Source organism: Platichthys flesus, chromosome 13 (genome assembly GCF_949316205.1).
Source record: "Platichthys flesus chromosome 13, fPlaFle2.1, whole genome shotgun sequence".
Classification (NCBI taxonomy): Eukaryota; Metazoa; Chordata; class Actinopteri; order Pleuronectiformes; family Pleuronectidae; genus Platichthys; species Platichthys flesus.
The window spans coordinates 15,477,303-15,599,357 of NC_084957.1; the positions used below are offsets into that span (position 1 = coordinate 15,477,303).

The 122,055-nt window shown below is 40.1% G+C and overlaps 10 protein-coding genes across 15 annotated transcripts; 5 read left to right on the forward strand and 5 right to left on the reverse strand.

Annotated features, from left to right (window-relative positions):
- Positions 1-559: 559 nt before the first annotated feature.
- On the forward strand, positions 560-22,608 carry pou2f1b (POU class 2 homeobox 1b). The gene is made up of 15 exons (XM_062402407.1): positions 560-623; positions 8,627-8,692; positions 9,360-9,439; positions 10,118-10,213; positions 11,272-11,433; positions 11,895-11,994; positions 12,123-12,193; positions 12,412-12,573; positions 13,174-13,310; positions 13,508-13,667; positions 14,041-14,220; positions 14,355-14,460; positions 14,572-14,893; positions 15,008-15,084; positions 15,947-22,608. The coding sequence occupies exons 1-15, from the start codon at positions 578-580 to the stop codon at positions 16,192-16,194; spliced, it is 2,013 nt and encodes a 670-aa protein (XP_062258391.1). The 5' UTR covers positions 560-577; the 3' UTR covers positions 16,195-22,608.
- A 380-nt stretch (positions 22,609-22,988) lies between these two features.
- On the reverse strand, positions 22,989-27,733 carry LOC133967157 (T-cell surface glycoprotein CD3 zeta chain-like). The gene is made up of 7 exons (XM_062402406.1): positions 27,540-27,733; positions 25,189-25,280; positions 24,603-24,626; positions 24,435-24,458; positions 24,281-24,340; positions 24,154-24,183; positions 22,989-23,716 (listed from the first exon to the last, which is right to left on the reverse strand). The coding sequence occupies exons 2-7, from the start codon at positions 25,276-25,278 to the stop codon at positions 23,642-23,644; spliced, it is 303 nt and encodes a 100-aa protein (XP_062258390.1). The 5' UTR covers positions 25,279-25,280; positions 27,540-27,733; the 3' UTR covers positions 22,989-23,641.
- A 2,438-nt stretch (positions 27,734-30,171) lies between these two features.
- lamp1b (lysosomal associated membrane protein 1b) lies at positions 30,172-35,452 on the forward strand. Its single transcript, XM_062402078.1, has 6 exons — positions 30,172-30,584; positions 32,228-32,418; positions 32,504-32,632; positions 32,833-32,899; positions 33,192-33,359; positions 33,476-35,452. Exons 1-6 carry the CDS (start codon positions 30,527-30,529, stop codon positions 33,613-33,615), a joined length of 753 nt encoding a protein of 250 aa, XP_062258062.1. The 5' UTR covers positions 30,172-30,526; the 3' UTR covers positions 33,616-35,452.
- Positions 35,453-36,781: 1,329 nt separating this feature from the next.
- Positions 36,782-41,230, reverse strand: LOC133966953 (growth hormone-regulated TBC protein 1-A-like). The gene is made up of 8 exons (XM_062402074.1): positions 40,686-41,230; positions 40,005-40,150; positions 39,751-39,909; positions 39,311-39,435; positions 39,028-39,124; positions 38,009-38,181; positions 37,732-37,917; positions 36,782-37,219 (listed from the first exon to the last, which is right to left on the reverse strand). Exons 1-8 carry the CDS (start codon positions 40,745-40,747, stop codon positions 37,118-37,120), a joined length of 1,050 nt encoding a protein of 349 aa, XP_062258058.1. The 5' UTR covers positions 40,748-41,230; the 3' UTR covers positions 36,782-37,117.
- Positions 41,231-42,274: 1,044 nt separating this feature from the next.
- dcun1d2a (DCN1, defective in cullin neddylation 1, domain containing 2a) lies at positions 42,275-48,171 on the reverse strand. Of its 2 annotated transcripts, XM_062402076.1 has the most exons (7): positions 48,122-48,171; positions 45,421-45,637; positions 45,123-45,291; positions 44,679-44,809; positions 44,503-44,585; positions 43,617-43,713; positions 42,275-43,522 (listed from the first exon to the last, which is right to left on the reverse strand). In XM_062402076.1, exons 1-7 carry the CDS (start codon positions 48,122-48,124, stop codon positions 43,443-43,445), a joined length of 780 nt encoding a protein of 259 aa, XP_062258060.1. In that variant the 5' UTR covers positions 48,125-48,171; the 3' UTR covers positions 42,275-43,442. The 2 variants fall into 2 exon arrangements, with proteins under 2 accessions (XP_062258060.1, XP_062258059.1); XM_062402075.1 differs by lacking the exon at positions 48,122-48,171 and having other exon boundaries at positions 45,421-46,090.
- A 2,343-nt stretch (positions 48,172-50,514) lies between these two features.
- On the forward strand, positions 50,515-58,996 carry tfdp1a (transcription factor Dp-1, a). 4 transcript variants are annotated; one of them, XM_062403110.1, is made up of 12 exons: positions 50,515-50,676; positions 52,680-52,766; positions 52,956-53,049; positions 53,242-53,363; positions 54,083-54,204; positions 54,377-54,542; positions 54,700-54,846; positions 54,952-55,020; positions 55,522-55,673; positions 56,215-56,381; positions 57,601-57,679; positions 57,813-58,996. In XM_062403110.1, exons 2-12 carry the CDS (start codon positions 52,755-52,757, stop codon positions 57,949-57,951), a joined length of 1,269 nt encoding a protein of 422 aa, XP_062259094.1. In that variant the 5' UTR covers positions 50,515-50,676; positions 52,680-52,754; the 3' UTR covers positions 57,952-58,996. The 4 variants fall into 4 exon arrangements, with proteins under 4 accessions (XP_062259094.1, XP_062259096.1, XP_062259093.1 ...); XM_062403112.1 differs by having other exon boundaries at positions 50,517-50,676; positions 52,983-53,049; XM_062403109.1 differs by lacking the exon at positions 50,515-50,676 and adding an exon at positions 51,715-51,864.
- A 1,903-nt stretch (positions 58,997-60,899) lies between these two features.
- Positions 60,900-66,441, forward strand: LOC133967732 (rhodopsin kinase GRK1-like). Its single transcript, XM_062403363.1, has 7 exons — positions 60,900-61,806; positions 63,101-63,228; positions 64,229-64,386; positions 64,474-64,557; positions 64,673-64,797; positions 65,264-65,465; positions 65,626-66,441. The coding sequence occupies exons 1-7, from the start codon at positions 61,108-61,110 to the stop codon at positions 65,913-65,915; spliced, it is 1,686 nt and encodes a 561-aa protein (XP_062259347.1). The 5' UTR covers positions 60,900-61,107; the 3' UTR covers positions 65,916-66,441.
- mettl21cb (methyltransferase 21C, AARS1 lysine b) lies at positions 66,384-72,006 on the reverse strand. 2 transcript variants are annotated; one of them, XM_062403365.1, is made up of 5 exons: positions 71,425-72,006; positions 69,868-69,949; positions 69,604-69,767; positions 69,402-69,519; positions 66,384-67,000 (listed from the first exon to the last, which is right to left on the reverse strand). In XM_062403365.1, exons 3-5 carry the CDS (start codon positions 69,745-69,747, stop codon positions 66,603-66,605), a joined length of 660 nt encoding a protein of 219 aa, XP_062259349.1. In that variant the 5' UTR covers positions 69,748-69,767; positions 69,868-69,949; positions 71,425-72,006; the 3' UTR covers positions 66,384-66,602. The 2 variants fall into 2 exon arrangements, with proteins under 2 accessions (XP_062259349.1, XP_062259348.1); XM_062403364.1 differs by having other exon boundaries at positions 69,868-70,003.
- Positions 72,007-76,707: 4,701 nt separating this feature from the next.
- LOC133967652 (probable inactive protein kinase DDB_G0270444) lies at positions 76,708-79,902 on the reverse strand. Its single transcript, XM_062403228.1, has 2 exons — positions 79,743-79,902; positions 76,708-79,091 (listed from the first exon to the last, which is right to left on the reverse strand). The coding sequence occupies exons 1-2, from the start codon at positions 79,777-79,779 to the stop codon at positions 77,035-77,037; spliced, it is 2,094 nt and encodes a 697-aa protein (XP_062259212.1). The 5' UTR covers positions 79,780-79,902; the 3' UTR covers positions 76,708-77,034.
- A 3,398-nt stretch (positions 79,903-83,300) lies between these two features.
- Positions 83,301-89,588, forward strand: jam2b (junctional adhesion molecule 2b). The gene is made up of 10 exons (XM_062403229.1): positions 83,301-83,432; positions 86,198-86,263; positions 86,594-86,704; positions 86,822-86,971; positions 87,234-87,415; positions 87,506-87,614; positions 87,845-87,952; positions 88,459-88,477; positions 88,583-88,628; positions 88,817-89,588. Exons 1-10 carry the CDS (start codon positions 83,381-83,383, stop codon positions 88,853-88,855), a joined length of 882 nt encoding a protein of 293 aa, XP_062259213.1. The 5' UTR covers positions 83,301-83,380; the 3' UTR covers positions 88,856-89,588.
- Positions 89,589-122,055: the final 32,467 nt, after the last annotated feature.

Here is a 122,055-nt window from a genome sequence, read left to right on the forward strand (position 1 = left end):
TGTCCTGACATCTTATCTTCACCTGACATGACTCTGAGAAGTGAATCAAACAATTAAATAAAAGGCTGCTTACGAATACTCTGTCACTCTTACTCTCATCTTAGCACTCTTACTCTTATCGTAGCCCCTATCATTTCATTATTTATTATTCTAATTCTCTATTTAATTTGCTTTAAATCTTTGCACCTCTTTTACAACTTGTCACGATGCCCTTGATATTTGATGGAAAGCACTATGAAATGTGTTGCACAAAATAATTCTTGTTGTCATTGTTGTTGTTGTGTAAACAGTGTCAACGTGCTGTGGGTCAGATCCGCCCACGTCCTTCTGGGTAATTTTTAAGAGCAGTCAGATGATTATTTAAGTATGTAAATAAGTCACAACTAACAACAAACACTCCACCCTCTGTTTTACACTTCTATGCGCGTGTGCGTGTGCGCTCGTGTAGGGGAGACACATACACACACACACATACACAGACACACTCTCTCTCACACACACACACAAACACACACACATGCACACAGACTCGGAGGCAGCCAGGCTCAGGGCTGGGATTTCGGGTTAAATATTCAAAATGGCGGACGGAGGAGCAGCGAGTCAAGATGAGAGTTCAGGACCAGGTAATGATTACAGCATTTTACATATTCATACTCATATTCAAACTGTGTTAGTCGCGAGGTATCGTGATGGGAACGCGGATCAAACCGAGGCGGACTCGCAGATGAACGCTGGTGTTGTGCGCGTTGAGTTTTTTTTTTTACACCCAGCGACTCCAACTGTAATTTGACAAGAGGAGGAAACGAGCTATTGCGGTGCGACGGCAAATTACATGGAAACATGCCTCCCCCCTTTGTGTGATTAGCCGTGTATACGCCGCTACATATTCATACCAGCGCCGACAAACGCGATTTAGCATATTTTATTAGTAGTCGGCGACGCGGCTCTGCTCGTATCTGACACATTTGAGATGTTTGACTAGCGCAGGTTGATTGAAGCGGGGGGTGCTAGCGGGCTAGCGGTAGCTCGCCTGCTAGCGCTCGGCTTTGTGTTGATGCTCACCGGAGCGTTTTGAGCGAGCTTTGCATATTCATTTGGTCGGTGCGCCGGGGCCAGCGGCGGCGCCCGGTCCCCTTTCGAGCCCTGTTCGGGTGCATTTGTTCGGGGGAATGCGTGATATCTCTGGTTGGTGGAGTGCACGGTGTCACGTCTGTGAACAGGGAGCTCGACGTGATTTTTTTTTTTACAGCAGAGCATTTTTTTTTTGCCTCAGCCTTTTGTGTGCACGGCGCAGAGGGAGAGCTCCCGGCGGCAGCCTGTTGTGTTATTCATGCGGGCCTGCCTCAACCGGAGTGCGGACTTCAGCATATTCCACCAGCCGACGACGGGCTGGAGCTCCCCCTTTACAAACACTCACATCTATTTGTATTAAAGAAATAATAACAAATAAAGTAAACTGCATGGGTGACGAGCGGCTAACTGGCTGCGATTCTCTGAACTTGCTGGGTTCGGAGGCGAACTTCAGGTTTGTGATGATTGAATTCCCCTGTTACTCCCGCTGAGGGAGGGGGTGCAGCTAACTAACAATGGTGGGTTAGTGTTTAGTTCAACTTGTTTCTCAGCAGTCAAAACTACAGGCTGATAGAAGTTATGGCCAAGCTTTTGTTTTTCTAACTTCGAGTGGCAGCAGTGTGGATGCTGCTGTTGTTAATCTGCCTCATTTGAATATGTAATTTATTTGGTCGGCTCTTTTCGTGGCTCCTGGCTGAGTTATTTGTGCAGTTTGACCCCGTTTCTGCAGCGAGCGCTTGCAGGAGTTTTGATCCAGTGAATAGAGAGACTGTACCTGTGTGACACCCCCCTCCCTCCCCTCCCACCCCTCAGCTCGGGGAGGGGCTGTGAGGCCCACTTCCGGAAGGCCACAATAATAACAGGCAGGGCATTCTTACTATTCACTCTGCAGGTTTCATGGCCGGGCAAGACACAGCTTGACACAGCCCCGATGACACCTTCTTTTTCAGACTTGAGTTTTGACATTGAGTGGTTTATGAATAAGGTTAGTCCGTTGTAATGCCACCACAGAGGAGGGGCTTCTCACTTTTCTTTCATCTTACAGTTAGCTGGAGAGTTTTTTTTTTTGCACCTATAGCTGCGCTCAGACATGCACAGAAATTCACACATTTTCCTGACATTTTCAAGTATGTGAACATGCAAATCCTAAAGTCATGTGCTTCCCCTAACATATCAAGGAACTTTCCCCGGCCAACTGCCAAATATCAGAGTGAGCACTTGTGAGATTTTGGCGGGAGATTCTCCGAAAAAATAGCAGCGAGCAATGGGATGTGTTGGTGGAGTTTCTAACACGCAATAGGTCAATAGTAGAGAAACAACACAAAAGAATGCTAATAATTTAGGATTAAAAGGACTTTGTTTTGGAAAGACGGCAAATTCCTTTTGGTGATGAGGGCCGATGCTGGTGTCAATGTGTTTTAAACAATAACCTCTGATCTCTGCTGCAGAATTTATTGGTTGTGTCCTGCTTTCTGCATACTCTACTCAAATGCTGCCCCTCGCTTGAATGCTCCTGACATTCTCCCGTTGTTCTGACATGGCCAATGTCCTTCTGTGTTCTACAAATCAGAAAGGCAGTTTGTAACAAAAAAAAAATTCAGATAATTTCTGGACTTTCTGTCTGAAAATAGCTTAACCTGTCTCCATTTTCTGACCATTTATGTTTTGAGTGGATTTTTTTAATACCATCTTTAATAACCAAAAACTGAGATATTGAACGGAGCTCGAACTTGTGTCTTTTTAACATTTGGTCTATTTGAATAATCTTTATGTCTCAGGCCTTACCGGTGAAGTAGACCTCTTTTTTTTATGATGAAATACCCTAAAGTCATACCATTATTACAAGGAGAATCACAGACTAAGTTTGCCCACAGTAATAATATTATCACATTGCAGGCAATTATGTGATGCATTGTAACACATTGTTGATGCTAAGTTACATTCTTTACATCAAGCCAAGTGAGTTAAAGCATTAAATGTTGTGTATAGTTACATTTTCTATCTGGTAGTATTTCTGGGCAACGAGATCCATTGTATGTATAAAAAACTCTACTTGCACAAAAAATAATGATTGACTTATTAAACTAGGCTACTTATAGAATAGATGAGATGTAATGCTGTCACCACCACACTTAGGGTACTTTTCTCATTTAATCAGTTTTACAGTTCCACCCTCATTCCAGCCTTGTAGTTCCACCATGAATATTCATTAACGTAAACACAGTTGCTATGAATAATGCATCACTTGTGGTAATACATTCAGAACATGCCACCTCAAAGTACTGAGGAGTCCTCGATGAAGGCTCCAATCAGACAAGTTTTTCCTCTGTGGATAAAGAGAGTCATAACTAATAAGAGCTGTTTGGTGTGCGCTAGACAGGAAACTCCTTTTTTTCTGGTGGTTCATTTCTGACTAAACAATGCAAAACAACAATGCCCTGTTTCAAGCTAGCAAGGTAAATGGAGGTCTTGCAAAAAAAATGCCTTTATTGTTTAAATAATGTTTTATTTCTGTGGATAAATACCACACTTAACTTTGAGGTTGGATCAGGCTGAAGCATTTCAAATTGAGAAACACAAGTAGGGTTACTTGTGCTTCTCACTTTTTTTGCTAGATACCAAAGTACAAATCAGAATTCTAGAGTATGTACCGTGAACTGTAGGTTTCAAGGTTGAACAAACAACATGGGGGATGAAGGTGCTAGCAATTGCCATGTTGTTCCTGATGACTTTCATGTGTCTAATTAGGGAGCATCAGTATACATGAATAAACTACCAGGCTATATCTATCAGATACTCCCCAAAACACTCCCCCTAGTCACATCACATGATAGCACATGCAGGTTAGAGGACATACAAACTGAAGTGGGTGAAACTCTGAATAATATAAGTTACATTTGAGCTGTTTTTAGACATGCATTGGACTCTGGAGGAGGTGACAGTGTGAGTGCAAGAGTCAGAGTGAGACGCTCCGCAGATTTTACTGCAGGAAATTACATTATATCATATTATTTTTAACAACTGATTTGGTTTATCTCGCATTAGTTTATATAATTGATTCAAGGACATTTTATACTGCAAGATTAAAGTGTGAGGCTAAGGCACAGCTACATTTTCACAGAGACCTCTAACTTTCACAACATTGCCTTGTCAGAGTGCACCTTAGCAATGTCTGTAAAATGGTAATGTATATAAAAATGATTCATTCATCCTCTGTACTCTAAGCCTTAACTCTCTCTGTGTTGAAAATGGAACGTGGAGAGGTTCTCGTTGGACTTTTTAATGCTTAATGCGCAACCGTCAAGTTGCTGCCTTGAATGTTTTCTAATGTAGCCTGTCTAATGAGGATGCCCCCTTCCTGTCATGTAATTAATGTGATTTGTCATCAATTATTTTGCTAATATTTGTCAAACACTGGAGATGATTGACCAGATTTTATTGGGCAGGCCACAACCTGTGTACTGAGCACATGCACATTCACAAAGAGCATGTGGGGGAGGGAATAATTCGGACAGACATCATGTTCCCATCATTTTAAAGCAGAAGACTAGTGGCAAATTTCAAATCCCAATTTGTTCATCAAACTTATTTAATTAGAATCTAAACTTCTTAGACTAGAAGAGCACTCAGTAGAGCTCATATCTTTGCTAAGGCTGAACAGTTTCCTAAAATCAAGCTGCCCCAAATTGCACACACTCATAGATATCAGTCCTTTAAAGATGCCTTATGTGGGGAAAAAAACTGGATCTGTCCCTACTTGTATTCGGTTCTATCTTTGGCCATGTCTCATCACTCCTCCTGGGTTTCCTGAACATTCTTACATTAGTTGTTTTGTATTTCTGGTGACAAATAAACCATCCAACGGACCAATACACATAACAGCGGACAGGGAAGAAAAGTGTAATACATTTTCCGGACTTTAATGAGTAGTCGATTTGTTTGCCAGCAGTTAGCGCTTATGGTAAGAAGATATTGCAGTAAACCAAGAGAATATGTTGCTATGCCAATTATACATGAATAACCATAGGTTGATGCTAATATCAGCATCCTAGGTGATAAATTTACATCTGAATTTAGGTTGTCAGCAACAATAAACTGCAGCAGTGAATCATGGCTGACCTGTGCATGTGTTGATTGGAAGTAGTATAATATTCCTACTTTGCCAAGCCTGTAGAAACTGAATTTTAATATTGTTGGAGAGAAATTTCCACCTAGCCTGTAGGCAGTTGGCTAATGACCACTCAAGAGAAAACACATTCTCTTACAGCGATGTTACTTTTCCTCAGATTGCCCTGCATGCTGTGTTTGGTATTTTCAGTGTTGCTTGTTTGCACCAACTATTGTCAAAATTGTGTTGTTTTTCAAAAAACTTTAACTGGTATTAAAGGCTATTCTAAATGGTTTGGATATCCATGTTGATCCTACATTAAACCAGGAGGCTTAAGGGTTATTTGGTTATTAAGTCCGTTAAATTGAAAGATTATCTGTCGTGACCACACATCCTGTCTGATCAAAACTCTGCTTAGTGCTCAGACGGTTCTATGTGTGGAGAAAGTGTTCTTGATATATTCTGTATTTAAGATGAAGGATATAGGTATATGGGCAGAATATGGATGGGCTAATTAAGTTTTTGCTCAGTCTCATGTTGAATCTCTCCGCTCACATTAACGACCCTGCAGTATTCAGTCAGCCTCCCTGTATTACCGTGCTAATGAGATACCTATTTAAAATTCTCTTCACAGGATATTTGTATAATGTATTGTTCCACAGCAGGGTTTTTGCAGACTATCCAACCAAGTAAGTGTACATGTGTTTAGGTGCACTGGTGAAAACTGCCTTAGCATCCATATCTCCTTTGTTTTTCCCATTGGTTGCATGATGTGAATGTTGAAGAGGTCATTAGGACTTGGACCAATTTCCCGATGCCTCAGCCTCACTCTGTGGAGATTGTCTGTTTAAGATATTTTACACCAGTGTGACAACTGTGTATACTCTGTGGCAGACAACTTGGTAAACAGCAGGCCGGAGCTAAATAAACACTGTTCTTTGAAGTGATGAACAGTGGAGATGGGTGTGGAGTATAATGCAGTATTAATTGACGTTGAGTTTATAACAAAAATATAAATCATTTTTTTGATTAAAGCTGTCCATATATATTCTGTTTAGGGAGAATAGAAACAGATAAATATGATAACCCATTGACGGCTGTCGTGAATCTCGTGATATTAATTAACTACCAGTTGCAACAGGTAGATTTGAAAGGGCACACCTTTAACAACCTGAGTGAATTGTAAGACTTAACATCACCACTCTGACTGAAAGTAACTGTAACTTGTCAGCTGGTAGATACAAATACATTACTCCAACTCTGACAACTTAATTATCGTATTGTCTTTTTTTTCAAGCTAAAATGCCAAGTATTTATTGGTTCCAGACTTTCAATTGTAAGGCTTTTGTTTAGCTTTCCTGTGACCTATATCACTGTAAACTTAATGTCTTTGGAATGGTGGTGGGACAAAACCAGAAGGTGTAAAATATGTCAGCTTGAAGTATAGGATACAATTTACTGACCAAGAACAATTTGTTTAAATGGCCACATTGTAAACTGGATGAATAGTGTGGATGCAGGGGTACCTCGGGTATATCAGACAACAATACCTTCACGAGCCACTGGTTGTGCGTCTTTAAAGTACACTGCTGTGTACAAACATTGCTCTCTGATTGAAAACCTGCCCCTTGTGTACTCGCACTGCTGATAAAAGTATTTATTATAAGTATGAACTGTGTTAAAGCCACCAAAAGTTGATTAGCGCTAAAACCAGGAGTAGCACTGTGGACTTAGTTGGTAAGCCCCTTCCTCTGTATACCCCAATAGAGTCATGCATTCCAGTCCAGTCATTCTGATTCACCAGACACCTGTGCAGCGCCATAGCAAGAGCGCTTCCCCCCCTCCGCTGTATTAACTCTCCAAGCATGCTGGAAATGAATTTAAAAGGCCCCAAAATGAAATAGTAATGGAATGTAAAGCTAATCTAAATATGCTAATCCCCAAGCACTTCATAAACATAGACAGCAAAAGCCTGCCACCCACTCGCTGTGGTCGCTCGCTGTGGAATGCTTTAGCCACAGGGGGTCTAGCAGTAATGACAGGCTTGTGTTGGATTAATGTGGAGTTATTTACTTCCGTTTGAGCAAGTCCCCCTCCCACTCGCACCCCTCCGTCCTTCTCCGCCCTCCTTAGCAGTTAGGTCGGGTCTCCATGACTCCTGGAGATTCTCTGAACGAGCAGTCTTGGACGTGCTATTAATGCAGTCTACATTACCAACACACTCAGACCACCCCCGACAGGCCTCACACTGCATTCTGGGATATCTTCGGCCTGGTACCTGCTCTTAGCTAATTACTTTTTAGCCGTGCACTGGCACAATAATTGGTCCTGTGCTGCTGCCTCCCCTCCCTCTTCTGCGCCAAGCGCTAGTTCGAGCACTTTTTTTTTCACCCTTTTTATTTCTGTCGTCCTTATTCTCCTGTTTTTTTTATCGTCCTCCAAAAGCCATCCAATTAATATGCTAATGAGCTGATAAATATTTATAGGGTTTTTAAATTATGCAGAAAGCTTTCAAAGCCCGTTGTGAAATGCGTAGCTCGCAGGACTTCAAAGCCTTGCATTGCTAACGAGGCAGGGGCAGATTTGCATACGGCTTTAATCAGCTGAATACTGATTATGCTTCATTATAGAGTTGGGGTGGAGGGTGGGTGGGGGATGTAGCAGAGTTGGAGGAGGCCGCCAGCTGCATTCGTCTTCATTCCAGCAAGAGAAGGAGAGGGTGAACTTTTTCTAAAGTACAGACAGACTTGGCAGACTAGAGAGAGATGAAGCGAGGGAGTGCGGTGGAGGCACTGTAGAGAGAGCAGGCAGAGCTATAAGAAAAGAAAAGAGAGGGAGCGCAGAGCGAGGGAAGGAGAGCTGTTAGCCTGAACTCTGCTGGCTTTCACGGTGAGCGTATCCCAGTGTTGTTCAGTGAACCGTGCGGTGGACAGTGCCACTGTGTCTGCTTGTAGCTCTGCTGGTATTGAACTCTGCTCGCTGCTGACCAGTGGAGAGTGAAGAGTGGGAGGAGAAGCAGAGTGCGGGACAGCCTGTTGGTGGGTTTGAACCGGCGGTGGCAATTTTCCTTGATAGGATCAGCAACCATGCTGGAAAACCCAGGTGGACCAGTTGTGGGTGAGTGTTTGATCAGCTGGGTTCTGTTGCTGTGTGAGACACAGGTTGCTTCAAAATGTCACTGATGCGAGTTGAGTGCATGTATGTGCTAGGGCTGTTGTTTTTTTCTTCTATCACTGGGATTGTAGATGGAGTTGGTTTGTTAAGGTGATTCCTTTTGGCTCGGTAATGTTTGAATGATGATTAAAATACTAATTTTGAGAATCATGCAATTATGCAAAATATGCATGCGACAAGAGAGACCACCCCTTAAATAACTGAAACAGGGCTGTGTTGTGTTTTTATCAGCGATAGTGTGTCTCACTATCTGTCTCTGTCTGGCTCTTCCAGATTCTAAAGTGAATAATCAGTCAGAAACTACTAAATGTGCAATGGAAAGTGGTGACGGGAACACTGGTGAGTGACCTCCAGCTTTTTTGATTGTCTTTTTTTTTTCTTTTTGCCTTTGCTAGGATGTAATCAGGATGTTCTTACCGCAACATTCAACAGGTTTCATATACACTACTGAAATGAACATTGCAGACACTATTAGAGAATTCTCACTCCTGTGCACCTATTTTGTATGATTGGGACATCTAATAATAGCTGACGGCAGCTTTCTAAAATCCCTGTGAGCAGTTCTCCTTTTGTTTCCCTCACTTGTGAAACTTGAATATCACAATAATTTGCTCTGTCTCAGTTATTCACTGATACAAATTATTGAATGACGTGTCAGTGCTCATCTTTATGTTTCTGTTGCATAGCGATGACTTACAAAAATATTAATGATACTGTGTGCTTTGAGTTTTTAGTTCTCCTACAGAGTTAATATTTAATTTTATGATGATTCAACAGTGTGCATTTGAACAGATTTACGCAGCAGTTCTATAACCTTTATACCTGTACATTATGTGTAATCACTTGTAAAAATATGTTTTAACAAAGTTTTTTTAACCTGAAATCTGTTAATTTACCTCTACTCAGTTTTCATTATCGGTTCTTCATTAATATAGTGTTTAACATATATATAATGTCTCTGAGCTCTTCTGAGCGCACGTCTCATGAACCGTATTTCTTTCCTCAGGAATCCAAATCAATGGATTGGACTTTCAGAGACAGACGGTTCCAATCACAAATGCACATGCACAAGCCCTTCTCCAACAGGTAGAACATGATGCACACCATCACATACTTAACCTCACAGGACTTTTTGTTTCTCTGTTTTTGCAGCAGGAGCCTTCTTTGTCAATTTAAATGTTATTCTGGTGTAACAACACTGTTTAAATGTAAGCTTTAAAGTGAACGTATGAAGTTTGAACAGAGGTATGCTCATCCGCTCTCAAACATGCAGAAGCAAATCATTTAAATGAGCCAGGCTCTCCGGGTGTCGCCAGGCAACGGGGCAGATTAATCAACCCTGTATGCTAATTAGCTGCTCTGCGGTTGCTCGGAAACAGATGGCCGAGAATATGCAAATCAATGCAGAATTTACATGCACTGCATAACAGTTATTTTAATTAGCATCTCAACGCCCCCCTCTGCTTTCCTCGTCTCCGAAGGCTGCAGCACATTTGAAATACCCACTTTCTCACCTCCTTTTTAATTTAAATTCCTCTCCCTGCTCAGAGTCGAAAGGCTCATTCTCAGGGTGCTGCTCGGGTAAACAGAGATTTGATCTTTCATTGTGGTTTGAGTTTCATTCTTTTTTAAAGGAAGTCCGTTCAAATTAAATACTCTTCCAAGTTGCTTTTAGGTAAAACATTAAGAAAGTTTGTCATTTCTTAGTTTTGCCTGTAGGAAAATCTCCTCTAAGACCACCCTTCTTTGCTTCACCTCCACTAGTCTAAGTTGGAAGACTCGAGTGCTCTTCCGGCCTCCGTCCAGCAGAGTGTATTGCCTCAAACACAGCTAATGTTGGCTGGGGGACAGATTGCTGGAGTAAGTGGCCTGTTGCCTCACTACCTAAAGTTAAAACCCAGTCGTAGCCATGCATCTGTGGTCACACCTGAACACCTGAACGTCACACAGGAGAGCTCGGGTGATGAAACCATCGCTCGCCCTGATTCTGTGGCTAAGGCTGGTGTCTCCTCTGCCTGTCTGTCCGTTCATCTTTGTGGTTGTTAGGCTATGTCCAAATTCCTCCATACTCGGACATAGTCTTCGCGTTTCTACACTCATGGTTGGGCCGACCTCACAACACTACTCATGTCCATCTTCTCCCTAAAGCTGTACTGTAGTTGAGAAGACCAGATGACTTGAATGCGGCTGCTCGCTGTCGTGCTGTGCGGGAGTGAATGGCTTCTGTGCATGTGGAGTGTGTGCATGTTTGAGTTTGAACACAACATCAACATGATCATTTGCACTTTTGACCGGCTCAGCTGCATGAGTCTTTCCTCCATTTTGCTTGTCTGGGCTCATACTAGTGTTGCCATGATAGCCAAAGTTCCAATACTACTTCGATACCTTTATGAAAAGTAAAATTTACATGGACGGTCAGTGCTTTAACCAAATGTATTCAGTATGGTGGTGAATCCACTTAAACTTTGACCTGTTAGGGTGTATACAAATTGGAATAATCAAAATGAGTAATTGGAATAGGCAGAGCTTCGATCGACTGCATTACAGTTTACTGGAGCAATTCAAACAGCAGTTGGCCGCAGCATAAACTAATGCAGTCTACCTGCTGTTACTATACTAGAGAACAAATTAAGTGTTATCTTAAGGTACTTAATTTAGACGGATTCCTCGCCTAAGAACAATGAGTTACATTTGTCATAACATAATCCTGTTGTGGTATTGTAGGAGACATGATGGAAATTAAACTTAACATGGGTATCGAAGCCAAAACTTGAGTATTGTGACAACACTTAATTTCCTGTCTGTATTATACTGGAAACAGATTTTTCTAAAGGAAGCTTATCGTCTTTCTGTTTCCCTTCTCTTTCTCTCGCTCTGAAACCTCCCTTGTCCCTGCCTCTCTCCTAACGTTTCTCCAGTTGACCCTGACCCCAGTTCACCAGCAGCTGTGGCAAGCTCAGCTTCTGGCTGCAGCCGTCCAGCAGTCAGCCAGCCAGCAGAACAGCACCACTGGGGCGAGCATCTCAGCGTCTGCTGCCACACCCATTTCCCAGCTGTCACAACCCATCCAGATCACACAAGTATGACACAATCATTAAAATCCTCAAAACATATTTTCACATAACTTGTTAATGTTTAAATGTGGTCTTAAGTTGCAACACAAAGTATTGTTTTTAAAAAAGTAGCAGAAATACCACTACATTTATTTTACAACTGACCTAATGTAACATGTTAAATTATACTATTTTGTCAATAAGACTTTAAGACATGTTTCAGACCCCATTGAGGAGGTTATGTTTTTATCCCTGTTCATTTGTTTGCTGGCTGGTTTGTGGGTTTAACCTTATTTTTGTTATACGGTAAAGGAACAGACTTTTCTCATCATATAACATATAACAACTGTACCGAGGGATTGCAGATAATATAAATGTTATTAATTTCCCGAATAGTACGCAAACCTCAAACATTGTATTATTTTACTGAATGAACAAGCAATACATTATTGTGGTAATTCTTATTGTGCTTTTTTCCCCTCCATCAGATACAGCCGCAGAATCTGCCTCAGTTTGTTCTGGTTCAGCCTGGCCACCACATCTCCTCACCCCATCAGTTCATCATCTCACAGCCGCCGACCCAACCAGGTAAGTTACACACGTACAGTGTATCATTTGCATGCAGAACAAAATACACAGACAAATTATTGGATTGTCATTTAACATTTCTTTGGATTTTCCCTCCCTTGTCTTTCACTCTGCGGGCATACTGCAAGCCCTTCGAAATCTACCTCCAAACCAACTTAACCTCCTGCCGACTCAACCTAACATCAACCTTGCAACTCAGGTTGGTAACGAAGCGAAGCAGGTCCAACACCTGCTAAACTGTTTCAGTTATACTGGTTTGACTTCACCATCAGTAATCCAGGTATAAGAATAAAAACACAACACAAAACCTTTGTTTATAGCTTTTCTTGTACTTTCTACTACAGTTTGACTTTTGCTCCCTTTTGCAGACCCCTCAATAACAGTCAAATTGAATATTTCGATTGAATATTTCTGCAGCCTGCAACTCCACCAGCAACCACGTCTATTCAGTCCCTCCACAATCAGACACCACCCAAGCGGCTGGATACCCCCACTCTGGAGGAGCCGAGTGATCTGGAGGAGCTGGAGCAGTTTGCCAAGACCTTCAAACAGAGACGCATTAAACTGGGCTTCACACAGGTGAGTGAAGGACAGAATAGATTAGTTCAGTGATTCTCAGATTTGCAGTTCCACTCATCTTTTGTGTATATATGTATATACTAGGGCTCTAATGATTCTTGAAACAAAACCTAGCCCGTGGTGGAGACGTCCGTGTTTGAACTGGATTTAACGGAACTGTGTTGGGCTTGTGGTGGAGACTGAAACAGACTTTGTAAATATATGGATTAACCTCTTGCCGTTGAGACTGTGGGAGACACACACGTGCACACAAACCCCCTCTTTCCTACTCTTTGGTTATTTGCTTCACGTAGTTTGATGTGAAGTCAAGTTCAACATGTTCTCTAGTGTCCTTCTCTTTACTCTTCCAAATTTTGTTGTTTTAATAAAACCAAGAAATTTCCCCCCACTTTTTCTTACTACCCTGACCCCAAAAGAGATATAAAAAATTAAACAAAGTATGAAGTGAAGCGTGAAATCTTAGTATCGTTACAGCCCTAATATTCAAATATTCCTTTGTATATATAAGACATTAAATTATTGACTCAAAGGGGTTTGTTCGCTGTGAGTAAAATGAATTGTGACCCTGGCGCTTAAATTACTGTCTCACTCTGTCTCTAGGGTGATGTTGGCCTGGCCATGGGGAAGCTGTATGGAAATGACTTCAGCCAAACCACAATCTCTCGCTTTGAGGCCTTGAACCTGAGCTTTAAGAACATGTGCAAACTCAAGCCACTGCTGGAGAAGTGGCTCAATGATGCAGGTTTGTCCCTGAACCAACCTGAATGAGTCAAACAGAGGCAAATGGCACAAGGGGATAATACTTATAATCCCCCTGCATGTTCATCCAGTAGTTTTCCTCACACCTTTATTTGTCTCATGGAACAGGGTGAAGGACCAGTTGTGTATCTTTTCAGTACCTTGTCTTTACCTCCCTCCCTCTCCTTTATTCCGGTGCTGTTTGTGCAGAGAACCTGACATCTGACCAGGCCCTGTCCAGCCCCAGTTCTCTTGGCTCCCCAGGCATGGGCATAGAGGGGATTAACCGCAGACGGAAGAAGAGGACTAGTATTGAGACCAACATCCGAGTGGCCTTAGAAAAGAGCTTTCTGGAGGTGAGAAACTCTTACTCCTTAAGTCCCCGATATTGATCTGTCCAGGAAGTATGTTTCTATTCACATTAAGCAAAACTTAGGGCACGCCATTTGTTGCTTATTGTGAAAAATTCCAAACAAAAGACAGAAAAATTTGGACACAGTATTATTGTTTAAAATGGATCCACAATGGGAGGTGGGTTGTGCAGCAGCAGTGGTTTTGGGGTGGGGAAGGTTTTTTTCCGCTACCTGGTAAACCTGGCGGAAGTTTTGTGCATTTTACCAGTTTGTAAGTATGTACAATCATCATAGTATATATGTGACATGGAGGTAGCCAAACATTTAGTCTCCTCAGTGCTGACAGGGAATCCCTTGCTTCTTTGCCCTCTTCAAGCAGAACCAAAAACCTACCTCTGAAGAGATCACCATGATCGCTGACCAGCTCAACATGGAGAAAGAGGTGATCCGGGTCTGGTTCTGCAATCGCCGGCAGAAAGAGAAGAGGATTAACCCGCCCAGCAGTGGAGGATGCGGCACCCCCATCAAATCCATCTATACCCCCAGTAGTCCATTGGTAAGGTTGGCCACTCACACGTAATGATACTTGTAACACCATTTTTTGAGATGGAGGAGAGATTTTTCTTTGTAGTTGTAGATCATTGATGTTTAAACTGTGTTTTCAATCCTTCCCCTTGTTCTGTTGCTCAGGTGCCCAGCACAGCAAGCCTTGTGAGCAGTTCAACACCCACCACTCTGACTGTAAACCCAGTGATGCCTCTCACCAGCACCAATGTCTCCACTTTGACTTTCACAGGTGCGTGTGTGTGTGTGTTTGCCTTTTTTGAAAGTGTTTTCCTTATCACACAAGACAATAGAATTAAGTTTAACTTTTATATCTTGTATTTTCTATCCATTTCCCCAAAAGGCACAACAGCTGGAGCTACAAACACTGCATCCGTCATCTCCACTTCACCCATGCTCACCACAGCCAGCTCTCCGTCTTTAAGCCCATCCTTAAAGACGGAGACTATTCTGTCCACGATCGCGGACAACAAGGCGACCATCTTTTCCCAGGCCCCGACATCCATAGCCACCACTTTGGGGAATGGTCAGGTGATAATGGCGTCCCCGGGGCTCACTGCAGCACTTCAGGGGGCTCAGTTACCCAACAGTGCTAGCTTTGCTGCTATGGCTGCTGCTGCAGGGCTCAACCCCGGACTGATGGCCTCCTCCCAGTTCCCTCCAGGGTTAGTACTGGCCATGGTCCAACTGGACATCTAATTCTTATCTCTGTTAATCTTGCTTAGTTGCTCTTCTTCTTCTTTGACCTATATGATCTTCCTCTATGTTTGTGTGTGTAGGGGGGCCCTGCTCAGTTTGACTGCCGGTGGCCTCAGTCCTGCCTTCTTGAGTAACAGCACCCTGGCCACCATTCAAGGTGTGTACTTATATCACCACAATACTCCAATTCACTTCCTGTGCATCGTATGGAGCTCGGGTTCCTAACCTTTTTGGAACGTTGGACTGTTTTTCTATTGACATCTCATTTGGATGGTTTGTCTTTCCTCAGAGAAAAAGACGCTTGCATAAAGTAGAAAGTTGAAATTAACTTTATTTAAGTTATACAGCATTTCATAATGGTCAGTGTTAAATTAGAAAATCCGCTGTCTCACCCATGTAAAGTCCTCATACAGATTTTATCCAGTTACTGCACAGCCAATGAACAAATTAAATTAAACATCAGTTGATGGTTCGTAGGTGTGGAGGGAATATTAAAGTAAGCTTCATAAACTGTACTGGTGGGATGTTTCTGCCAATAAAATGGTCTCTCATAGTTTATAAGTTTATATAGTTGTTATTTCAGCTTTAATGAATTATATCATCACATAGAAGCACAGCTCAAGTCTCAGGGTTGGATATTTGAGAATCTTTGAGTCTTAGGATTTAGAAAATCAATAAATACAATAACAAACAAATAACAAATTGAGGAGTACATAAATGAGCAATTATAGATGAACACATACAGATACAATTACACATTAAAAATTCAGACAAGAAAAATCTGAAATTGAATAAAGAGTAATCACATTTGCATATTCAAGTGGATAACTCAGGCCACGCCCATGGAGTTAATCCTGCAGAGGGAAAATTACTTGCAATTATGAACATTTATCCTGCTGTGCGTCAAAAGTTTTAGATGATGAATAAAACTAATCCTGCCCTAAGTGAGCAGCTTCAACTATCTTGTCCTCCTGACACTAAATCCACCACTTGCTTATTCTGTTTCACTTTCTCCACAGCTCTGGCTTCGAATGGCACAATCCCCATCACCTCTCTGGACGGCCATAACCTGCTGTTCGCCAACACCTCTGGCGGCAACGGGCACAACATGGTGACTTTCCTGAACCCCCAGAACCTGTCACTGCTCAACAACCCCGTCAGCCTGGTGTCCACTGGGATGGGGCTGCAGGTCGACGCTCACCATCAGTCCACGGCCGCTGTGCCTGTGCAAGCCTCAACCATTCCCGCCGCCTCCAAGGCTCAGTGAAGCCAGTCCGGCTGCACCCCGAGTTAACGCCCTATTTCTTATGTCGTGCACTACTCTTATCACACCATATAGGGAATAGGGAGGTCGTTATATGCTCTGTGCTTCACTAACCACGCCACATTCTTTCCGTTATATCTATCATTATTTAATCTTTTGCTGCCACCAAAAAGAAAAGAATCTCAAATGAGGTTGAGGTTAACTCTTTGCTTTTTCTTGCTGTCTTTTCCTTTATGATTCTTGGATGTTTTTTCCCACACACAGTTGCCAGATGGACACTGTTGTTGGCCTGCCGCTCCTCATGAACCTTAAAAAGTGTCCAGGAAGAAAATATCTTCGGCACCATCAAGCTGTTCACATGTCGCGTGTGTGTGTTGTGTGTGTGTATGTATATATATATATACATATATATATCCTCCTCTTTCCAGGTCAGAATTTTCTCTGAAACCCTTCTAACCAAAAACTTTAGGATTTTTCTCTTTTAACGTTCAAACTAAACAGATTTATTACTAATATCACAATGTTCATCATCACTAATGGGGATTTGTGTGTCGACACCCCACCTTTAATTATTTTGGGTTTTTTGGACAGGCCTTGATGTAAATCATATCAAAGTTATATTTTAGAGACTTTCTTTTTTTTTTCTTTAGTGTCTGTTTTTTTTTTGCCATTTTCAGAACTTTGTAAAACTAATATTAAGTTAAGATTTAACTATCACTTTTTAATCGTGGTTATAAGGCTTTAATAACAAGTAATAAGTGGCCGATATAAAGGTTATAATTGCTTTAAGGGTGGGAGGGACCAGGTGTGTCTCTCTTAGTCTCTCTTTGTGGAAACACTGAGGTTTGCATCACGCTGAAGTGGCGAAGTAGCCGCTAAGCTTGTGTAAAACGGCGGTCTAGGTGCGGATCATTGACACTGACAGGAAATGACTGAAGACATGATGTTTGAGAGCTTTAAAAAAAAAGAAAGAGCTGCAGACATGCAATGGTGTTTCTGAAGGGTGATTTCGTATTGGTTGTTGATCCAGTGGAAAACTGTACATTGTGTTTGGATTCAGAGGTAGAAAGTAGACGTCTGCATGTGTTCTCTTCAGCTCAGGCAGATGCTGAGAGTTCAGTTACAGCTTTAACGCTCTACGACTAACTGGTCTTTTTTGTGGAGGACTAGTCGCGGGACCTGTTCATCATACTAAACGTGTGATGCTTGGTCAGGCGAGGTTATTGTATTGTGGTTGTTTTTTTGTTTTTGTTTTTTTTTTTAATAATAGTACCGTTATATCTACTTGTGCACAGTATCTGTACCAAAAACTGGATGATGAGCTGCAGTCTGCCTTTTTTGGGAGGAATGGAATTCTGTCTTTCTTTTCTTTCTTTTTTTTTGTCTGCAGTCACTTGGCTGGCTAACGTACTTTAAGATATACCAAAAATATTTGTTAAAATAATTGCTGTGTGTAGTCAGTTTCGCTTAGTCTAGTCAATATATTTATGAGAACAGAATCTCTCTTCATTGTCAACAGATCTTAGAAATGCAATATTTTGATGATCATTTTCCAAAGATTACCTTTTTTTAATTTTTTTTTATTTTATTTGACCAAGTGTCTCATAGCTCAAAGTTTAATTGGCAGCACAACTGACCAAAAAGAGGGGGACTGGTTTGGGGGCATTTGAAAGTATTTCCCTTTTTACTCTTTGAATTGTTTTTTCTTTCAGCGGGTTCTGGCCCCTGACGCGTGACTCTGGTTTCCTTTGAGCCATGAACGGCTTGTTTTCCTTCTTTAATCAGTTTTTGGCCGTTTCGGTAGCAGTTTTGGACTTTTCTGAAGCAGAAATGAAAGGTTCTGTTTGGTTTTGTACTAATATCCAGCCATAATACAACAGCTTGAACCAAAGTGGTTTTTCTCAGTAGTTGATGTGCCTGGGCGAGCACACAAGTTGCTGTTCATCTCTACTTCTTCACGCCGCTGAAAGCAAAATATTTCCCTCGTCGCTCACCTCGATCAACACCTGATAATTCCTGATTTGGTGCTGCTGAACAAGGATCATAGAAACCTAGCTTTAACAACTTGCTGCTGAAGCTCCCGGTGGACTTGTGCTGTTGAAAGGTGTGCATGCTTTCCTATAGCTTTATGACTGCTTCCTGTGCTAGGCAGGTTTTGTGGTTTGGACGCTCTAATCTTAGAGGGCTCACTTTTGTAAATGCATAGATCTGTTCATCAGATGGTACTACACCTCCTCTCAGCACCGCCATTTTGAACCAGCATGTTCTGAAACAATATGCTGCTCCCTTAGTCTGTCTGTGGGCTATGATAGTACCGGACACAGAACCAGGCAAAATACTCCCATTTGCTACACATTTGACAAAATCCCAAACAAAAGTAGCATTGTTCTGCTTCTTCCAAATAAAGACAGTGATTAATATCAGATCACTGAGACTGTAAGCAGCAAACATTTGTTCTTGTTATCCTCCTCCTGTGTACGTCTTTTCTGTTGTCGATTTACTTTGACTGAATATACCTCAGCAGCACTTAAACACAAGGTTCACCCTTTGACATTTCTGTGTATAGACCAGTGTAGAATGTATAAGTACTGTCTGGCGTACCATTCAGAGTTTATACTGATAAACCACACATAGGAACCATACATAAAACAGACAACCTACTACTGCTATTTTCTAGTACTACTATTTATGGGGTATTTCCAGGTTTGATTATTATTTTGAGATCCTTCTTGCCAAAGTAAAAGCCTTTCTCTTCGCAGCTCGGCGCGTGTCTGGCTGCTCACAGTTTCCTCGTCTTTGAGGCCACGACAGGCCGAAAGGACTCAGTCCTGCTCCAGTGCTGTTCGTAGCTACTAAGAGTTGAACATGTGCTCGCAAGATGAACCAGTTGCCATTGGTATCATAGGATGTTACTGAAATATTTATCTGAGGAAAGACTGAAGAATTAGAGAAACAAACCTTTCTTAATTCTATACATATAAATATATATATAAACACTTGTAAGATATTCATATTTTATATTTGAACTAGTATGTTATCAAGACTGAATGTAGTGTTTACCATGCTTACTAAAAAAAAAAAAACTCCCCTAAATCTACCTTTTTTATTAGTGCGAAAAAAAGGTAATTCTTCTTTTTTCCAAAACCGTCGAGACCAAAAATGTAAGAGAAGAAATCTGAGGCCCTGGCGAAGTATGAGCCGCTGACACCGGTGTCTGTCGTGTATCCACCAGTTCTTCACAGCGGGGGGGGGGGGGGGGGGGGTCTGGTTCAGATGCTCCTGGCAGAAAGGTCCTGTGGTTTGGTAGGAGATTCTGAGGCATCCGATCTAAAACTTTTTTAGAGGTTCTTTTGTTTTTTTGGTTGAGTCATTGTAAACTTGATTTGCTGTGCTGTCTTTAACAATCATTTGACTTTTTTTTTTATATATTACTTTATGCCTTTAATTGTGTTGAATAGTGTGAGAGGGCAAGATCACTGGCTTTCTTAGTTTGACAAAGATTAACATTATCATTTATGCCTTATTGTTACGTAGAAGACAAGAGCATTGTAGCTTTGTTGTGCTGCGTGTGTGTGCGTGTGTGTGTGTGAGAGAGCTCACCTGGTGCATTGTTTTCACTGAAACAATACAGTGTACTTTGGGCATTCTTGGCACTTGGAATGATTACGTTGCTACCTATGATTTTTAGGTGTGACTCAGACAGGTTGATGATACCTGTGACAAAAGCTTTACTAATAATTCCAGCAGGTGGGTGTGCGTTTTTGTGTGTGCGTGTGTGTGAGAGAGACAGCATGTCTTACAAAGAGAGAAAAGATAGGGCAGTCTGTAAACCATTATAGTGCATTTTTCCCATCTTCCGGCTGGTGTTTGAGTGGCTTTAAATAGAGGTGAGACACGGAAATACTTCTTTTTGTTGTTTGTCCAGGGGAGGGTTGGGGGTTCCTCTACTGCTCAACTCGAGCCTTTAAGCAAGCCAGTTGTTGGTTTCTTATGGTTAGCTACAGTTTGGGTTCTACTTGTGTTCTTCTTTGCTAAGAGCTGATGATCTTCTTGCCACTGATTCTGCTTTGACACTTCGGGTTTCAGGCGGTAGTTCTGAGATTTTTCATAATGCTTTCGTGAATCGGGCCACACATCAAGTTGCCGTACGTTGATTCACCACACTGGTTTGCGGGTCTTTACGTGTTGACTTGGGCAGCGTGGAGCACCGTTAAGGCAAAAGGAGCTGTTGTATACCTCATTTCTAACTCGAGACTGAGTAAAACCTGCTTTAATCTACTTAACAAATAAGATAAATATTTTATAAAATCTCACCAAAAAAATGATGAAAATACACAAACTTGTGTCAGTGGAGAAACGCGGTCATACCTGTACTTGGGGAAGCGTTGAGGAAGATGTCGCCACAAGGGGGAGACAGAATATGTACCAGTACTCATGAATGTCTGCTGTTTTTCTTTCTTTATGTTGCACACTGATATATTTCAACATTGGGTGAAATTATATGTTTTTGTCAGGTTAATGTTGCTCTCTGTTATAGAAATTAACCACTTGATTGCCATGGTGTAGGTAGAAGTGCATTTTAATACCCCTCTGTCTTTTTTTGAGTTTGACAATCTTTTGAGTTTTATTTAATTCCCCCCCACTTTGACCTGGTACAGGTATGTTCACGTCTTCCCAAGTGACGGTGTGCTGTCGCAGCCCGCTCTCGCTTCCCTGTGGTACCAACATTAACCAAAGACTTTAACTTGATTGTAAATGAACGACAGCCTCTCCCGCCTATCCCCGCCTCACTGCTCAGAATAAAATCCTTGCTGCACGACCTTGATTAACCTTTAAAAAAAATTATAATATAAAAAAAAAAATGTTTTTGCTTTTTATTGCATGCGAATGTGTATCTGCCCGGAATAAAGAACCCCTCCGGCCTCTCGCCAGTGCAGCGGTTTCAGTGCCTGTGGGCGGGGATCGGCGGGGGTTTGAACGGGAGCTGAGCGGGCTTCTCTCTGACAGACACAAACCAATCTTGTGGTAGCTGGGTGGTGTTTGTTAATACACACTGAGGGTTCATCCTGCGCACACTGTACATGCTCAGGACTCTGTATGTTTATCTGTCTTGAGCCCTGTTGCTAGGATGCTCCCCACCTCCACTCTATCCCTCCCTCCCTCCCTCTATCTCAAGGACTGTGGTGAAAATGCTGTTCCTGCCTCTCGCAGTGTGTCCGTCTCCTCCTCCTCACCTGTACACTGTAGTCCCAGGACATTTAACCTGTTGTCTCCAGGAATACACATCCTGCGGTCGCTAAAACTCACTGCTGTGTCCCCTCCTCCTCTTGCTCCCTTTCCCACTCCCACTCCGCTCTCTCCTTTGACATTGTCTCTTCACTACAGACTCTGTTCAGCTGTGACACTATGCATCATGGTCCTTCACTCTGCATGGACTTTGTCCCCCTGGCTTAGACCTCGGGCCAACGGGCTTCAGTGACCCTTTGTTCAATGCTTTACTCTAACGTGCGGCCGTAGGACCTCACGAGCGTTATCCCAAAGCAAAAAATCCAAATATTTAACTTTTGACAAATGCAGATACCAAAGATATCTCTCTGTCCTGTGTGTCTCTCTCTCTCTCTCTGTTTTCTGTCCCTTCCACCCTGCAGCATGTGTATTAAGAGACAAACCCAGCACTGGCTTTAGTCCTAGCCTCAGTAATTCCAAAGCTTAGATGTATATTTTGGTATATTTCTGAGAAAAACTTGCGTGAAAAGCGTCTGTTTCTCGTTTGTTTGTTGTAATCTCTCTTTTCTGTCACAGCATGGAACTAATTGCAAAACTGTCTTACTCTTGGTAGGTAAAAGATATAGTATTTTTGTATGTTTTTGGGTGTGTCATGTGTGTGATTATCAGTTCACAGCCCAAGTGACCATGGCTTTCAACAAAAAGAGAAAACTAAGGAAAAAAAAACGCCAACCATGTACATAACAAGTCTGTATCTCAAGAAATGCATTCTGTAAAACATTAACAACTCATTTTGGAAACTTGGGTTCATCTTAAGGAATGTGTCCCTGTTTCCTCCCTTTTTTCTTACTCCGCAGTCCAATAAGAATTGACTTTCCAGGACTCTAATGTAAAGTCTTGGTTTTCATCCTGGACTACAACACTGAGGGACACTGCTCCGATCTTACTACAACATATAAAAAGACAAAAAATAATAATAATAAAAAAAAAAAGGCCCCCAGTCATGGTGGCATAGAACTGAAAGATTGTGTAGGAGTTTTAATTATGTGAAACAGGATACATTGTAGTTTTTGATGCATTTGTCTGCTGTATTTTTGTTTGTTTTGTTTTATACACCTATAAAGATAATCTTTTACTGTAACTGTACAGTTCTCTTTTGTTGTAAACATCATTAAACCATTTTCCAAGTGATTTGACATGTGCTTTGTCTTTTTGGGGGATTCTGTCCCGCCATATCGTATCGGAGGCAGATCAATTGCCACAAAATTCATTTCACTAAAGAATAGCTAAATAATGTACCTGAATAGATCCTAATATTCTCAAATATATTGTAATCTGTTATTATATTATTCTCGCTGTCTATAGAATTGCAAGCCAAGGAATTGTGAATTAAAAATACATACATACACAATGACAATACAGTAAATTGCATTTGTAATTATGTACATAACAGCAGACCATATATTAAATAATTTCTCCAACTATATTACATCTCCTTACAACTATACTATAATGTGTTATAAACCCTTTTGGATATGTTCATTTGGCTTTAGAATTTCTAGACAGGAATCTGTGTGTTTAGAATTTATTGAATACAAATACAGTAAATACATTTTTTGTATACAATATTTCTTCTTAAGAATTTGTGTTGTGAAAGCTGGGGTATTTAAAGATATTGATTACAATACAGTTTAACATGGATGTAATAATACATATGTCTCAGTTTTCGAATACTACTGAATCTATTAATAACTACTCAATGTACTTGTATATTTACTTGCAACTATATTATGAATGTGCTTTATGAACATTGATTAAATGTGTATACACCTTTGGAAATGCCACAAAACTGCAAATGCTAGCATCAGCATTTTGCTCAAAGCAGATGACCCGCTACCATGGTTTTAAACTTCAAACCAGAAATGATCTATTGATCATTATTGATTAATTTTCTTTACTTATTTAGCATGTAGGCTTCAATGTGAGAAAATAGAGAACAAACTGCCAACTATCACATACAAATTGCATACAATTTCCACCTTTTAGAAGCTGGATGCAAAGAATTTTGCATTTTCTCTCAATATATATATATTTTTGTTATATGTTATCGTAAAATAGTAGACGCTTAGCTTGTCTGTTAATTGACTGATTAATCAGATGATAATCTAATCTCAGCTACAATGAATTGTGAAGCCTGTTGACCAAGCAGTTCTGATGCAGGACATCAGGGAGGAGACTGAGCTGGAGGTGGAGCTGTGCTGATGAAAGTTTCATCATCTCTCTGCCCAGGCTGCGTCGACTGTGGAGGAGCGAAGGGTGAGAGATGGACAAAGATCAGTTCCACACTTTAATCTGCACGTTTCCATTCACACTGACCACAGAGCAGAGATCAGCAGAAGACACTGTTTTAAAGGGATAATTCAACCATTATCCACTCACCACTCGGGTGGGTTAAGTGTTTGAGTCCACAAAAGACATTTGGAGTTTCAGGAGGAAAACAGTGTTGCAGCCAAATCCAATACAATCAAAGTAACTGATGACAAGTCCAAATGTTTGATGTGAAAAAGCGAAAGGGGAGACTCAATCTCCAAAAATCTATCTTTACATTTTTATTAAAACAAGATCGGGGTTCAGTGAAACTTGAATAGTTTTATGGTTCTAACACATTATTTTACTTGAATGTCACAATTTGAATAACTGTAAAATACTTCTTCTTATGTGAATAAATCAGCTTACCTCAGGTTTCTTTCTCCTTTTGGCCCTTTTCTAGAGATGGAATACAACATGATGATTGACAGTTTAGGTGGCTGAACAGTTGAAATGTGACCTTCAAAAGTCTTTATCAACAGAGTAAGTGACTTACTTTTCTTTTTGATGGTTCAAGCATCTCATACGGATCAGCATCCATCGATCTCCTAAGCTCCTACAGAGGGAAATATGAATAGATAAAACATGCAGTTCAGCAGCAGAGGTTAGCATCATCTTGTGTGTGTGGCAGGGATAAGAGTCTCCTTTACCTGATAAATCTGGCCTTTATCTTCCTGGTTATTGGGGAGAAATACACACAAAAAATGTAAAATATTTTACATGCTTAATTTCAATTAAGAAGCAGCCAGTAATTATTCGTATTATTGAAGTGACTTTCACAAACAAAAAAGATTGTGGGTTGAAAAAAAGAGACTCACAGGTTCAACAGGTCCACATGAGAGCTACAGATGGACAAAGAAAAATGAAATTTATTAAACTATTAAAATGTATTTTTTTAACTATTTTATGGCATAAAGTTCAAATAATAACAGTCAATCAAAACAAATGACCATAACACATTATTTGATGAAGGAGATAATGAAGCAGGGTTGAATTCTTTATCTGATCAACATTGAAATGTATTATTTTTAAGGAAAAAGAGGTGAAAAATAAAAAAACACAAGTTTTTATTTGAGAAGCTAAAATAAATAAATGATTAATGAGTTTAGAGCTAAAGTGATTTACAAGTTAGTTATATAGTTTTTATATATGATGAACATTATTTGATATATATGATGTATATTAAATAATTTGGTGTTAACATATATATATGTATATAAGAAATTATAACAAAGAATTTGGATCAAATTCTATTCAATGGTTCCAGCTTCCCAAATGTGTTGATATGATGCTTTTCTTAGTCACACATGTGAATTTACTGTGCATATTTGTGTTATTTATTTATTTTAACAATGTATTGATAATCATAAGTTAATGTCAGCTATCTAATGTATGATAACTCACCTTTTCTTTAAAGAACAATGCAGTGACCACGATGCAGTAAATAATCAGGATCCCGTCGAGGAGAAAACAGACGACAGGTTCGGTGAACATATCTACAGAACACACACAAGAGAAATACTCAACTGCAAGCATATGATAGAGGTAACAATAATGTACATGTATTTAGATATTATACTTCAGTCCTTTTTTTTAAGGTTCAGTGTTTTACTTTTGTAAAAGTCGGCTATTTCCTCAGCTACATTAACTTCAGAGAAAAAATAAGTGCAAAAAGTATTTATTCATGCTCAGCAGGTAAATTGATGTTACTTCACGTTTAATCGTAATTCAGATTTCATTCAGCCATCATTGATTTATTATTTATATCTCTGTTTTTTCTACTGTGACATGTGTCACAATACATGAAAAAGGCTGATTGAGGACAAAACAGGGATAAGTAAGTACATTATTTAAAACATATTTAACATAAACCAGATACCACAGATGATGGCTAAATATCTTGTATTTGGTTTTTAGGAATTGTCATATTTTACCTTATTTCTTTAAAATAAATGCTTATATTTTAATTAATATTCCTGCTACTTGTTGTCATGTTTAGGTGTACAAATAAGACTTTGCATCAAATTCAAATAATGATAAAAATCTAAAATATAAATAATAAATACTCTCATTCTCTCTCTGTCTACATATATATATCATTCTGTATCAACACCGTGAGGTACATGTGAGGATTGAGTAACAGGAAATAAGATATGTATGTGTATCAGTATACAGCTTCCTGTCAGTGCGATGGGCTCTCAGGTTTAGGTACAGGCTGATTTATGTGACTCTGCGGTTGGAAAAAATAAAAAGCTGTGAGATGTTGTAAGAAAAACAGCCAGTGGTGGTGATGCACTCAGTCCCATTTCAATCCTCTCAAGATGTCATCTAGCTAAGGGTTATTTTTAGAATGTGAGATTTAGCAATGTGGTCACAGGAAGTGGCACCAGATTAAATACAACAAACATGCAGGAGAGTCGAATAAATATTGACTTTTCCACTTCCAAAGCTACTCAAAGGGGACACAGGGGTCTTGTGGACATTGCTGATTAAGTAGGTTGTGTTTTTATATTATGGAGGTTGTGTTTTTACATAAGGGAGGCTTTTCTTCTAATAGCAGAATTATGCAAATCGTAATGAACCAATTTTGTTTAAACTGGATGGAAGTGTGGGGTACGGACCAAAGAAGTTGTGTTATCTACTGAGTGTGGTGTTGTTCTTACAATGTCTTCAGTGGTATAACTCACACCGCTGTTTCTTTATGAAAGGATAGTGAGTGTTCCTAAGTCAGTCTCATGGTGAACATATTTATTTTGGATTCATAGAAACAAGATAGACTGCGATCAAAGTTTAAAAAAGGGCCATAGGTTACAAATGTGAATCAAATTAATAAATAAAGTTAAATGATTCATTGAATAATGAATGTTGTCGCTGTGGAAACTGATCGGTGGAGAATAACTTTTAATGTTTTCACTCAGTGTCCAGAGGGAGATTATTTATTTAGGCTCACTTTCTTGTAAACATTTCATCTTGATGAATGCTGCTTCAATACATGATGGGATCCAAAAATGGTTTTCATCACTTGGAAAATATTTTTCTCTCTCTCCATTACTGAGACATAATAGAGAAAGTCTGGGAAACATCAAATGTTCGCAAACTTCTGCTCATGAAAATTTCTCTCAACACAAACCCAAAGGATAGTTAGAGGAGAACATTATTTTATTTTCTGTGTTGACACTGCCTGGGAATTATAGATTAATTTCATAAATAGGGTGTGAAAAATGAAATGTCTGTGCCAGATATAAATATTGGATGTATTTAACGTTGTGCCATTATAAGACAGTTGTCTCGGCCATAACTCAATTTGTTTCTTGCGTTCCACATATAGCTTATTATATTCCCTAACTCCAAACGTTTTTTAAAACTTGAAGTAGCTCTAGCCAAACTATAAAAGGCGATTGTCTGTAGCAAACCCCACAACGGCTTTCTTTTCTTTTTTTTATCTGATGTGATTGCAAATAAATGTATTTGTCCCTACAGAAATTATATCAGCAAAAAGTGAGTGAGCCAGGGATTTAAAGAGATTTGACAAGGTTGCATACAAGAGATTTTTCCGGACTGTCCGAGGAGGCCTGAGTTTCCAAATGAGGGTGTCTATAAACAAGCTGTGTGGAGTTTAATTTAGCTGTTTTAACATAGGATTCTTATTCCTATAACTAACCAGTAGAAATTACTTCCCTTCTTTGACATTAACATACAATTTACATTTCAACTCAATAACACCATTTAGGAAAATATGACTTTGTCTCACTTACCTCTACAGGAAACAGGCACCAGGAGCAGAAACAGCAGAAACAGCAGAAACACACTTCTCTCTCTCTCTCCTTTTGTCTGTACTTAAACACACTTTTCTCTCTTTCTTTCTGTTTATCTCACTCTGTTGCCTCTAGTTGTTGCCCCAGCTAAATGTTTTCCCCTCTCTGATCACAGGAAGTGGCTGAACTGACTGCCGCTCAGTGGACTGACACTCGTTTTTTATGTAGTTTAAACCCCACGCAGCCTCGACACTTGAACGCCCACAGAGAGAAAGTTTCACTCACTGTGTCCTGTTCAGCGGTTTTGCTCAATACTTAAAACAAGCACTTCCTCTGGCTCGTTTTAACATCATGGACGAAAACCTCTGCCTTAACATTCAATACATAACTTTTTAATAAACTGTCCATAGCACATTATACATATAGATATAAATATATAAATGTTTTTAATTGGAAGTCTTTTAATAATTAATAATTTAATCTAATTTCATGTTAGTGGCAATTGTAAGACAAATTACTTATAATTATTTAATGCCTTATGACATACTGTTTAGTTGTCTTATCATTCATTAAACATGACCACATTCCAGCCACTGTATATTACACTAATATGTCTTTATCAATTTTTTTATGGACCCTTACTGGTTGAATAAGAAAAATTAACACAAATGTATGGTCTTATATCTGCTTTTTAAATAATCACTTAGGTTGTAATATAACTTAAGTTTACCACATATAAATTATGAATAAAGCTGAAACTGTTCAAATCATGTGTCAACTTTATACTGCAGGATAATTGTAGCATCTTAAAAGACTAGAAGGAATTCCAAGAGCATTCACCACATAGCTCTGTGTAGGCTTACCTATATCACCATATTTAAGAAGGTAAAAAAAATAACCTGATCCACCCAGAAGTTTTATGGGTTCTTCCCAGAGTCATGATCCGCCCCAGGCAACCAAATATCATGGAGATCGGAACAGTAATTTTCTGAGTAGTCTTGCTGACTTATTATTTTTAAAAGAATATATAAGTGATCTCAAATCAATTTAGTTCATTTTTTTAAATATCACAGACGCAGATAGTCGTGTAAGTAAAAGGCAACTAAAGCTGTGGCGAACGCACAAACACATGTTATCAAACAGAGCTTAACAATCTGATACAACAAGAAGAAATTAAATCCAAAATGTGGCGGTTGGTTAACTGGACAAGAGAAATGTGACGAGTCCACAAGAAGTCTGCAAAAAGACTGATTTGACATTTATTGCTAACTCGTTTAAGTAACTGTATGTGTAAAAGGTCAAAACAGAGGTTGGCCTCATGCTATTTAAATGTCTGTTTGTGTGTGTGTGTGTGTGTGTGTGTGTGTGTGTGTGTGAGTGTGAATGTGTATGTTTGTGTAAAGTGTAAAGGAAGGGGTTGCTAACACAAGACCTCAGCAGCTTTCCAAAGTATTGTGACTCCAGTTGCACAATCACACTGATCTGTGACACCAGTGAATGAGCTATGTAGGTTAAGATGCACAAGGGGAGACCGCATTTTCACATGTCTTTGCAAAAATGTTCAGGGTCTTCTGAGGACTGACCTTATGGACCTTTAATTAGACGCACATGCATCCAAGCATCTGGACCCTACGTGCAACAAACAGATTCACATTTTTATTTACATCACTATTTGATCTCTTTTTAAATATCTAAACTTAATTTAATCATAGTAGTTTTTAACAGAAAATTATTTTAAAAAAACAGTTCAGAACAACAACAACAATATCCAACATTATGACATCCATACAATTACATTCAACCATCTAACAGTCATATATATTATGGAATGTGGCCACAGGGTCTCTATACAGCACTACTCCATTTGTAAGTAACTCAACACAAGTTGAATCACATCAACATACAAATAATCACATTTTTGTTATGAAAAATGTCCATCGATTGTCTTCAATGTTCAGCAACTCCAAAGAAGAGCTGTTGAAACCTCAACGTCTCTCGATGGAGCGTCTTCCTCCGCTGAGGCCTGACAGTCCCCTTCAATTCAATCAAGCTGCGCCACATCACACACACTCATAAACGTCATGTTGCCTAAAAAAGCACGATTTCTGTCATGAAGATCCATTTGTCCCTGGGTTGATAACGACATCAGGTTTGTTCAACCTAAAGTTTCATTAACACAACTGGTAACTTACAATTGAAATTAACCTAAAAACTATGCTTTAAAAAAAGGTTTCAGAGCACCTCTAATGCATTGGATTACACTTCTTTCTTTAAGTTTGTCTTGTAAAGCACTTTATAAAGGTTCCATATAAAGAAAGTTTATTATTATTATAAGTAGTAGTAGAACCTCTCTGTGTAATGACAATTTTTTTTACAGTTTTTTGCTTTAGTAATAAAAATGTGTGCATCAATTGAATTTTTGGGATAATCTGTGTTTTTTTTATTGAAACACTATCTGTTAAATCAACCTACAAATTTAATGTAGTAGTAAAATCTCCCCCTTAAAACACACACCTCTAGAATGTACTCTCCTGCAGTGTTTGTACTGCATATGGTACATGATGATATTTACCCACACTCTCTTGTATAAGCTGAAATAAACAAGCTGGGGATGACCACGTGATTTTCTGGGTGTTTCTTCTCCAGTCACATGACCCAGCGTTTCAGTCTCTGCTCCGACGCGGTGCATCAAACTCCTGAATCCCGCAGAAATAACTCACCACCGGCGGCTGTTACTTCATATCCGGAGCTTCAGACGTGTTCACGGGACGTTAGCGGGGGCTCCAGACACCGACAGCGGCCCTTTGTCCTCTCAACGAACCGCGGACTTTTGTTCCCCCCTCGGTTGTTGTGACGCTAACGTTAGCTTAGCCAGCTAGCATAACATCCACTCACCTCGCTAACCCGCAGCCGCGTCCTGACCCGGCGTCCGAGCGCCTGAGCAGCCGGTGAACAGGGACCAGCAGCCGGATAAAAGCCGGAGAGCCATGACGCAGACCGCTGTCCAGTCGTGGAGCCTGGGACTAACGTTACACTTGGTTTTAGGTGAGTTATCCCCGGTTTACAGCTCCGAAGGTCACAGATAACCACAACTGAATAATATAACTGTTTGTGTCAGTGAACATGAAGCTGAGTCGGTGTTTAACTCTGCTGAGTTCACATCTGTGTCCCCGGTCAGCCCGGTTCTCTGAGCAGTGAGTCCCTGGAGCCTTAGCCGAGTTCAGTCACTCATGAAGCGGCCAGGATGAGGTTAGCTCCCGGTCCTCAGGTCTGTGCTGTTCCTCAGACAAGTGTAGGTTTAATGGTTTTGATCTAGAGCTGGTTCAGTGTTGACAAGACGAGGAGAACAAAAAGCTGTGAAATCGCCATTTTATTTTTGTCTTTTGGAATAAAACAGAGGTTTAGAAAAACTGTAAAAAGCCGTGAAAAGTGTTTCTTCTTCATCGATACCTGTTCCTGTGTGGTTTTTAATGAAATGCTGTAAAATCATTTTTAATGTGTCTTAACAAATAAAACAAAGTTTTCATTAATCAGAGGCTGTGTCATATAGTTTGTCTGGATTCGTGGGACCAGGATTTGTTACTCTGGAGCCAGAACGTGCTGGTCTAGATGTCTAATAGAGAAGAAGGGAATTTGCCAAACTCGTTTTACAAGACCTCACACAATTCAGAAACCTTCAACAATGTTCAGTATGTCAGAGGTACTCGTCCAGGTTTCTTCATTTAGACCCGGCCTGAATAGTCTGATGTGGTCTAGAAAGGGGAAAAAGGAGGTGTAATTGCAATTGGTTTTTGGTTTTCATGAATAAAATAAGAGTCTTAAACTCTCCTTATTGAACTAGTTCAGAATTTCCAACCCTGCCCTGTTTAGGTGAAGTGTTTACCTAGAGCCAGTCTGAACTGGTTGAGATGGATGATGTGAAAAGATGAAGTGAAAACGCCATTCTAGGTTTTTATAAATAGATCAAGTTTCACAAGATGTACAACTGAGGTTTTAAACCATGTTCGGTATCTCACAGATACTGTGTACACATATTTGACTAGTTCTTGGTACAAAGTGTTTGTGTTTTGTTAAGACCTGATCTGGATAACCATGAATAAAATCAGGGAAATTACCCCTTTTTGTTTTCACAAATAAAATAAAGATTTCACAAATCAGAGTGTAGTTCTGAGTAAATCAATAGTTGGAAAGTCTTTGTGTTCTGAATTGTGGTTTTTGATCTAGACCTGGTCTGAAGTGGTCTAGAGGGAGTAGGGCAGTGGAATTTTACTTAATTCATTAATTAAACAAAGGCTTTGTGAATCTTAGATTTTTTTTAAACTGATTATTTGAATAGTATGTGTTAATGATGTTTGTAGTTATATATACCTAGACCCAGATTAATACAAAAGGTGAAATATCAATTAAAATTGTTTTTTATGGTGGGGTAAATATTTTTGAAAATAGGTACTTTATATTTTATATTTTGTAATTTATTAAGATTCTTTTATTGAGATCTGTTCACAATTAGAGATAAAAATGAATTTTTCTGTTGATGACATTTTAAACACTACTAAAAAAGTAAACACATCTTTTCATGAAGGTTGAATACTTATCTATTGTATTTTTTAGGCATTATCAAATAACGATTTACTTGATAATAACACCTGTAATTTAGCACCTGACTCATACCTGAATTTATTTTGTAGCCGTCGCTCTGCACCAGGGTTTTGCTACCGTTGCTCCACCTACGGTCGCCCCGACCACCGCTGCACCGCACAAAGACCCCAGCAGCCCTGAAAGAGGGAACTACGTGGTGAGCAACAATGGTACCGCCTGCTTGCTGGCATCCATGGGCCTCCAGCTCAACATCAGCTTCAGCTCCTTGTCCCAGAATAAGGTATCAAATTATTCTAAGTGAATACTGTTGGAGCTACAATTGCAGACAGTCCAAGTTTTTTAAATGCTTCATCTTTTATTTACAGACCGTGCAGGAGGTTGTAAACATTCAGCCTACCGCGACAAATAGCTCTGGATCATGCAAGTCGGACATCGCCACCCTGATGCTGACAACAGATGCACAGAAAACCAACCTCACCTTTTCCTTCACCCTGGTACGTTACTGCATTTGCTCTCTCGCTGCTTTGTACGTCACAACCATTTGAATAAAACCATGTGTCATTTCTCCTTTTGGTCTACCGTACAACATTGAGCAGGCTTTCATTTCAATAGTACTTCCTGGAACTGCCAGTAGATGGCAGCTAGAGCATGAGGAATTGGCATGGACGTCTATCATACTGTCTTATTTTTCCAGAATTCAACATCCAACAAGTACCACTTGAGTAACGTGTCTCTGTCCGCAGCCTGGCCTGACATGAAAGGTGAGTGTACTTTACCCCTCTGTGTTAATACAAGCTGCCTTCTATCAGATGAATTAGCATATGTCCAACAGATAATATGTTTATAACCATTTTGCAATACATTATGATTATATTATTAATATGGCACAGAAATCTTTGGTAATGATTTATTGTACAGGTCAGTTCTTTCTTCTAATTTATTGATAATTTCTCAAATTTCGCTTTATCGTCTTTTCTAAGAAGTCCGTTTGTTTTTTCCATATTGTGACAGATTTCCAAGTAATAGTGTATAACCTTCTGTCCCTTGTTTCAGACCCCGTCTCAGTGCGCAACAACAGTCTGGACTACCTGCGAGGAAGCCTGGGCTTCTCGTACATGTGCCGAGAGAAGCAAACCCTGGACGTGGTCCAGACTGTGTCCATCAACATTATCCAGGTGCAGGTGCAGCCGTTCGGTCTGACTGGAAGTCAGTTTGGAGCCGGTAAAACACATTGTTTGACTCGAACGAGAGTAGATTTTCTCATTTTCCGTTTTGTCATTGTCTAGTAAAGTGTTAGAAAAATAATTTTCTACTTTGTTTCTTCTCGCCTCACCCAGCGGAGGAATGTCAGTTGGATGAAGATGACATGTTGATCCCCATCATCGTTGGAGCAGCTTTAGCGGGTCTTGTCGTGATCGTGCTCTTGGCCTACCTCATCGGCAGGAAGAGGAGCCACGCCGGCTACCAAACCATCTGAGGTGGCTCGTCACTCTCACATCCCCCCCCTCCAGGGCCGGAGAGCGATAATACCCACCGATGATATTAACCACTGTTTTATGAGACTTAACACTTCACCTTGTGCCCCTCTGTCCCCGCACCCTTCATCTCTGTGTGTGCTGTTCTTTGCCCTTATCAGTAACACTGGCTGTCATCACTTTTTGAGATTGATATGTGCTTTCTGAACTGACCCACTCTTTCATTAAAAAGGGACGTTGTTTGGAGATTGAAGTGAAGAGAGGGAGAAGCAGAGGATGTTGTCAGAGGGTCCACGAGAGTCCTCAACTTGTGTCGTACTATTTATGATTTCTGTGAAAGGAAACTTTGGGGGATTTGAGGGAATCGCTACTGTAGCTTTTCTTATCCGATTCTGGGTGACCATGTTTAATGATGTCACCCAAACGAGCTGTGTTATTATAAAGGGAATGTTTCTAGCTGTTTAACTTGATCCACTTCAGACAGTTAAGAACTGACATTTTTTTATGGAAACTCTACATTTAGGCCAAGTTTGCAGATTTTAGGGAACACGCTAAAAACATGGAAACCTAATGAAAAGTGTGTGTGTGAGGAGACGCCTGAGTGGCTGTGTTATATTTAGGAATTCATTTTGTCCACTGGGATTCGTGATGAAATGCATGTCTTTCCTTCTTATAGGTACTCAACACATTTTGTATGAAGATGCAGCTGCAGGCTTTGTAGGGTTGAAGGCATTTTAAGCTTTTTTTCATTTCTCATGAAGAGGTAGTTTGGCATTTTTGGGAAATGGGCTCATTTGCGCACTTGTGAGGATTTAGATGTAAAGAATTATAACCCTCTTATATTCACTAAATCTCCAGCTACAGCAAGGATAAGGTTTGCTTAGTTTGGCATTAATACTTGAAGGGAGGCCAATTTGTTTCAAGTGTTCTTGGTTTGGAGGTGTATTTTGGAGTAGATGCTAGAAAGTGAACACATCAGGCTTATAACCTGCAAAATTCACAATTTATCAGTTTTGCACTTTGGTTCTTGTACAGATATAACAAACTAGACACAGTGGGACGTTAGTCTTAAACTTTTGGACCCCACTGTGTAACACATAACACATCAGGTGCTGATAGGTGGATATTAGTTCTTATCTCTAAGCTTCCAGTCTCCATGTTAAGCTAAAGTAACCATCTTCATGCTGCAGCTTCAGATTCATTGCACGCACATGAATGTTTCGTATATTCCAAAGTTACGATCGTGTCTATTTTGGATTCCTCCGATACAAAATCGACTCGCCATGATTTGCTTAAACAATCTAAGAAGTGCTGTCGGATAAGTGCATGAAAAAGCTCAGGAGATAATTGTATGGACGTAATAATATTGCTCTGTTAAAGTCCACTGGTTGGTGTTGTTTGTTTAACTTGGATTTGGGCCCACTTGGGACTTTGGTTGCTGAATGGAAAGAAGTTGCACTAAAGTCCTGACACTCGGCCTGTGTAAAGGTTCAAACGGCCAAAATGCTCTGGTCAGTGTTCATCAGTGCCTTCCCAGCTAATACATGGGTGGTATTATAGCAAAGCCAATATTCACAGAGGTGGTCGCTCACTCATCGACACCACGTGCTGCCATTTCTGGGACATTTCCTTTGTGTCTCAGGTCGCCATGTACTGTTACTAGCATTAATATGCATTGTTTGATGTAAAAAGCGAGAGTTCCGTTTTTTGTTTTGTTTTTGTATGTTTCTCTTCTCCCTCATCTAAATATCCTTGTAGTGACTTGAAGGTTTTAATGGATTCGTTTGAGCTGTTTTCTAAAGGAAAGGTCAATAAAAGTGAACAAACGTAACAGTTTGACTCTTTGTTTTGCAGTCGTCCAGTTACTCGGCTGTCAAACCAGTTCCTGGTCGCTCTGGTTCCTGCTCAGAAGTGAGAGTTCATTATGTAAGAATAATTGTATTGAAAAGTGGAAATCCTTATGCTGTTAATTTGTTTTTCATGTATCAAATACTAAATTACAATTTTGTTTTGTAAAGAATGAGAATAGATTACTTTTACTAAACTATTAGTTAAATCCCTGTTAAAGGTTTGGACAAAGTGTAACTATAGTAAAGATTGTACGTCATTGAGGTTTAAATCAGTCTCTTAATGGCTGGAAGTAAGGCCAGCAGGACCATGAACTACAGTGTTTTAATAGTTAACAATTCTATACACTTTGCTTATACGATTTTTTTTTTTCCAAATTATGTATCTGTAAATAAAGGGTGAGGAAAGTTTTCTAAAGACGTCTGACAGAAATGACGTAACAGTCCTCAGGTCCCATGGAGACTGTCTAGACGAGGCTCATTCAATAAATGCTTTACACGATTAGATATCTCTACGTTGCAGGAGTTGAGCCAGAGGACTCTTCTCCTAACCTCCCTTATAGATAGTGGAATATACGGTACAGATCACATTTAAAACCATTAAAGTGTCACAAAGACACACAATACCTTTTTTGATGTGTTGTGTTTTCCGCTCTTTTTTCTTGTAATGTTTGAATTTACAAGAAAAAGGGTCTTTTACATATTTATGTCCAGGGGCCCATTGTGTCATAATATGTCCATGACTGTAGGTTAATTACATATATACAAATAGCAGCTATTTATTGACATATCACATCAGAAGATTTTTATTTCTTTATTTGTAATTGATTTATTTCACCAAATTGATCATGTACAGGTTATTGTTGCCAAAAGTCAGAGCTTTGAAGACATTTTTCTCAATTTACAAATGTTTCCCTGTCCTTGACCACAGTCTGTTTCCCCAATAAAAATATATTAAACCGGCTCCCATTTAAAGTTTATCTAGGTTGTAGAGAGACAAGGAATGGAAGTTCATGCCTCTTGAAATGGTGTCCAAATCTCACTTGTAGTTTAAAAGTGGAATGCTGCTTTTTATTATTCAACCCCAGGTAGGGCACAGCCCAATAACCAGTTGTTTAAGATGATCATGTTACGTTAAAATGTCCACTTTGTCGAACCTTTGTTCGGCAGAAGAATTTTTTTGGTCAATTAGGAAATAAGGAAACGTGATCTTGTTAACAATTAAACATGTTAAACTGTTTTCCATAAATGTGGACAGCACCACATCAAATTCTGAACTTTTAATTTGACTTCAAATGGTAAAATATTGGTGAAAACGACATTTGATTTTTTTTGGTACAATTCAAGAGGCATGCACTAAAGGTGATCTCTTAACAACTGATATTCTCCACAATGATACAAACTAATACTAGCATTTTCTCAGAGTTATTGCAATACCATAAAGCATCAGGTGTAGTAGTATCTATACCTGCAAGAATATTCATAAGACTGTACCGGCCAGCGAAACTCAAGGTTCAAAACGTTGCTTCAGCACATTCTGCAGGTATCCAGTCTGCTGGATTAGAGTTCAACATATCTAAAGCCGACACTACGTCCACTGGTATGTGAGTCCAATAAGCACAAAGTTCCAGACAGACGAACAGTGGATCCAAAACTTTTACGGTTGTCTTGAATCCCCCGACAGGATTTGTTGTCTGCATTTCTCTCTCAGTTTCTCAATAGTTGCCAGTGAGAGACTTCCAGGTTCTGTAAATATTTTCTGTAGAAATGAGACAGTCAACAATGGATGAGGAGGGACATTCAATTTCTACAAACTCAAACAATTTAGATTTTCATTAGTTCAGATTCTCTCTGCGTTTCATTCATTATAACAGGGAATAAATGAAGGGCCCTTATTTTAAAAAGGTCACTGCAGCGATCCAATTAAACCAAGTACATTTAAATTATTATAATAACTATTATTATTAGTATTGTTTAAAAGAATATCTGAACGAAACAATACTTTCAAAGAAATAAGCTTGAGATTCAGAAACGTGACAACAACTATGCTCTATTTCCTGACATTTTATACAACAAAGGATCAATTAATTATGTATTAAGCAGATTATAACAATGTAATAAACTCTTAGCTGCAGCCTCAATGTACTTTACACAGGTGATTTTTTTCCCCTTAAGTTTGTCATTGGTGGAAAGATGGCATTGGTGTCAGAACTGTTACAAAGCAAGTAAAATCAAAAATCGGGTTATTGTGATGTGAAAAGCTGATCTCACCTGCATGAAGGTGTGGCAGTCCAGCGTGAAATCTCCACACGTGATCTGTTTGAAGCACTCGCACACGTCACACAGAGAGCGCGCTCTCAGGATCTCCGGCTGGTGGTGAGCGACGAGTGTCAGAGCGACACGGAAGAGAACCTTAGAGCCTTCATAGAACAGACAATCCCAGATGCGTAGAACTGTCTGCGAGTAGAGGAACAAGCGAGATGTCTGTTGAATGACCTGCTTCAACATCCCTGGGACATTCTCATAGTGTCTGCCCCGTTTTTCTCACCTCTATTGGGAGGATGTCAATGTAGAGGCAGATGAACCAGCGTGACACCACCAGGGTCCATATGCCGGGATACTGAGCCATGAGCTGTCCGACTGCAGGAGACTTTGCTTTCACCAGCTCATCAAGAACCTCCTGGTCAGTCTTCAGCCCCAACATGGCCGGGCTGTAGTAGTCTATCAAATCCCACAGTTAGATGAGCTGACTCATTGGTCGGCTATTCAAACACATCTCGTAGATCAGGTCCAAATGTCTCAGATTTCTTTTTTCAATCTGAAATTCTTCCAAAGTGGAGTGCCACAAGGCTCAAACCTGGGCCTACTAATATTCAGTTTTTTACACTAACAAATAGGGATCATCATGAGCTTCATTATACAGATGACACAGGATATATATTGTCACTATTAAAAATGCTTTAGCTGGCTTCATTCACTAAAGAATCAGTTATTGGTGCACCTGTGGCTTGCCTAGTAGAGCATAAACCACTTAGGCTGAGCTCTTACTGCACCCACTCGGGTTGAGATCTAGCCTGGGACTTGGTGCAGTGTATTCCTTTTTTCTCACCAACTTCTCTGTCTCTGCACTATTGCAATTAATGAACGTTGAAAAATCAGTCTACAGTCTCCTGAACTGTTTTTCAGACAACCCACAACAGTGATTATTATTACAAATATATGTATTGCCTTGTTTGGGTATAAGATAAATTTAGCTTATAATACCTTGATCAAATAAATGTTGATATTATGGATGATCTTCATTTTCAGCTGCACATGGAATACAACATAATTTATTCTCTCATTTTTAAAGATAATATTTTGTCTTTCTTCCCCTTGTTGACAGGGACACGCAACTGTTGTGTGTTGCCCTCAAATGAACCTGTTGAACATTTTGTCTTTAAAATATGTTTATTTTGAACCTCATTCGTATCCCACCTTTGATTTATCTCTCTGGCTATTGAAATTATCAGAGGAGGTTTGAAGGGACATTAATTGTGTATGTGAGGAATAAAGAAGATGCTCGACCTGGAAGTATTCTGCCCAACAGTGCATCCATGAGCCAGAAGGATTTCTCTTCATCTTTGGTGATGATGATGAGGTAGCCTACAATGAAGTTCATTCCCTGGAATAAACAAACAACACTTTGTCTGTAGAGAAAGTTTGTGAGAACATGTGTCACCTTTATGAGTAACAAAAGTTATTGACACTGTCTTTATTTATTTAGCTCTCATGTTGCATCTTGAGCTAATAGCTGGGACTACAGTAAACTGTCAGTCCTGTTCTTTATGTAAACAGACACTTTCCTCACCTGACAGTACCCCACTGTTTGATTATGGTGTCCATACGCCAGCAGCACATTATACAGCGCCCTCTGCAGACCGGGCTCGGCTTTGCTCTGGAAGAGGACGTTGTTCGGAAAGGTCCTGTTAATATCTACCAAAAAAAAAAAAGTATCTTATTTCTAAATCATTTTGTGATCTAAAGTTTTATTGAAACAGAGACAACGGTTTATGACCAAAGGTGCTATCCATACATTTTAACATCGATTTTAAGAATGATAACAGTGAACGCCACATTAACAACAATGAGAGCAACTACAAATTATATAGGTTATTTGCCAAAGTGCAGAACAGGCCAATTATTAAGGCAACAATAATATTTACTAATTTAACTAGACTTACATGTTTAATAAGGTTGAGCTGTGTGTAGGTTTTGGTAAACAGGGTCGCAATAGCCGTTTAGTCTCACCTGTTTGAATGGTTTCCTTCAGCTTGGGGTCATGCTCCGCAGCCAGTAGGGACTGGTAATGACCCGGGTTACTCTCCAGTCGTTCCTGGGCACCACTTGCCGCCATCCAGATCTTGGCCCGGTGCTCGTTGGGAACTCCTTTACGCACGTACCTCTTCACTTCCAATACACATTTTATAATCCCATTAAACAACCACAGAGCGACGGAGCTACACCACAACTGGACAGTGGTATGTTTGAATGTGTGGTTGTACCTGTCAGGTTCTTCTCCACGTGAGGTTTCTCTTGAAGGAGCTTGGACCATCTCAGGGATCTTCTGTTGAGGACAGCCACGTACTCGTCCATCATCTCCTTGTAGGAGTCAAAATCATGAGGTCTCTCAAAGCCGTAGGGGTCAATCCTGCAGGGGGCAAATCCACATCCAACCAAAAGCTTACAAATGAGTACAAAACACTGATGAATGCTATGGAGAAAGAATCAACAGTGGGGTCACCTTCCTCCCCCACCCTTCTTTCCTTCCCTTTTCTTCCTCGCCTGATGACAGACACTACAACAGCCAGAGCTGGGTAGGGTTTCTGCAGCAGGGAGATCAAATACCCAACGTGGATGACGAGTGAGTTTTAAGTTACTTTCAAGTGGGATTATAGCAAGGAGCAAAATTCACGCTTGTTTCACATAACAACACAAAGCTGAGATATTTCTGATAATCCTGGAAGCTGCTGTACGGGGCCTGTCAAGTGGGATTATAGGAGCAAAGGAGAAACATTCAAAAAAACAGTACAGAGCTATATTTCTGATAAGTCTGGTGGAAAGTGTACAAGTTTCTTAAAAGTATAAAGTAAGTCAAGAAAGTCAGGAAGGAAGGAAGCATAATGATTCATCAACCATTTGAAAAACTTAGTAAATAAAGGTGACACATGGAGTCAGAGTCTTACCTCTCACCGCCATTATTACATGTTGGAGGCTGAGCAGTGTTTCCTTGAGTTTCCCTCTCCATCGTGCTGCAGGTACAGAAGTTCACCGAGGCTCGAAACAACCAGCACGGTGGAGGTTATTTCATTTTTACCTTCGGCTGCTGTCAAGGTAAATAACAAAGCGACCTGCGTTTCCAATGTCTCATCTTACAGCACTCGCTCTGTGAGAGGAGGGGCCGGGTTAGGAGTGACCAGGTGACCTGATGTATTTGCATACAAAACAACTGTAGGAAGAGAATCCGGAGTGCTAGCTTTTGTTCTCTTGCATGTCACAGTCCATAATGATGAATAGTAGTAGATCTGAATACAGTGGTGTTAATGATGGTATCAGCAATTTCACAAATGCCAAGGAGGCAATGTTTTCCCCCTGTCACTTTGTTTGTAAGTTAGTAAAGAAGAATAAGCAAAACCCACTGGACAGATTAAAGCAAAACTTGAATGCAGGGATATGTCTTAGAAGAATCCTTGAAAGGTTCAATGTGTAACATTAGTTGAAAAAGATTTATTGGCAGAAATTGAATTGAATCAATCTAAGTGATGTTTTCACTAGTGTGTGATCATCTTAATTGTAGGAATTATTTTCTTTACCATAGAATAGGCCCTTTATCAGGAGTTATGTTTTTTTTTTTTTTTTTTACAGTAGCCCAGACTGGACAAAATAAAGGGCATAGTTCTGGATTAAAAAATGTCATGGTTTAGGGGACAGATTAGGGCATCTAGTGAATTTAAATGTAATTTGACTATTGGGTCTTGGTGGAAATATCCTCTCTACTCAAAGCTCCAAAAGGTTCCTCAACCTACCACAGATGGTATTTTCTTGTCTGGTTTTGTCTTGGCTGAATTTGGTCCATATTCAGCTAATTGGAATAAAGACATCATTAATTGTATACTAGCAACAAAGAGGTCGGTGGTTTGACTGTTTGTCAACAGGGTTACACAATAACTACAAAACTGATTTCCACAGATACTTGGTGGGCGGATGTTACATGGACCAAGAAATAATTCATTGAATTTGGGCTACGATGGGCTAAATCCAGACTACGATCATTTTTTCCCACTTTCTTTAGCATTACAAAATACGTTTTTTTTAGACATTTTAACAATTTCCTAGAGAATAACTTATATAGAAAAAAACACACATTTAGGGATCTGATATGTGTTAAATTTGCTACAGCTTGATTTAAGCGGATGGAGGTATGTACTCTACTGAGTCCTATTCTAGCTTTCAGTGCATTTTGAACTGAGCCACATCAAAATCTCTGCTGTGAATAAGCCAATAAAGAATATATGTCACGTTATTATTGCCATACTAATTCTGTTTTATGAAACCCATTCTTGTCTAATCGGTTGTCCTGAATGTGATAAATAAAATGTCCATTATATATTATGGACAATAAAAGAGCTACATACATCTATGATTATGGAAAAACTCATGCTTTATTCATCTTTCTTAAATGAACAATATACTTAGGCTACTTACAGGATGTATCAACAATATATTGTTTTCACTACCTTCAGTAACACTGAACAGATGGGCTTGAACAGAAACATGAATATTGAACAGACAGGAGTTTATTCTTAAGGCTTACGTTATTGTCCTGTTGCCCTCTTTAGCGTCCCGGCTTCTGACGTAAGGGCTCTGTGCTGCCATAACATACAGATATGTGCCATGCAATCCTAAGGGCCCGTATGTGTGTCTTAACTTTAAATTTGTCTTAACTGCAACAGAGCAGATTTCAGACATGACTCAATGCTTTCCTAACTTTTGCAAAGAAATTCTCTTTTGAAAATAAAAATAAAATCCTGAATACTGTGGAAAGGAGTGATTACATTTAGGATTTAAGACCCAATCCCGACTGCGATTATTCAGTCAAATCAATACCACCAACCAATTTCAATCATCTAAATTAAAGCACTGCCTTTACTCTCATTTATTTGTGAAACCAGCCCAAAATGTAGCAAAACGTGTTCAACATGCTTTCAATGAGAAGCTCACAACTCCATGATTTGACAGATCCACCGAACATTTAAACCGACAGTAAATCATCCACAATATTGAGGCATCCCGTTAGAGATCTGAGCATTTCCTGTACATAAAAGAAATCATCTTTTGCATTTATAAATTCAACATATTTATATTATTTTTCATATAGCTCTCTTTGTAAACTGTCCCAATAGATACAGTATGTACAGTAAAAACTGCAACAGTTCAGTTGGTGCTGGTGTCGTGAGCATGATGTCCCGAAGTTAGAGTAAGACATTGGAACTTTGCACAGTCACTCAGAGCTTCATATAACAAAACAAAGCTGACTAGAAAGAATCTTAAGACACACTGCATTCTCCTCTCCGGTCCTTTCAGAGTGCACACAGCCAGTAACCTCCTCTCAGTGCTGTGTCCGTCCTCACACACAGGGCTGTGGCCTGACGGCTATCGCTCCTCCTGGAGCAGAGCAGAGGGGCGTCCAGGATACTGAGAATCCAACAGGAGAGACATGAGGTGAATCTGGCAGCGTCCATACGACGCCTCAGTCTCACGAGGACAGTTGTTCCCAGTTTTTTTTACTCAGCTCCCTGAAAGGGGGTTTCCTGACAGTTCCAAGTGCTTCTGTTTTCTCTCTGAAGTCTACAATTCTCACCTTTTTTGTACAAGTCTTAAAAAAAACTATGAAGTCACTGTAAAAGAAACAACGTTCTGGCTTTCCAGAGTTGTGATTGGATTTAGAGAGTTTTACGTTTTGATCCTGTTACAATCGGTCGAGCGAATTCCACAAAATCATCTATAAGAACTGGCCACGCTCCTGAGAAAGAAAACACAACATATGATTAGTGGCACAGTGACAGATGAGTGATTACTTTGAACTTTTCATCCACTGTTTCATTTTTTCAACTCACCTTCCTCATCATAATTTGACATGTCATCTGCAATCATGTTACCAAAGTCCAACAATAGGTTCCACGTGTCCTTTGGAATTGATCGTTTATGGTGTTCCTGGAAAAAAACTGCTGATGAACATACTGGTATATGCAGAGTTTCACACATGAATTTTCTCTTCAACCAGGATTTTTTGTCAGCCATTTAAATGATATTGTATTGCAGGTTTAGATCTCATCAAAAATCTGGTGTGACTGGCTGATCGCACTCTTTTACGAATATGTATGCATCAAGTGTTTTAGCCCTGAATAAAACCTTATCTTCATACATACTAACAAACCTGAAAACACATATCAGGTGACCATTCATGTACACAGGTCATGAGAGTTGTTCTTTCAAAAGAAAGCAGAGTGTCAACTCTACAGCTGGTTGCTTAGTTACAAAAAAAACTACAAACAAGAAACAACAATGGTAAAAGTTAAGAGCAGGGATTTTTTTTCGTCAGAGTTTTTAAACTATAATCAGGCCAGTGGCGTTTGAAGCATTTTAGGCGCTCAAAAACTAGAGTAGTGTGGACGGCAGGTGCAAACGTATCAACATTGATTCCTTTTAAAACTAAAACGTAATAGAGTAGATGTGACCTAAGTAATTTGACTACTTGAACTTAGTGTGCTCTTATTTTCCTTCTAATGTAATTTAAGTCTGTACCTCATTGCATAGACGTCACTAACTTTTATGTAAAGTAAAATGAGGTCAGGGTTTGTTGTGGCCAGAAAAGCTAAATCAGTGTCCAGCAATGACTAATATAAAAACTGAACTTTTAGATTTAAACTGACAAAAGACATAGTTTTGAATGTGAATGGCTGATAACCTGCTCGACACATCCAGGCGTTCACTTTGACTCACCAGAAGAAATCGATTCCAAAGATCGAGGAACTTAAATCGTCCTGAGAGAACCAGGTTCCAGTAGGCTACTGCCATCTCCAAGTCTGAACACACACACACACACACAGAGAAGACCAACTCTTAAAAAGATATAACAGAACTGGGCAAGACACTGTTATTATAATCACTCGGTTTACCTAAACCCTTCTGTCCAGGATTTTTGGCAAAATTAAAGGTGAACTGGTAGAAGTCCTTGAACTTTCCAGTATCTTTTAGCTCCTGCTCTAATCTTGGCAACATGGCCTTCAGTTTTTCTGGGCTGTCACACCTGAAATAGAAGACAAAATGAGCAACAGCCTCTGAATGATCATACGTGAACAAGCCGACCCAACTGCAGCGTGACGGCGCATATACCGAAGTGAACTGTGACACATGAGCCTCAAAAGTCAAAACAAGCCGCGCTTCCATTGAGTAACTCCATGAAGACACAGAATACTCAAGCGGTGGTTGACTGAGTCTATTTATAGACGGCCTTCCCTCCCGAGAGCCACACCAAGAGATCGACCAGGCAGAGATACTTCAGCCACAGTGTTTATGTCCCACTCGGTAGCATTTCCCAGGCTGTTGTTGTCAACACTCACCCCAGCTCCGTCATTCCATCCACAAACTCCTTCTTGGAGAACTCGCACTGAGTGGCCGCACGCAACTTCCATGCAACGACCAGCACGGAGTTGCTGGCTGGATCCAGTGAGAGGTCGTCACAAAACTGCTGGATCCCGTCAATACCAATCTTATTCTCATCCTGTGGATCTATCAGGAACAAAGTAACACATTCATGCAAACATGTTGTGCCTATAAGTTATATATAATTATTTTTGGAAAAGCTCTATTCAATTAAACATATCACAGTATTAAACACTGTTAAATTAGCCCACCAACCTTTATAGCGATTGTAGAGCTGCTCCAACCTTTTCCGGTCCACGGAGGTTTTCATGGATTCCTTACAGTAAAGGTCTGGGTTCTGAAAATAGTTATCGGTCGCCACTTCTAGTTTCCAGTCATTCTGCGTGAGGCAGTACACAGCTGTCTTTTCCCCAGCTTGTGTGAAGGACATGAACTGCCGTACCTTGTCCCTCTGCGAAGATTTCAGCTTATGCTGTGTAAGTACAGGACAGGGGCTGTCAGACACCGGTTCAATCAGACCAAGGAGCACAGAAAACAACGCACAAACACAGAGGGACACACAGACAAAAAGACAGAACGAGACAAACACATCTACGAGCATTCAGGCAACGTTGTAAGGACAGTACAGAGCGGGAGGCACTCACAAGCACACTGACACATATTTTAAAGAGGTTAGTCTGTCACACCAACAAACACACAGGACAGTGGGTGAGCCAAGACGCTGTGGTGATAATTATGTCGAGTCCAAAAGCAACTTGACTGGCTGGGCTTTTCTGAAGGGGGATGTTGTGGATTCTCAAAGCACATGCTGTACCCCTGTGGGCCCCACAGATAACTACATTCATAGATGTAACATGAGTAGGGTAAAGAGATGCCAGCACCAGGACCTAGAGGTGCAACAAGTCTGGAGTGTAACACAAGCACTCTGCCCGGAATACTTACAAATATATAAATATATATATATATATACATATTATAAAAAGTAATGATATAATACAGTCAGAATATTGTCAACAGTGACACTGTGAGGATATTTGGAGGAAGGTAAAGTTAAGCTTAAAAAAAAATCTATGTTTATAAAAGAATACAATAAATCAGTAATGATGTAAGCAGTAACAGTCATCAGTGTATATTTGACTGAGGGAGTCAATTCAGAGGACTGTATCATTAAATGGTAATGCAGCAGTTAAAGACCCGTAATAAACACTGTTCACGCTTCAAAGTTAAAATAATACTTTTAACCAAATTCTAAACGATATCTCATTCCTGACACTATACAAATGTTATGATCAGCTGATTAATTGATTAGTCTATTGTAGCTGCATCAACAAGTTGAGAAGACTACTGCCAGAAAAACAAATCAATAATAATATCAGTACATTTTTTGGGTTAAATACCGAACATTTGGTATTAATTGTTGCAGATTTGATGTTTTATGTCACAGTAACCTGTATATTTGTGGGTTTTAACTGCTGATCAGAAAAAAAGAGACATCTGAAGATGCCACTTTGGCCTTTGAGAAACCATTAACTTTCACGTCTCATTTGTTTTGGACACCAGTGATCACTTTATCAGGAAAGACGTCTGATTCATTTATAATGAAAACAACCGCTTATTGCATCCATTTATAATCCTAATCAAATATGACAGTTTTATCATATAGTCTCCTGACACAATATCCGTGTTATGAATATCTAATTATCAAATCGCTCAACAAACAATAAGTTGATTATATTAGTTCTAATACTGTTTTGATAAGTTCATAATAATATCAGCCACTTTTAAGAAAAAATGCCAAAATTTAGTTTTTTTTTCAGCTTCTCAATGTGCAGCTATGAAGTTTTATTTTTGTATTTTGTATCACAGTAACCTGAATATATGGGGGTTTTGGGCCATTGAACAGACAAGGACAAAACCCGTAATCTGTTAATTGAGAAAATATCTGCCTGAGATATTTATCATGAGAATCACTGCTTGTTTTAGCCGTAGAAAATTATTAGAAACTATTTTGACATCCAGGTTACATGCATATCTTTACAGAGAAGTGTTTGAGTTGATCGCTCATGATTGAATGCACTTATTGGAATGTACCTTTGGATAAAATAATCAGCTAAATGATATGCAATGTAATGAATATGACACTTTGCTTGTTTTAATCTTACATTACAGTAACATGAGTAATGTTGATTGGACAGAACAACCAGGTTGAAGACTTCGGCTTGAGCCCTGGGAAACTATGTGGTGCAGTTTCTGAGATTTTAAAGTATAATTGATTATGTTAAAAAAAAAAAAATGTAGATGACTTAATAATGGAAAATATAATCGAGCAGTTATAGATCGTATCCTGAAGAAGCACACAGCAGCACCTCCTCAGAGCAGCTGCACGACCTGAGCACTTGGACGAAGAGTTTCCTGAAACTAGAGAGTGAAACAGTGACTTCTCCAACCTTCCCTGGTTCATATTCATTAAACTCATATCAAGTCACGCGTCTATGGTTGAGCACAGACGCGGATTATGGTGTCACCGGAGTGGGCAACGCTGGGTTAGCATTGTCTACACACCACCCGGCTAGGAACTTCTCCCGGCTAACGCTAGCTAAGTTAGCCGGGGACTGTCTCGCAGACATTAGCGGTGGAGCTGAACCCGTTGGACCTGACTGCTGGTGTGGATTACACCGACATGACCCCCTGTGGGTCCGGGTTTGAGCTCCAGAGACTGACCCTGCTCGCAGCCGAAGTTACCAGGCTACCCAACAGGGACGTGTAGCTAGCTAGCTGCTCTCAAAACATCAACTGACCTTCCCTGTTAACAGCAGCGAACACAAGCGACTGAGGACCGCGGGCTCGTCAAACCGCGACACGACGTGCACTTTTAATACTGTGACACCAGAGGCGAAGCTGGGTCTTCACGGTGCTAAAGCCGATGCCTGGGTTCATGTTTATTTTGGTTACCTACCATTTTTACACCCGCTGGTTCACCAGTTCGGTAGCCCGACCGACGCTCATTGTGCGCATGCGCCGAAGCAGTCGCGCAGAGCTATTTATGGTTTGAACAGAAACTGTTTATCTTGTCATTTGACTTATTTGTAAATAATAGATGTCAAACAGTTACTGAAAATAACAATAGAGTAAAAATGAGAACGATTCCCACAGTATCATAAAGCAAATACAGTAGTACTCAGAGGAACTGTAAAAAGTTGATTCAACAACCTTTCAACATTTTCTCTAGGAATGCAGGTTGAACTGCCGGACTTTTGTATCAGCCTGTATTAGTTTATAGGTTTTCCATATAATAATATTATTTTCCCCATCGTGTTATGAGATAATTTTCTACAGCCTTAAAAGTAAGATTAGAGTTTAATATACAGTTCCATCCCTGAGACACTGGACATTTTACATCAGTAGGCAGGATTTATTGCAGAACTGCAATATTAGGGTAGTTTTAGAATATAGATCAGTCATCATTACCTCGCTGCCTTTTGGAACTAAACATGGTCCCCTTTAAGAATGTAGGACAAGATGGAGATTATCCCTTGTATGTTCTATCACACTAATTAATGCCTATAAACCAGTTGATGTTAGTGACCACCAGCAGATGTTAGGGTATATTATAATATAATATAATAAGTATATATCAAATAAAGTGGATACTGCTTATGAAAGTTATACATAAAGCTTTCTGAGCCTCATTGGATTATAATTTTAGTTTACACATAGGGAAAACTATGCGAAGAGTAAAATAAACATTTAAAAATATTTTTTATGTAGTGCAGGTTCTGAATTTAAAAGATGTTATGGCCTGACATTGCAGAATTGTGATCCTTTTTAAATCAAACCAAACCGTGATGAAATGTTTGATTGAAAAGAAGTCTAGGTTAATGGTTGTTTTTCGATTGGAGCAATCTTGAAATTGGTGATTAGGAGTGCAGATCCTAAAATAATGGAGGATGGATCTGTTTTTAAAGAACTGCACACAAATTATGCAATTTGTTGAGCAATTGTTTAACTTGATAAACTGCGATGATGCCTGACTTTAAAAACCTAAGCAATGACTGTGGTGTAAAAGTAAATGTTGTTTGGTGGCTCAGCTGAATTTTATCTCATGAGAAAGGGAATACACCCTTGAATAAGAGTGAATATAAACACGGCTCTGCAGCTGATACAGTATCTGTGGGAACCAGCCTTCCTCTTTTTTGTTGGCTCTGTTTTACAGTGACTGAGGCTCCAATGACATCGAGCACACTGACATCATGCTAGTCACACTCACAGCAGCATGCAAATGATCCTTGAGACGCAATTGTTGGAAAACTACTGTCAACTCAATCAATTACTTTACACTTGTGGTAAACTGTGGGCTTTATTGTTGTTGAAATTGAACTGACCCAGACTTAAAAATGTATCCTGACAACATAACTGTGTTACTTTATATACGTTATAAAACTGACATGACGATCCTTAAGCTCAAGCAGGAGCTTGTTTGTGTTCAATTCAGATGTCATCATCTCATTTGTTGAGGATCACAATCAGAGGTTGTTGATCCACCAGGGGCATTGGGTTTTGTTACAGTCGCTCGCTACAGCCAAGAATAGAAATATATACCGACCAGGACCAGTACAATGATGAGAAATACAAAATATAGGAAAGAGTATAAAATAAAAGGTTTTTAAAACTATGTGCCTTGTAATGCATTATATAAAAAAGCCAAGTTGAATGTGTAAAAATACAGTACAAAATACAGTACAACGGAAGATATATATATTAAGAATATATATATATATATACCTACATATTTTCAAAATTAAAAGTTTATTTCATTCATCAACCAAACAAAACAATTTAAAGGAACAGTATATGTCAAATCTTGAATGACAAGGAGCAGAAAGAATAAATCAATTAACATAGCAAAAAATTAAATACAATTACAAATTTAAATAGCTGCAGGCCCACACAGCCCAGGAGCATTTTGAAGGTAGGCTGTGTTTTTTTTCTGTTGTCTTTTAGGCTTGAAGAAGTTGTCACCAGTTACTTCAATTGTATTGTATTTGGATGCAACACTGGTTACCCTTGAATCCTCAAAAGTGTTTTGTGGACTCAAACACTTCACCCAACCCTCCATCGGCACAGTGCTGAGTAGATAATGAGTGAATGTTTTGGTGAACATCGATAACGGGTATATTCGATCCATTCTGGGTGCCACCAAAACTTTTTATCTGCAATAACCAGTGGAGCATAGAAGTGCGGGAGTGAAGCAACAGCAGCCTCGCACTCCTGTACAAGAGGTGGCGCTGTCGGCACCTTGGACACCGGTTGCTCTCCTCCGGGCTGCAGAGAAGCAGAGTGTGGGCACGAAGCACTTTGACTGTTCTGCTGTCGTATCGTCGCCGTCGACCAATCACACTCCTGCAAACCCAGACACCGCCAAGATCAGATTGAGAGTCGCGCTGCTGTAGCAAGTGGCTAACTCACACAGAGGAGGCTAACGAGCAACTTGCTAGCCTGCGAAGTGCACCGGTAAGTCGCTCCCATCGACTTGTGGCTCGCTGTCAATCCGCTTCAAAAACAAAGTTCTCCATTTTAAAGACATGTTTTATTAAGCGGTCTTCTAAAGCTGCTCCTGAGGACTTTGTATCCCGTGAACAGGAGTTTGATCGAAGCTCATTCAGCTGGTGTTCTCGGTGACAGCTGTGGATTAGCTCGCCGGCTAGCTGCTAGCGTAGCGCTTGTTGGCTAACAAAGCACCGGTGCTCGAGGCTTTTCAAACCGAAACATCCAGTCGCTAAAATAACAAACGAAGCGTTGCTAACTAGCAGAGTAGCAGCTCTACAACACTGCACCTTAACTATAATGTATTTCTCGGATAAGCTGCTAATGTACTCTATGGGTAGCTGAGACGAATGTAGTCATTAAGGGGGGCTTTTAGTTTAGTGTAATGCTCCACGGTGATTATGACTGGTTATCGTCTGATATGTAAAACTATATTTATTTTTCAAAACTATTCTCATCACAAACACTCTGTATTGTGGAACCACATGAGATTACAGGTCAGCGCCACTTATAATAAACGAACAAACGTTATTACATTTACAGAATGTAAATATTCAGGTTAGTTTGTTTAATATTGATATTGATGTGGTGATTGATGTATTCAGGTTTTGCTGAATGTAAACTCTTGGTGCTGTTATGTTGGTCGCTGACTAGTTGCGAGGTGATAAGTATGTGACAACAAAATGTCAGTGATTGTCAATAACATAAGAAAATAAAACAATAATTAGCTTCTAGTAACAGGCATTTCAGAAGTTGTTTCCATACTATATTTTCTGTTAGTTTTAGATATAGATGATCACCATTCACAGTAGGAGCAAAGCACATTATGTTTGTGTTTGTTGCCTTCATGTATTTCCGTGGTCCATCTTTCTTCAATTGAAAACGAAGACTTTTTTTAATTCAGCTTCCACAAACGACCAACAGGCAGAATCGCCGCTTCATACCGATCAACATCACAACACAGAAACCTGGGGAGACAACAAACCCAGGAGTTAAATACTCATCACTAATAAAATACTCTGCACTTCGAATTAAGGGAAAAAGAACTTCGACTTGACTTAGTTTGTTTCCTGTTCAGAAGGGATTTAGACCTCCTCTTCCTCCATTCTCAAATGCCAACAACAACAGCCGTCGAAGAAACGGGGGAGTGCACTCGTAAGTGCACAGAATTACTATTTTCGCTTTATCCTCTCTGGTACTCGCACACACGTTTCTTACATGTTCACCCACACTCCAGTTTGTCAGGAATTCGTAGCGTGCAACCTGCAAATGCTGTATTTTTGAACGGGAATCCTTTCCAAAACGTGCAGAAGCTAACGAGCTAGCTAGCTGTGAGTGAGCTGAATGCAACGCTAGCGGTAACAGTTAGCTAGCTGCATTCAACAAAAGCTTGTTCACTGCTGCTCTGGGACCAACTGGGTGTTGTTACTACTCAGTGCATCCTCGTTGTCTGGAACCGAGTGGAACGATCACTTATTAGCGGGTCTTTTTGGTGTAGGAAAGTTGTAACGTTTGCTTGACCCGTGGAAGTTCGACGATGCCTCTCCGGAGGACGTGCTCGGTACCTGAAGTAGGCCTCCTGCACACTTAGCGGAGAAAAGTTGTGGCCATCGATGGGTTGTTAAATGTGGATTTCGGCTGTCACGCTGCAGTCAGACTTCTTTCTCAAAGCCTCATTTGTTTGAGCTTTTTATAAAAATACGCACATTTCAAGTTATTTTTAATCCTATAAGAGGAATATCCGGTCACTCAAGCTAACGACTGTGATGTAGCTTCGTACAATGTGCTGGCTGCAAGCACTTACAATGGGCCTTAGTGCAGAAATAAGTTCAGGTTAATTGCATAACAAATGTATTTGATGAATGTATTTAAACACATTATTGTGCAGACAAATGTAATGGTTTTTAGCTTTTTTTTTGGTAAATTAACCAGAGTCATTATTCAGAAGTTTGTCCTCTGTGTGTCTCCAGGGGTCTGAAGAGTGAAGCTTAAAAGGGACATTTTCTTTTCGGATTGAATCTCAACTCCTCCGGTCCCTTGGGATCATGGCAAAAGATGTAAGTAATCTAACACATTGTTTTTTACTGGAAGACAGTTTTGCACGTTGTTTCACTTTGCAGTTACTGTAGCTGATATTAGCTGATGGTGTAGTGGTTATTTTGCTGCAATATTCCTATGTTTATACTCCTGGTTTCTTTTTTTTCAAATCTGGACTCATGAATCATCTGTAACTTGTTGAATTTTAGATCGTCTTTCGTTCATGTCCTATGCAGGCTGGTTTGATTGAAACAAACGGAGAGCTGAAGGTTTTCATCGATCAGAATATGAGCCCAAGCAAAGGTACAAATTATGAATAATTGTCATCTACATAGAAAGTGTAAAAAGTATTTTCTTTAGATAACATGAACTCAAGCACAAGGAACCAATATGTCCCCATGTGTAGTCCTATGTGCTATTAGTAGGCCGATAGAGGGCAATGGAGTTTCAATCATGAGCTCTACTCATTACTGGTCTTCTTGTGTCTTCTATCAGGTGTCCTATCTTTGGTTACTGTCCAGCCCACAGCTGCCCCTGTGGCCAAACAGCTGCTACCCAAAACACTCGGGCCATCCAACGTGAACATCACGGCACACATGCAACATGTGCCACACATGGTGAGTGATGCTCGACAAACGTCTGGCTTTTGTGCTTTCACAACCAGATTTGTGGGAGAGTTTACAGAACTTCTAAATAGTTATACAAGATTCAGCTTTCTAAATGGTCAGTTACCTGCCGAATCATTTGTGTATGCATGTGCATGCTGGGCTTCTCTACTGTGTCTTACTGTTCTGTAAGCCCCCTCCATTATCATTGTGAGGTGACCGGGCGGGGGGTAGGTGGAGGCAGTTGATCCTAAGCCTATCAACTCTACAGTCAGCAGGATTACACCCATCATCCCATTATACTGTAGATATGTAATATATACATAACGTCAATCAGCTTAGATATCACCTGAGTGATGGAATCGATTCCCAATCTTTTCAATACTTTAAAGCATGTCTCGAATTGATTTGGTCTTACTATGGTCATGACTAGTAATTATTATTCAATAAATATCTCTCAAATACTAAATTTATATTTTTCCTGATGCGAGGGACCCCCATTCACGTTTACTTATCTCTTCAGTAAAACTTTATTTACATGATACATTTTATTACACATAGCTGGTGTCAAAATTACCTTCCTTATTTGCAAAGACTTGATTATACTGAATTTTGGAGAAGAACTAAGTTTATGCCGACAGCCTCACAAGTCTTGTCCAAGGAGATGTGGCCAAGTCTCCTTCATGTCAGCAGCACATTTACTCCTTCTTGTCCTTCTATGTCCTCTGCAGGTAATTGGCACACCTCAGCGGCCCACGGTATCAAACACCATTTTGGTAAACAGTCCACATACACCAAGTTCACAGTTCCTCACTCAGAGTCAACCATCAGACGCCTCTCCATGGTCATCGGGGTAAGTCCTCAAAAGGATCCTCAATTTTATGAATCAAGGGTATTGTCGAGCTCAGTCAGGAATACGTTTTTATAGCATGTGTAAAGTCTGATATTCCATTTCAAAAAGGAAATGCATACATTTTGACATGATAATCATTGTGCTTCTATGGGGGGGACTTTTCTGTCTGCAGTAAGCGTGGTAAGAAAGGAGAAAAGAATGGGAAGGGCTTGAGGCATTTCTCCATGAAAGTGTGTGAGAAGGTGCAGAAGAAAGGAGTCACCACCTACAATGAGGTTGCAGATGAACTGGTGGCAGAATTCAGCTCTGCAGATAATCATATGTCACCCAACGACTCGGTGAGTGTGGCATGACATTTTTTTTTAAAACCGTACAAATCTAAATTGTATACTGACATGTTTGGTAAAGGGTCTGATGAAGCCAGATATTTTACAACTTAAATGATTTCGAATTCATGTTAATATTAAGAATCTTGTGTTTTTTTTCTCCTTTTAGCACGTGTATGACCAGAAGAACATTCGGCGGCGTGTGTATGATGCACTCAATGTGCTTATGGCCATGAACATTATCTCTAAAGAGAAGAAAGAAATTAAGTGGATTGGCCTTCCCACCAACTCGGCACAGGAGTGCCAAAACCTAGAGGTAGAAAAACCCTGAAGACTGTTGTTTTAATAGCTTGTATTGGGGATGTTAACTCTCAATCATGTATTTTATCAATCGTAATAATTTATTTCATATTAACTGTAGGTGGAAAGACAAAGGCGGCTGGAGAGGATTAAGCAGAAACAATCACAACTTCAGGAGCTCATACTGCAGGTGGGGAAGAGTTGAATGCTTCTCTGTGTGTGTTGTGGCTGATCATCACTTACAGCAACTATAGCTCTGAGGCCAGCTTAAATGTAACTACGTCTCAATGCCGCAGAAGCTATGGAGAAAGCATGTGAGCTCTACAATAACTGAAACTGGCCTTTATGTGTTCCTATACCTGTTTCTGCTGTGAAGGAAACATTGAGCAAGTTAAATAAAATAATGCCTCCCCATTTCCTCATAGCAGTTATGCATGCAAAAATGTATATGTTTACTTAGGGTATAAAATGAATGCATTGCAAAGCTTGATAATGTCCTGTGTGTATGACAATCTGTGAATTCTGTGCTAAGCTACAAACTATTTACTTGATGGACTTCCTTTACATTGCTGGTGAATGTATCCAGCTAAAGAATGTTTTGTTAATAATGTAAAATGTGGTATCACAGAAAGCCACCACTCTGTTTAGCGTCATCAAAGTTTTCACCTTTTCTTTGATCTTATCTTAATAGCAAATAGCGTTTAAGAACCTGGTTCAACGGAACAGACAAACAGAGCAGCAGGCCAACAGACCTCCACCTCCCAACTCCATCATCCACCTTCCATTTATTATTGTCAACACCAGCAAGAAAACTGTCATTGACTGCAGCATCTCCAACGACAAGTACGTCATCTTCTGCATTTTTATTAAACAAATTATAAATTGTTCTTCCAAAGTTTCTAACTAACATGTCAGGATCCGGTGCAGGTTCAAGGGTGTGACGCCGGTGGGTTTCTGTCTTTAGAGATAGACCTGACATAACAATGTTTGCTGTTGCTTCATTGTAGAGCGGTTTGCAGTGCTTTTGCTTGGTCATTCTCACTTGTTCCCATCATCAGTATCAGGAGAAATCTTACTGTGTGGTTGGCCCGTCACCTCGTCATAGTGGAAGCTGTAGCTGTGTGTGTTTATTTGATGGTCACAAACTACCCATGCTTAAGAGTCCATTTGTATGTAATTACAACTGTTTTGCACTGACCCTACTCCTAAAAACATAATGGATTTTTCCAAAATGCACATTTATCACAAACAAAATTTATACTGACAAAGTTAACAAGATCAGATATATTGCATCTCTGGTATTTTCCATTGTTTGAAATACACAATTTACTCCTTGAAACACATAAATAGCATTCTCATATCTTTCTCTCTTTCTCATCTGCAGGTTTGAGTATTTGTTCAACTTCGACAGCATGTTTGAGATCCATGATGACATCGAGGTGCTGAAGCGAATGGGCATGGCCTGTGGTTTGGAGGTGGGAAAGTGTTCTCCAGAGGATCTGAAGGTCGCACGAAACTTGGTGCCCAAAGCTCTGGAGCCCTACGTTATAGGTCAGTGCCACAGCTTGTTTCCCAGAGACATTTCAATAGTTGGCTCTAAAGATTTCGGGATTTACAGATTTTTGCAATAACCGCGGTTTCATCACTGCAAGAATTGTGAAAACTACGGTATCTAACTATGATGTCTTGCCTCTCGGGTGTCACGTAATTTGTGTGTGCGCTTGTGTCTGTATTACCAAGAGGGAGTTGAAGTAACATCCTTATTTCCACCAACGCTGGCCAAAAAACTCATCGGAGGAGTTCTCAGTGAGAGAATAAATCCATGTTTACTTTCAGTTTCTGTACAGCTCCGAAGGAGCAGCTGACATGCTGTCACACACACACTCACTCTCTCTCTCTCTCTCTCTCTCTCTCTCTCCCTATTAACCATTATAAATGTAGTCGAGAGTTTAATTCACCTATACTGAGAGGTAGTAGGATAAGGACATGTAGAATGTGGCTTTATCCAGGGCAATCAAGGTTTATTTTTTCACAACTAATTCGTTGTGAACTAGTTGTGAAAAAATAAACAGAACAACTTTCTTTGGCGCGGCTTCAAAATAAAATTCCTAAATAGATACACTGCTCATGATGACAGGAAACAAAAAAATTAATAACCAACATTCCACAATAAAGCAACTTAATAAAATGGCTAAAATAAATATTTTTTTAAAAGGCTAATGTTACACTATAAGAACTAACTGGATATAGTTGATAAATATCGATATTAATATTAATAAATATTTTTACGATATTGGCTATATATAACTTGTCGTGTGTCTTTCCTTCCATAATATAAAATATCTTGGAAACCGTGATAATTCCTCATATCGTGACATCCCTAGTTGGTTCTATATCCTGTAAACATACTGAAAAGGATTACCTAACAATGACCGGCATTGTAAGTTGAAAGATTTTAATTTGATGAAAACGTGTGTGAAAATCCTCTGATGACCTTGAAATAATGAAGATAGTGCAGTTGTAAGTTAAGAAGTCGAGTCTTTACTTGTTGGAGATAAATGTCTGTTGGGGAGTTGATACATTTTGGCTTCACTTCTAGATAGTAGGAGGAAGTGGAGACACATCTTCTGTCTTTATTCACTTTATGATCGTGATGTGTTCACTAACAGTGGGTCCTCATTGTAACAGTGGTGTGACTTCAGCAGCATGATCAATTCAGGTATCATCAAATTCATATTTCAGTAGGTTGATGTATTTTCTCTTTTCTCAGAGATGGCAAAGGGTCCCATTAGTAATGTCTACATCACTGGAGGATCCTCAGCGAATGGAGCTCGTTACCCTGCAAGCAGGTGAGAAGGTTAACATGTAAAGCAACCAACACATGTGACAGAAATCACTTTGTCGTACTCACCACGCTCCTGTATCACCGTGTCCACCATTCACTTGTTTTCTAACTGAACAATAATATCCTCCTCCTCGTAGTGATGGCTGCACCGACGGCACTATGGCCTCCAGCTCAAATGACTCTCACTACAGCGGCTCTCGTGTGGAGACTCCAGTGTCGTACATGGGGGATGACGACGACGAGGATGAGTACGACGAGAACGACGACGAAGACTAATCCTGTCTTTAGACCGGCGCTCCAACAAGCACAGTCCCTCAAACCACCTTCACCGTGGGAATCTAGTCCCCCTGTTTGTGTGCGCTTCTTCCACCTTTCCCCCTGCTCCCCATGCCTGTATTTCTGTCTGGCTTTTCAGGGGTGTAGATGAAATATTGAACAGAGGTGTGTGTGCGTGTGTTTTCGTACCCATCTTTTTTAATCCTGTGCACATGCACTACAGCTCTGGGGGTGGTGTCGTCCAAGGGAACTGTGGTCTGTGGCCCTGCCACCACACTGAAGTCTTTGTATGTCTAATCTACTTCTCAATAAGCCATCCCACTAAAAACAACCCTCTGTAAAATCTACTGCTGTTGGAGAATGTAAAATGTACTTGTTGGAATATATATTCCTATTATGTTCCAATTACATATAGCAGACATGATGATCAAAATGTTCCTCGATGGCCAAAGTGTCTGCTTAGCGCTTGTTAGAGCAGCACCATGGACTCTGAATGGCCTGACACAGTTGCCATGTCATCTCAGGATGGGGCTCCATCGGATGTGTCGATACCTTTTTTTTGTTTTATGTTCTGGGCAATAATTTGAAATAGTTTCTTATCCCCCATTGTGTTGGGCCGACTTCCTTCTGTTCTATAGGCAGCTGCTTTCCTGATCTTGTTTGCTAGTTATGTTTATATATATTTTTTGTATCTCTGGAGTTGATGAATTCTCCATCCCCACCCTGTTAACGCCTTGGTAGTGTTTACAAAAATTATGGCACCAGCAAGGTCAGAACTTTCATAACCCAGGCTCCTGATAGGTGAATAAGCTTTGTTTGTTAATTACGTACATGAGTCCTACAACGATTGTAGCTTATAGTATCCTTTAGAGGCCAGTGGTAAGAGATAAAAAAATATTGATGTAACAAAATGTGTGGTTGTGTAGGTCTTGGTGTGTTTCTTCAAAGATCTCTTTTAAAACTGAGCAACACATGTACTGACTTCCAAATACCTTTTCTGTAATCTAATATAAGTTTGCAAATTAAATATAGATTGTTTTAATAAGTTTGTTTCTATAATGTACAGTATGTAGGTTTGTTGCAGCCAAAAGTTCACCTACAGTTTGTGTCACGCCTGGAACAACATCACGTTTTCTGTAAAGACACCTCGTACCTCAAAGTATTCTTTTCTTTCTGTACCGTCTGAACCATGTAGCCTTCCTGTAAGTTCCAGTAGTAGTTGCTCTTTAAACAAACCGTCTGAGAAGATCTGTTTTAAGAGGCTCAAATGGTTTGAGAGCCTCTTCATCAAAAGCACATGGCTGCACGGTGGCACACAGACATGTGCAGGGGAAAGGTGGGTTTGAGGAGGCGTCTGCCCGTCAGAGGAAATCCTCATTAGCGTGCTCTAAACTCCAGAAGAGGGAGATTTGTCTGAGGTGAGAACGATTCATTATTTTCTCCTTTACTTGCATACTGTTGGTATTTATTTTAAGCTAGAGCTGTTACATGATTATTTGCATTTACCTTTAGTACAGACATGGATACAGAAGTGTAACTGCTGCCAATGACACTGCCCTACTTTGATCAAGTGTGTCCAAATGTTTTTGACATGGAGAACAGACAAGGGCCAAAATGTAGCACACCCTGTTAGCACTTGAGTCGATGTCAACAGGGCATGAGAAGTGTAATACTGCAGCCGCAGAACACGTCCGTGCATTTCGCTTTAAATCAATTTTGCTTGTAAAACTTGCACAATTTAAAGCATGGGGACAGATTTTTATCACATTTAACTTTGAGGAAGGTTCAAATGATTATACTTGCAGATCTTGGGCTGTAAAGCTCAGTGGTGGATGACTTGCTTGTGTTTCTTGACTGAAACTCATGCAAGTCCACTGTGCAACTGCTGAATATACCATGACCTGGATGAGTGGAAATTTATTGATATACATAGATATTTTTGTTTTGGAGCCGGTCATCCTGATCCTCCTCTCTGCTCCAGGTGAGTAGCTACATCACGTCCTAAAAGCTGAACACTCGGTTTAGACTAGGAAGAAAAAGGTGTCTCTGGTTCTGCTCCATCGAGTTTCACCTTTTTTTTTAACTCCATTGAGCGCCTGCCATGGTAGGAATGCAAGGATAAAAAACTGTTGTTCCATTTAACAAATTTGTCCATTTTGTGACAAATTTAGCTGAAGTTAATGAGTCAAATGAAATGGATGTTCTCTAAAGAAATTAGGAAGTATAAATTTGGAAGTAAAGGTTTTGTACTTTAGGAGACATCCTCTTTATTTGTCGGGCAGCTAAAGCCATAAAGCATTGGATGTTCTTAGACACTATTTCTTTGCAGCCGATGTCGGGTTATCCTTTCAATGGACCTGCGAGAACGTCAGTGGAAGCATTTGAATTTTTTTTAAACTTTTTCTTTAAAATTCCTGCTTTTCAGAACACCTATGCTTTCAAATATGTCTGCTTAATTTTTTGTTAGCAGGATTAGGCAAAAAAAACACTTGACAGATTAACACACAACTTGGTGTGAAAGATGTGGCGTCTGTCCGGTAACAGCCCAATTGTGGTATCGATCTGGATCCGGGGGTGAATCCAAGAATTTCGTATCTGATTTCCCAGGGAACAAGTTATGTATTTTGATGATTCTAGTCTAATGAAATGTTAAATATTACCACCATTTGGTATCTTCATAGAAAACCTCGTTAAATCTATTGATTTACTGTTGGACTCAAACTGGATTTTTCCACGTCTTTATTTTTATTATGCACCAATGACATGACTGATTATATGAAAACTAATTGCCAGGTGGTTAATGGTGAAACCTCAGCTGTAGATACTCAGTGTTCCTCTGTTCTGGCAGGTGCTCCGCACACTTTGTCTGGGGCATTAGGGTGTTAATGGATTACTGAAAGGTGTTGACTCAAGTGGTTGTGTGTGAGACTGAGGGTGGTACAGTGCTCAAACTGTGCCTGGATCTCCTTCAGACACCACTCTCCAGTCCCCCCTTGTCTCTCCTTGTTTCTGCCACTGTTCTGTGATCAGTTTTCCTCTTTCCTCGCCCTGGCTTTGTACTTCTCTCCGCCTCATCCCTTCACATTAGAGAGCAGCATTTCTTCTCTGGCTCCAATGTCTCCTCTCTGTATCGCCTAACAGTCACATACCCTCAGCATGGATATCGGAGGTCTGACCACAGTGGTCGCAAATTCTGCGTACATCAATGCCCGTGGAAGCATCGATGGCTCCAACCCTGCAGCAGCTCGGGAGAAGAAGTACCATTCCCGCCTCAAACTGCCCCACATAACCGTGTGCGAGGACCTGAGGGATACCCTGGATTTGGCCTTTGACTCGGCCTGTGTGGAACAACCCATCGGCAAACGCCTCTTTAGGGAGTTCTTGGATGCAAATCAAGAGTATCACGGTGCTTGTCGTTTGTGGAAAGACATCGAGGGCTATGACCTGGCCGAGGATTCTGACAGGGCGAAGAAGGCCTCAAAGATTGTCCAGCGTTACATGGACCCCTCTGCCAAACACTACTGCCCCTTCCTGTCTGAGGACATCATAGCGAAGGTGAAGGAGGACCAGGGGTCTGTACGGGATGATTTGTTCGTTGCAGCGCTGGCCAGGATGATGGACTACCTGCGGGAGGCCCCCTACACTTTCTTCCTGGAGAGCCTGTACCTGAAGAGGTTCTTGCAGTGGAAGTGGCTGGAGATGCAGCCCATGGACGCAGACTGGTTCCTGGACTTCCGCGTGCTGGGGAAAGGAGGGTTTGGGGAGGTGTCGGCCTGTCAGATGAAAGCCACGGGGAAACTTTATGCCTGTAAGAAACTCAACAAGAAGAGGCTGAAGAAGAGGAAAGGCTTTGAGGTGAGAGAACAAACCTGATTCATGATGTTGGCCTTTTGTATTAGGCCAAGATAGATTTATTCATATAAGCCTTTTTAAATCAAATACACACAGTAGTGTTTCAAAAGAAAAGGGCTGCTCTAATGTTATTGTTATTTATCTTAATTGTGACCATGTTTAACAAGTTATTAAAATATCCTGTCATTGAACCATTGTTTTAACTCATAAATACAGTGAGGTAGAGACATGTAATTAAAGTATGGCCGATTAAAATAATGAACAAAAAAGAAACAGTGAAAGGACCTTAAGCCTAATGTAAAGAGAAAAAATAATTTCAACCCATATGAGGCAAAGCTTTATTCATAGCACATTTAATTCCAGGTCGAAGAAAAATGTGCTGCACAAGCTACTGTGGTTGTAACCAGAAATAATTTAGAAATTAAGAGAAATATTAGAGATATAAAAACACAAATTTTAAGTATGAATAAATAAATAATAAAATAATATTAGCTTGAATTTATACAGCTCCTTTCAAGAGACCAAAGGACGCTTATCCTATAAGATTAGATAGAATAATAATTAGATAAATAAAATAAGACACGTTAAATAGTAAGTTAAAACCAGACTACTGAAAGTTGCAGATAAAAATGTATTTTTTCAGTTTCGCTTTTTGAGGCATCTCTAATTCGAAGAAGTTTGATAAAGAAGCAACATCTAATGACTTAATAATGAAAAGGGAATTAAAAAGTAAATCAAATGGAGTCAGTTTAAACACAAGTTAAATTCAGAGATTTAATTTACCATAAAGATACAAATCTGTATATGGTTGTGCATGTTATCCATGTTGCATGTGCACAGTGACAATACCAGTCCGACATTAATAAATCTATGTAAATATCTACACATTGGGCTTCAAAAGCGCTGCTCTTTTAACTGCTCTTTATTGTGCAGGTGTTTAAGTGTCTGTTTGTTTCTGAAAAAGTGTCCCACACTGATGGAGCTGCACTGGTGCTAATCACCTTTGTCCCAGCAGCCTCTGTCTCGTTTGGCTTGAGCCTGCAGTATTAAACACTGAGACGGGGATAGAGTGATTACTGGGAGCTTTAGTGAAAAGCTCTTCTGAATGGAACTCCTTGGCACAGTTACATCTTGCCCTTGACATGTCTGAGGTCATTCTTTGAAATGTATTTTGTCAACGACACGAAAGCGCCGCGCACAGTTTGCTTCAGCTCGCTGAAAGAAAAAACACTTTTCCAGTTTTTTTCCCTCTCGTGCATTATCCCTCAAACGTGTCTCTCTGACCTCTCTCCTGTAGGGTGCGATGGTGGAGAAGAGGATTCTTGAGAAGGTTCACAGTCCCTTCATTGTGTCATTGGCGTACGCCTTCCAGACAAAGGAGGAGCTTTGTCTGGTCATGACCATCATGAATGGAGGAGACCTCAAGTAACTTCACACTCTCACATAGGCTCATTGATGAAAGAGTGACGGCACTTCACTTTTCTTTCCTCTTTGCATTATTTGCAGCCTCACACTCATGCGTCACAAAGTCGGCTGTGACAGCAGCCATTAGAATATTTGACAAGCTGGAACATGAACCATAATTCAACTAACAGTGGCATTACAGTGGGATGAATTAAATGTACTAATATTCACATGTGTGTATTATCAATCGCTGTATCTCAGATCATTGACTTTATTTAAAGATGGACTGCTCCCAAAAGTGAAGCCCAAGCTTCTCAATCGCCACCTGGTGGCTGACTGCAGTACAGGTCATAAATTCGGACTCCTCCATATTAATGGATCCATCTAAAAGGTCAAAAGTTGGACAGTCACTTTAGACAGTTCTTATCACACTGATGTTTTTATGTTAACAGTGTTTATGTTGCTAATTAGTTTGGTTTTACATATGCGATGCAATAAAAAAGGGGTTAAAATGTCATGATTGACAGCTGAGACTGACTCAGGATTGGTCAAATGCATTTATCGGTATCCCTACTGAGGGTTAATCCGCTGATCAACACTGTGCGGACAGCATTTCAGCTTCATTTCTGGATACTGGGGGGAGGCGGAGACACGTCTTCCTTCTTTATTTACAGTCAATGAGACTTGGGTGCATGTGACATCATGTGTGGTTGAGACAGCATGTCAAATAAAGATTTCAATGACATTCAGGAGTATAGGTCAGTTGCTGTAGAGACACTGGACTTCAGGTAAACATGTATCCTCGGCAGATGGTCATTTCATGAGAGGAATAACCCGCAGTGGTCCATCTTATAAAGCACCATTCACTTAAATACACATCAAGTAAACTAAGTGAGATCTGTTGACTTAAAAATCTAACAATAGGATCCTCAAATGTAAAAGGCGCAAAGCCCATAGTGGCAAATGTATTCAGATGACATGTTTTTCTATAAGGGTCTGACCTGTTCTGTCCCTGTGCCAGGTACCACATCTACCTGGTGGATGAGAACAACCCGGGCTTTGATGAGCCCAGAGCCTGTTTTTACACAGCTCAGATCATCCAGGGTATGGAGCACCTGCACCAGAAGAGAATCATCTACAGAGATCTGAAACCAGAAAACGTGCTGCTTGATAATGATGGTAATCATGTTCCTCACTGAAAAAAAAAAAAGCCCTCATCCTTGTGTAATTATTGGCTGATGAAGATTCCTTTACGTTGTCGAACAGGGAACGTGCGTATCTCTGACCTGGGTCTCGCTGTGGAGCTAAAAGAAGGAAAAACATTGACCAAAGGTTACGCTGGGACACCAGGTGAGTCTCATCTGTGTCTAGTGAGTAAAACACGTCATATTCAAAGGTGTAGTCTCACGGCAAACTGATCAGAGCATACATTTCGTTTGTCAGTGATTTACGCTGATTCTTGCAGGGTACATGTCTCCAGAGATGCTGAAAGGAGAAAAGTATGACACCTCGGTGGACTACTACACTCTGGGGGTGACGTTGTTTGAGTTCATGGCGGCCAAGAACCCGTTCAGGAACAGGGGGGAGAAAGTCAGTCTCCCTTTATTACCTATTATTACATTACATTAACATTTTGAGCAGATTTGTTTCAGGGAGCGCATCCAGGATATATAAAAAACAAAAACATTCTTTTACATGGTTAGAAAGATGTTGCGTTTTGGGAAAATGTTATGAACCTCTAAACAATAATGCAGAATTTAATTTAGGAGAAACAGGCATTTGTAGAGTGCTAATATCTATGAACCACTGAAATTGTATGTATCTAATCTTAATAGATTGCATTAAATGCAACATGGTGATGAAGTGGCCAATCAGATCTCAGTATACGCTCTCAGAAAACACAAAAGGATGTGTCATGGCTCAGGGAAGACTCCGTTACATTTTGGAGAAGAACATTTCTGTGTATTTTTACCTGATCTCAATATGCGCTCTCCAAATCCACTTTTACTGTGTCTGTGAGATAAACTGGAGGATGAGATGTTGGTCTCTTCTTCAGGTCGACCGTGAGGAGATGAAGGAGCGTGTGCTGACGCGGGTGGTGGACTATCCGGAGAATTTCAGTGCGAATGCGAAGTCGCTCTGTGAAGGGCTGCTGGCCAAACAGGTGGATGAGAGGATGGGTTTTAAGAACGGAAGTTGTGACGAGATAAGAGCTCACCCATTTTTTCAGGACATCAACTGGAGGAAACTGAACGCAGGTATCATCATTTTCTTTTTGCTTTCTTATCTTGCTCAGGGTTGAACATACATTTAATAATTTTTGCACTAATATCAAAGTTATTCCGACTTTAAACGCTTTTCTTTGAGCATTTAAATTGTTTATATCCATATCTCTAACCCTGACCCTTGCCTCTTCAGGTATCCTCCCTCCTCCTTTTGTCCCTGACCCTAAAGTGGTGTACGCTAAAAGCCTGGACGACGTCGGAGCGTTCTCCTCGGTGAAGGGAGTGGCCTTGGATGATCCCGATAAAACCTTTTTCGATGAGTTTTCCTCTGGCAACATCGCCATCCCGTGGCAGGAGGAGATGATCGACATGGGTATTTATGGAGAACTCAACCTCTGGGGCCCTGAGGGCAGCATCCCAAACGACCTCCGCAGGGAGTCCATACTAGAGCAGCCAAAGTCTTCGACCTGCTGCGTATCGTAGAGTCATTGTAACACGTTGAAATTACATCAGTGTACAGACTCAAACATTCAGGGCACACACACGTCTATTCTGAATTTTGTGAATCGCAGAATAAAAACGGTTTAAACCTAACTTTTTATTAAGGGCATAAGCAGAAAACACAGAGCGGAGGTGAACTTGACATTTTTTGACATTATACCCTCAATTGTCTCTATTCTCCCTCCCTCACACACTTTCTTCACCTTCATTTCTCTTTCTCCCCTCACCATGTGGTTGTATGTGCATGATTTACATTATTATTAAGCTTTTAGATTTAAAAATGCATTTTTTTTATCTCATATTTTGGAGCCGGGATGCGATACCTCTGGTGCTCAGCGACTGTCACATGTTTCACAGTATGCTTTCTATAGTATGCTTTCTATGGTAAGGGCTTATTTTTCTTCTTTTCCTTAATCACAGCTATTTTAAATTGATGACAAGAAAGAGGGAAATGTTTACAATAAATCCATTTATTTTTTAAATCAAATTATTGAACAAATGTATGAAAAAGTACTGGCGAATAAAATAGTTCATGAAAACTTGAGTCAGGAAGTTCATTTTGTTTCAGTGTGACAACAAACAAAAACTCTATCTAGGAATGTCATTAAAACCTTTTCTTTCTTTTTTCAAACACCTAATTTCGAACTTTTTGGAAAACTCAGGCTCCTGTCACTCCTTCGCTGTAGCCTGGTAGATCCTCACCTCCTGCTGTGGGAGCTCGGAGAGCAGCGTCGTGTTAAAACTGCTCTCAAAGCGCTCGCTGAACCTCAGGTCTGACTGGAACCGGATCTTATTGGCCCAAAGCAGCGTCGTTTGACTTCCTGGTTGGCAAAAGTAATGCATGGTCTGCAGCAGCTCCTCCAGGGAGTCGTGGTGATAGACGACGTCTGCCGCGAGCACGTAGTCGTAGTGGTAGGAGAGATGGGGGAAGTCCCGCTCCAGGTGCTGACCCCAGGTGAGGGCCGCCACCTGAGGGGTGTAGCGGGAGCGGCCCCTGGTGTTTCGCAGAAGGTTAAAAGTCAGATTAGGCAAGATGTCCGGCAGGTCGGTGGCTGTCACCCAAGCCCCTGGACAAGAGAAGAGATAAACACACAGCTGAGGAAAAGGTTGGCCGATACGGAAACAACGAAAGGATTTTATTTTACCCATGAGTTGGCACTTAAATCATAATGCACATGCTAACATTATATCGAAGTAGCATGTGAGGTCTTTCCACACTAACTGTATGTTGAAGGACGAATCTGATGATTTAATGTTTCATTGTCAAAAATTCAAAACCATCGATGCCATCAAGTTTCTCCTTTTTAGCCCGTTCCTCATAAAACACCTTCTTGTGTCATTTAACTTTATTGTTGTCTGTTGAAGTGACCTCACTAATGCCAGCCAGCTGAAGTCTACAAATTGATCCACGCCTGAACATAGTCCCAAACCAGTGCTGTTTTACTCCAGTGCCTGGCTGTATCAGTAAACCACTGAGCCTTTTTGTCTAGAGAAATTACACTATACATTATTTAACTCTTTATTTTGTATGTGCTCAGTGGGAACCATTGGAACTGGGGCAGAGAACCAATGGACTTAAGTCTAGTTTTTATATCTACATGGCATTCATTTATATTTGACTTCTGCCAAGGACTTTATATTCTCGTCTGTGTTTGTTAGTTTGCATGATTACGCAAAAACTGCTAAAACCAATAATTAACCACTGAAGACAACATTTGATTTTTGGTGCAGCTCTATCCTACAGGTTCAAATTTCTTGATGAATACATCAGGCATGTTAATAGGACTGATATAAGTACAATTTATTTAAGATCCCTCAAAAAATCTGGATCTGGCGAATTTTAGTGGGACATGGTGGTGAACTCCACTGACTTGTTATTAAATACACAAGTGAGTGACCAAAAAAAGAAAAGAAATGTTAACGTGTAGCAGCTCAGAGGCCAGTATAAGGATTTGTAAAGCTTATTTATATACTATTATAATAAATATTATATTAATATAATATTATATCATATACTATATTCTAATATATTAAATATGTGGTTTTATAAGTGTTGAATATTAAAGGCCGTCTGGAAAAGTAGTAGAACGAGGGAAACTGAAAGTTTGCTGGCTGCATGTAAATGGCAAATTTTATTATGAATTATGGAAACTGCTGGATTTGTCTAAAAATGTCAAGGACCTGACCTTATTATGTTATGATTTGTCTTTTAAAAATGAACGGAATTGAATACCTTTTATTTTAGTTCATCTTTTAGCCATGGATTTTGTGAAGCACTTTGTAACCTTTTTCGAATAAGTAACAAATAAAGTTATTATATAATCATTATAAAACTTAAATTCCACTTTGAGTTTATCACAATATTGCATGACCTCAAAGACCTTTGTATCACGGACAGGAGCGGCTGACTATTTAATGAAAGAGAAGACGTACAGGTTGGTCTTTAAACTCTTATTCTGTTTGGAAAGTCACAGACGCTCACATTGAAGTGCTTGTGAATTATTGTTCATAAATTCATGGATTTCTTTTGACAGACAAACGAGGAGAAAACAGATCTGAAGAAATACATGAATTGCTTTTGACTGAAAAGATGTTTTATTTGATGGGGATGAATGAACTTGTGTTTCCACTGCATGCATAATAAAGGACCCAAAAGGATGAGAGCATTATTCAAATGATCACATTGTTCATCCAGACATCTTTTAAAATCTCTATACAGTCACTGGCTTGTTTGCAGTGTGAGAGATGTGGTGTGGGGTAATGGTCATGGTCGTCAGACAAAGAATCTCAATGTTTTGAAATGATCCCTCATGTTCCCTCCACTTTCTCCCCCAGACCAAATGTTGCTTTTGCACAAAAGATGAATAGATGAATGTAAAGAATTCGGTGCATAGTCATGCACCAGAGGGAATTAACCTGATAAGGTTTTCATTCACTATTATCGTTGGATAACAGCTCTTTTGACAAATTCAGCCTCATTACATACACATTCCAACGATAATAGTGAATTTTGTGTCAGATTTATTTGTATTTTTTATTTAGGAAATATGGTTGTGTTTGTGATTCTCGAGGAATAGTCACAATTTTTTGGAGTGCTCCAAAAATCCCAAACACAACCATATTTCCACAGATGGAAGACCCTTCTCCACTTCTTCTCATTGTATCAAAGTGAAGCCAAAATGTAAGGGGGCCACCATCTTACACAGGCGGTGCCATTTGGAGCCAGTCTGCAGCGTAGTGAGCAGGAAGTGGAGCCATCCCACTCCATGTGTATCGAGGTCCCACCGATACACATGCTGGACCAATCACGAGTCAGTCTCAGCTGTCATTCATGACAGTTCACTCTGTTTTTATAGCATCAAATTATTAAGTGAAACCAAAAGCTGTGATTGTGAATGTGTGTTTTGAATATTAGGCAATATCTCTCTATACAGTAAACCATAATGTGTGACTCAGCTGCAGACTTACCCAGCAGACTTGCCAGTATCGAGAGTAAACCAGTCCCGGCTCCGATCTCCAGCACAGCTTTGTCCATCAGGTTCACTTGACTCCGGTTATTTTCCAGGAACTGGCACACAGCGACAGCCTGCAGAGCAAAGTCTCATCATGACACCGGTTGCGACCATGTAAGTGAATGAGAGCTAACACATCATCGTTGTGGAGCGTATACCCCGGGCCAGATCAGAGCGCCATAACTATCTATTGATTCGCGGATGCTGATGTCATGACCCGCAAAATGAAAGGACTCCTTCCCCAGAGCGTAGTAAACACTCGGTTCCCAGATGTTCCTCCGGTCCAAAGCCTCTCCGGCCATCACTTTTTGGTCTGTGAGTCCTGTGAAGCAGGAAGAGGTAAAGTGACGGTTATACAAAGCCACACCCGAAAAACCAAAGAAAAATGATTAAAAAAAAAAAACGGTTTATTCCTACTTGACCTTCATCTGTCGTTTCCTGCTTGGTTTGTAGTTTCACGTCCTCGATCTCGTCATTTTCCTCCGTCTGGTTTCCAGGAGTCTTCTGTCGAAAAGGTTTGGAGATTTTGGACAATTTCTCCATGAGCAATAAATACAACTGAAAAAGAACATTTGTATTAACCCTTGCAGTAATTGGATGACACCTGCTCCTCAGAAATGTCTCAAATTAGCCTGTAGTCCCAGTGCATACAGGACATTTGAGCCAAACCATATCATATTGCCATGATTTTCTGTGGGTTTCATAATCCCTGTGGAATGAATATTAATGGCTTTGGTACTTGATATGACTTTTCTTTTAAGGACTGTCAGCAACTCAACATATTCACTGAATTATCTCAACACCTACAACATTCTTGATATAAAATATATATTATTTTGTCTTTTGAGATGTTATTGCATTTAACAACGCTAATACACAAAATTCTCAACTCCCCATTTAACACATTCACAGGGTCAGTGACAGATTAACCAGATAAGAGGGGAGGAGAAAAATATCTCTAAACTTTAAAAACCACAGCCAGCAACTATAATTCTTCTCTCTGTCTATAGCTAGTATTGGTCTCTCATTTAAAATGTTTTGGTGTATCACAATACTGTGTATTACTAAAATATATTAAAAGAGGAACTATGAAAGCAATTCACAAGTCCATTATTCCATAGACAATTTTCTTTTTCTATTTCTGTTTCATTGCTGATAATAGACTTCTCCACGTAGGTTTTCGTTTGGCGTTATCTAGCAAAATGGTGAGCATAGTAAACCCTATGATTGACACATGCCTTACTGACATGAGCATGTTAGCATTGTTAGAATGAGAATGTCGACGAAAGCATGTGGCTCAAATCAGCCTGAGCATCATGGGAGAGAGATTTATAGCATCGCTGCAAATTGTGTTATTGGAAATATGTTCCGACTTTAGGCTTCATTCTCTGAGATTAATAATTAATTTTAAAATGTAGTTTATCTTCTGTACTTTTTTAAAAAGAATGAATATAGGCATACAAAATAAAAATATATAATGACACATCTGCCCAAACAGAAAGTCAAGCACCAACTGGGGGATCTGCTAAAATAGTCTTTTAGTTATTTTCTTCAATTTGACGTCACACTATTTTTTCCAGCATTTGAATAATCAAAAAAATTTGCTCCTTTGCTGCCAGTGTTTATCTTTGTGTTTATTTTTAGTGAGCTCTGATTTATGTGTTTATGATCGGTTCAGTAAAGATTGGACTTGGATCAGAGTCGACTGAATGACCCTGCACTCTGTTCTGGAGCCCAGAAACACAGCTGGTTAAACCCTGAGGTCAACACGCTGCATACAGAGAAAAACAGGACACACCCCAGGTGCACTTCACAGTCTGCTGCACCTACACTCAAAAATGTGAAATGTGAATGTGATAAAAGCGCTTGATTTTATCGAAAAATCTTTTGTTTTGAAATAAGTTAAAGTGATTTTTTCTTTTATTCTTCTAATTTGATTAAAAAGTCAACAACCAAACCAAAAATAGGTGTGAACCTACCCGTCTGAACCAGGTCTCCTCTTAGCCCCTCGTCTCGTTGTGCGCTCACGTCTCTGTTGTGTTCTTGTGTTTATAGAGAGGCATCGTGGATGACACACCCCTGAGCCCGGCGCTGGTCTGTGGGGTCACTGGCTGCCGGATTATAAGAGACAGAAGCAAACAAACAGATTTCTAAAGGTCTGACAGTTAGAGAGACACAACAAAGACCCCTCCCAACACTTAACCTCCACCCTTACTGTCAGCTTGTGTATTAAAGTCTATACAGTACTTCAGCTGTAAAATCAAATCAGTTTCCTTTACTCTGAGGAATAATTCAACAACATCTGTGAGGCGCTTCTTATTATTCCCTTCTTTGGTTCATTATAGACCAGACATCTGGCGGCACAGGCAGGAGCTCCAGGTATAGGGAGACACACAAACATTTGACAAAAAATGTATTCACATGAGCCTGCAGAGCTGTATGAGGTCTGTCAGGGACGTGTGGAATGGAGGTGTTGCCACCTGGCAAGCTCAGAGGAAAACAATTTTTTGTTTTGTTTTTTACAACAAGTCTATCAGCAGCAGGATGAGGAAACTGTTATCCACCGGCAGGTATAATTAAATCTAAACCTGAGTCCTTGGTGAAAGATTTGATTCATAGCAATGTATTTGAAGTCTATGTCAATAACTGTATAAAATTTTGAAATAAAGCTGGAATCAAAACCGATATAGCTTACCGGCACATTGTTTCTCTGTCCAATTGGCAGGGACAGGGATATTGTTTTTCTCTGCGTATTCAAATGCCAGTTCACGGCACTTAACTGGAGCAAGGCCATGGAACTGGTCAGCTAGTTGTTTTCAACTAGCTGACCAGTTATTTCAACTAGCTGACCAGTGGGGGTGTCTCACATTGCCCGATGTCTGACATTACCCCGCTCTCCCCTAACTGAGTATTATAAATATACTCACTTCTTTTTTTATGATAATAAGAAGCCGGCAGACTGGATTAATTGAGGATTGTCTCATCTTCTGGTTTTCATCCCTCCCAATGTTTAATTAATGCCCCCCCCCCTATCACTTTCACACATTCCTGCAGCGTGACAAGAGACGGAGCAACATATGCTAACTCACTGCATCAGTAAAGAGGGAACAGACTGATTCTCCAACAGGGACGCAGATACTTACAATCCAGTCACTAATTAGACAGTTTTCACTTGACCAAATGACCGTACGTGCAGAAAGTCAGTCTGTTCACTGAACATCAAGATGAAAGTTCCTCTGTAAACACTGATAAACTCACAAATAACTTCAGGGGTTCATTCTTAAAGACTTATTGCTATCAGGGATGTAGCACTGGATAGGCTAACCTCTTTTATGTCAATTACGTCCTGTTCTGTTGGAAGATGCCTTCTCCTCCCGTGCACTTGTCTTTTTTGGGGTCCGTTTTGGGTTCCCCTCTTATTTAACATACTTTACATGCTACTCCAGGGGCAAAGTCTGCAAAATCATAACACAGATTTTCATTGCCATGCAGATGAGGACATTGTAACTTTGTCTTGAAAGGTGCATATAAATAAAAACAGATTTTTTTTCCATTGTTCCAAATTGTTCCATGAGAAATTCATCTCAGATCATCTTTGCTATCTGTTTTATCCTTTATCTCTCTGTCAAGCATTGTTTTCCAAATATATAGACAATATCTAAGTTATTTGAGTACATGCATGCCTATTCTGATCATGAAATCATATTTGGATATCACATTAAGAAAGACATTTCCAACAATTATTTTGGCTCAAACATGTTCAACCCGGTTAACCACACAGATGAATGAAATACACAGATTACCGCTGGTATGTATCTGTTCTATAAAAGGCCGTGGTGTAAACATTGTCTAAAGTCTGTTTTAGAACCAGTGGCAGACTGCAGCTTGTAATGTGCAGTTTATGACTGAACATGGATACAGGGGGTAACATCGTACCAAGAGCTCGTAAGCCTGGCTGCTCACTGAGCTTTAGATGGGACGATTCACCGCCACAGACACACACACATGGATGCCACCAAACAACTGGTTGTCCTGTGTGAAATGAGAAAATGAGTTGAACTGACAGATGGGAGCAGCAACACTGAGTCACTCTCATCTAAATGGCAACAATAATAATCAGTCAAGGTATTAGGGGATTTTCAGGGCATCAGAATCCTAAGACCAGGGGCCCATTCATATTCATCCTTATTCCATTCATCAATCATTCTTGATGAATGTCATTTTGGACTGACTGTATGAAAAAGAATACCAAAACCCTTTTTCAACCTTTATTCGTCAGTTTTATTGTAAATACCCAGCCGGTGATAATGATTAACCAGAGCTGATTAAGTGTAGAGTCTGAAAATATGACTTTTTAAAGTACCCAGTAATGCTGTTGGATACCTGATGTCTCCCCAGTAATTAATTGGAAATGCAAATTCCACCATGATCTTTTAAATCCGGAAAAAGCCACTCTTCCCAGTATAGGAACAATGGTGAGTCTGCAGGGCTCACAGTGTATTTTTTCAGAAACGAATCCAACTGTTTAATTTGAATCTTCTTTTTCTAATGAATGGCGTTGTTTGTGCTGGCGATGCATGGGTGTAAATAAGTAATGAAAAATGAATAAGGAAAATCAGAGGGATGAAGAGCTGTCCGTCATCACCTCAGAGTTGGTAATCCTCACCTCCATGTCCAAAGGTCAGGGAAAGCTTGCGCTGGCCAGTGGAAAGTGAGTCACACAGCAGCAACAGCATGAAGCCCCGGCAGGCTTTACAGTAGGTGCATGTGTGGCCTGACTGTGTGAATATATCAGCTACTGGGTGCTAAGCTGCTATAATTCATAAGGGTGTGTTAGGATTTGTATTCAATGAGTTTAGGTGGCATGTTAGGTAGAAAACACACAGCACATATCCAGACCTGTAGTTTTTGCTTTTGCCACCATGGCAGTTTTTTTGGTATCAGGAAAGAGCGACTGCTTCCTGATGCTGTGAAACAACTGGACCCTGAGACGAGAGCCGAGGGAAGTGAGGATGAGGTTTTTGTGTCACCATAGATACGTCTGTATCACTGCTTCCTGATAAACACTCCTCGTCACATTTATATCAACAGGGCCCCACGCTGAGAATTTACACTCATCACAAATACATGTGTGTTATTTTGTGAGTATTAAAGAAATTGTTATGTTCTAGTATTTGTACCTGATTCATTAACAATATACAGTTGATGTGCTATTTTGAGACCCATTCAAGTTGTATTGAAGTGTGTTTAAATACACAAAATCGGTTTCACACATATTCAATCATCATGCCATGAATGTATGTCTTGAATACTATTAAAATGTTTTATTCAGAGTCATTCAAAGACTATTCTATGCATCTTACATATTTACCATTATCTCCAATGTCTTTACACAAACATACACACAATACTATATTAAAATACAAACTTTACTTGGTAATAAGGACAAATAAGAAGTGAAATAAATCAAATTCAGATTTCAGCTGGGGCCACCCCTGGATCAGCCCCCTTGTTATGGTCTGGTCACAAAGGTAATTTTGGTCCTTGCAGCTTTTACACTGTATAACATTGACAGAAAAATAAGTCATATGTATTATTATTATTTGTATTATTGTTATATTAGCTGGTATCTGCTGAAAAGCTGCTTAACAAATGTGAATACATATAATACATATACTTATTCAAACTGAACATCTGCATAGAAATATAGTATTTCCACTGTCTTATTGGGCTCCCCCGTCAGCCCATCAGCGAAGGTCCACTGGGATCCGTCCATCAGATAAAGCCAATGCTCTGACAGATAACAGGAGATAAGTGAGGTGTAATCAGACTTTTACTTCATCCATCCTCCAGATAGAACTCACACAATGTGTGATCTGCAGTGAAGAGTAAATTATAATGTCATATCCTCAGCATCACATAGCCGACAGGGAATTGTGCCTGTCCAGAATAACTGCAGGAAACAGTGAAAAGAGGCAGATTATCAACAACAGAGCCGTAGAGAAGTCTAATTATTTAGAATTATACTTTGAGATAGTGGTGGTGAACGTGTGAAGGCCTCAGCATCTGCAGCTCTCTCACACTGTCTGAGGAACTGGAAGTACTTTCCCCCAAGTACCACAACAGAACAGCGCAGCCCTGTGGTCAAAACGGGCCACACGGCACATGAAAGGATTGATGAAGTCTGTTAACTCAAATATACTTATGAACACTGAGATCTTTTTTGCTCTTCTTAATTAACTTTTGCTCTCTTTTGCTCAAACATTTTCTATTAATGTCTGTGAAGCATTTTGAAAACCTGTATTTCTCTTACATATTTCTCCATACAGGGGGTGAAGAGTCAAACTCCTCGCTCCATGCAAACATGTTTCTGTGAAGTGAACCCATGAGTCAGAAGTGACTTCCTTATATTTTGGGATCACTCTGGTTTCCACTGTTAGATTCTGTTTTGTGTTTTTCTTTGTGTCGTCCTGTTTTTCCTACCACCACACTTTCAGTGTTTGGATCTGCTTCATTTGATGTTCTATAATCCCTGCCCATTATCTTAATAGGACATTGTTTTATCTATATAGATTGCTGTCATCAGAATGTGGCCATAACATGTCCTTTAAAAATCCAATAAAACATTCAAATAAAATAAAGCTTTCTCTTTCTATCTTCTTAAAGTTAACAAGTGGCTATTAAGAGTTGAACAAATCAAGCAGGTATTTTCCAATGTTACAAAACCTTTAGCTACAAATTCCCACCTTTTGTTTTCTGTGTCTCCACCGCTGCTCTGCCACAGAACACGGTCATAGATGGTTATTATTAAAGATGCACACCCCTCTGATCTCTTTTTTTTTTACATTCAATCTAAAAATCGTTAAAGTTGGTCATTTATTTCATTAGAGGAGTTCTCGAGTCTTGTGTCATGTAGGGCTGGCTTCTCCTGCAGTGATTGTAATTGTTAGTTGGGTTAAGCTTAACCATAGTATTTTATAGTATTTATTGAACCTTCAGGTTTGATTTGTGACCTTTTACTTTGTATTGCTGTAAGTATATATGCATATTTATTTTATTCTTATTTATTTATTTTTCAATGTTTTACTCTTTATTGTACCCTCGGCACCATTGTAAATGAGGGTCTTATTCCTCAATTTGTTTTTCCGAGGCTTAAATAAATAATCAATCAACCAAAATCATGAATCAACAATGAACCTGTTAAATATTAAGAATTCAGCCTTTGCTGTTATCCACATAAACACACATGTCCGCTCCGTCACATCTGTACAAGGTATTCGTTTTTATTGATTGCGCCAAGGAGGTTCTATTTTCATCAGTATTTTTATGTATTTTGTATAAGTATTTCATACACTAAAGTATTTTTCAAATATACATTTGAGCATATAATTTTTGTAAGGAGTTTTTTTGCTGATCACATTGTCTCTTGAGCACCTCCATCAACAACAGGCCAGTCTTGCACCGCTGCCTCCTCAGAGAGAATCACCTCACTGACAAGCTCCATCTGCTGTGAGAGAATCCATCTTCATTCTCGCCTCCTCATTTGAGAATTAGTTCCCTAAAGATGAAATCTACTCTCACATAAAGTCCTATGCCTGCCCCTCGTCCACGATCGCATCTGGGACGGCCTCTTGACTTTGAAACGGTTCATTCCTCATCTCAGGCTCCAGCTCCATGACTGGTTCCTCATCCCTCGTCACAAGCCCCTCCTTTTCTGACAGAGGTTCAACGACGGCCTCTTGATAATCAAAAGGTTCATTCCTCATCTCAGGCTCCAGCTCCATGTTTAGTTCTTCATGCTTCTTCATGAGCAGCTCCTCTTCTGATAGAGGTTCAACTGCGGAATTTTGGCTCTGAAAAGCTGACCTCATAGACTTCTCCATCTCGTTCAGCTCTGCGTCGCTCAATTCCTCTCTGAACATGCTCACGTCTTCCTTAGGCTCAGACTCCATGACTGGCTCATATATGATTTCATAATTTCTCTCCATGTCCATGTGCCTCTCTTCAACCTCCTGACCCGGTTCAGCCTCCACCTCCAGGTTCATCTGCATGTGAAACTCCTCATCAAACATCGGGTTCTCTCTGAGTTCTGGCTCTAGTTGAACATCTGGTTCGACCTTAAAGTCGGAGTCAGCTCGCATCGGCTCTTGATCTACCTTAACTTGTGGCTCTGGCTCATCCTCTGGCTCTGCTTTAACCTCCTGCTCCGCTTTCATATCTTGCTGCTCTTTAACTTCTTGCTCCACCTTAACATGCTTCTTCACGAGCAGCTCCTCTTCTGATAGAGGTTCAACTGCAGAATATTGGCTCTGAAAAGCTGCCCTCATAGACTTCTCCATCTCGTTCAGCTCTGTGTCGCTCAATTCCTCTCTGAACATGCTCACGTCGTCCCGTGGCTCAGACTCCATGACTGGCTCATCTATGATTTCATAATTTCTCTCCATCTCCATATGCCTCTCTTCAACCTCCTGACCCGGTTCAGCCTCCGCCTCCAGGTTCATCTGCACGTGAAACTCCTCATCAAACATCGGGTTTTCTCTGAGTTCTGGCTCTAGTTGAACATCTGGTTCAACCTTAAAGTCGGAGTCAGCTCGCATCGGCTCTTGATCTACCTTAACTTGTGGCTCTGGGTCATCCTCTGGCTCTGCTTTAACCTCCTGCTCCGCTTTCATAGCTTGCTGCTCTTTAACTTCTTGCTCCACCTTAACATGCTTCTTCACGAGCAGCTCCTCTTCTGATAGAGGTTCAACTGCGGAATATTGGCTCTGAAAAGCTGCCCTCATAGACTTCTCCATCTCGTTCAGCTCTGTGTCGCTCAATTCCTCTCTGAACATGCTCACGTCGTCCCGTGGCTCAGACTCCATGACTGGCTCATCTATGATTTCATAATTTCTCTCCATGTCCATGTGCCTCTCTTCAACCTCCTGACCCGGTTCAGCCTCCGCCTCCAGGTTCATCTGCACGTGAAACTCCTCATCAAACATCGGGTTCTCTCTGAGTTCTGGCTCTGGTTGAAAATCTGGTTCTACCTTAACCTCTGACTCCTCCTTAAAGTCGGAGTCAGCTCGCATCGGCTCTTGATCTATCTTAACTTGTGGCTCTGGCTCACCATCTGGCTCTGCTTTAACCTCCTGCTCCACCTTCACATCTTGTTCCTCTTTAACTTCTTGCTCCACCTTAACGTTTTGTTCCTCTTTAACTTCTGGCACTGCCTTAACCTCTTGTTCTTCAACTTCTGGCTTCACCTTAACCTTTTGTTCCTCTTTAACTTCTGGCTCCACCTTTACCTCTTGTTCTTCAACTTCTGGCTTCACCTTAACCTTTTGTTCTTCTTTAACTTCTGGCTCTGCTACAAACATTTGATCCACTTTAACCTCCGGCCTTACTTTAGCCTCTACACTTTCTTGCTCCACCTTATCGTGTGGCTCCACTTGAACCTCTACTTCCTCTAGATTCTCTTTCTGGATCTGCTCCATGTCCTCCTGAGCTGCAGATGATTTTGGGGAGCCCAGTCTGGCCAGTGGTTCGGGAACCTCCACATGACCCTGCACAGGCTCCCAGTCTGCCACCAGGGGGGGCTGCTCTTCTGTAGATAAATCAGGGTCTTGTGCCACACCAGGAGCAAGCAGAGGCATCGCCAGAGTTACTGTAAAGAGTAAATATTTAAAGTTAAATTTGATGAGATCCGCTATTTTAAATGACTCCAATAATGACATAAACAACTTCAAACCAGATGTTTGTGTTTTCCATCTTTTCTTTTACCGTGTGTATCTTTGTGGTTCTTCTGTCTTTTTGTGGTAATTTTACGTCTCTGTTTTTGTGTTCTCTTTGTGTGCCTCTTTTAATTATTTTGCATCTCTTTGTGTCCCTATTTTTTCTTTTTTGTGGTCTTTTTGTGGTCATTTGTTCTCTTGTAGTAATCAATCATCTTTTATTGCACCTTTTACAGTGGTTGAGGAACTCAAACACTTTACTTAAGTCAAAGTACAAATTAATAGATTAAACCAAGTAAGGGTCAAAGTACCAGATGTTTTTTTATGAGTAAAAGTGACACTTTTAAAATGCTATAAATCTAGTGTACAACCAAGTACAAGGGCACATCAAGCAGCTAAAGTCTCTCTGGTAGAGAAGAAACAGACTGCTGTGATGCTCAAAAACTTGTCTGGTAAAGAATTCAAAGATACATCACATACTCCAGCAATAGCCCCAGCTTGCATTAATCAGAGAAAATATCTGAAACACAATGAAAAGTAATAAAGAGAAATTAGTAGAATGAAAATCTGAAAACATCTCTTACCTGCCACACTCAGTAAGAACAAAAGCAATGTCTTCATCTTGATGTGTTGGATTAAATCTGAATATTTATTATCAACTATAGACGGTGATCTACTGTAAAATCTTCCTCACAGAGTTATATCCAGCTGTTCATGTGCCTTTATGTGTCTCCGCTCAAAGTAAAACGGTATTTATCAGGTTTCCTTATAGTTCTCCTTATCTTTATGAATACCACTGGTCCTGCCCCTTTTCGTTTCTTCAGCCATTCAGTAAGTTATCAGCACGTATCCTTCCCATCACCGTATCTCGCCAGTAGTCCTCATTTTATCCTCTTTTATTTCCTTGTGGCATGAAGTGGGTCATAATGAAGCTAGGAGAGACTTCTCACAAGTGGTATGAAGGGCAGGAAACATGAGCTAATGCTTCTTCCTTCACCCTCTCCCTTACCTTTTGCCTTCATTTATTTTTCCTGAAATGATCGCTTTGCTGACCAATGTAAACTTCAACTAACTGAGAAAATTGGTTCAGCTTTCGTTGCTGGAGACAATGTGAAGCAGAACTTTGCGTGTTGATCAGAATCGAAAATATTTGATTGTTCCCCGGATGGAGAACTGGGTTTCTTTGGAGTTGCTCCTGCAAAGATTAGAAATACATACAGACCGAGACAATAACAATGAATAGAAATACAAAATGTAGATAAGTATACAGAATAATAAAGATAATATGTCCATTATAATATAATATACAGGAAGAAGCCAAGATTGACATAGATTAAAAAGTTGTATTACTGCAACACTGCAACACTGCACCTCACCTAATAATTTCATGTGGACTCTGACCTGCTGAATTCCAATGAATCATTATTTACAGTTCTGCTTCTTGCTGTGGTTAAAAGAAGGGGAAGTACACAGACTGTGATGAAGAGGAAACAGATTTGCTTCACTGTGATACATTAACCGATATTAACTCATCTTTAATGTGGGAAAATTGTTCCTCGTGTACAAAAAGAAAAGATCCAATAGTGAATATATTGAGCTCAGTTAACCAGTGTTCTAACAAATCAAATTGTGATTCAGATTTTGTTTCTCAAACTAACTTATGTTATTAGTTTGTCTGTCCATCTGTCCTATTCTCGTGAACATGATAACTCAAGAACATCTTGAGGGATTTTCTCTCACATTCACTTGGACTCAAGGATGAACTGATTACATTTGGGGTCAGAGGTTAACTGTAAAGGTCATGTGACCTAACAGAGCCCATTTTGCCTTGTTAGACTTGTTATGTTCAGAAAGCTATTGTTTAAAAGATAATTATTTTAAAACTGGCACAAATGTTCACTTAGACAAATGGATGAACTGATTAGATGTGAGTGGTTAAAGGTCAAAGGTGACTTAGCAAACTCTAATTTTGTGTTGTAAAACCTTATCTGACAAATGCCTAAAGAAAATCGTTTCCAACTTGGCTCAAACTTTCACTTAGACTCAAAAATAAAAATAATTTGGTAGTCAAAGGTTAAGGTCTCTGTGGCCTCATAAGACACTTTAGGTTTTTCGCCTCTTGAACATGATATTTTAAGTCTGCCTTTAGGAACTTTCTTCAAATATTAACCTATCGACCCTTGGACTCCAAGATGAACTTAATCAATTTTATTTCTCAAAGACCAAAGGTCACAGTTATATAACAGAGGCAAACAACCGCAGCACGGTAATTCTAGTTTTGACCCTTGATTTGCCCACATCTGTGGTCTCGTTTATCAAAATCAGATTTATGAAAAAAAATATTGAACATGTAAAGTGACGTTTACAAATAAATCCAAACTTTACCACATGTCAACCAAAGGTAGTTTGTAAGATTATTTTCATCTCATTAAATAAGTCTTTATTAAACACCCAGATTTATTTTATTAAACACTACTTCAATTCTCCACTGTGCAAATCTCATCACTTTTTGAAACAATATGTAAAACTGGTCAATTCAAGTATTTTAAAGAGGATGTCCACTGTTCTTACTCACACTCTGACGGTCAGTTGTAAGATCAGATAATGTTTATCTTGAGGCTAATGTAAACGTGTCCATGTGACAGAACAAATTGGGTCGGGGCTGATACAAACCAGCCACAGTATTGTGTTGAATTTTGTGCAATAAAAAGTTGTCAAACATCACAATACATTTAAAGTTAACCATCCCTGAATCTATAATCTAAAAGGTGTCATAGTTTGTTTGGCTGGATGTTTGCGGTCGCTGAGCGGCCGTGTGTCGTGGTGGACGCCTGTGTGTGTGTGTCTCACTTTGTGTTACATGACATCAGTGTGCCCCGGCCACAGCGCAGCAGCTGGGACTGTTTATCATGAACAGGTGCTGCAGCTGAGTCTTTGTGAGTCCGTATATCACTCTCGGTCTCCGCTTGTGTTGGTGCACACGTGCCCGCATGTATGGCCCCTGTGTGGGTCTTTGTGTGTGCATATGGTCACAAATGCAAGCATGTGTGCACATTAAGCAGACTGAGCTACAATGGGCCGTTGTGTGGCTGCCACTGCTGCTGAGAAACTTAATAGCCAAGGACACAGTAGCTCAACCAGCAGCTGTTTCATCTCTGCACCTCCGATTACACTCATCACTGAGGACGTGTGGAAAACACTCAGCCTCCAGAACAGAGTTTCATCTGGTCACACTTTGAATAAGAATCATTTCAGAAATACAGAAATAACACATGGAAGGCAGATTAAAGTGTATATTCTACTGCTGGAGATTTAATGCAGCATGGTACAGGAAAAGTTGTTCAGGTTCATATCGCCACCTTGATAATTTAACTAGCTTTTCTATTTGCTGTAGATGTGTTGTCAACCTGATGAAGATCTTTTCTCAGTTTTCACGTGTTCTTTATTCACATACATTTGAATATATTGTAGTGCACTGAAGTGCAAATCACAACAACAGTGGGAAAACACAACATCAATTCACAAAACACGACTTGACTTGCAAATAAAACGAGATGTACCTGCTGTCCACAAGGATCATCAGTGATTGGACAAATGCTCTATCCATCTTGTTAACAGGAAGGAAATAATCTATCTGGAAAAAGAAAACTAGAGACAGGACCAGGAGATCGAACACAGACAACAGATAGCGCCCTTTTTTGTTATTGTGTTGTCATTAGTTGTTGCGTTTTTGTTTGATTGTTGTGGTCTGCCGACTGTTGATTGTTGTGTTGGGTGATTTGCGATTCCGTTTTTTGTTGTGTTTTTTGTTTTTAATTTTTGAATTTGCAGCTGTTTTCCCATTCTCCATTTGGATTTGCACTGTGGGGCCACCATATCTGGGCTACCATAAAAGGTACCTCAAAATGGTTATTGTTAGAAATAATGTTAAAATGATAAATATCATAGGGCTTATCAGAGATTTGTTTTATTTGTCTTAATGATACCCATGAAATACTAACAACACACTACAACTGCACGGTCATTAAACGCGTCTGAGCTCACGTGACACTCAGCTTCAGGACAACAGCAGCTCCGCCGCCTGTGCGCGCTCCACGGCAGTTGTCGTGGACGCGCCTGTGCGTGCAGCAGATGAGGGTAAAGAAGCTGCTGCAGAAAGTTTGGAGTAAAGCCGAATCTGACGCTGCAGGAACAGGACGGATCATAACTTCTGTAACTGAGCATGAACACCATGGAGATGTGGCTGCTGCAGCTTCTCTTCACTTTACTTTGCAGTAAGTTTGTTTTCAGAATCTTTATTAATAAGAAGAAAATAAGCTGTGATGGAGTTTATTACCTCAAAGGCAAACTGGTGGAACTGATATATGATGTGAACAGGCAGATGTTTTTACATTTCACTCTTTATGAACACATTTCTACAGGCTGCTCTTTGCATTTTGTTTTTTATTCATATGCAACTTTGAAGATTTTGGTCCAGTCATCTGCTAAAAATTATTTTAGGAAGATCATACAGTTTCTGAAAGTGTGCAAAAGAAATAGAAAACTCATATATGCATTTAACCAAGACTACAGTTAGGGACTGTACACAAATTGATGGTGGGGGAAGCGTGGGGGTCCAAACATTGGTTTTTAAAAAGCAAAACATCCAATGCATTATTCGTATTTTACACTCCTCTCAACTTTCAGCAATACTGCCACAACTTACTATTCACAATTTAAAGAGATAACATACATTGAAATAAATTTAACTTTTAGATGAAATGTGTTCTAATGTGTCCTTTTTCCATTTATTTTTTTGCATATATAATTCTGAATTGAGAAAAAAAAATCCCTCCAAAAAGGTTCTAAAATTTTCCACACATGGTGATAAAATTAAGGGAACGTTGTTTCCTGCAGTAACTTCTTGTGTTCTCAGTATGAAGCAAACTGAAAGGTGTGTTGTACTAATAGTTAGCTTGTGTGTAACCGGTGGAGTTTAGCGATGCCTCCGTTGTGATTTATTTGATGGAAGGGGCCAGACCAAGAATGTCTCTGGAAGGGGATCTCGGCTTGTTCTGACAAAACAAGCCAAGCAACACAATCCTCTGTTCAGCTACGTACATATCCCATCAATAGAAAGGGGGGAGGTGGGACACCCTTATAAGGAGGGGTCCCCCAAAAGTGGACATAGGGGTAGAGAAACGTTCCTTATACTGGCAATGGAGGCTGATATGTCAGGTTATAACTAAACAGATTGTGTTATTATAAAAATAAATATCACAAAGGCACATTGGACTGCTGTATAACTACATGTGCAAAACCAACACAAACAGGGGAGGAGGTGTCATATGCACCGGGGGATGAGATTGTCCAGGGAGTGGTTGTGCTCTGGGCTCCGTGTTTACACTGAGCCTGTTCTGATGCCGTTTGAACCCGAGATTCACAGACTGATGAGACGCATCACATGGCCCAGCGGAGGTCCCGGCGTTACAGCGTGGTGATAGCCCCTGAGTGACCCTACTGTTAATTGGACTGAGAGGATAACGGCCACTCACTATCTGGAAAGAAATTGCATTTGAAGTTGCTTTGGGGATTTTTAAAGGGAAGAGGCAAGTTTCCAGATGAGATGCTTCATATCAGTACTCACAGCTTTGATATAGAGTGTATATTTGTGTGTGTGTGTGTGTGTGTGTGTGTGTGTGTGCGCGCTTGTGTGTGTGTTTTGATCTTTCTTGAATTTACCCATGAGGCCCACTCAGAGATGAAAAGATTGTAACCCTTCATCTTCTGTTTGGACAGAGCTTGCAAAAAAGTTTAGAACATTTTGGGCAAACTACATTTTTCATTAGTTTCCTTTCTGTTGGATGTTGTCACTTACATCATCAAACAGCACGTCTGTAAAATGAAGCCTAAACAGCTGACAACCTGAAACACGTTCATTTAAATACGCTCAGTAATAAACAAAAACACGTCAAACGTTGACTATGGACAATATAATTCTGTATATCCATGAACATTTGATGTTGCTGTGTATTTTACCTTGTTTTACAATTTACATGAGTTAAGATCAAGTTATTGATTTGATGTTGAGTCAGAGTAATCTTTAAAATGTTTAGGTTTGGACAAAGTAAATAATACAGTGGAGAGGTTTCAGAGTTCAATCAGTGTAGAGTCTTAGAAGTGTGCAATTCTGTGTGTGTGTGTGTGTGTGTGCGTGTGTGTGTGTGTGTGTGTGTGGTTGCGTGTGCGTGAGTGACGTGTTTGTGTGTGTGTTGTGCCAGCTGAGAAGGGTAAGGTTACACACACACTTACATAGATACTGTCTACATTTCCCCTCCCTCTCTATACTACCAAAGGAGTTAAATGTGTGTGTCTGTGTGTGTGTGTGTGTGTGTGTGTGTGTGTGTGTGTGTGTGTGAAGGGACAGATCACTGAGAGAGGTTATCAGGTTGGGATAAAGCTGCTTGTCAGAGCGTCATCCATCACTTGCATTCCTACACACCACCGCTCCTGGTACCACAAGGATGTAGCTTCACACTCCGTATCTTTGTGCGAGTGTGTGTATGGGACCTTTTGCCATCTTTGAGAGGACCATTTTCAGTTTTAAAGGATATCTTGACTGGTCCTCACTACTACTGAGGACAGTTTGAATGTTAAGATGTTAGTTAAACATTCAGCTTGAATTAGGGCTAGGGTCTTGGAAATGCTTTACATCAACACAAGTAAAGCATTCAGTCTTCACAAGTACCAAAAGACAGATTTCCACCAAAAAAGTTTGTGTACCTTTTTTTATATAGGGTCATCAATTGATATATTTGACGATCAACTTGAAAAAGTAGCTTCTAATGTGAATTAGTCAAATGTTGCACTTAAAGCTTCAAACACATAAATACAACACTTGTTTTTCCACATTCCGACTTCCGAGCATATGAACACACCGAAGTCGAAACATTGAGTCCAATTAGACGCGGCAGTGATAACAGTTGATATATTTCACTATGTTTAGTGTTGTGATTCTCTTCAAGAATATAACAAAAATGGATCCCTCCTGTCCCTACAGGTCCCGGCTGTCTGTCAGTGACAGTGAGCAGCAGTAAAACCAATGTAGAGGTCCACGAGCACACAGGTGAGACTGTTTTCAACATTTCCCCTCCCTGACTTCAACATGTCACTTTCAAGACTGAAAACGGATAAAGTCATTGAACACTTGTTTTATTTTGATGAGTCCTTGAATTTCTTAATATTTTCTTGGACATTTGACATTGATGAAGCGTAAACAGCAGATGTCTTATTTCATGATAAAAAGGGAGGTATATTGACACAGGTAACGAGCCGAACAACAGCAGTGACTGTAAAAAATACCTTATTGTACCTTAGACAGAATTATACTCAGTGCTGATTAGGTTTCAAATTAAATAGAAACTTGTATAAAGTTGTGTGTTTCCCGTCCTGTCAGATGCTCTGCTGTCCTGTGAGTTCAAGACAGAGACAGAACAAAACCCTCGGATTGAGTGGAAGAAGAGAGGAAAGAGCGTGTCATACGTCTACTTTGATAAAAGATTTATTGGTGAGTAACTCAAAATCACTATCCATTAATCCCTATATCACGTATCATTTTTTTATTATTTCATTTTTGATACCACTTAGTTAAACTCTGTCCACCCTCTGCCCATCTTTACCTCAGGGCCTTACACAGGACGGGCCACCATAGATGGAGCTACCCTGATGTTGCACTCGGTCACTCAGAAAGATTCGGGCGAGTATCGCTGTGAGGTGACCGCCCTCAACGATCACGTCAAACTGGGAGAGACAACTGTAACTCTCAATGTGCTGGGTATGTATCTATAAATCAATCAATCATCAATCAATCACTCTATCTATCTATCTATCTATCTATCTATCTATCTATCTATCTATCTATCTATCTATCTATCTATCTATCTATCTATCTATAAAATCAGATGAATTAAATGTAATGCATTTATTGGTTTGATACATAAAGGATCACACTGCAGCCACCGAACAACAAATATGAATATTTCTGTGTTTTAAGGTGGATTTTATAAAAATTACGAATGCAGTGTTTCTCCCCTCAGTGCCTCCTCATGTGCCGTCCTGTGCGGTGCCGAGCTCCATGTTCGTGGGCTCAGACCTGGAGCTGCTCTGTAAGGACAAACTGAGCGTTCCTCCTGCCACCTACCGCTGGTACAAAGACAACAAGGCCCTGACAGCCACAGCCGACACGCCGTACGGAATCGACACCCACACGGGCACACTGGTGAGTATGGCAGAAAATATCTGAACACACACGCAACATGTCCTGGTTGTTGTTGATCTCATTTCCCTTCTTTTTGTGTGTTTGGAGCAGAAGTTTAAGAGTGTGTCCAAAACAGACACAGGGATGTACCGCTGTGAGTCCTCCAACAATGCGGGAGCGCCCAAGAGTTGTGTAGCCCAACAACTCAATGTTAAGGACTGTAAGTGATTTTGACACACGTTGGCCTTCACATGTCATAATCATGGATTGTCTTTAAAGATGGCCGACATGGCAGCATCCCAGAAGTGAAGTTAAAGCATCTTTACTGCCACCTGGTGGTTGGCTGCAGAATCTGTCATAACCCCACCTACCCTATTGTAGCAGTTGGGACATGGACCAGAGTAAAAAGTCAAAGTAATGATACAATTTTTTTCTTTGCCCTCTTTCTAGATCCCTTGAATATGACAGTTTTGATAGCAGGTGCTGCAGCTTTTCTGATGCTTGTGGTCTTTTGCTGCATCTGTGTGTGTGTGTGTCGACGCCGAGGCTGCTGCAGGAGTGAGTAGTGTACTCTTATTCAGCGTGTGTGTGTGTATGTCGTCGCTGCTCTCAATATTCAATATATTGACACTATTAGACACATTGGAATTGAAGTCAGAGCAATGAATAATTTCACATTAACACAATATATAGATGTAAAATATATTTTTGTATGAGATATGGTGGATTAGTATAAAATTAAGATAGTAATAATAATAATAACTTTATTTAAAGAACACTTGTAACAAGAAGACTAATGTTTCAAATCCTGAAGGAGCAACATAAATAATAATGTAATAACGATAGTAGAGATAAACCCCACGAGGAGTTTGACCTCCAAAGAAAGTGTTTCAGCCTTGAAAATAGTTATATATGGAAGTACCTTTTACTCTGTAGATTAGTTAGATATATTATTTACATGTAACTGCATGTAAAGAGTCAGTTGTCCATCATCTAGTATGATTTTGATAATTGAAGATATTAACTTTTCACTGTCCTCTGCTCTTTGTCGTGTCTTTGAACAGAAGAAAAAAGGCTAAAAAGGTGAGCGCCTCACTTTTCCGCTTCTCGACTTTGTTCGGCCTGCAGCTGTGATGTGTTTATGACCAGTAATGAGCTCAGACTGAATCACCACCCTTTGTCTTTCAGCAACATGTCCTACAACCCGGCGCCCCCTCCTCCTCCTAGCCGCAACGTGAGTGATCAAAGCGTCTATTATCACGACAGGGCTTGTTTTGCTGGCTGCTGTGAATTTGGGTCACCATTAAACACTGTTGACAAGTCCCTGATAATGCAAATGAAAGGAAATGTTTCATTGAATGTCTCTCTCTCTCTCTCTCTCTCTCTCTCTCTCTCTCTCTCTCTCTCTCTCTCTCTCTACAGCTCAAGCATTACAAACAAACTCAGTCCTTCATGATCTGAGGTTGAAACACTGAGTCGGACTTCAGATCATCCAGAGTCAGGAGGGTTTCCTTAATGTCCGGCACAACTTTCTTTTGGACGTCTGCTCTCTGCTGCCTTGAACTCATACACAGTAATATCGTCCAATATAAGCAAAATAAGGATTTCTGCATAAACCTTGCTGCCTCATTTAAATGGCCTTTTATGTGTTGCCAGTTTGAGAGAGGGATCTTGTATCCAAATCTACTGTAAATTCAAATTTAGCTCAACTTTTTTAAAATTGATGTGATATATATTTCATAACCTTCTTTTTTAGTGTGCTTTTGAAAATCTTGTTAAATCTGACTTTTTTTCATGTTGTTGACTTGTTGTGTTTTGTTTTCAGTTATTTTGCTCTCAAACGCCACCTATAGGCTGTTAACTGTAACTATCCACAACAATTAGAGTAAAGACTGTATATTTCTCGTCACAAATGATTGTAGACTTCACAATGCATTCACTTATCTACGTACAGAGATATCACTTGTTATTTTTATATATTTTTATAAACCTGTTTGTATGTTTATCTCATGTTGAAATTGTCCTTTGTTATTCTTGGGTTGTATAGATTTTCATGATGTGAATTGAGTGAAAATTGGGCAGGTGTCTGCATACACTGAACGGTGCGTTGAAGGCTTTCAAAATGTTTTGACACTCAAATATTTGATGAGTCCTGATCAATAAAGGAATGTTAATAAAAATCAGCACATCAGGGCTGCACATTGTTTTGTGTGTTATTGTAACAAAGCACAGAGAATAGGACGTCTGATGGGTATAAAATACAAAAAACATCCCCTAACGAATATTTGCAGCTATAATGAAGTTTCAAGAAAAGATAAATATCACAATTTTAAAAGCTTTACAAACATTCAAAATGTTATATAAAGATAAGATAGTGCACTAGGTAAATGCATAAAGTATTCATTGTGCAGAAACAACACTCCTTTCAGTTTGTTATATTAATATTAGTGCATGGTATCATCACACTTTATTACTTTATATTGGTATTTGGATACTTAAACAGTAAAATAAAAGTAGTATATAGTCAAGTATAATATGGGATATAATGAAAATATTTAATCCCAATTGATGAGCTACACTCTCAGTTATGATATGAGAGAAAATAAGATAAAATAAGATTTATATTAATCCTGAAAGATATAAACTAGAAGGTTTTCAGAATTATATTAAATTAGATGTGTCCCACACTGTGATTCTTGTACTGCGGTCAAGCCAGCCGACACTCGCATCTCTGTGGTCAAATCAGCCGACACAGAAATTCTAATGCACTCATATAACCACTTTTATGGTAAACGCATCCAAACCGCCAAGACAGGGGACAGCAACGGAGAACTCGAAGTTAGAGGAAGAACACACGTGGGCCTACGTCCGGTTTTCAAAATAAACTGTTGACATGGAGCCTATACAAAATGCACAACTGAAAAATAATTTCTTGGATTTAATTCACAAGAAGTATATATTGTCTTACCTACGTCATTAAAATGAATAGCATTTTGACGATATCAATTATAGAATTTACAAAATAAAAATCACACATTTTTAGCTTCAAGTAGATAATTTCTGGATACTTCAAAGTTCTATAAAAACACTTTGCTCAATAACTTCAGAGAGAGACTGGCTTGCCTGTGTTCAGGACCTCTCTGACTACCTACATGCTCAATATCAAACATATTGACTGTACAGATTAAGAGATTTTTCAAAGTAAAGTCTAACATTTTCACTGTGGAATAAATCATTTCAAGATATTTCAAAGGCCTCAATATCTTTTAGTAAAATTGTATTTTCCAAATGCTCTGCCCTTTTTCCCCTGCATGTTAGAAAAGGACAAACATTTGCCCTGTGCCAAACAAAGGGGTTTAATTTAAATGTACTGTACAAACAAGGTAATGATTTTTGGGCTTATTACTTCCTGACACAGTGGAATACTAATATCTATTGTGTGATGATAATAACAAAAGTATTTGTTTAGCAACTGAAGTAACTGAAAGTATATTAAGATTGAAGTTAAACGAAAGACACACTAAAGATGAAACCGAACATCATGATACATTTTTGTATAGATCAGTCTTTCGGATGTGCTCACAGTCAGATTCCCTCGAACAGACCACTAGATGGCGTCACACTCCTGACTGAATAATGTTTTCATATCACAGACTATAGGCTTTCATCTAAGAGATGCCCTCCTTTGTCCATTATCTGCGTAAGAACAGTGGCACTATTGTTCTCCTCCCTTCTTCCTGTACTCGTCTTCCTGCTTATTGTGATGCCCATAAATTACATGTCTTGAAGAAGCAGTGATTGCTGACGGCTTCACTTCCACATGTTTGATGCATTATCGGTGTCTGCACTGCAGATTTAAAGGTTTGACTTGTGATACTAGCAACACATTCTGGATATGTTGACATCTGGCTTGTGGATAAGCTACAGTGTCCCAGTAACAGATTTACTCTTGCCCGTGGTCTTAACCTTCTCTGACCATCACTTTAAGTGCACACTATTGATGTGCTAATATGGCTCGCTTACTGCCTCCGACCTTGTGATCACTTATTGCAGCGCGAAGGAAAGAGTGAGCTGTAAACATGCACATTTTGCAACGAATACAGGAAAAGGATAATGCATGATGAGTTTGTAGAATTTACAAATCATTGAAAACTGCACTCACCATGTACAGACCACTGTGTAGGCAAAATCAAAACTATATCTATCAGATAAAATAATACTAACACTTTTCGGCTTTCATCTTATATTTCATGCCTTGTGTATAAGGCCAATTCAGGATGAAAGTGCAGTTATTGATCCTTATTTATACACATACACGTCATCATACACATCCCCTTATTACAGGTTACTTTTTATTCTCACTATACATATTGATAGAAAATACGGATGTGAACCACTTCAGGCAATGATGCAGCACAAAATGTACGTGAGCCTAAAGTGGCCCACCAAATATCCCAAAACTAATCTGAGCCTTTGTTGGCAAACATGCGGTGCTCAATGCAAAGTGTAATCTGGACGTGAACCTAAAATGGCCCATGTGGTAAATGGTGAAAAAGGGCCAAATAGCACAGAACTTATTTGGTAGACATGATGTATTTCTATAGCAACATTTGGCCCTGACAGGCAAACATGAGCGGAACGCCCAAATACCATCATCTCAGGCGTTATGTGGGCCGGATGACAGGGTGGCAGTGTGGGCCAAATCTGGGCCCAAACAATTTCGCTATGTGGGAATGGCCACACACCACTGTCACCACCGGTTTTCATAGATTGTAACATATGTATTTATTATAGATTATGAGCCTGAATAACACATTTTCATTACATTTTTTTTAGGGATTTTTAGATAGATAGATAGATGGATGGATACTTTATAAATCCCGAGGGAAATTCAGAGTAAATTTCTTTGTATTCTTATTCAGCTGCTATACCTGAAGTTAGTATTTGTTTTGATAGTTTAGTGTTGTTGTGTGTTAGCTGGAGTCCAGTTTGCTCTTGTTTTTTGTGTCAGTGCTTCTCACTAAATGCTGCTTCTCTCAACTGAAAATACTGTGGATATTACTTGTCTTGTAACCAGTGAGAAAAGAAATATTGCGAATTTTTAGTACGAAGTAAAAATACTCCCTGCTTGTGAATGAAAGTGCTATGTTCCCAAATCAATAAAACTACTAATCATGTTCGACCTAAAGCAGCGTTTTAATGTAGCTTGTTGAGGTGGAGATCATTCAAACTGTTTTATACTTAATTATGCTAGGTATAGTTCAAGGAGCCGGCTCTGATGGTCCGCCCACATGAATAATACTTTTCTTTCTTACATCTTCTCTCGGGACTGTGTGGGTGTGTACTGACTGGGCTTGACGTCTCCCTCACTTCTCCTGTCCATCTGTTTTCCTGGACAAGTTACAATTTTATTATCCGTTAAACAACATGTGGTTTGAGTTTCCAGCAGAGCTTTGCACAACTAACACCTGAGCAAGTTATAGCTTGCATAAATAATGTTGTAAATAGTTTTTATTTCTCAGCTTTTTTTCAACATTTGCACACTTCTTTGCTCATGTAGCTTCTCTGAGAACTGGCCCCAGTTCTTCTGTGGATCGGCCTCGTCGTCCTCTGCCTCTTCATGTGACTCCAGTCTGTCTCCATGATGTGAAGATCAGCTCCAGCACTCTCCTCACGTCGCTGGATGTTTATTTATGATAGTGACTCAGTTGTGGTCACCATCATGCTGCAGAAGGAATTGATTAACCATGTGGAAACGTCTGCTTTATAAGTGAATCGATATATTTACACGCAGAATCAGATTATCAATTCCAATTTAATGATGGACCTGTGGAATATAAAGTGGAATATTTTCCTCTGATATGTGGTGGAGAGGAAATAAAGAAATAAGGCAGCAAAATGAAAGAAGCATGAATTGAAAATATTCAATTAAAATACCTTTAAACTTTACTACTTTTCCCAGCTTACTAACTCTGCCAATCAGGGTCATGTCATCGTCACTTCATCTTCATCATCATCTTAACCCATACAACTTTGGAGTGGATCCAGGAATTTGTATTCACTTTCAATGACATTGAGAGATAGGGCTTTTTTATTGACACTTTCACCACTTTCCCAGAGAATAATTCATGGATCAATATTTAGAGGACCGTGGGGCTTTGGTGGAGGTAAGCGCTCCTCTGGTCTTGAAGTCAGACAGACGATAGTCAGCTATAGCACCATAATAAAATGCAATAAAACATACATTTCACAGAGCTGTACTGACTGCAAAGTATGTAGTGAACAATCTTTGAATAATTTAGGCGTTTCTCTTTGCAAATATAAATTCATCGGTATCGAAAACGAAACGTCACACATGCAAATTGGCCAACTGGAGTTCCTGGGTTGTATATTGCAAAGAGCACTCACAGTCACACAGAGCTCCATTGAGGGACCTTTAGTCACTGCACTTTACTGCTGCGGCTGGCACAATAGCATCTGTGACTGGAATTACCCAAATAATAAACCCAAGGACACCCACCCACCCACACACACACACACACACACACACACACACCAACATATCAACACACACACACACACACACACACACACACATACAGACTGTTACATCCGGATCTTGCTGCTGGTTAATGTCACTGCTCAACTGGCCACTACATTGTTTTGTGGTTTCTTTTGAACATCTTAACAGGCCTTCTTTATGGATGCTCGCTGCTCCAGGGTGCTGTTACATCACATTTTTTAAGTGTGTGTGTGTGTGTGTGTGAGTATCTGTCAGATAGCGACAGAGGAAAGAGAGGGAGACTGTGTTAAAATAAGTGAGTGAGTGAAAAAGAGAGAGAGAGAGCAGTTGAGCGGGAGTGGGTGGTGGCTGTCAAATTAAATCTATGTCAGTACCAGTGTTTTTCTCCTCAGATGTTAAATTAAGCCTCAAGTCAGGTTTCCTCCAAGACTTTCTCCTCTCTGTGCGGCCCGATGCCAAAAGCGGCCCAGCCTTACCCTCCATGTGAGCAGAGCTCCCCTGAACACCCACGGGAGCATGGCTCACCTACGAACAGGTGGCACAGCAACACAGCACAGCACATGGCACACTACCCTCAAGGAAGCTGTTCTTTAAATATTTTAACAATAATTTTGCTACCGAAAAATGTACCTCTTTCCACCACTTCTTTTGTGTGAGTTCAGTTTATTCGTATTCTCGGCTCTGATATTTTTGCGCTTCTTCAGCTCCTCTTCTACGTGGCCCTCTGCATTAGCAACTCATGGGTTATGCAAAGCTTACATCATACAGCCATTGAAGTATTTGTGCCTCTGGGAAATCGACCACTGACACAGGGATTACCACAGGAAACTCTCTCCTCCCGCTGTGGCAGTAAGAAATAGCAACATTTAAACATTTAAACCCTACCAGACGACGTCCCCTCCAGTTTCATTAAATCTTTATACTGAGGTTGTTGTACAATACCAAGATGCTGTGTGTGTGTGTGTGTGTGTGTGTGAGTATGCGCGCGCATGTGCGTGTGCGTGAGAGTTGGGAAGCAGAAGGAAATTTTCGCTGTCTGTTTTGTTCTCTTATTCAGCACTGTTCACTCACAAGACTGTAATTACAGAAGAAAGAGGATGGAAAAGGTTTTACCACTACGCACACATGCGCGCACACACGCGCACACACACACACACACACACACATACAAACACACACACACACACACACGCACACACACACACACACAAACACACACACACACACACATACATAATCCAGTCCTTATGCACAGGCAATTAGTCAGGACTATTACTCCTATAGCAGCATTGTACTTATTTGAGCACTCAGAAAGGAACAGTGTGGGTAGTATAGATAAGTGTTATATAGATGAAATGTTTGAGCTACATGTGTGTGTGTGTGTGTGTGTATGTGTGCATGTGTGAGAGAGAGAGAGGGAGAGAAAGAGCATTACGTTATATCTGAGTACTGAATGCCAAGTAGGTTTGTTAATCGCAGATGTATTAAAACAATTTGTTTGACAAATCCAGTCAACAGACCTGACTTTTATCAGACGCCAAAATGAAAAAGCTGCGTAAACGCAAACATGAATTCTCAGAGTCTCCGAGAGAAATCAAGGACACCCCCAGTGAGGGCTGAAGCGGAGAAAATTATTATTTCTCAGAGTTTATGATGACGCATTTAAATGTCTCCCTTTATATGAACATCAATGGAAAACTAAAAGAAAAGCAGCTTACTTTGGAAAGGACATAAGCAAATATTAGGCTGATGAAACATGCCATGACACAGGTCACTGAGCAAAGGTGTGGAGATACAGAGCAGTGGTTTAATGCCTCAGTTCAGATGAGATGTGGGTCTGAGTGTGTGTTGTTGTTGTTGTACTGGTCAGTTTTCAGTTCCCCCGCAGCATTTCAGTGCATCATCTGAATAATGTGCAGTTGCCAGTCTAGTGCTACAACATTTTACTTAGGGAGGAAATGATGCTGTTACATTATGGTCAGTGAGTGAGTGGATATACTGTACAAATATGGAAAATCCAGTTGTCCGGACACACTTAACTATAACTCCCGTCTTCAGCATTTAAAAGCAGCGAATGAACACATAATACATTATTTATACTGTAACTGTGAGCAGATCGAAATTTTCAATAATATATTTTTCAAACACAATAGACACCAGAGAAGTATGTCTATATAGGTCACAAATCTAGCCTCATATCCATGTTAGTGGATGGGGTATAGGTCTAGAACAAAAAAGTCAAATTACACGTCACATGTTTTTTTCAATGACGGTTTCTGTTATTTTAGGCATTACTTATGCTTATGTTTGAGTGTTTATGTAATACAGTAACTTTGGTTTGAGTTATTTGGTACAATAAAACAAGGTGAACCATCATGATTAACAGCTATATGGGACTGACTTGTGATTGGTTCAGCGTGTGAATTGGTGGGAGCCCGTTACCACAGCTCCATACCTCCATCACTTCCGCTCAAAATCTTCAACACAAAATTACAAGGTTCCTATCCAGGGATATTTGTACAATAAAAAATAGGCATCATACATTTGCATATAAAAAGTAATCTTGGATTGGACACATTTATAGGTATAAACAAGACAAATAATAATCTACAAATTAAATATCAATCTACCAATAAATAGTTTAAATGAAAAAACTGTCTATATGTACTTCCTTTAACCATACATGACAGAGTTCATACATCAATATTGGGATTTACAATGCTAACAGTGTAATGAAAAAATAGCCAATTGGCTAACTGGCTAGCAGCACAGTGCTTACCCTTTGGTAAAGCCACAGGTAAATCTAATATGACACATTCAAAACACGACCAAACCGAAACGTTCTGTTACCCTAACTTCTCAGGGTTTAAAAGAAAAAAACATTTAGGAAAATCCAAGTGTACAGGTCAGATGCATATATATAATATAGATTGAATTGCTTTAAGTTGTTCAAATGAAGAGCTGTTACATACTAAATCTTTAAATAGAACGTGTACACCATAAAGTATGCTTGTCCAATGCCGTCAGTATGTGTGCGCCTCACTGCCCATCAGTAGCTTGGATCCTGTGCTGCAGTGTGTGTATTTGATCAGACTGTTTAGCATTCAAGAGCAAGCCTCAGCACTCAAGTACTCTCAGTATTATGCTTTTAAATCACTCCCCCCAGAGGAGCGCAGGGATAGAGAGAGCGAGGAGGGAGCAGTGAGGGATGCAGAAACAGAAGGATCCTTATGGGAAGAGTGAAATTTCATAGGACAAAAGCCTGTTATTGAATTCCTGTCATGATTCTCCGGATAATAACCTCCACTATCCAGCCCCCAAGAAGCATTTTAGGTCTTGCACAATCCCACCCCCAACCGGTTTCACTGTACGACTGCGTACAATCCACTGCACTGTCCCACCACTTTCTGGAAGCTACTTAGCGCCTCTGTATTGGATAAGACTGCCTGTCACTCGAGCAGAGCTTATGAAACAGATCACAATACATCCCATATGTATGTGAAATGCCAAACGACCGGGGTGAAGTCATGCCCTGTTAGAGAAAGGATCCAAGCTTTAGCTGAATGCTACTTGCACTAATCACCGGGCCGCAGGAGCGATGATGAGGCCTGATTGCTGGTGTGATTTGAGCCTCCACCGACCCACAGCTCATCAATATCGCTCACAGCTCGGCTCTGTAACACACTGCACTGCAGCAGGACGCAGGCCGGATGAATATTTATCAAAGCCATAAAAAGGCAAGGGAAACAATTTATTCGTCACAGAGAACAGGCAGGGGCCCAAACTACCCTGGCTGCCTTTTCGAAACAATGCTGTAATTCAAACACACGGCGTGCCGGGATAATGCACGGATATCAAATTGTTTGTACACAACCTGGTAGGACACACTGTCAATGCCTCTGCTTCGGCAACAGCCATGATGTCTACAGTTCCGTCCTATTCTTGTGAACACAATATATCAAGATCGCCTTTAGGGCATTACTTCAAAGTTTCGTCCAACACATCAGTTGGACTCAAGAATGAATAGATGTAGATTCAGTAGATGGATTAGAGACACCACGTCTTTCTTGAAACTGGAGAAAATCTGATATACTCTGAAAGGTTCCATACAGAGCTTTGAGAGAACCTGGATCCCTTTCTAGTCGTACTATGAGAGCATACAAAGCCCACTACATGAGAAAGGTTATATGGCAACTAGGGGTGGGTGGGTCTTATTGTGGATAGGGGTATAACCATTAGATTTTTGGTGTGTAGTTGTATAATTGTATTGATTACCCAAAAAAACACCAATGAAAAAGTTTTAAAGAAAAATTAAAAAAAGAATGAAAAGATATAGAATTTGCTGCTCAAAGGTCAAAGGTCAAGGTCCCTGTGACATGACAAACACATGTTAGTCTTATGAACGCTATATCTCCATGAAATCGTAAAGGTATTTTGTTCACAGGGTCACTTAGAAGTATGGACAAACTGATTTGATTTTTGGGGTCAAAATTCAAGGTCACAGTGACTAATCACATTCTTTTGCCTTGTGAATGCGATATCTCAGAAACACTTCCACGGAATCCTTCCAAATTTGGTACAAATGTTTTGGGCTATTGGATGAACTGATTAGAATTTGGTGGTCAAAGGTTACTGATCGAAACGTGAATCAAATGGACAATAGAATGGACTATTGAACGCAATATCTTAAGAATGTCTTGAGTGAATTTCTTCAGATTTGGTGCAAACCTTCATTTGAACTCGAAGATGACCAGATTAGATTTTTGTGGTCAAAGGTCAAGTTCCTGGTGGCCTCACAAAACATGATTTTGTCCTCTTGAACATGATAGCTCAAACACTGTGTTTAGAGAGATTTCGACCACTCAAATATGAACACATTACATATGGTGATAAAAGGTCAAAGATCACAGTGAATTCATATTATTGTTAATGTTTAATGTCAGAAACACATGTAGGAACTGAAACTGCACCAGTCGCCAGAATGATACAAGCTCAGGGCTGTATTTCTAGTTCAACTTTTTTTAGCTGATTGGTGAATGAAAAGAGGACCAGGTTTAGTTGAGTGTTCTCTAGATTAGAATAATTGTCTCTGCTAATCTGCTGGGATTCATTATGGAGGTGACATATAGGTCAGTTCCACCTCCCGGATTATAGAGTGAGGAGTTAGAGCCTTTCGAGCTGCAGGTCCGCAGAACGTTCCCAAATTGTGAGCAAACATGAAGGAGAGCGATTTTATCCTCTCTGAGTCCACCCTCCTCTTGCCCTCAGACACAACTCATACCCTCCGGTTCTTGCTCAGCCCCCCTCAGCCCAGTGAGCTGGCTGAAGACAACCCCCCATATATCTTATTAAGCCCTCGAGTCTACAGGAAGACCCTTTCTTTCGGAAAAGATTTAAGCAAGGAGGAGAATTTAGTAAATTCTGTCCTCATTTCCGTATGCTGTACGCACCAAATCCCCAGAATATATTCGAGTCTGGCTGTGTTCTGGCCTCAGAGACCAGCTTTTCTCTCTTTTTTTCTGTATTTCTACAATCTGATTAACTGAGAGGGCACATTTGATGTGCTGGCTTTGATTAGAACATGTTAAAAATACCTCCTCCCCACACCTCTCCATCTACTCCATCCTGCCTTCTGCCGCCCCTCTCGGTCCACCTCTCCCACTCTGTCTGTACTCGGCTTCTTTCCTCTCTAATTTTTCATCCACATAGATTCCCTTTGTCCCTTTCTCCTCGTATGATTAAAAGCTTTACTTCAGATGTATATTTATCAGATTCCTTGCTTCCTTGCTATGATTATGTTTCTTTTGCTTTTGTCACACTTGTTCTGTTTTCTGCCGGAGGTCTATGTTTGATTTTAGCTTGGTTCTCCCTTGTCTCGATGAGTGATGTTGTATTCCTGGTGCTCTCCCTTCCTATCAGGCCGAGTGACCTTAACAGAAAAACAGAGAAAGTGACAAATTCAGCTTGTCTGGTCGGAAAAAATAATAAAAAAACATAAAAATGGAAGAAGCATAGAGATAGCTCAGGACCACAACGTCTGATTAACTTGTTTCATATATCTACGAGGGAACAAAATACAACTTAAATTATGAAATAGAAGAGTGAAGGTAGGATGTATCATGAATTCCTGTTGCTCTATATTAAGAAATGTTAATGGCGCCTTGTGTCTGGGGTTGTGGAGCAGGTGGACCCAAGATGCCAAATCAAATAAACAGAGGGTTCACAAAAAGCCGAAAGTGAAAAACCTAGAGCACACTTGGGAAAACACTAGGAAATCACGAGAGATAGACCCGACGCAGAGGAAAGACATATATAAACAGGGAAGTCAATTGAACACAGGTCAAACCCATGAGGACCAGTGCACACAATCACAAGGGCGGGAAACAAGACAAAGACAGGAAGTGAAGATGGAAAATACACAAGGAGCTGAAACTACAAAAATAAAACAGGAAACAGAACAAAGGGAGAAATCAGGGAAATCGGGAAACAGGTAGGTCAAATACAAACATAAACACATGGAGGTTATAATGAAGCTGTAAACACTCTTCATAAAGCGGCGAGAATAAACAGTCTGGATGCGTAGCAATGATACGTTGAGATTAGGTTCTTTTGTTATATGTTCTTTTAGATTATTTCAGCTGAAGTCTCATCTTCAGCATCTCCGGTGGCTTAGTTACACTTTCAGCATTTACTGATCATTACTTTAGTTTGGGTGTAAGTGCAGTATTAACTCTCTCTTAGCTCTATTTTTGGCTCTTTATTGGCTAAACATACAATGATATCTTTAACGGCTAACCACTAACAGCTGCCTGCCGTTTGGTGCCGAGCAGGCAGTGTGTGTACAGTACAAACAGTTAACTGCTGAATATGATGCAATGGGAGATTTAATCAAAACGGTAAAGTCATGGGTGGACAGCTGCAAGGACAATAAAACTATAAAAGAGGAACAACGCAGTTTTACAAAAACCTGTGTTGATTCGTAGTACATAACATTTGACTCATCTCATATAGTGATTTTATAATATTTTAATACTGAGGAACAAAAAACAGGATAAATTCTTTTCCCTCTAACCTCCTACTAATTTCACTACATAATGTCTGTGACAGATTTTAAACCTTTTTTGTCTCCTTTCTTAACCTTCTTTGAAACAAAATGAACCAACAAATGTCATATTAGCACACTTATCAACCTAATATTAACAATATGATCCCTTACATTACTATATCTCCACCTCAACAATGAATCTACCTAAGTGCTGCTTGTTTTTTCCTGTAATATTTTCAGCTCGTTGTGCACGCTCGCAGGCTTTAACAGGCTTTAATGGATAGCTGGCCCTTGAGTAATTGGCACAGTCTTGAAATATATCAGTGAGATTTGGTGCTTCTCTTCCCCTGTCTATTCTGTCTCTCCTGCTGATTGCACATCCAGACTTATGATTCCTCTTCAGCGCAGGCAGGAATCTGTTCAACCAAGGACAATATCATAACTGTGTGTTATGTCTGCAGACCGTGTTCGAGCGCGAAAGAGAGCAAGAAAATTAATGTTTGCCCAGAGGAATTACATTCTCCCCCTCTCGCCATACCTGCTATTCATCCTGAGAAGAAAAAAGTAATGAATTTGGCACTGAATCACTGCAGATGTTATCAGTTGCATGGTGCATAATCTACAAGCTTCTGATGAACAGACTGCACGTTTCATTCAAAAATTCCACCGGCACCACAAACAATGTGTGAGTGAATATTTTATGGAAACATAATAGGATGTGGTACTGAGGAAAAAAGGAGGCAGTGCAGGTAGTGCAGACAGTACAGTGTGTCTCCAGGTAATAAGGGTTCTATTGTTCCTCAGTGTGCAGGTGCACGCTGAAGGTCAGAGCCGAAAGCAGAGCCGGAGACAGAGTTTAGGGCTGGTTACTGAAAAGCTGTGTTATTGACAAACCATCAAGAATTCTCCACCATGCTGTATGGGGTTTTACAGCTGTGCTAAATGCTAATGTCACTATGCCATAGATTGTATAGGAAGATGGGTGACATGACAGCTCCTGAAAGTGAAGCCAATCTATCATACTGATTTATTTTCTCATTTTCAGATAACTTTGTTTTTGATTCGTTATTTATTTGATGTTAAGATTAGAGGGTGTCATGATTGACAGCTGAGACTGCCTTGTGATTGTGATTGCCTTGTGACAAAAATATTTGCTAATCCAATCGAAGCACAATGTGTAGTTGCATTGTACCATTGCGTTCTTCCTTTTTGGGAGCTCCAAGCACCTGTATAGCATCACATCTGAAATAGAGAAGAAAACAATCTTAAGTGGTGGCTGGCTTGGAGATTCCGCAAACAACGGCTCACTTGACTGCAGTCTCTCTGCTCATTTGTCAATATCTGTGGTTAGTCACTTTCCGTTTTCAGCTTTTGCAGTTGTTTTTTCCGTCAACGTGCTTGTGTGCAACGTCTCAGCTACCCGAATTGATTTTTTCTAGTTTCAAAACTCTTAGCAAGAATTTTGCAAGAAGATTTACCCATCCCCTTGATAAGGATCCTTTAGGTCAACCATCTCTCTTATCTTTGTAAAGCAGCCTTTTCTCACAATTGCATCACATAACAACAAAATTAACAAAATTCTGAAGCTATTAAAAAACAATGGCTGGAGGGTATATGGACTGTTTTGTAAAAAAGGTTTCAATAAAGTACGAAATATTTTTACTTTACTGGGTTAAATAACAGAATCGGTATCTTTCAAATATTGAATAAAAGCAGGATTGATAGAGAGGTGGACAGAGATCATAGGACGACACAGGAGATGGCCTCCGAGGTTCACAGCCACAGTAAACTCGGCCAAAAAGAAGTTTTGCTCCCACTATAAATGGAAGCCATCTATCATTCCTTCATTGCAGTCGGACAAACATTCTCATTTTTCTCCACTCTCCATCTGTCATATCTGTCTTGCCACATCTATCATTCACTGTCACTGCCTCTGACTCCACACATGCTGTGCCACTTTAACTCAACACTTTTAGTTTAAGCTCTTTCTGCTGCTTTCAGTTCTCATCACTGATGGTTTTTCATCCATTAGAAATAATCGGATGGGTAGACCCTGAATATATGAATTATGGATATTTACACTATCATGTCATGTTTTTCTTTGTGTATAAATGGCATTAAGTAGTAGTATCCAGCTATGTCAGTTTAATGATATCCTGAGGCAGCGTTGCACCATGGGAATCATTCACCGTTTTTGGAATTTTTGACCAGCCTCATACAGTACTGTGTATAGCACTATATATTATTTATATAATATATATTGTATATTGCACATTTGTTTTTACAGGAAAATAATAACTGTCTAATTCCACAGACACTCTCTTCTCTCTCTAAGCAGTACTCAAGGTCAGGTTACAGATAAAAGGCCAACCTACAGCACATTGTAGCGTCTACGCTTGGGGACTTTCATATCTAACTCAGAGGCTCCAGACAGAGAGGACACCAACTTCAGCTGTTTTTTGATTCCCATCCCAGCAACACGACCCTCCTCCGCTTCAAACTCACATCCTCTGTATACTTTTAAACTTTCTCACCCACTTATCTCCTCTTTTGTTTCAGCCTCACACCCATCACTCCACCACACATTCAGATCTTTGTCTGTCAACCTCTGGCATGGGGATTGTTTATTCAACCATGCATCACAATTTAGCAACCCCCCCCCCCCCCCTTCTGAATATCACTTTCTTTCCCCCCCATCTAATCTGTCCCCCTGTTCCACAGACCCACACACCTCCTGGGGTTTGAAGTCAGTGCAGATCAGTATCCTTTGTCATTGGTTCTCTAGTCAGCCAGGAAGTCACACAGGAACAACGTTTACAGATGGTTCCAACAGGAAAGAGCAAAGAGGAAAGAAATGTTTGGGTTTGCAGAACGTTCAGCTATGGGCCATCATATGGAAACATGGTGTGCAAGATACAGATCTTAGATAACGGCAACAGTTAGCAAGGGCTTGTAAATACTACTGAGAGTTTAGGTTAGGTGGATATCAGTAAATAAATAAAAGTTATATAACCTATATACATCAATGTTATATAACCTATTTACAGTGATTCTTCAGAATTTTTGTCATAAGTCATATTTTACTTTTTACTTTTTCATTGATAAAGAATAATTAAGTATCAAAAGAACAAACAAACATCAAAAACATAAACATTTCTTTGAGGAATGAATGTTAATTTATTTTTTAATTAGAAATGATTTTTTTTAACAGTGACACAATTAATAGCAGAGACTCTAGATGTTGCACAATAGTTCTCTGAAAAGCTGACGTCCATATTTCCACACAAGAAAGTGGTGAGCTACGCAAACGTTCTGCTGATCAGTGTCCTATCTGAACAGGATGTGTCATATCTTTTGTTATGAAAAACATTCTTTGACTGTCAGATTGAGAACATGATTGTGCAGAGACCTATGGGAAAGGTGGTTTATCTTGCAAATTGGCTGTAAGAAAGTACGTCAATGCTTAAAAGAAGAGAAGAAAAACTAAACACATGTAGGGGGGGAGGAGAGTGACTAGAAGGAAATGTTTTATAGCTGAAGCACATGTGCAGACAGGAGTGCACTGACTTGTGGTTGGGTGGGGTCACTGCTGCAGAGGAGCTGGACTTTAAGGTCCTGTTTTTCACCATGCTATGGTATAATGCTTATTCAGCCTTTTCCCTGTGGCGTGCCTGTAGGAGTATCAGAAGCAGCAGTCAGGCCTTCAGGGAATGTTCATTTCATCCAGCGGCTCTTTCATGTGACTGAGCTCCTCTCAGTGGCGTTGCGCTCTGAACTCCCTTTGAATTCTACTGTTTTAAGGAAGGTTAAAGTACACAAATACGAACTGCAGCTGAATATCCGGGTCTCCAGTGTTTCATTTTCATGTATCATCACAAAGAAACCCTGGGAAACTATTAGCATAGGCAAAGAGAGGAGAAAACAGCTGAAGTTGTCCGAAGTCCAGATGTAGTCTTCAAATTTACAACCTTACCAACATGTTTAGGAAACACGATGCGTCACAAGATGTGCAGTCTCAGTTCAACCGTGACAAGAGAAAGACAGCACAAAGTATCACTTGATAAAACAAGGGCTCATCTGAAGCCGTTTTCAGACATGTCCTGCAGAGGGAATCCGGAGATTTGGGTCCTGACTTTCTCCGCAGTTTGCCTTTTACACATGTGGGCCTAAAACATAGCGTGGAGAAAGTCTGCAGAAACTCCGGAGGATCTCACGTTCACCATCTCCACATAGAAATTTCAGAGGATCTCCAGAGTTCAGTGTCTGAAAGCAGCATGAGTTGCCTTTGCTCTGGGTTTGTCACAGATGGCTCTACACAGTTTGGCTTTTTACTCTAATGTACTTTCACAAAGTTACTTGAGTGCACTTCAAGTCTGTCTTCTCTTTGTGTTCACTTTAAAATTACTGCACATCTACAACTGTCACGTGTGATACATGGAGGATAGAAGAACACCAGTCTCCTGCCTGTTTGGATTTGAACCCTAATGTCTTTCTCTACCATCTAAATTGATAAACAAATTATTTATAATCTACCCAAAGTTTTTTCTAATTGCTTTCCTCTTTAAAAGTTTTGAGGTTGTTACAAGTATTAGATAGTTCCAACCAAATATTGTGGATGAAGATGGACGATGTGAAAGCTCTCCAAAAGTGAAGCCAAAGTGTCTCGATAGCCACCTAGTGGCTGGCAACATTATAGGTCGTAAACCAAGTCAAAAGTACCCGTTTAATACATTTTTTTCAAAAATCAGTCATTTTATGAAGTTGCTATCACACTGTTCTAGGACTTATTTGATACTGCAAAAATATAGGATGAAATGTCATATTAACAGCTGAGAGTTGTGATAGGTCCTCAATACTGCGGCTCGATCAACCCATTCTTCTGCATAGACTTTTTCTCTCCATACAAGGGGATCACCACTAGAATTTGACTTAAATTTTGGGGCTTTTATCAGTGTTCAACTGCATAGCATGAATTTGTAATGACTTAACAGGTGTTCTATAACCCATCCTCATATAAACTGGGCTATTCATGTCAAAATATCCCTGTCAAATACTTAGATACTTCTCCAGAGTCATAGGACCCCGGAGAGAAAATGTATAGTTCAGATGTCTCCAACCTGAGCAGGGGAGAGTGAAGGGAGAGAGAAGAACCAGTATCGGGGTGGGGCAAGGAACTGAATCCTGGTTGGCCACAGTGCAGGGAAGCCAAAGAAGGAGACACATGATCATACCTTCTGGTTATGCAGGAACCCTCACAACAGTAATATGTACAAGTTGAGGCCAATGAAGCAGGATTAACTAGGTAACTTTAGATCTAACCCTGGATTTTCAACGGTCGGTCCTAGTTGCAGATTCTTTTCTACATCTACATTTTAACTCAGATCCTCAGAGACATGTTCAAAATAACGCTCACAAAGCAACATTTCCTTTTCTTTTAGCTGTGTTTTGGTCTTCACCATCCAAATTCTGGCTCTTACGCTAATACCCAAATACGTTCATCATCACTGATAATCATGGTTGCTTGCTGTTTGGTTCTGACTAGGCTGTACGAATAGAATGTTTCTGTGCTATGAGAAAAAATATAAAATCATTATCAGCAGCAGCATGGATATGTGAGTAAATGCACAACATGGTTTTAGTTTCACTTCGTAATCTGTAGATCTTTGTTTGTATTCAAGATGGATCTCAAATGGGTGAAAATAAGAAGTGAACATCTATTTAACTTCATCTAAGCCAAACACATGCATCTCCTGAGCATCCAGAGTAAAACACACACACCTCAGAAATGAGAAGCAACACCCTACAGGGAAAGTGGCACAGCAGCTGATTTAAAAAATAACAGTGTCTCTGTCTGTCATTGCACTTGTTCTTTTCCCCTGCTGATTCTCCCGAGCAACCCCTGCACTGTCGCAGCCTTCTTTCATTCAACGCACTCCAGCCAAGCATGAGATGGTTGTGAAAATGTTATCTCACATGATGGTGACCTCTCAGGGGCATCATGCCACGATGCCGCTCCAACTGAAAGCCTCGAATGGATCTGTGATGACCTGTATGCTTCCCCCACCCCAACCAGTCATCACACTCGGACGAATGCACAGAAAAGCCCTTCTCATTCCATGCTCTTAATGGTCGCCTCCGGGCTGAGATGCTGGGGAGAATGGATAGTGTAGCAAGGATAATTTTGATGGTCTACCAGATGTTTCTCTAAAATCATACAGTCCCTTGTGGGATCATCCCTCAGCTTACGTTTTTACCTTGACAGACCCGCAGCCTGCTGCAGAGTGTATGTGCAACTAATTTTTAAATTCCACCGTTTCACTTTCTTTGGTACGGTATGTTGAGTTCCTGCAACTTATCCTATCGAACAACACTAAGACACATAGAGTTCTCACATTGGTAAAAAACACACAACGGACACATTATTTAAATTTACCACCTTAAGTTAGATTTTTCTTTGCGAACTGCTTCAACAACTCAACCTACATTTTGCCTCCCTTTTTTTTTACTCTCTGCATGTGTTATGATGAAAAAAATGAAAAAGCGTAATTTCACGTGATCTTTTTTGTTTCGGTCATGTGAGACCTTGAGCAAGGATTGGCACCTGCTGCCTTTTCAACATATCTTCTAACTTTAGATACTTTCATTTTCAGTCTCAACAACTTTTGAGGAGACAAGAAATCAAGGCTGCTTCAGCATGAATGCTCTTACTTTGTATGCAGCTTTGCCTGCTATTTCAGCTGTCCTCTAAATTGTCCCAACATCTGACAGATGGTTTGATAAAAAAATGTCATTGGGGATCACTTATTTTTCTCTCAGCAGTAGCATCATAAAGTCCAATTTTAAATCTCTCCTATAAAACTTAACACATTCCCATCAACCACACCTGTTTAGTGCTAATTCACAAAATCAGCCCACTAACATACTAAACTATTCCCATCAACTTCAACTGTTAAGTGATAATTCACATAAAAGGACTTGCTAACATCTAAAACTAAACAGATACCCATCAACCTCAGCTTTTTTTTTTCTTTAAGAACATTACACGTTAATCAAAAAATGTCTGTAAATGTGCTAGAGTTGGCAAAGCTTTAATTGCAGTCCTTTGGCGAAATGTTTTGATAACCAAATGTTTTGATAACCAAATATTATCATGCTAACATGCTGAACCAAACAAATGGTCTATCAACTTCAAATGTTACATCTCATTTATGGTTTTATAAGGACAGTTCACCTCTCTGCTTATGTGCCAGTGTAAGACACCTTGCTTATTTTCAGCCGCAGAACTTAATTGGCAAGATGTTTTGATAACAAATATGCTATTATTAATTCATTCATAATTTATGAATCACTGTACACGATCAGGGTAAAAGAACTGAATATGTCATGCTTTCAAATACATTACCCCTCAGTACCAAGCAAACTGTGACGTGTGATTGCAGAGTGCATGTTAGTGACGTATCAGCTCTCCAGAGTCATATGGGCCTCATGTATTTTATCTAAACACTTAGTTAATGTGTTGGAAGCAAGCAGACGGTGGGATACGATTTGCAGTAATTAGAGGGAAAGCAGACAGAAGAGACAATTAGTTGGTGGAAATTGTGCGTTCACAGGCAATTCCAGAATACTTGTGATCATGAGCTTGTGATTGCAGTGTTTGTTCTGCTAATAATGAAAGAAAAAGGATAATAAATAGAAATGTTCTTTGAAACAATACGCCTGTCGAGGGTGTAAATTTATGATTTATCAAGTATTCAATGTTGTCTTGTTTGTTCTTGTTTGTTTATTCTACTAGACAACATAAACAATGCTTTTTGAATATGGATGGAGCAATGTGAACTTCATAAAAGATACTCTTCTGCTGGGAAATCCTACAAACTTGTCATTTTCTGTAGAGTCGAACAAATTTAAACCGCATGCTAGTATTGGCCTTTGCTATAAATATATGTTATAGAGGTTGAGCTACAATCTGAATTCACTCATTTGCTTCTTCTGGGCACCACAGCTAAATATATGACTGCCATCTAAATATGTCCTCATGCTGTCTTTCAAATCTCTTATTTCTGCTGTGCTAAATCAGTCCGTCTGTCTGTTTCTGTTGCAGGGAGTCTTACTAATTACCATTTCAAACCTCTACTTTGGCTGCTATGTTCCCTCATTATATCTGGAAGAGTCTGGCCAGCGTTTGGGGGGGAAGGAAAACAAGCGTTTAGAGCTTCAAAAGAAGACCACTGATTTTCAAGAACCCCACATTCATATAACAGGAGTGGCTTTGGTGGTGAATATGGTGAAACACATTTTGTGATAATTATACCTTAGGCGTGGCACCATAAAATGTTGTGCCTTTCGGCATTCAATAAATGAGGCCATCAAAAAATATTTGATATTAATATTTAAAATATTAGATAATAACTTGAATTGACTTTAAAGCTACCTCAGGGCACCACCCTTCAAGGTAAGGTAAAAGATGGCCAATTTATTGATTTAGTCTGATGAAAGTACTAACTACAAATTTGAAAACTCTGATAATTGATTAAACTAATATTTATTACCAAAATTACCATGTCATTAGTTAGAAAAGTTGAAGCATGTGGAATTCTTGACTGTATAGATGTTGGCAAAATTCACCCCTATTCACCATTAATAAAGACAAAGTTAGTGTTAAAGAAAATGATTTATTATAAAAGTGATAAATGTATAAACACACAAACTAACTAAAGATGTGCAAATGTGTGAGTGAGTATGTGTGTAAAATGGCGGCTGGCCACTTTGAAAATAAAAGACCCCCTGGAGTGTTGGGGTCATGTGGCTGAATTTAATGAAATGTTGTGGTTGTGTTGCTAAGATGTTTTGTCGAAGGCAGGCTCTTGAATCGCTGCCTTTTGGAAGGTTTTATCAGTCTGCCTCAGGCAGGCCTGCTTGGAGGTTGGAAGAGCTGGGGCAGGGAGAGCTCTCACTGGCTGGGTGAGCAGGAGATCTACCTACGGTGACCTACCCATCCTCCCGAAGAAGTCAGCAGAAAAGAGGAGAGGTACCCACCTCTATTCCAGGAGAAGTGAGTAGAAAGAGAAAGAAAAGAGGGGGAACTGGGCTTCTATAGGCCTGCTGATCTCATGGTTCATGGGACACAGTGACCAATAGTTGTTATTGTTGTGTCTAGAGGCAGTTTTATCACCTAGGTGTGAAGTTGAAGCACCCTGGGAGACTGAGTTCTAGAGGCTCTCTTTTGTCTCCAGGACAAAGAAGACAGATGGTTGCAAGCTTTGGCTACACAACTATTGTTCACAAATACTAAGTCCAAACCCACACCATGTTACTGATGCTGGTATGAGTGCCTTTCGGGGTTATTTGTACCTGGATCACAAGCTTATTCACTGCAAAATAATTACAGCCCGGCTCTCCAGCAACCGTTAGCCACACTGGGAATGAATTATGTATTTCTAACAATACTGATTGCTAATATTAACGCAAATGTCTTCTGCTTAACCTGTTGTGCTCTTCATACTTCATCATAACAAGATGAATTCACACTGTGAAATAATGCAGCAGGCCAAGGCAATTTCATTTAGTCCTCCACTTTATCTTAATAACATTTCACCCTATTTTTTTTGTAATGCAAATCCCCATAGCCCGGAACTTGATGGATTAGACAGGTTTGAGTCTCATCACGCGTGCACCTTAATCTGCGTAGGCTACCTGTTTCATTATAAAACCATAAGCCTGTGAGAAGGTGTGAATTATGGAGAAACGTTATTTCACCCTGAAAAACATCCAGACCTCAGGAGAAAGAAATATGTGCTGAAGATATGACAAACAATCTTAATTTGTTTTTAACAAGTATGAAGGTTAGGTAGTGATATGAACTTGATGCATAAAAACTAGGTGCTTCTCTTTCGTGTGGGTGTGGGGGTCCTGCACACGTTGAGAATGTCAAGGAGAAACAGGAGACCAACAGGAGTGCAATCCCAAGATCAGACATACTTTAGTTCTGGTGCTCGAATATTAAAGTTGGTTCTGGCTCATTGGACAATATTGTTTTTTATAGATTTAAAAGTTGATTGTTTTTAGATATTTCTCAACCTGTGAAAAAACATTTCAGTGGACAAATCACACACTGTACAGCTAGCGAGTTAAGATACAGGGTAAAGAATAGAAAAAACTCATCTTACTCTCAGTAATCCTTCAAAGGGGGTTTTGCTGCCTGTTACTGCCTAACACTTTGATAAACCCCTTTTGAAAAATAACTGAAAAAAAGAGCTGGAACAGAGTGATGTTAAAGGAACTGAGGAGGGGGGGAAGACTTGCGGTTATTTCTCATTTCTTTTCATGCTGAAACAAAGTTTCAGGAAATTGCTCAGAGCATCGTCTGAGGGAAGTTTTTGAAATCCTTTGTTTCTTCCTGCTGATCATAAGAGGTGAAAGTTTAAAGCCTTTCTCAGTTTGTTGCAAAAGAGGAAGTGTTCAAATTATTTACTTTTTGTCTGCAGCAACCGTTGCCACCACCCTGTCCTGGTCAGAGAGCAGAAGTGAAAATGTCAGTAAAGGTTATAATGTATTATTGGTTTATTGCTGATGCATGTGTCAGTAACCTCTGTATAGCCAAAGTTAAAGCTCTACTGCTGTGTACTATAATCTATAACAGTGGACCATATTTCATTAGCTGATCCATGTGTTTACTCGATAATCTGTATGTGACAACCCTCCCATTCTGAACTCTCTGAGACGACCTGTTTCCTGTCAGTTTTGCAGCCTTTTTCTGGTTTTTGAACTTTGGCTTGTTTTTGGATTTTATGTTTTTTATCTTTGTAGTAAAAGAAAAACTATTAATTTGAACTTTGAGTTTAGTCTCTTTCCATGGTCCAGTCATCAAATTGTGTTATAACCTCAGCTGTCAAAAAAAAAAAACTGAGAGTTTCTCCCTCTTAATGTGATGGAGTAGCATAAAATGGAAATAATCATATATAACAATACAACTTGTACTTTAAAATGCACTGGAGCCAATGTACTTCGACCAATGAGGAGAGCTTAAGGAGATAATTTTGAATCCCCCAACCTGAGCGATCGTACAGGACATCTGTACCTAACCTCAGTTATGACTGATTTGGCCCCAATGGTGGCAGGCATACCAGACCTGTGTCGCCATGGCTACAATAATAAACACTTATGTTTATGGAATGGTTGTGATGTGGTTTTGGCACACAATGACTTTGTTGGGGTTACGGAAAGCCCATGATTTGGGTAACATGAGCACGTACTTCAGATTACGGGATTTTCACTGTCATGGTTGCGATAATAAAAACGAGGTTAAGGTTATGGAACGGTCATGGATCAAACAAACATTATACAATATTGGTTTCACACAAATAAAAGACCGACGTCTCATATGTGACAGTCTTGTTGACCATTCCATCCTCCCTAACTTTATCACTCTCTATAAAACATCATCTGACATCCTACCTTGCTTTAGTCATAAGTACAACAGATGATAGTGGTTCTCTAACAATAACACATGACGACAGGTTGTAATTGGCTGCTGACCTATTTGGTCATTTTGCTTAAGCATACAGCAAAAGCACTCAGAATACAAAATGGTTTGAAAATATGAATCTACACGCTTTGAGTTTCCGAGCAACATTGTAATTAAGTCCAATTTCACGCATCAGAGACACAAAATAAGGATTTTGCGTCTGTATTCTTTGTGCTTTAGCTTCATACAATTAGTAAAAGTAAAAACCATGAAGGCTTTTGTATCTTAGAGACGACAAGCCAAGTGTGGGCTGTGAATGCAACTGTATCATTTCTACAGCCCGCTGTCAGTGGAGCCATCACAGTGCAATGTACTAAATGTATACATGAATATGTAAATGTATTTATTGAGTTTTGTTCATATATAGATGCTAAATCCTTAGCATCCCATTTGGAAGACAGTAGCGGAGTGAAACTCTCCCAGCGCACCAGCCATCATACACAGACCTGTCCATCAAAACCTTGGTTGCCATGGAAACAACCTAGTTCCCAAGTAGCACAAGGCGGGTGCAGCAATATAATAGAGGAGCAGACAGAGCCGTGCCTGCCTGTGTATGTGTTGCTTTTAAAGCGACCACCCTCATCCTTGTCTTTTCCAGTTGGACAAAATAAGAACAGGGGGGAAAGGGAGAGTGTGACACAGCATCTGGCAACGGTACCCAGAATATACACAAATAGAAAACAACTTGAAATGTGTAATACAAACACAAGCCAGCTTAGTTAGGGGGGCCTTTTTTTCGTGAAAGTAAATCTCATGCCCCAGCCACATGACATCTCTTCCAGCGTTTCTCTGGAAACGATATCGTAGATTCAGAGAGGTTTAGACAAGGGTTTCAAGGAGCTCAAGATGACTTATCTTATCAAGAGCATGCAATCATTAAAGCTATTACAGCCAGCTTACATCAGGCTGATAACAGACACGTTATAAGCACAGACAGAAAATAAGAGGTGGACAAAGGAAGCGATAACGATGAAGCAATCTTCCTGAGTTGCAGTTAAAAATGGAATATTGATAGAGAAACACACAATAGGTTGTCATGGGACGACAGTAGAGTTTCTACAGAATTGCAGAAATGCTAATTCAAAGTCAAATCTTATCAGTGTGGGGACTGTTGTGGCCTCACACTGTCAGACATGTAGAAAGAAGACTAATTGCTGTGTGAGCTGTGAAGCCTGTGCAGGAGAAACTGAGGATAAAATAAATAGAGCAAAGCAAGTCTGATGCCCAGGAGACAAACCGAGAGAGAGAGAGAGAGAGAGAGAACTAAAAAGTGACATAAGGTTAGCTGATGGCATCCGCCGTCGCCGTATGCTGGGGCTGCAGGAGCGGGGCGGCCATCTCTCAGGAAGTGACAGGTACAGTGTGAAGAAGTCTCAGGGAAACCTCATGGGATCCAACACTGGTGTTAAAAACAGCAGCATGAATTAATGTAACTGCAAGTGACAGCAACTGGCAGGGTCTGAGCAGTGTGGCTCCACCGTAATAAAAATACGCTTCAATATATCAGAATTTACATTCAGTGATGTTTGCCTCTAACTGGCGGACTGAAATCATTCTTAAAAGGTCCCGATTCATAAGGAAAATCAATTATACTCGTCCTTTTCCACCCTCTATTTTGAAAATGTTGGCGAAAGTTAAGTGCTTCCACATTTTCAGGTCCTTTTGTAAGGACAAAGATTCAACTGAATATAAGAAAAATGTGTAAATATCTTAATTAATCAGTAATTAATTAGCCAAGTGCCTCAAATTTAAGTGACTGTCATTAAATAAAGCATAAGATAAGCCCCACAGGTCCTGGTCCAGGCTCTTGTCATCTCACGCTCAGACTACTGCAACTCCCTCCTGGCTGGTGTGCCCGCCAGTGCCATCCGACCTCTGCAGCTCATCGAGAATTCAGCAGCTCGGCCGCTCCTCTGCTCCCTTCACTGGTTACCAGTGCCATACCCGCATCAGCTTCAAGACACTAGTACTTACGTGCTGTGCTGTGAACGGAGCGAGCCCAGTCTACATCCAGGACGTGGTTAGAGCCTTACACCCCAGCCTGTCCACTTCGCTCCATTTATCATGTGTTTATTATTGTTACCATTCCAACAAAGGTCCAGAATGATGCTATGAGTCGGATCCGACAGTAGGGACAAGTGATGGTTGGGACCTCCCCTTCACTGCTTCTTCGCCAAATCTATAAGTGAGCCCATGTTGAAACACGGGAGGAAAATTGAGCCACATGCCAAACTGACCTTCCCCCCCCCCCCCAAAAGAATAGACATATCACGGGATGGAATAGAGGAGCAACACATGCAGAAGATGCTGATGTCGACTTGGAAAGCCGACAGAATATAGGAGTGGCTGATGATGTTGTTGATGTGCTGTAAACAATAACCCTGGAGTTTTTACGTCATGTTCTGCTTCATGCATGCTCTACCCAGGCACCACCTCTCACCGGTGGAAATGTTCCTGTTGTTTTGAATTTGTCTGATATGTGAAAGGCATATTTTTGTCATCTCTGAGCTCAAAAGTACGTCACAAAAGGTTGGATGCAGATGCAGCCTGACTGGTTGAATTACTTCAGGTAGCTGACTGCTGACTGCTGCAGGTTGGCTTACAGGAACAGCAGGCTTTTCTTTGGGCTTACATTTGAGCTGGGAAAGAAAATCTGGAGAAAAGGGTCTTAATGTGACATAATGGTGTTCATTGTGGAGTCCCTGGGGGTCTCTGTTACACGCAGACGTCATGTGGAGGTGTCAACAAACTAACAAAAACACTGAATACTGGATTTCTCCTCCGGGGTCGTCGAGTTCATTCAATTTTTGTTGAGCACAGGAAGAAACCTGGAAAAGAGCAAGTGTGTGGCTGCCACAACAAACCCATCATTCACTGTGCTTCCTAATGCACATGTAATATTTAGGTGGAACAAGTGTGGGAACGAACCAAGTGAAAAGCAGAAGACAGAGCAGACAGCCACTACGCCTAACTCACCTTTAGACTAATTTATTATTTTCCCTTCATCTGTTCCTGCATATTTAATAAGTGGCAGGGGCCATATCACAGTGATGTGTCCTATGCTGACATTTCCAATCTGTCTGCAGTATCTTTATCTATTCTCCTGCTGTGGTGCATTTTTCTAGTGTAGTGTAGTCTGGTACTCCTCTGAAGACTATATGAAAGGAGAACTGTCGACTAAAATATGAAATCAGCAGAGGCAGATGAAATGGTTGTTAGTGAGCGTGTATTTTTAGGTTTATACACTTCAATCTTTTTTTGGACTGTAAATTTGTCTGTAAGTATTTACTTTCAGTATTTTGTGTGAGTTGAATGACTTTGTGAGGTCTGGAGAAGTATAAGTGGTTCCTGTGGGCTCACTTGACTTTGATTTACAGGGAATGGTCCTGTTTTTTTTGTCCTCTCATAACTTATTTCTTATCCCTACCTTGTTTGATAATATTTTAATATTATGCCAATGTTAAGGAATTATAAAAAGAGTCAATAATAATGCAAGGAGACTCCATGACATTAAAGCTGTGATTTGTGGTTGGAAGGTGAGTTACTGAAGAAGAATGACCAGTGTCAGTGATGAAGTGGAGTGTAGGGAGAAACGTTAAACCTGTGTAGAATTGTCGGACTGTAAACAAGTCTTTGCCGGGATATCTGCTGTCTTCACCGGAAGCCCCAAATCATTGACTGTTGCCCCCAGAGGTTAATTTTGCATCAGACCCTAGCTAATGGACTCTGACATGTTAGTTAGTTGACTGTAAGTCTTTCCTGTGTTTTGATTTGTCCCCCCCCCCCCCCCCCGCTGTACCTGTTTGCAAATGATCTATATCGCTGTTCACCATAATCATGCATATTTTGTTGATTACGCACAGTGAGTACTCAATTCATCATGCTGATCTTGTTAGTTAAGACCCATGAAAACACAACCCTTCAACAATGTCCTAAAATACAATGGAGTGTGACAATCGTATTTCCAGCCCATTCACAGCCATTTACACCAGATGATTTGTCGTCTTTTTCCCGTGCACGCAGACCACAGAGACGAGCACATCAAGCATACAGGGCCATCAAATGGTCCATTGCCACCAGATTTAATTGTCTCTTTTGAATGTCTGCTTAGGGCATAGTTAGCCATGCTGTCAGTTCATTGCATCATGTGCTGTTTACTTATCACTCACGGTGTGTCAGGAATCAGGATGGAGTATAAACCTAATAAAATGCTCTCATGTCTCATCCTTCAATCTGTCAACCCCTCGTCAAACACCTCCACTTGCATTTTGTTGATATGAATGAGCCCATCAAATCAGCACGGCTTCATCTTGATGTGTTGACTCACATCATTCCTAAATCGGTCGAGATGCTGCGATCAAGGGAAACAGATGGCATGAAATAGCCGCGACACTGAAGCCTGGAAAAGCCCGAGCACATCAGCATATCGCCATGGAAACCGTCACGCTCCTGTGAGTTCCTAATGGTCACAATTAGTTGAGAGGGACAACAAAGTGGGTCGGACCGGAGAGCAGGCCAGATGTTCAGCTGTGGTTTTTTAGCTGTGGATGAAAGCTGTGACTGCCTTCTGTTATGAGTCCCGGTGATGATCACAAAGGAAGCGACAATGAGGGTCTTGCTGGTGGCAGTGTTTTGATTTTAAAAGAGCTGACAGAACATGCTCTCAGGAAACAGCAGAAAGGAAATGCGCCTCATCGGCCTTTTCCTAAGCATCGCCGAATGACCTTTATTCTGATAGATGGGAGGGTTAAGCTTTGAGTGTGCATAAAACTGAGAGAACATATTTTTGGTGGTGTGAGACGTGTCACTGAAGTCAGACGCTGTGTCTCAAATCATTAACTCACAGTACAGCACATTCTGTATACTCAAGCAGGCTGTGGTCCACTAACCGTGGATGACAATTACAAAATTTGACAATGGCTATAAAATAAACGTTTTGCCTTCTTGTGCGTCCTGCGACATAGAAATTGAATTGCTCGATGTCTTCGACTTTCACAGCCATGTGGTGACCGTTAGATGTGTGAAGAGTCAGTTTACACTCAAATGCTTTTGAAGCACTTTGACATACTTGTCATTGTGAACACATTTTCACACTTAAAACAGTGACTACCAAGTTGGAACACAGCAAGACTGTGTTTTTTTCAAAGAGAGGTAAAAGAAAACCTGGTGATTAACTAATTCCCAAGGTGATAACATAAAATGGCACTATATTTTCTAAGGCTCCTTAGGTCCTCATGTTTAAAGAAAACTAAAACTGAAATATGCATTAATTAACTCATATAGAAACATATTTTCTTTTTTATGTTAAACATCCAGACATTGTGTTAGGGCAAAATAACAGTGAGCATGTTTGTGTCTATAAAGAGCTACTAGCTAATATTTCTGCTCCTTATTTACATGTCTTACATGAATCATCAGTTTGGATCGTGGACCTTGATTGTGAATCGTGATCATGAGCGTGGATCTCATGTGTCTCTCTCTGAAGTTTCTACATTTTCCTCCTGGTTATTATGTTTTTTTGAGGTATTTTTTCCCTTACTCTTGTTGAGAGTTCAGTACAGAGGATGTTGCACCTTAATGCCCGATGAGGCAGAATGTGATTTGTGACTATGGGTCAAACAAATAAAATTGTACAGGATGCACTTTTATGCACAAACTAAAAACTCAGTATACGCTTCATCCACAGTCCACATGCACTCACTTTCTCACACCTGGTTACACACCTTTTTCTCATTGAGATATTCCTTTATCGCTCGTCCACTACAAAGCGCTGTAGTATAATGAAAAGTGGCTGACTGACACCTGGACACTGGTGATAAGCACCTGAATCCAGTGTTTCACAAAAGGATTGCTGAGCTGCTGGGGGAGGGGTGTCTGCTGAGACGACTGTAGGTGACCTTTCTGTGCAGAGGTCTTAGCATAATGCTCTCTGCTGTAAACCCACTTTCCACTTGCCCACTCACACTCACCACTTTTCGGTCACAGTCTGTGAGCACACCAATGAATTTGTGTGAGTCACCGTCCTCCACACACCCCGGTATTTAGCTGCACTTTGAAGAGAACAGCGTGTGTGCAATGGAGCCTGTGTCGCTGGCTGCATCATTTTGTGGCAACATTGTGAGGATCCGTGCAAATGCCCTGACTCATGCATGCTTGTTCGGTTCTTGGTGTGTGTGTCTTTGTGGTTGCATGGGAAAGAGCCAGTTTAAGACCGCCATTAGTGTTCCTGCTCTTTTCTCGGAGAGGCCATCCGAGCATCCTGCAGAGTTTCGTCTGTTAAAGAGGACGTTTCCACTGTAAACACCATCTACTGCAAGTTTTTCTTCCACTTGTTCACAGACTGCTTGTTAGATCTCTTTGTGTAGTGATTTATTATTCATTGGCACATTTGGCGTTGCAGCAGTAATTGCAGCATGCAGCAGCAGTGCCTGCATCTGATTGAGCACAAATGAATAAATAAATCGCGACCAGGGCGCTAGTTTAACAGGTGACATTTACTGATGAGGCAATTAAGAGAACAACGCACAAACACACAACCTGATTCCAGCATGGCACAATAACAGCAAAATCTCTGTCTCGCTTGCTCTGTCATGTGAGCAAACCTTAACAAGTATCCATTACACCGATTATTTGCTCCGTCCGAATGTCTGTGTATATTTACAAAATGTAATAATTCTTTATTAAAATGTCCAACAATGACTTGACCTATGTTATATAGTTTGTTGACCTTTGTACCTACATTATTCAAAAAGGTTCTCAAACCTAAAGTCTAAAAATCCCCAATTTTGTTCAAGGTAACAGGACGTTTCATTTTTCTACCTAATCTTTGGGTCCCTGTCACCCTATGAAGTTGAATCTGCATATCTGTTCATTACAGCTTACCTAGTCAAAAAAAACATAAAGTTTAATGTCCCCATATAACCCAGCCAGACACCTACGGCCCTCTGTTTCTGTGTATTTACAGAACTTTTTTTAATTTCCTAAGTGGCTGTGGAAAATTCCCCCTGTTAAATGATTCTGATGCTTTGGTAAACAACCGCTTCTTAATGGAATGCAACTGTTTTAACTCGATTTAATTGCATGCATGTTGGGAGTGTCACAGTGGATGTGTCGTGTGAACACATCATTTTTTTATCATTAGCTTTATCATTAATTCTTCTTTCATTCATTACTATCCTTCTTAGCACTCGGGATGATTCAATTATTTGTTTAAAGCAGTGGCTCGAAACACCGGGGTTTAATGTTCCTTCTAAGGTATCACAAGACGAATCTGATAGAGGCTTCATGTGATAAGAAAGTGAAAAAAATAAAAAGGTTGTGTTATTAACTTGTAATAATGTTACCCCTTCCTTCCTCTCTCCTTAAAGTGCAACCGTCTGAGAACCTCACTTTTTGATGCGCAAATCCTAGACATGTACAACCTTGTTTGCGAGTAAACTCTCCTTAATTAGGGCAGAAGCCCAAAAGTTTTTGAATCACAAGGTTTGAACCACTTAATGAATAACAAACTTGACATGACATTTTTTTCTAAAGACAAACGTACGAAATTCTGGCAAATACAATTTTTCGCATTCTAGTTTAGAGTTTTTTATCGAAACCACACTGATAATATGTTTTAAATATAAGGCTGCTGCCAGAAAATTTGCTCTCAGACATGCTATGAACGCCACAGCTCCGCCATGTCTTCTTTATAGGAACAAAACAAACAAACAAAAAGAAAAAAAATATCTCCAGGTGAAAAAAGCAGTGTCATGGAGGAAGAAGACCCTGACCAAGATGTCAAGAGAGTTTGTTCTGATAAGATCACTTGATCTACACAGCAGAGCTATTACGTCACTTCCTGTCTCTGTCTGCTGCTCGACCTTTCCCGAAAAGAATGTTGAGGATTGATGCTATTGTGAACAAGTCTGTGCAGAACACCTCCTGCCATGTCATCTGGTCATCTATAAAGGCAGATTGCTGGTAAACTCTGCAGCCATTTGTTTGGATTTTACCCGCAAGCCATGTCTGAACAGGGTTTAATGGCATGGGGGGCATTCATGTAACGTCCTGTTCCACCTGCAAGAGAGTGGTAGTTTGAAGATGTGGTGGGCATGGTGGGTTGGATCACAGATGTTGGAGGCCATGATATCCGGCCTGGATTGTCTCAACTTTCAGTAGTTGTGCCCCAAATCCTTCCTGGTGCAACTGGCATGCAAAGCTGTGGTGTACATGTACCTACATCAGGGTCTATAGTTTTGCTTATCTAATTTCACTAGAAGGTCCCACTTCCGCTTCCTTAGAAAGGGGTGATTCAGTTTTCAAGTTGAGTCAACCACATCCTGGTTAGCCTGTTAAAAACCTGATTTTTGGCAGCGCGACCGGCTGTTGGAGTCCCAGTCAGTGACGTTGGTGTTATCTTTGAACTTGATGAATGTGTTTTTTATGTCTACAAGAAGAAAGTCAAGGTCATGCAGGAGGAACTAGACTGAGAACCCACAATAGGCAGTTGATTGTAACTGGGACTAGTACGCAGTCCCCTTCTGACCTCATCAGTGTCACAGTCAATGTAAGGCAGCAGTGAAAAGGCCAAACTCAAGATTCTCTGTGAGTTGGTTTAACTCTGCTAACGAGAGTCTTGTAAGATGGCAACATTAACAATGAAGGTGGTCAGCCAGTTACAGATATGGGCAGTGCACAGCCTCGTATTCCTTGTCTACATTAGTAGAAACATGTTCTAACGTGTTGTCCCCTCAAGCTGATCTTCAAACACTCTGATAAAATCTGGGGAGAAGTGACCTGAGGTTTCACTGAATGAACTCCCCTGCTACAAATGAACTCCTCCAGGCTGGCAGCTCTGTTGTCAGCTAATAGTTATGTGTAGTATGTGTGTGTTCTGGATCTGCTGCAGTAGTTTGTGTTTTATATAGCCTTTAGCTTCCCCCACTCCTGCTTCCGAAGGCACTGCTGGTATCTTCCTTCCGGCATAATAGCCCAAACTGATCCTGGTGATGAGACGATCTCTCTTGATAAAGGCTTTCAGTCAAAACAGTGCTTGATTGTATGTAGTGCAGACTGTCAGATATCATTGTCGTGTCGTGATCAAACTAGCCTCTGTTCTGCTAGCCTCTGTGACTCACTGTATGTTCATTCAGCATTTCTTTATGTTCCTGGAGTTGACAAATTGCCGAGCACTAGTTGCTGTAGGAAACTGAAGCCTGTTTAATTTTCTGTCTAAAAACGTTGACAGGGTTCAGTTATCTCTCCTCTGCTGTCCGTACAGACATGTCATGTCTGACTCACTTCTTCTGTGAAGCCAGGATGTTTAACCCCTTGAATGTCAAAGGATGATGGGAAATGTTTTACTTAACTTTAGAAATACACTGTCACAAGCATGGGGCACTTTGTAAGACTTGTAGGCGTGTTTAAGCCTGTAACTGACTGAAATGGTTGAAGAACAGTAACCTTTTTATTTTGTACATTATTTCGGATTTTGCCCAAAAGGGAAAAACAATTATGTTGACCTGTTTTTAAAAAGAACTTCCAATCTAAACCTACGAAAACATCAATATAGTATACACTTATAAAAA

Bases quoted from the DNA above. Each gene is read 5' to 3' on its own strand.
- pou2f1b (XM_062402407.1), top strand. From the start codon at position 578: ATGGCGGACGGAGGAGCAGCGAGTCAAGATGAGAGTTCAGGACCAG. The intron at 624-8,626 runs GTAATGATTACA...TGGCTCTTCCAG, and splicing joins AGATGAGAGTTCAGGACCAG to ATTCTAAAGTGAATAATCAG. The intron at 11,995-12,122 runs GTAAGTTACACA...GCATACTGCAAG, and splicing joins ACAGCCGCCGACCCAACCAG to CCCTTCGAAATCTACCTCCA.
- LOC133966953 (XM_062402074.1), bottom strand. From the start codon at position 40,747: ATGGAGAGGGAAACTCAAGGAAACACTGCTCAGCCTCCAACATGTAAT. The intron at 39,125-39,310 runs GTGAGGAAAGTG...TGTTTATTCCAG, and splicing joins AAACAGTGGGGTACTGTCAG to GGAATGAACTTCATTGTAGG. The intron at 38,182-39,027 runs GTCGAGCATCTT...GGGATTTGATAG, and splicing joins GTTGGGCAGAATACTTCCAG to ACTACTACAGCCCGGCCATG.
- jam2b (XM_062403229.1), top strand. From the start codon at position 83,381: ATGAACACCATGGAGATGTGGCTGCTGCAGCTTCTCTTCACTTTACTT. The intron at 86,705-86,821 runs GTGAGTAACTCA...TCTTTACCTCAG, and splicing joins CTTTGATAAAAGATTTATTG to GGCCTTACACAGGACGGGCC. The intron at 87,416-87,505 runs GTGAGTATGGCA...TGTTTGGAGCAG, and splicing joins ACACCCACACGGGCACACTG to AAGTTTAAGAGTGTGTCCAA.
- tfdp1a (XM_062403110.1), top strand. The intron at 54,543-54,699 runs GTGAGTGTGGCA...TTCTCCTTTTAG, and splicing joins ATATGTCACCCAACGACTCG to CACGTGTATGACCAGAAGAA. The intron at 55,021-55,521 runs GTGGGGAAGAGT...TTATCTTAATAG, and splicing joins TTCAGGAGCTCATACTGCAG to CAAATAGCGTTTAAGAACCT.
- mettl21cb (XM_062403364.1), bottom strand. From the start codon at position 69,988: ATGGAGAAATTGTCCAAAATCTCCAAACCTTTTCGACAGAAGACTCCT. The intron at 69,768-69,867 runs GTCAAGTAGGAA...CCTGCTTCACAG, and splicing joins GCAGGAAACGACAGATGAAG to GACTCACAGACCAAAAAGTG. The intron at 67,001-69,401 runs GTAAGTCTGCAG...TCTCTTGTCCAG, and splicing joins GATACTGGCAAGTCTGCTGG to GGGCTTGGGTGACAGCCACC.
- LOC133967652 (XM_062403228.1), bottom strand. From the start codon at position 79,779: ATGAAGACATTGCTTTTGTTCTTACTGAGTGTGGCAG. The intron at 79,092-79,742 runs GTAAGAGATGTT...TACTCTTTACAG, and splicing joins GTTCTTACTGAGTGTGGCAG to TAACTCTGGCGATGCCTCTG.
- dcun1d2a (XM_062402075.1), bottom strand. From the start codon at position 45,766: ATGCTCGTAGATGTGTTTGTCTCGTTCTGTCTTTTTGTCTGTGTGTCC. The intron at 44,810-45,122 runs GTGAGTGTTGAC...CTTCTATTTCAG, and splicing joins GATGGAATGACGGAGCTGGG to GTGTGACAGCCCAGAAAAAC. The intron at 43,523-43,616 runs GTGAGTTGAAAA...TTTCTTTCTCAG, and splicing joins GTCAAATTATGATGAGGAAG to GAGCGTGGCCAGTTCTTATA.
- LOC133967157 (XM_062402406.1), bottom strand. From the start codon at position 25,278: ATGTTCACCGAACCTGTCGTCTGTTTTCTCCTCGACGGGATCCTGATT. The intron at 24,459-24,602 runs GTGAGTCTCTTT...CCCAATAACCAG, and splicing joins CATGTGGACCTGTTGAACCT to GAAGATAAAGGCCAGATTTA. The intron at 23,717-24,153 runs GTAAGCTGATTT...GCTCCTCCACAG, and splicing joins AAAGGAGAAAGAAACCTGAG to TCGACGCAGCCTGGGCAGAG.
- lamp1b (XM_062402078.1), top strand. From the start codon at position 30,527: ATGACGCAGACCGCTGTCCAGTCGTGGAGCCTGGGACTAACGTTACAC. The intron at 30,585-32,227 runs GTGAGTTATCCC...TTTATTTTGTAG, and splicing joins AACGTTACACTTGGTTTTAG to CCGTCGCTCTGCACCAGGGT. The intron at 33,360-33,475 runs GTAAAACACATT...CGCCTCACCCAG, and splicing joins TGGAAGTCAGTTTGGAGCCG to CGGAGGAATGTCAGTTGGAT.
- LOC133967732 (XM_062403363.1), top strand. From the start codon at position 61,108: ATGGATATCGGAGGTCTGACCACAGTGGTCGCAAATTCTGCGTACATC. The intron at 64,558-64,672 runs GTGAGTCTCATC...TGATTCTTGCAG, and splicing joins AGGTTACGCTGGGACACCAG to GGTACATGTCTCCAGAGATG. The intron at 65,466-65,625 runs GTATCATCATTT...TTGCCTCTTCAG, and splicing joins CTGGAGGAAACTGAACGCAG to GTATCCTCCCTCCTCCTTTT.